The 142,647-nt window shown below is 44.6% G+C and overlaps 9 protein-coding genes across 12 annotated transcripts in view; 7 read left to right on the top strand and 2 right to left on the bottom strand.

Annotated features, from left to right (window-relative positions):
• copa (COPI coat complex subunit alpha) overlaps positions 1–18,129 on the top strand; it is a 23,927-nt gene extending 5,798 nt beyond the window's left edge. Inside the window, exons 8-30 of the mRNA XM_083653860.1 lie at positions 651–750; positions 1,370–1,588; positions 2,593–2,743; positions 3,142–3,208; positions 3,323–3,398; positions 3,611–3,693; positions 4,190–4,415; positions 6,258–6,396; positions 6,795–6,957; positions 7,228–7,374; positions 7,795–7,984; positions 8,107–8,202; positions 9,028–9,116; positions 9,904–10,027; positions 10,183–10,272; positions 11,210–11,316; positions 11,579–11,725; positions 11,874–12,014; positions 13,138–13,320; positions 15,552–15,662; positions 16,081–16,242; positions 16,403–16,597; positions 17,738–18,129. Of these exons, the coding sequence (XP_083509986.1) occupies positions 651–750; positions 1,370–1,588; positions 2,593–2,743; positions 3,142–3,208; positions 3,323–3,398; positions 3,611–3,693; positions 4,190–4,415; positions 6,258–6,396; positions 6,795–6,957; positions 7,228–7,374; positions 7,795–7,984; positions 8,107–8,202; positions 9,028–9,116; positions 9,904–10,027; positions 10,183–10,272; positions 11,210–11,316; positions 11,579–11,725; positions 11,874–12,014; positions 13,138–13,320; positions 15,552–15,662; positions 16,081–16,242; positions 16,403–16,597; positions 17,738–17,797 (3,066 nt within the window). The 3' untranslated portion in view covers positions 17,798–18,129. The remainder of the gene's footprint in view (positions 1–650; positions 751–1,369; positions 1,589–2,592; positions 2,744–3,141; positions 3,209–3,322; positions 3,399–3,610; positions 3,694–4,189; positions 4,416–6,257; positions 6,397–6,794; positions 6,958–7,227; positions 7,375–7,794; positions 7,985–8,106; positions 8,203–9,027; positions 9,117–9,903; positions 10,028–10,182; positions 10,273–11,209; positions 11,317–11,578; positions 11,726–11,873; positions 12,015–13,137; positions 13,321–15,551; positions 15,663–16,080; positions 16,243–16,402; positions 16,598–17,737) is intronic.
• Positions 18,130–18,775: 646 nt separating this feature from the next.
• Positions 18,776–38,500, top strand: ncstn (nicastrin). The gene is made up of 17 exons (XM_083653327.1): positions 18,776–18,852; positions 20,385–20,486; positions 22,139–22,262; positions 23,836–23,957; positions 25,184–25,329; positions 25,724–25,868; positions 26,841–26,959; positions 27,620–27,772; positions 29,034–29,138; positions 29,361–29,438; positions 31,008–31,177; positions 31,372–31,480; positions 32,877–32,978; positions 33,241–33,328; positions 34,336–34,508; positions 36,497–36,724; positions 37,319–38,500. The coding sequence occupies exons 1-17, from the start codon at positions 18,795–18,797 to the stop codon at positions 37,439–37,441; spliced, it is 2,145 nt and encodes a 714-aa protein (XP_083509453.1). The 5' UTR covers positions 18,776–18,794; the 3' UTR covers positions 37,442–38,500.
• Positions 38,501–52,869: 14,369 nt separating this feature from the next.
• LOC310791765 (vang-like protein 2) lies at positions 52,870–68,442 on the top strand. Its single transcript, XM_083653419.1, has 7 exons — positions 52,870–53,183; positions 54,501–54,624; positions 56,624–57,231; positions 60,365–60,498; positions 62,772–62,907; positions 64,737–64,980; positions 66,078–68,442. Exons 1-7 carry the CDS (start codon positions 53,113–53,115, stop codon positions 66,336–66,338), a joined length of 1,578 nt encoding a protein of 525 aa, XP_083509545.1. The 5' UTR covers positions 52,870–53,112; the 3' UTR covers positions 66,339–68,442.
• A 489-nt stretch (positions 68,443–68,931) lies between these two features.
• Positions 68,932–72,979, top strand: fcer1gl (Fc receptor, IgE, high affinity I, gamma polypeptide like). Its single transcript, XM_083653784.1, has 5 exons — positions 68,932–69,084; positions 69,885–69,979; positions 71,102–71,146; positions 72,267–72,296; positions 72,510–72,979. The coding sequence occupies exons 1-5, from the start codon at positions 69,030–69,032 to the stop codon at positions 72,573–72,575; spliced, it is 291 nt and encodes a 96-aa protein (XP_083509910.1). The 5' UTR covers positions 68,932–69,029; the 3' UTR covers positions 72,576–72,979.
• Positions 72,980–77,514: 4,535 nt separating this feature from the next.
• nectin4b (nectin cell adhesion molecule 4b) lies at positions 77,515–104,109 on the top strand. 3 transcript variants are annotated; one of them, XR_014553446.1, is made up of 13 exons: positions 77,515–77,972; positions 83,490–83,690; positions 85,379–85,546; positions 89,014–89,292; positions 95,471–95,588; positions 98,179–98,330; positions 98,482–98,523; positions 98,814–98,973; positions 99,584–99,659; positions 99,979–100,038; positions 100,897–101,097; positions 101,831–102,359; positions 102,485–104,109. XR_014553446.1 is itself a non-coding variant. In XM_083653409.1 (12 exons), the coding sequence occupies exons 1-12, from the start codon at positions 77,936–77,938 to the stop codon at positions 102,179–102,181; spliced, it is 1,845 nt and encodes a 614-aa protein (XP_083509535.1). In that variant the 5' UTR covers positions 77,515–77,935; the 3' UTR covers positions 102,182–104,109. The 3 variants fall into 3 exon arrangements, 2 of the variants coding, with proteins under 2 accessions (XP_083509535.1, XP_083509536.1); XM_083653409.1 differs by having other exon boundaries at positions 101,831–104,109; XM_083653410.1 differs by lacking the exon at positions 98,482–98,523 and having other exon boundaries at positions 101,831–104,109.
• An 886-nt stretch (positions 104,110–104,995) lies between these two features.
• Positions 104,996–109,474, bottom strand: LOC310792372 (uncharacterized protein; the record flags this gene model as incomplete). The annotated part of the gene is made up of 2 exons (XM_083654091.1): positions 109,064–109,474; positions 104,996–106,311 (listed from the first exon to the last, which is right to left on the bottom strand). Exons 1-2 carry the CDS (start codon positions 109,392–109,394, stop codon positions 104,996–104,998), a joined length of 1,647 nt encoding a protein of 548 aa, XP_083510217.1. The 5' UTR covers positions 109,395–109,474.
• A 2,568-nt stretch (positions 109,475–112,042) lies between these two features.
• On the bottom strand, positions 112,043–117,261 carry LOC310791887 (uncharacterized protein; the record flags this gene model as incomplete). 2 transcript variants are annotated; one of them, XM_083653564.1, is made up of 4 exons in its annotated part: positions 112,043–113,411; positions 114,197–114,278; positions 116,144–116,265; positions 117,048–117,261. In XM_083653564.1, 4 exons carry the CDS (start codon positions 117,259–117,261, stop codon positions 112,417–112,419), a joined length of 1,413 nt encoding a protein of 470 aa, XP_083509690.1. In that variant the 3' UTR covers positions 112,043–112,416. The 2 variants fall into 2 exon arrangements, with proteins under 2 accessions (XP_083509690.1, XP_083509691.1); XM_083653565.1 differs by having other exon boundaries at positions 112,043–113,408.
• A 2,385-nt stretch (positions 117,262–119,646) lies between these two features.
• Positions 119,647–135,540, top strand: LOC310792371 (uncharacterized protein). The gene is made up of 14 exons (XM_083654090.1): positions 119,647–119,667; positions 120,444–120,765; positions 122,707–122,809; positions 122,925–123,069; positions 124,068–124,150; positions 125,271–125,378; positions 125,749–125,867; positions 125,963–126,134; positions 126,534–126,631; positions 127,129–127,200; positions 127,650–128,591; positions 129,633–129,826; positions 131,427–132,103; positions 132,762–135,540. Exons 2-14 carry the CDS (start codon positions 120,678–120,680, stop codon positions 134,293–134,295), a joined length of 4,335 nt encoding a protein of 1,444 aa, XP_083510216.1. The 5' UTR covers positions 119,647–119,667; positions 120,444–120,677; the 3' UTR covers positions 134,296–135,540.
• An 855-nt stretch (positions 135,541–136,395) lies between these two features.
• Positions 136,396–139,647, top strand: LOC310791850 (uncharacterized protein). Its single transcript, XM_083653522.1, has 2 exons — positions 136,396–136,761; positions 138,244–139,647. Exons 1-2 carry the CDS (start codon positions 136,470–136,472, stop codon positions 139,260–139,262), a joined length of 1,311 nt encoding a protein of 436 aa, XP_083509648.1. The 5' UTR covers positions 136,396–136,469; the 3' UTR covers positions 139,263–139,647.
• Positions 139,648–142,647: the final 3,000 nt, after the last annotated feature.

Raw genomic sequence — 142,647 nt, 5'->3', positions numbered from 1 at the left:
GGGGCTGGGGAAGTCTATGTCCGCGCTGGCCAGCCTGGCTGCAGACACAGTCCATAGGGGTTGAACATGCAGAGAACGGGGGGTTGGGGAGCTGTCTATATGTTCTCTGAGGGGAGGCTCAGTCTCCCACACTTTGAAAACCCCTGTGCTACAGTATATAAAGGTTGCCTCAAGTCCAGTTCAAGGGGAATACCACCTAGATTATCTTTAGGCTTTTATTTTGCAGAAGTAGGCATTTTTCTAAATGATCTCACATTTTATTCTCTGTTTTATGAGTTTTTGGTTTTGACTTCTCATCGTCAAGGAAAATGTCCTAAAATTATATTGTTGACTGAGTGGGTTGTTTGAAAATTGCCTGCATGGTCATTTTCCTACACCTGTAATAAACATGAACATTTTCCCATACTTCTTGCTAAGAACTCGTAAAACAGAAAAAAGCTAAAAGCACTAAAAGCTTCCGGCTTTTAGTGCAGAGTGATTTCATTCCATTAGAATTCACCTTTATTGCTCATTCGTCCCAGCGTAGGCGGGTAGTGAGTCAGTTCTTTAGCGTTCAGACTAGCGTAGTTCTTGGGCTCAGTGACCGCTCGGGTTCCGAGACCAGATGGATTTGTGTATAAATCTGTGTGTGTGTGTGTGTGCGCGTGCAGGGTCACGACCGCGGGGTCAACTGGGCAGCCTTCCATCCCAGCATGCCTCTCATCGTGTCGGGAGCCGACGACAGGCAGGTCAAGATCTGGAGGATGAACGGTGAGTGACCTTCCAGGAAGCCTTTTACGCAGTCAGGATGCAAACATCATCAGTGAACGTCAGGGAAAGGCAGGAAAAACATATAAACTCCATAAAACTGTAGTTCTGCTGCTCACTTAAGCACTCAGACCGACATTTATCATCGTTTTTGCTGTTTTTACTTGCAGACATCAATTAAAAGTAGTGATTTGGGATGTACCAGGTCCAATAATTGCTTGAGCGACCGGCTGATTATGAATCCGATTGCTGATTTGACCCAGAATTCCTACAAAGCACATCATCTAAAAGTGCTTAACGAGCATAAACAGGGATTTTAATATAGAACTGTGTTTAACAGATTATTCACATGGCTGCATGACACTGTTGGCCTAAGTATGTGTAAACAAGCTTCATTGATGACTTCATTCCAATGGTGTTTTCGCTCCCACTACATTTTCAAGAACAAGTCCCATGCTAAGACATGTTTTCTCCATATTTCACATATTTGAGTGTTTGTACATTTTCATCTCTCGACTGGCGCGATATTGTACATTAAAATATTTGACATATTTCAGCTGCTGATTTAATACTGACATTTAACTTGGAATCCTCCATCTCTCGTCTATGTCCCTGGCTACAGAGTCCAAGGCGTGGGAGCTGGATACGTGCCGCGGTCACTACAACAACGTCTCCTGTGCCGTCTTCCACCCACGCCAGGAGCTCATCCTGTCCAACTCTGAGGACAAGAGCATCAGGGTGTGGGACATGTCCAAGAGGACCGGCGTCCAGACCTTCCGCAGGGACCACGACCGCTTCTGGGTGCTGGGAGCTCACCCCAACCTCAACCTGTTTGCTGCTGGTAAGTGCTGATGGCGGTGTGTGTCTGCATACACATAAAAGACAAGGGAATCTGGGGCGTCTGGGTAGTGTAGAGGTAAACGCAGTCCTACCACCACAGAGACCCGGGTTCAAATCCCGGCAGCGCTACTTCCGGCTTGGTCAGACGTTCGTACAGACACAATTGGCCGTGTCTGCGGGTGGGAAGCCGGTGGGGTATGAGTCCTGCTTGCTGCACTAGCGCCTCCTCTGGTCAGTCGAGGCACCTGCTTTGCGGGGGAGGGGAACTGGGAGGAATAGCGTAATCCTCTCATGCGCTATGTCCTGCCGGTGAAACTCCTCCCTGTCAGGTGAAAAGAAGCGGCTGGCAACTGCACATGTATCAGAGGAGGCATGTGCTAGTCTACAACTCTCCCAAGATCGACAAGAGGGGGTGGAGCAATGAGCAGGACAGCACAGGGAATTGGCCAAGTACAATTGGGGAGAAAACAGGAGATAAAGCTGAAAAAACGTAATAAAAAAAAATGCGAGGGGAATCTATTTTTCTCATTCAGAATATTGAATTTGTGATTCTGACAAGACATGATTTATGTTTTAATAGATGGCTGCACCACAAAGAACAACAGCTTGCATTGTAGCAGCATTGTAACTTACTTATATATGGGTTAATTGCTCAAAAGAAAATTGAACGAATAATAATTAAAATTAAATACAAAATCTTCCTTTGTTACTTCATGTGTAGTACTAATGTACATATGTGCAGAGGAGGAAATTACTGTCATCTTGCAATACACTACTCTTGAATAACTTTTTTTTTCAGTTTAGCAAAATTCTGAAGGTCCCTACCTAAAAATATCAGTAATATTTTCTCCTGTTCACATATTGTTTGTAGGTGCTGAAATGAGAAATAAAGTTAAAAATCATAAACATCACACTCATATCCAACAGATGGACACACACACACCGACACGCACACACACTGTATATGTGAATATTCCATTGAAAGTGCTTGTATGTACCCTGCAGGTCATGACAGTGGCATGCTGGTGTTTAAGCTGGAGCGCGAGCGGCCGGCCTACGCCGTGTACGGTAACATGCTGTACTACGTCAAGGACCGCTTCCTCCGCCAGCTGGACTTCAACAGCAGCAAGGACACCGCCGTCATGCAGCTACGCAGGTCAGTGGGCTTGTGTGTGGGTCATTGCCACTATGGTACAGGTTCTGTTCTGTTGCATTCTGAGTAGATATGGCTCTGTATACAAATGTATTGTATAATTAACTTGGTCATGGCTATTGCAATATCATGCTAGACCACTACTAGTTTAGACTTCTACTATCTCTTGTTACTGTATTTATCCAAATTCTATCCTTAAAATTGCCATCAATGCTACAGAACCTCTCCTCATCCATATTATTAAACAAAGCTTTGCACATGTGCCATTACCCATGGAATACTGTATTGTCTGTATAGTGAAAGACTTAATTATAGACCTTAATTCTGATCTTGTCGATGAGTTGGATTAACATTTAGAGATAAGAAGTCAACTGTTGCATTTCATAATGTTCTTCTCCTAGTGGGTCCAAGTTCCCCGTGTTCAGCATGTCCTACAACCCTGCCGAGAACGCTGTCCTACTCTGCACTGTAAGCATTTCTCAGTCAAAACTCACAAGCCTTGGTCATTTATATATATACAAACAAACACACACTTGTATCATCCCTTTATTAATTGTATGCAATACTCTTTACCTCCTGCAGAGGGCGACCAACCTGGAGAACAGCACCTATGACCTGTACTCTATTCCCAAAGAAAGCGACTCTCAGAACCCTGATGGTATTAAAACACTTTCAATCAATTCCACTTTTCCAACCCACACTATCTTTTCCCTTTTGTCACGAGTGAATGATCTGTCTGTCATACAGCTCTGTATCTTTCTAGAGTGATATGTGTAGGTTGCTGTCATGCCATGCACTGTGTGAGATGATGTTGTCGATCTGTCTTTCCATAAGTTGTATTTATTTAGTATTGATTCTGTCTCTCCTCAGCCCCCGAAGGGAAGAGATCCTCTGGCCTGACTGCAGTCTGGGTGGCCAGGAACAGATTCGCCGTCCTGGACCGTATGCACTCGGTAAGTCTGTTTGCAGGTCTGGTAATGGATGGAAGAAGAACTTGGCAATTTCCAAGTCTTGATAAGTTTTGGAAAAGAAATAAAAAGTATGGAGAATACTGTCCCAAAATGTATACATTTTGAACATTTCCTGCACATAGCATATTTGTTGCTGTGAAAAATCATCTTCGTCCGTGTGAATTATGAGTGATATAGCTTTTCAAATCAATAAAATCGAGGTATGGGATTTTTAAATTGACACTGTGTAGGAATCTTGTATTTGTACAGGCTGTTGTAGATCTACATGGGAGGTAATTTTGCTACATAATTTAAGCATTCCTGTATTATGGTATTATGTTTCTAATGATGACAGCGATGGATGAAGAGTACTATTCCAAAACACCATTTGTCCAAATAGTGGTTATCTAACTTTGGAATGAAGCCTTTCACTTGTCTATTTACTTTGTCTATCTGGATCCATATTCATGCGATATCGCCTTCCCCCTGCCTTGCATAGCTGCTGATTAAGAACTTGAAGAACGAGATCGTGAAGAAGGTGCAGGTGCCGAGCTGCGAGGAGATCTTCTACGCCGGCACGGGCTCGCTGCTGCTGCGCGACGCCGACGGCGTCACGCTGTTCGACGTGCAGCAGAAACGCTCGCTCGCCACTGTCAAGATCGCCAAGGTCAAGTACGTGGTGTGGAGCGCAGACACCAGCCACGTGGCCCTGCTGGCTAAACACGGTCAGTAGATAAGAAGAAAGATGAATACGTGCCGGTATGGGCGCACGCGCACACACACACGCACGCACGCACGCACACACACACACACACACACACACAAACACACAAACACATAGACCGCAAATACACATACTGTAGGTACTTATCACAGAGTCAAAACATCCTTATCTCCTATGCTCCCTAGGCTGATTTGTGCTTCCAGGGCTGGGGCTCTGAAACAGTTCTGGGGACTTAAGCCTTCTCCGGACAGCATTAGTATTACCAGGGGAGGTCCATAATCTGATTTTACTCATGCATATGAGTAATTTCAGTTGGTCATTAACTCATTGAGTGCCAAGGACGGACATGTTCGTCATTTCAAATAGTAACGTAGAGTGCCAAGGACGGACATGTTCGTCAATTGCGTTTTTTGACGGTGGGGCGTCGATCAAAGCCTTCTGCCTCTGATGTACAAATATTATAGCTATTGGATGTGTCTAACCTATTTTACAGAACCCTTAGGTGGCGACAGTGCTCTCCACATAACAGAAAGGCAAGGAAAAAACAAAGAAGAAGTCGTTATGGAAACGGAAATCGCATCGCATCCGTATGCATCGATATGCTGAAGCACGTTACTGCAGCTGTGCCTGCAGCAGCCAATCTGCTCCCACAATTGAGCCGCTCCGTGTCGGTTGCGACAGCAGATCCGCACATCCACACCGTGGAGTTGTTATTATTCTCAAGTGGAAGCATCGTTGCCGGTGACAAACACACGCGGAACGCTGTAAAAAAGCAGGATGTCGATGTCCCTTCACTGTGCGCACAGCAAACTCAGCAGAGAGCCACCACAGACAGGAGGAGGAGTGTGCAGTTGAGGCGAGGCGGGGCGGGGCGGGGCGGGGGGGGGGGGGGGGGGGCACGCAGAGCAGCACGCAACACCCAGACAGACCCAGGCAGCAGGACAGGATTGACAAACGCAAGCCAGAATATCCGATGCCCACCAGCAGCAAATCAAGACCAGCAAGAAGCTGCAACCAGCGCACGCAGGGGCCAGCGCTGCTGGTTGTAGCTAAAAATATTATTCTGCCAAACAAAATTCCCTGGCCTAAACTGTTTTATTGAAGGAAATTATTTTTGAGGTGTGACTACATTAGAAAAGATTAGCTTCAGAGTCAGTGATGTGCTTGAAATGTTTAATTTCACAAAAGGCCAATTATCTCAGCTTCTAGAAAAAAATTGCTGTTTTGGGATGAATCAAGCTATCTTCTCCGGCTCATAACTAAAGAACGGAAAATGGGATCAATAAACTTTTTTTTGCAGATGATAGAATAGAGTCTCGTCGTTCTTTGTGCGTGTTCAGTGTTTACATAGTAATATCACACAATATTCTGTGGGCCTCGAGAAATCACTGAAAACGCTCTGAAACTCTGGCACTGGGAGCGTCCGTTCTCCAAAAGTGGCTGGCACTCAATGAGTTAAGATGGTCAAATAAATTCATGCAGGATTGTGATAATCCAGGGACACACCACACAATGTCATCTAAAAGGATGACACAAATCCAGATGCTACAGCTCTCTTCACTGCACTATTTTCACTGTTCTTATGTTTTTCTTGGCACCAAACTGTGCCTTGAAAGTCCTAGGGTAGCTTATAATGTCCAAAAATAAGTGACTTAGTCACTAACAACTACTAAATTATATTGCAAAGGCAGATGCGATGGAAGTTATTCTGTAAATGTTGGGGAAACTCCAGTCCCACCAATTCTCACCGGACTATAGAGTTTAAACCTGAAAATGACCCTCCAACAATCCTTAGAAGATCACAGAATCTAAATAGTCTTTGTTCTCTGTTCTGTCGTTTCAGCCATCATGATCTGCAACCGTAAGCTGGAGAGTTTGTGTAACATCCACGAAAACATCCGAGTGAAGAGTGGAGCCTGGGATGAGAGCGGAGTCTTCATCTACACCACCTCCAACCACATCAAATACGCTCTCACCTCTGGGTATGATCAATGCTATTTTCACTTAGCGTGGCTCTTAACACATCTCTTATCTTACCTCATCTACATGCCACAATCCTGAAAATGTACCACCTGATCTCTCATTGACCTCGTTTGATGAGGGCGAAGATTAAAGAGAATTTTGTGGTCCAGAGACACCATTAGCAAAGTTATGTGAATCACATTTTACTAACAACTTTGTAGCCATCACTTGTTGGAGGAATACATGTTTTTTCCCTGTAGTTTTCTGTTAAATATGTCTTCCCCAAACAAGGTAACATGGGAATTGGGAAATTTGATTTTAACGATTTGGTATTTGGCCAAAAAGAATGCTATGCATCGCTCTACTGATGACAGAGTGTATCTAATATGTTGACTATCCTCTTCTTCTGTCTATACAGTGATCATGGGATCATCAGGACCCTGGACCTGCCCATCTATGTGACCCGTGTGAGAGGCAACAGTGTTTACTGTCTGGACAGGGAGTGCAGGCCGCGTGTCCTCACCATCGACCCCACAGAGTACCGCTTCAAACTGGCCCTGGTCAACCGCAAATATGAAGAGGTGAGTTGCATGTGTGCAGTAGTGTAGGGAATTAACTTTTTTTTTTTAATTGTTGAATTTAATTTCATCTTAATCCTTAACATTAATGTGTAATGAGGATTGTTATACTCAGTTACAATTGTGATCCTTTTTCCTAGGAAGGTTTTCACATACCTAAAACCCCATTTCAGGGTCGTCTTGCCCCTTCATTTCCTGTAGCCGATCATTAATTTTCCATATGTTGTTTCTGACCTCATCCTTCTTCTTACCTTTGCCATCCTCCCCCTCCAGGTGCTCCACATGGTGCGTAACGCCAAGCTGGTCGGCCAGTCCATCATTGCCTACCTGCAGAAGAAGGGCTACCCTGAGGTGGCACTGCACTTTGTCAAGGACGAGAAGACACGCTTCAGCCTGGCTCTAGAGTGTGGCAACATCGAGGTGAGCTGATAGTGATGGTTAGCCCACAACCACACACTTAACTTATACTGAGATTTGCTCCTTGATGGCGATCAGCTCAGCAGGTTCCCCATCAATGATTAAAATGAAGATGGAGGAAAAGTGGTGTTTCATAGTCAGATCTCAGTCTACGGCTTAATCTGATTTCTAATTGGTAAATTGTGCTCATATTGCTCAGCCAGTGGCATTTTGGAGTCAATTTAACCATTCCAAAATGTTAAGAAAATCTGCAATTCACATAATGATGTCATCTCATGTGGAAAAGTTTTATAATTTGGGCTTTAGAACCAGTTTATGGCAGTGAAGTGAGCACAACCTTGGTTCAAATAATCTGAAAAGCAACCCAACTATTCTATCCCCCTCAGATTCAAATTCCTAACACTTCTCTCTCCGTCCCTCCAGGTGGCGCTGGAGGCGGCCAAAGCCCTCGATGAGCGCAGCTGCTGGGAGCGTCTGGGCGAGGCGGCCCTGCTGCAGGGCCACCACCAGGTCGTGGAGATGTGCTACCAGAGGACCAAGAACTTCGACAAGCTCACCTTCCTCTACCTCATCACCGGCAACCTGGCCAAGCTGCGCAAGATGATGAAGATCGGTGAGAACTGCGGAATGTGTGGATTTGTGGGATTTACATGGTGCAAATCATGTGGTGCTTTGGTGGTTAGAGATGTTGTGTTTGTCAGTTATATCTTACCATCTGTGTGTGTCTGCTCACAGCTGAGATCAGGAAGGACATGAGCGGTCACTACCAGGGAGCTCTGTACCTGGGAGACGTCAGCGAGAGAGTCCGCATCCTCAAGAACTGTGGACAGAGTGAGTTCAGCCCACATTCACTCTTATTTTCTGTGTCCTGCCCCTCCCATAGTCCTTTGCATGTGACTTTGAAGCTTTGCCAGTGTTGTTATCCAAGTACACTTAACCTCTGTGTGCCGCGGGCAGCTCTTTGTTTAGTGAGTACTAGCGTAAAATGCTTGATGGTGCTGATCATGACTCCAGCTGATGCCATTTGACTTTTGAGAACCGGTTGAAAGCACGTGTACACTCTTTTGCTAAATGTGTAATTAGAGCTGTGCATCTTCACTGATCTCACGATTCGATACGATTCGATTATACAAGTCAACGATTCGATTCGATTCGATTATACGATGCATCTCGATGCATCTCCGATGCATCTCGATGCATCACGATGCATCTTAAATCGAGGCATCACTTTTTCCGCAATACATGATTTATTTTTTCTCACTTTCTTTTTTCTCACTGTGTGGCTACTTTTAAAATAAAAGTGCATTTGGAATTGCATTGTATTATGATCCATAATTAAAATAAACAACTGCATGTACTTACATTCTATTTTATTTGATTATTAAAAAATTTTTTTTTTTTTTTTTTTTTTTTTAATAATCGATTTTTGATATTTGTTAATCGATTCAGAATCGTCCTATTAAGCATCGCGATGCATCTCTGAATCGATTATTTTCGACAGCTCTATGTGTAATACATTTCAAGTCATACTGCACTAAAAAACATTCTCTTGGTGCTGCCGGGAACATGCTGCAGTCTATTGTAAACAATGAGAAAAGCGAGCAGGTAACAGTACGCAGCCTAACATGATGTGTGTGTGTTGTATGTCTTATCCAGAGTCTCTGGCCTACCTGACGGCTGCCACTCATGGGATGGATGAAGAGGCTGAGGCACTAAAAGAGACCTTTGACCCAGAGAAGGAGACGGTATGTTGGGAAAACCCTCTCTGTACCTCATAAACAATGCTTGTGGAAAATAACCTGTACTCTGAAACAGGATGTGGAACACTGGACAGATGTTTGGAATATCCCCATTATTCTTGCATTGTTAACATGGTAACTTCTTGTTTCCCAGATATACTGTAATGGTTAATCCTGAGTAGGGTTGGTGCGATGGACGATGGCATCGACCTCTGAGCCTTCTACATCGGACCATCGTGATTAATTAACTGTTCAAATTAAAATTTTACAGATTTAATAATAAGAAGACCAACAGCACTCACCCGCGACGAATCCTGCGCACGGCTTTAGTAGTATCTTTGGGTTGTCCATCCTCATCAGGGTGAAATCCAAAATACTGCCAGATAGGCGAAGTGGACCCTTTTTTTGCGACGAGGTTCGTCTCCTCCGCCATTATGGAAGATGATTGAAGGGCAAGTTTCCAACACGGGCAAATACAAAAAGCCTCCGCTCTGGTCAGTCTAACTTTATGTTTCCAGAACTTTCCACACCAGCCCCTCCTCCCCTTCCCTCTCTCTGCTGGGTGCGCGCTAGTCTTACTTTTGGTTTCAACACCAGCCCCTGGACGCATGCTGGGTGCGTGCTACATACCCTATTGAACTTGTAACCCCTCCCCAGCCAACGACGATGCCATCGTCCATCATGATGGTTCAGTGTGGAACCATCGTGATGGTTATTTGGCTAACATCGCACATCCCTAATCCTGAGTCTTGGACACATTTGATAATATAATAGTTAATCTTGTATCTTGTAGGTTCCAGAGGTGGATCCCAATGCCCAGCTGCTGCAGCCTCCTCCACCCATCAACCCTCTGGACACCAACTGGCCTCTGCTGACCGTGTCCAAGGGCTTCTTTGAGGGAGCCATCGCAGCAAAGGGTGAGTCCTCAGCCTTGAGACAAGACAGACACGATTCATTCCACTGCTCTCCTAATGACTTAAACTGTTGATCCATATTTTAAATGTAAGTCCAGAAGGAAACTAGTTGTTTTGGGAAACTCTGAATCTGAGTGAGAGTGATGTGTGTGTTGTAGGGAAGGCAGGTCAGATGGCTGCCGACCTGGACATGGAGGCTCCTGGAGGCGAGGGTTGGGGAGAGGATGCTGAGCTTCAGCTGGATGACGGTAAGTCTAGCAGAGGTTTTCAAAGTGAGAGATGGGCCTCCCCAGGGGGGGCTCCAAACAGTTTCAGGGGAGCCTCATTGAATGGAAGTGAAAAAATATTACATACGTTTTTACATTAGTTATAAAAAGGAGATCACATTTGGTGAAATAAATAGTTCATAGATACAGTAGTTTTGGGGATTTTCTTTTACAGTTTTTCACACTTTCCCAGAGTCAGAAAAAAAAGCCTTCAGACAGACTTTCTTGTGTATTTGGTGAAGTCTGATGTGTTAATCATAATAAGTATAGGCATCCAGGAACTAAGCAAATAAGGGGGGAGGGCAGCTTTTTCCCTAGCTTTGAATGAGGGGAGGCCCACAGTCTCAGACTTTGAAAACCCCTGGTCTATATAATAATCATATATATTATGAATTAAAATTATAATTTGTATTGATTTCAATGAATGATGTCCATCCATTCAATGTTAATTTCAGACCATCTAAAACAGTGGTTCTCAACGTGGGGTCTGGGGACCACCAGGGGGCCTTGAGGGGGTTCCAGGGGGTCCCCAGCAAATTAATTTTAAAACTTCGCCAATATTTCACTGACAAGAAGTTAACATAATTATGGAATGTAGAAGAGTGAAGGTTTTGATCATAGTTTCACTGATATATCTACCTATAATACAGTCATATTTCTGGACATAATAATCTCTAGCAAATAGCAATAAAATCAAACTCATCAATTGGGGGTCAGTGGCCCTAATGTGGACATATTAGGGGTCATTTATATGAATTAAAAGGGTTGAGAAGCACTGGCTAACACATTGTTTAAATTCTGAAGCATATCCACCCGACAGATGACATTTTTGCGGGGAAATTGTGCTATACAGTCATGAGATGGACACAATGGATCTCTCCAATAGCGTCTTGCTGTGTGCTCTCTCTGCCTCTCTCAGATGGCTTCATGGATGCCCAGGATGGATTGGGAGAGGAGGGAGGAGTGGCCAAGGAGGACGGAGGAGGCTGGGAGGTGGAGGAGGATCTGGACCTTCCTCCAGAGCTGGTGAGAAGAGATGCATCATTAAAAATCCCACAACCAGTGAGGCAGGGCTTGAAGTTATTGATAGTCTTGTAAGATCTGCTACCGCTTAGTCAGGTGGCCAGTCCATCTTCAGTTAACTTTGTCTTTTCCCCAAACTTCATAGATTCAGCATCTAAGAATGGCCACTGTGGCTGATTGATTGTATTGATTTTAAGTATTTTCTGCTGTATAAGGATGTGGTCTGAATTGTCAAACTTCCTTTCTCTTTATTCCTAACCAATAGGACATACCAGCCGGTGCAGGGGGCGGAGCAGAAGATGGCTTCTTTGTCCCGCCCACCAAGGGCATGAGTCCGACCCAGATGTGGTGCAACAACTCCCAGTTACCAGTGGACCACATCCTGGCCGGCTCCTTCGAGACCGCCACGAGGGTACGTTCACCGACGCCACGTTCACCGACGCCACGTTGACTCTGAATTTCCTGCTTTCATTTTTAATGCGCGTTGAAAAGACACAAGTCATACACACTCACTACTCTGATTTACACGACATCCCCCTCTCTCCTCTCCCGCTCCACAGTTGCTCCACGACCAGGTAGGCGTGGTGAACTTCGGCCCCTACAAGTCCCTGTTCATGCAGACTCTGTCCAGGGGCCGAACCTGCTACCTGGGCCTGCCCTCCCTGCCCTGCCTGCGGAGCCACCCGCAGAGGAACTGGAAGGTACGACCATGCACCATGCATACGTATACAGTCGATTTTCCCTCATATTTCCAAATCTTTTGCAGGTACCTTTTGAGTGATTTGGTTGCCGTACTTTAATCTCCATAGTACATCATGGTGAATAATTATTTTCATAAAACAAAAGGGAAATTATTTCTTTCTATGGTTTTGGTGCAATGCCACTGTAGAAAATATGTTGTGGAATGTTTAAAGCCATTTCTCTCATGTTTTACTTTTAGACATAGCAGATTAAAATACTTTTTATGAGAGTCATTCCAAAAGTTATATGTAGGAGAGAGTTTATAATTTATGGAAATGTTAAAAAAAAGAAGAAGAAAAAGTTAAATTCCCACCATGTGAAGGGTTTTTGCAGACCACCACACATACCGGTATATACTTGTCGTGATTTAATTATTTTAAATTGGTTAACTTTTTATCTATTTCATATTTGTCTTTTCATCTCGTTCAGTGCCTTTGACTATCATGAAAAACACTTTATATAACCCTTCTATTATTCTGTTACTATTTAATTTCCTACCATCTCTTAACAAAAAATGCAATACATTTTCCTGTGTGCGCCGATGTGGATTTTAGGTTTATTTGTGGATATCAGGTGCTTGACACTTCATTTCAATTGTATTGGTATTGGAAAAGGCACTGTTGACTAGAGCTGTGCATCTTCACTGATCTCACGATTCGATACGATTCGATTATACAAGTCTACGATTCGATTCGATTCGATTATACGATGCATCTTAAATCGATGCATCACTTTTTCCGCAATACATGATTTATTTTTTCTCACTTTCTTTTTTCTCACTGTGTGGCTACTTTTAAAATAAAAGTGCATTTGGAATTGCATTGTATTATGATCCATAATTAAAATAAATAACTGCATGTACTTACATTCTATTATATTTGATTATAATTTTTTTTTTTTTTTAAATAATCGATTTTTGATATTTGTTAATCGATTCAGAATCGTCCTATTAAGCATCGCGATGCATCTCTGAATCGATTATTTTCGGCAGCTCTACTGTTGACCTGTCTCTCTTGTCCTGCTTCCTGTGGTCCTGCTCATCCATGGTACAAGTCAACTCATGATTTGTTTTGTCAATTGAAGGACTGCGGGGCCAAGCAGGGGCTGCCCGCCGTGGGCCTGCGCCTGTCGGACCTCATCGCCCGCCTGCAGCAGTGCTACCAGCTGACCACCGCCGGGCGCTTCGAGGAGGCGGTGGAGAGATTCAGAGCCATCCTGCTCTCTGTGCCGCTGCTGGTGGTGGATAACAAGCAAGAGATCGCAGAGGTGAGCGTCCATCTAGTCGCCGAGTGCACATTGGTTATTATCAACAACTCCGTTTCACAGTCCGTGTTGTATGCCGAAATGTTTTTGAAGCTCTTGAATTTCAACATGAATTTTCTTCAGTTGAACTAGCAGTTTGGAATACACACCTGCACAACTAATGTCAAGTACATGTACCCTTAGCTATACAAACAGATGTTCAGTGTCTGCTGCCCAGGGGCGCCACCAGGGATTTTGGGCCCCATCACAGGACATAGTACAGGCCCCACTGATGCCGGCCGAAAAATTGGGGCTGTTTGAAGCTGATTTAGAGGATAATATCGCATTTTAAATTATATTAGGATAACACATGTAGTGTTGTCATTATTCAGTCTTAACCATCAATATTTGCTCCTTTTCTCACTCACCTTCATCTCACCACCATCCCTGTTGAATCATCATACTCTCTCTCTGCTCTGAATACAGTGTACATGTGGACAAATAAATTGTGTTGATCCTTCTTATTTTTTTATTATTATTATTACTATTATTATTATTATTATTAGTAGTATTAGTATTACAAATAAATCCCCACAGACCCACTGCAATTGTGCCAACTACCATGTCATTCAACACAATGCTGCTGTGTGTGTCTCACCTCCTTCATCAGTTAGGACTGGTTCGTTGGAAGGTGCCGGTGGGGGAGGGGCTGTGTCTGATTCTGCATCTGTTGTTAGGCAGCAAGAGCCAGGGAGGGACAACTGATTTATATGAACGGCTTGCAAACAATTGTTTGCATTGATTAAATGTTCGCTAGACAGGAGGGAAATGTAAACACTCTGTGAAGTAAGCATATTTCACCTAAGGTCTAACAGGGTAATTTCCAGTAGTTAAGAAAAGTTGAATAAATGTTCAGATGGCGCCGGACAGACTAGACCAGGGGTCAGCAACCTATGGCACGGGTGCCACGTCTGGCACGCGAAGGGTTAACCACTGGCACGGCAGCGCACAGCAGCTATAAGTGCGCAATTTTGATTTTTTTTGTAGAAATGTTGAAGTGCGCTGTCAAATTACCTACTTCACAGCCATTTGCAATTGCGCGGCATGTTACTTAGGATATTTACGGTAGTGACCCACTCTCTGCCTCTGATTGGTTGCAGCAGAGCAGTAAAATGCCACTCTATTGCTCTGCTGCTGCCATAGAAGGCAACCAATCAGAGGCAGAGAGTGGGTCACTACCGTAAATATCTTATATACATGGCTCTGGGCAGAAGAAAGCAGATGAAAAATGCCAGCGAGCAAGACAGAGAAGGACCGTGCTGTGTATATTGTATAGTGCTTTACTTCAATGTCCTGATTTTGGAAGGAATAACGTTACATTTTGATGTGCGAGTCATTAATCTTGGTGTGGCACACTGATTGACAAGCAAAATTGAAAATGGCACTTCATATCAAAAAGGTTGCCAACCCCTGGACTAGACAGTTCTCTAGGTCAACATGGCAGAGCGATTCACGTAGCGTAGCCTATCTGCCTCGCCTCACACAGAGACAGGCAGACAGCAGCTGCACCAGTCCAGCACTCACCTGCCTTCCTATAAAAATGCGTGAGGAACTGTTGTCCTTTATTTTCTCTCTCCTCTCTTCCCTATCCTTTCTTTTTTGGAAACCTGACTTTGCTTTGCCTTTTGGCATGTTGCTGGTTGCTGGTCGTCTCCCCTCTCCTCTCATCTGATCGATCAGTGCGCAACTCTGCTGCTGCCCCACGCTGCCTGGATGGGAGGCGTGCCTATTTGTCCTGTCAGCCAGGCAGGGAGAAACCATTTCTTGAAAATCGAAGGGGGGTGTGTGTGCAAGATGATTTGGGTTTTTTGGCCAAAAAGAAGCAATTCGTTTTACTAGTACATTGAATAAAATAGTATATTCATTACAATAGGTTAATAATTTAATACTGCAAAAAATTCCCTAGTGTCCAAGCTTTTAGGGCCCCTGTCAGCTTCAAGGGCCCCTAGAATCGTCCTAGGTTTCCCCCCCACTACGGCGCCCCTGCTGCTGCCTCGTGTGCCTCACTGCAAAACTATTTTTTTTTTAATTCTTGATTACTTCTTTTGGTTGGATGACTGAAAGAAGGTGGACAGGTGCATTCTATATGGCACTTTTTCTTTTCTTTCTTTTTTATATTATTTTTGGGGATTTTTTTTTTTTTTGTCTGACTGCATAGGGATCAGTTGTATGATTGAGATCTCTGTGTGTTGCAGGCTCAGCAGCTGATCACAATTTGTAGAGAGTACATCGTGGGTCTGACCATGGAGACGGAGAGGAAAAAGTTGCCTAAAGACACTTTGGAACAGCAGAAGAGGCTGTGTGAGGTAAGCGTCTCTGGCTCGGTCACATGACTTTAATTAAATCTATGGATAAATGAGCCTTGAATTTCTGATTTGTCATTATCAAATCATTTTCCGTTGACACTTTCTTCTGCTGGCTAGGCAGGAAAGTAAGTACCGGTAGTAAGATTTAAAAACAATTGACAAGCTTCAAATGGAAATATCAAACATCAATGGCTAAATTTAGAGATGGAGAAACAAAACTAATGTATGCATCGTGTGTCTTTTATGCCCCCGGATGCCACAATAATTTCCCCTCAAGGATTATACATTTTAATTGAATTTGACCGACAGTATTTACTATCTACCGATCTACCAGCATATATATGTCAGGGACTCATTTGACACTCTAGTACTGTAGGTATCATCTTCTTATGGGTGTATATCTGTGTGTTCCCCGCAGATGGCAGCTTACTTCACCCACTGCAGTCTGCAGCCGGTGCACATGGTGCTGGTGCTGCGCACGGCGCTCAACCTCTTCTTCAAACTGCGAAACTTCAAGACAGCAGCCGGCTTTGCACGGCGCCTGCTGGAGCTGGGGCCAAAGCCAGAAGTTGCACAGCAGGTGAGCTGGTGTGTCTTGTGTTTTCTGTTGATGGCTTCATTCACAGGAAATGATTTGTACATAAAACTCTCATTCATATCTAAAGGGACGTTACTACTGTTGTGCCACTGGGCTCCAGATCACACCTTACTATAATGTTCATTATCTTCTTCCCATTCAGACACGTAAGATTTTGGCGGCTTGCGAGAAGACCCCAACAGACGCCCACCAGTTGAACTACGACCCCCACAATCCATTTGACCTGTGTGCTGCCTCTTTTGTTCCCCTGTACCGCGGGCGCCCGGTTGAGAAGTGCCCCCTGTCTGCAGCCTGCTACTGTCCCACGTACAAGGGCCAGATCTGCAGGGTCACACAGGTACGACAACACAACCATGTGCAACTAAAGTCAATCTCTATAAAAATCAAATCAAATTAAGAGACAAGAAATATGAAATGATGAGGAAATGGAAAGAAAAAAAGACAAAGGTTTACAGCCTAGGAACACAATTAAAATGGTGAACTATCTTCAAAGACGGTGGGATTTCAAGCAAGACGGCCCAACTTCCACTCAGTTCCTGTCATTTTGGCACATGCGTTTTGCCCATGGCTTTCCACTTAGGAGGTTTTCGGGAAGTCTGAGTCTATTGGAGTCAATGGGAAAAGTCAACGTGATCTCAGATTATGACAGATTCTTTCGCCCCCCATATTCATTAAAGTAAATATTTGGCCCATTCTCCAAAGCCACATATCTTCAGAATATTCTTGACACTAAAATGGCATTTTTCAGACAGACAGATCAGGAGAAAATGAAACTTGTGCAAGACCTGTGTCTATCTCAGCAACACACTTGTGAGATTTGGCAACAGGAACTCATGTTAGCAGGGAGCCATTAGCTAAAGCTGAGGTTTGTTCACGTAGTAGCTAAATCTGTGCCTAGAAAACATATTTTTTTTAACGGAATATCTTAGTTTCAACTGTATTGGGCTACAAGGGGGAGCTTTGTGTTTATATGTGTAGAGTTTGGAAACTCACACTCTTTATTTCAAGTTAGCTTGCTAGGTCAGCACTAACCCCGCGTCACCAGTCACAGTCCTCTCACAACACTTCAGGAGAGAGGTGACCATGTGCCATTTGGGAGACTTGCTGCTACCATTTGTTAGAATTGACGGAGCCTGCGGTGACCCATCTATAATATCTATGCTATCTTAGTTCAAACTGTGATGTCATCAGTGATGTCACTCGAGCAACTGCGATGTCGTATGAGCCGAAGGCGCACAGTTGCACGATGGCGCATTTAGTGTGAAGGTTATTTCTTTATAATAAAGGAATGATTCAGAATTCTTGATCACAAAATAACCCCCCAGCTTCATTTTTCTTATAGTTTTTAACTATAGTTTTTCTAAGATTTACACTACTAGTTTGCATCAAGAAACTTCAAAATGATCAATTAAGAAGGATAACATTTACTTGCCTTCTACCTTGCCTATCTAACCTTTAATCTCATCTTGTTTCCTAGGTGACGGAGATCGGCAAGGACGTGATTGGTCTGCGTGTGAGTCCCCTCCAGTTCCGCTAACAGGAAGTGGAGAGGATGAGATGTGGGGAAGAACCTCTTCATAAAAACACATGCACACTTTATTCTATAGAAAGGAAAAACAATTATTGACAAGAAAAGAACAAGCAGAGAGATATATGTGATTGGTATAATTTAGGGAATGTTGCATCTTAAACCTTTTTCAACCTTTCAGCAATCTGGTTCACTGCTCTTACCTTTCCCGAAAAGCTTTTTCTTGTGAGTGTTTACCGTCACCTCTGTGCTAAATCTTCATTAGAACTTTAAAGCTCACTGTCTCTTTTCTGACTTCTATTAACTGTAAGATGAAAAAAATAAAATGCCTGTCTAGCTGATATGCAGTGTGTCTGATTCTTTGATATTGTATATTTTTTATGTATAGCTCTGTGTGCGCATGACTCTTTTTGGTGTTGTGGGAGTGGAATGTTTTCTCTACAAAACTTTCATATCAATGTGCACGGTCATAAAACATGAATATTCCAACTCCCCTGAAGGCTGGAGTCATCTGTGATGGAGACTGGATAGTTGACGCACTCCCTAATAGGGATTGCATTGCAGTCATTTAATAGGTCATTTGAAAAGGAGGCAGCTGGTTCATGGTTTATTCTGGGTTTATTACAGTTATGGTACATTTGTTTTTAACTGAATCTCTATAAATACTTAATGTGCTTGTTCAATAGTGGGTGGTGTCTGTCACGGTTGTGATGTCATCAGTGATGTCACTCGAGCAACGATGATGTCATCAGTGTCTAGTTAAAATTTGATATTAGGCTCTGTGGTGGTGGTGTCAGTCTCCAGTCTCCACAGTGTCTATTAGCTCAACCTAAAGTCAAGATAAATACGGTACTGTTAGTTTCTTTGCCGCAGCTGAAAAAAAAGGGCTCACAGTTCAGTTGCCATTTTGATGAGGTCGGTGCTTTCCGAAGCGGAACCAAACAGCGGAACCCGGACGCTTCTCGAGTCAACACTTCCTGTGTTTTTTGTTTTTCAAACCAGGAAGATGGGTTTGCTGTCGACCAAATGGGTTATTAATTTAATCGTTTGTTGCTTTCTCATCGGTAAGTTGTATTCTGACATGTCTTTAATTTTCATATCAAGACGTTTGTTCATTCGCTGAATACGTTTGTGCTTCAGCCGGTTACCTTGGCAGGGTTCTTTGTGTTTAACTAGCTGCTCAGGGGCTAGCCGAATGCTACGTTAGCTAATGTTAGCTAAAGCTTGCCTTGCTCCCTCTGCTCTGTTCAGGTCTTTGTAAGTTTTATTGCGGCTTACACATTTCATAATGACACTTGACGTGTTCCCGACAGCAAAGAGTTTACTAGTAATGTAAAATATCATCTATTGTTGGTGAAGTCTGTTACATGACTTCTGTATTAGCCTCTAGCCAGCAGTCACACAGAGATTATCGACTCTGCCCTGAAACTCAGCATCAGCGTGACTGCTCGTGATTCCCCTGGAGCGGCCCCGGCGTCTGGAGCCCCGATACTTCCTCCTCCTCTGCTTCACATGACGCATACAGTCTATTATGTTGAATAGCCTGCTTCAATGTTGCCCTGCTGGTTTTTAACCTTTAATCAAAAATATAGAAATTATATTTCGGGGTTTATGGAAGCTTGCACACAAATGCGTCTCTGCCAAAATATAGCCTGCCCACACTTGACCAGTGAAATATATTTGCTTTATATGGTGTCACTTTTCCAATTGTTGTCCCATGCTAAACGAAATATGTGGCGTTCCATCGCTCAAAGGCTTGGGTACAGGGATGATGGTGTGCGCCTTTACGCACAGGTGAGGCCTTTACGCACAGGTGAGGCAGAGGCACACTCTGAACCACCAGGCGTGAGCCATCTGGACGGCAGTTTACCTTCCAACTATGCTACCCTGACCCTGCTGCCATAGGCATATGTGCTATTTGTATAGAGACAAAAGAATAGTGGAGTAACATGGAGAAATAGCACATAATAAAAAGTGATTTAAACTAACTCAGTGAAGGATGGCGTCTTGTAGTATCAACTTGATACTATCAAGTCTAGATTTTAGGAATGAGCTTGAGTGCTTTTACTTGTGACAGTGTTGTAATCGAGTCACGATATCTCGAGTCTCTGAGTTGAGTCCGAGTCATCAAAGAAGAGTCTGAGTGGAGTCAGATTACCTGAGTCAGAGTCCAGAGTTACTGAACATAGCATTAATGTAGGTGGAACACACGTGCCTGCCCTTGCACAAAATCAAATAAGGTCACTGTATTTTAATATAGCTATCAATAGCTTATGCCAAATTATTAGGGCATATTAAAAAAAAGTCTTTACAGTTAACAAGCCCGAGTCTCCAACTTCCGAGAGCGACTGCATGAATGCTCAAGTCCGCGTCATCAGTGCTCAAGTTAGTCACGAGTCCAGGACTCGATTCCTACAACACTGATGGTGACAGATAAGGCAGGCTACTTGTCGTTTTAGGTTTTGTGGGCAACCAATGCCCACACATCTATATCAGAAATAAATAAATAAAATTGCTGCTGTCTTGGTCACAAATGTGCTATATGATATTGCTGTCCAGTGTCCATATACAGTTACAGTACTGTTTTCCCTTGCAGGTGTCAGCTGTAATTCAGTCGAACAGAAGATTTACGTGGAGCTCAACAAAACTGCCCCATGCGTCCGGCTGCTCAATGCAACGCATCAAATAGGTTGCCAATGTGAGTGAACTAACAGAAGAGTGACACACACTTGACACTTGAGTAACACAGATGTATTGTAAAGTTGTTGCAACATCATAGATATATGGTGTGTGTGTGTGCACTAGCCCTCTATCTCTGAGTGCCAGGACTTTTCAGTTGCCTTTTGTAGGAAAAATGAATTTTATTGCCTCAAGATAAAAAAGATTTTTTTCCCCAGAACATTCCTTTTACTGTGCGGTTGCTCCAGGCACTTCAAGTCGGGAAATATTTAAACTGTAAGAAGCACTTCTCTGGGTATCACACTATGCTATCAGCTCTTTGACTATCAGGGTTAGAAGTGACTTTCTGGAAAATGAGATCAAGGTACTTGATGTGCAGATAGAATAGGCATTTATAGAGGCAAACGACTGCTTGTCAAAAGCCATTAGTCTATTATGTGGTGCTGTCATACAGATGTTGCCGGTCCAGGGGCATTATTGCTGCCATAGCAGGAAGTGTCTTTCTTTGGCTGCTAGTTCAGAGAGGTTTGGTCGTAGACTGATAAGACAAATTGGCATCTGTGGATTCTCAGCTTTCAGTTGACATCTTGTTGGACTCTTACTGGTGCAAACAAACAGAAAACAAGCACGCATTCGCTAAACTAATAGCTGCGACCAGATATGTGAATTTCCAAAATGCAGTGTAACAACATCCACTCCATTGTGATGTCATCCACTCCACAGTGAAATTACCCACCACCCCCCTTTTAGCCAACTAGGCATCTTGCGCGCTCGATTCCTAGGCACGCCCGCTGCATGGGCTCGCCCATCGTGCAGCTCGGCTGCTGCGTGGCCTTGCCTGCCCTATTTGGCATGCGCGCAATGTCTCCCCTCTCTCTCTCCCCCTCTGTGTCTCCCTCTCCTCTCTCTCTCTCCCCCTCTCCTCCTCTCTCTGTCTCTCTCGTGAACCTCAGACTGACATCACTGATGTCATCTGATGACATCATCACTGAACTATAGCCTCAGGGCAATTAGTCTTAGGGCAATTAATCTGCCCTAATTAAAAAATCTGGCTCCGTCAGGTCACCCACGCGGGTGCTCTTTACACCCCCTGAAAGTTTCAGCCCGATCGCACGTAAAACGGCATAGCTGTGGCCGGACAAAATTATTGAAACAGAGACACAGAGTCCACATTGCCAAATTTATAGATAGATAGATAGATAGATAGATAGATAGATAGATAGATAGATAGATAGATAGATAGATAGGCATGAACGCACACACACTTGACCTCCGTGCCAAATCTCAGTCTCCTAGGGTAAAAACTGTGGCTGCTAAAGGGTGGTGAACTTTTTGTGGCCCGACCAACCAAGAGTGACTTATAGAGCTGCTGGCCACAGCTAAAAGTCCAACCATTACCTCCACTGCCTGCGGCAGTACCTTAGCAGCAGTACGGTAGTGCCCTTGAAAACCGGTAACATCTGGACTACAAAACCCACCTGCAGAACTTCTGTCTGCACTGCACCAAAGCGTTTCATCCCAGAGCCTCTCAGAACCTTGCCAGTACTTTTGTAATGATGTCTGGTGGACACACACATGGTTAAACTTGACTGCTGTGGGTTGTGAGTAAACTGGATAGGCAGCTGTTAGTGTACCGTGTCACAGCTGCTGATATTCTCTTCCTCTTCACAGCCTCTATATCAGGTGACGTGGGTGTGATCCATGTGTTGGAGTCGAAGGAAACCCTGGATTGGGTCCTGACCACTGGGCCCAATCCGCCTTATATGGTCATACTGGACTCCCCGCTCTTTACCAGGTACAATAACCCATGGTGTCATGTGGAGGGAGTGCCTGCACTGATTCTGATGACAATACATCTCACTTCCTCAAACACTCGATCTTTTCTGTGTACCTAGGCAAATAATGCCTACAAATAATTATTTGCATTTGTTTCAAGCTTTTTGGAGTCAGCAAATTGGTGGGTTGTTACTAGCACATCAGGAACATTTATATAAGCTGAATCAATGATAAGTTGTCAATTATAGTCCAAATTTATATATATATACAACATTGGTATTTAACACTTTGAGTGCCACGGCCCTTGGGCAAAAGGTGCTGTACTGTGCCACATAGGCCGCAATGCATTTTAAAACAGTCATATAATTTCTTTAATAATTACTATGTAAACACTGAACACGCACAAATAACGATGAGACTCTCTTCTATCACCTGCAAAAAAAAGTTTATTGATCCCATTTTCCGTTCTTTAGTTATGAGCCGGAGAAGATAGCTTGATTTGACCAAAAACAGCCATTTTTTTCTAGAAACCTGAGATATTCAGCCTTTTGTGAAATGAAGCATTTCAAGCACATCATTGACTCATTGCTAATATTTTCTGATGTAATGACACCTCAAAAATAATTTCCTTCAATAAAAGAGTGAAAACAAAGGAATTTTGTTTGGCCAAATAATATTTTTTAGCTGCAACCAGCAGCGGCTGGCCCCTGCGTGCGCAGACCCTACACCTTCTTGCTGGTCTTGATTTACTGCTGGTGGGCATCAGATAGCCTATTCTAGCTTGTTTGCTCTCTGTGCATCGAGCCTGCTGCAGCTGCCTGGGTCTGTTGTATGCTGTAGTGTCCTGCGTGCCCCCCCCCCCCCCCCTCCTTCTCCCCCGTTGTGGGAGGAGTGTCTCTCTGGGCTCTGCTGTGGGTGCGTTTGCTCTGCGTGTGCTTTGCACTGAAAAGTCAGCTACATCCAGCTTTTTTACAGCCGCGTGTATTTGTCACCAGCTCCCATGCTTCCAGTTGAGAATAATAACAACTCCACATGCGGATGGGCTGTAGCAGCGGACGGAGGTGCTCAATTGTGACAGCAGATTGGCTGCTGCAGGGGCACAGCTAACGTTATGCTTCAATGAAGCAGCTGCATACGGACGGATGCGATGCGATTTCCTTTTCCCCAATGACTTCTTCTGTGTGTTTTACTCCACGTTCTCTCATCTGGAGAGCGCTGTCGCCACCTAAGGGTTCTGTAAAATAGGTTAGACACATTCAATAGCTCTCATATTGTAAGAGGCGATGTAAGAGGCTTAGATCGACACCCCCCCGTCAAAAAAACTATTTGGAGTTATTGACGCCATTTGGCGTCGCTGGCACTCTACGGTAAATTTCTCTTGACGCCATATGGCGTCGCTGGCACTCAATGTGTTAAAGTGCTGTGATTGCCTTCTTGTGCTCATTGTATTGTGGTGAATCCCTCCTCTCTGGAACTGAAGAAGAGCATATTTGCTATCTTTGCTAATAAAAGTATTTGATCCATTTTCCCCCTGTACATGTCATGTGCTTGTATTTATTTCCATGTTCCCGTGCCCACCCTCTGCTCCTCAGAGAGGTCATGATGCAGCTGAAGAACGGCTCCAGCAGGGTGGCGGGGGTCGCTGTCGTGGCCCCAATGACAAACCCCACTGAGGGCTTCTCTCCGCACACCACCTGTCCCAATGACAATACAGGTGAGTCGGTGGGGGTCTGCATGTTACCACCTGTCCCAATGACAATACAGGTGAAGTGATGTCATCAGTGACATCATCACTGAACTATAGCCTCAGCCTTAAGGCAATCAGCCTTAGGGCAATTAATCTGCCCTAATTAAAAAATGCGGCTCCGTCAGGTCACCCACACGGCTGCTCTTTACACCCCCCTGAAAGTTTCAGCCCGATCGCACGTAAAACGGTATTGCTGTGGCCAGACAACATTCTTGAAACAGAGTCCACATTGCCAGATTTATAGATATATATACGGTAGATAGATACAACAGGTAGTTTCAGTCAAGCAATCAAAGTGGTCATAGATGCATTCCAGTCATGCTGATAATTGGGCGGAGGGCTTTAAACCGGTCTCTTTACTGTTGACCGTTCATTCATCCATCCAAATGCAATATCTTCACCGGTGATCAGATTCTGATGAAACTTGGGATAAATAGTACACTGAGCTGCACTCAAATTTTTTTTTTTTTTTTTTTTATGCCAATTGGCCACAAGGGGGCACTACAATTACTGGTCAAAACAGATTACAAATCAGAATCAGAATCACTTTTATTGCCACAGTATGCAAGTTACATACGAGGAATTTGTCTTAGTGTCTGTATGCAGCGTAGCGGTTACATCAATATACAGGGATAAGAAGTAGGAAGATAACTAACGGCAATCGCAAGGTTGCAAGTGCAATCAAATCGAGTCAATATATACAATGTGTACATGAGTGGTGAAGTGTTCTGTGGATGATAAATATGAATTTACGTTGGATTTACATGAGATTTACAGACTGAGTTAAATATATGTTAAATAGGCAGTGGATTTACATGAATTTACAGTCAGAGTTAGATAAGAGTTTACATTGAATGTACATGAAATTTGTTTCATGAAATTTGTTGTTGGATGGCTGAGGGGACTTCATCATCTTCATCACACACATGACCATTTCCTTGTCTGCATAAAGCACAGCTTCTTGTCGTGCTCAATAGGAAAATGGAGGTAGTAACTATGCTAACTCTTGCAGTAATCAGGGAGCTAGATAGATAGCGATCTCTCTTGCTTTCGACTATTTTAAATTCGTATCCATTTGCACGACTTTGAAAAAGCAGCAAGTATAAAAGCCATAATACTACCAAGCTCTATCACTGCGCTCTTTGGTATTACCGCCACTGACAAATTGTCTCTGTCTGCACTGTGCCCCTCAGGTGTTTATTCAGAGAGTTATGATCCAACCATGGCTCACTGTAATGTGACGGTGTGGAACCCGAGCGGGAACGGTATCTCCTACGAGGAGTTTGACTTCCCCATCTTCTCCCTGAAAAACGACAGCGACATTAAAGTCATCCGAGAGGTGAGCATGACGCAATCGCACGAAGCTCGCCCGCCGTAGACGACGACCTAGATGCTGGTCTTTATGTCTGTTAATCCTATTTAATGTGGTTGCTTTGTACTTTCAGTTCCAGCTGTGTTTAACTTGTCGCTACGCTAACATAGTTGTCTGATTCGAAAATTTAGATGGATTCCAGGAAGATTACCTCTCTTGCCTCTGGTGTTAGCTACTGTAATATAAATCCTTACTTAATTACGACAACATCAGAGCTCAGTTTCTCCTTTCATTCCTGAGATTAGGTTGCAATCAAGATGATAATTTTTTACCCTGAAGCCAGAATGAGTGACGGGTTGTGGCTTCTTGACCTCGAGAAGAATGTGAAAACTCGTGTGTTTACGTGTTTCTCCGCTAACAGTGCTATTCAAAGCATAACCGCGTGGTGAACGGCAGCCTTCCTGCATACCCGCTGTGTGCCATGCAGCTCTTCTCCCACATGCACGCCGTCACGGACACAGCCACCTGCATGAGGAGGAATGACATCAACTTCAGCATCAACCCAGGTGTGTACACACACGCACGCACGCACGCACACACACACACACACACACGCACGTCTATCAACAGGTGCCCAATGGCAAAAAAAAAAATCCCTATCAATGTCTGCAATGCAAGTACATAGGAAAGAGAACAATACAGCCAATGTGTGCATGCACTATGCACAGTCTATGGCACTAGGGAAGACGCTGCATTATGAATTGCCATGCTGTACATGTGAATTCCACTTTCTACATAATTGGCTTTTCCAATAAATCTCAGGGATAAAATGACACAATGGTAGAATTGATCTGTTTTAAACATGTATTCAGCAAAGTTTTTGTGTTAAAATACCGGTAAGTGCTAAATGGCTCTATATTCTGACAGCAATCACTGAAATAGAGTGTTTGGTCAGTGACTTGAAACCCCCCCCCCCCCACCCCCCGCTGTCCTCTATCTCTCTCCCGTAGTCCTGCATGCAGGGCGGACGTATCTCCGCAACCGTAACTCGTATAGACATCGCGATCTGACCTTCCGTTTCCCAGAAAATGTCAATTTTGATCCAATCAGAGAAAAGTCGACATTTTCTGGGAAATGGAAGGTCAGATCATGATTCTTATAAAGGACTATTATGTATTTTTTCACCCCGAATCCAACATCCGTAAGTCTCTACGAGTTACGGTTGCGGAGATACGTCCGCCCTGCCTGCAGGACTGCAGGAGAGAGATAGAGGACAGCGGGGAGTTGGGGGTTTCAAGTCACTGACCCAAACACTCTATTTCAGTGATTACTGTCAGAATATAGAGCCATTCAACACTTATTTTAACACAAAACATTTAAAGTAGTGGGAAAAAGGCAGTCTCCTTGACCCCCCCCCCCCCCCCCCCCCCCCCTCGAAGTAGTCAATTTGAAATTGTAGTGTTGTTGTTTTATTTATTTATTTGTTATTATCTCTAACCAATATCCATGTCTGTATCCTGTCCTCTATCGCCCTTTAGAGATGGTATGTGACCCATTGGGTGACTTTAATGTCTGGGCCTCTACCAAGCCTCTCAACAACTCAGACTCAGCCATGGGCCACAAGCAGAACGAGAGCATGGTGATCGCAGCGGCCAGGGTGAGTGGATGGAAACGGCACATCTTCCTCTGTTTGTTTGTTTGTTTGTTTTTTGTTCTTTTCTCTCCCCAGCAAAGGCAATGGGGGTGAAGGAAACCTAACGCAATATTTCACAATCACTATAGTAGAACATTTGTTACTTTCATGAAAACCATTGAATTGCCCGGCCGCTAGCTGCAGTTACCTCACTCACTTTGGAAGCCAAGTGAGCTTTCCAATTTGAGCGGTAGGTCCAATAAGTCATAATGTTTTCCTGTGCTTTGTGTCTTCAAGAAATAATTTCCCCAGCGTTCACTTATTAAAAATATGAGCTATGAGGAAAAAGCCTAAGTGTAAGTGCTATCAAAGCAGGTAAGGTTAGGACTTTGCCTGATTATGAATTCATATTGAGATGTGCATTTACAAAAAGTAATTGTTGTACATAAGTGTAATATCGCTCCTTATGAAACGTGTGCAAATGGTTTATCGTTTTGCTGAACTGTAATGCATCGCAACTAAAGCAAAAGACGAGATGGGCTACATTCCTCCACACTTTGATTTATGGAGCCATGATGTAGACCATGCCACTGTGTATGACCTCTCCTCTCCTCTCCCCTCTCCTCTCCTCTCCTCCCATCCCCTCACCTCTCCTCTCCTCTCCCCTCACCTCTCCTCTCCTAGCTGGACAGCAGGTCGTTCTTCTGGGAGGTTGCTCCGGGAGCAGAGGGTACAGTCACAGGGTTCGTCACCCTGCTGGCGGCCGCTCACGCCCTGCGTAACATCAGCCAGGAGGCCCACCCTCCACGCACCATCCTCTACGCCTTCTTCCAAGGGGTCAGTCAGTTCTTTCAGATGACACATTTTCACATTGACAAACCCACATCCATTTTTAAATGGCGGTTCAACTGATTGCGATTTTGTTCAATCTATGCTATGTTAGCCCCTGTGTTCAGTTGGCACCACTCTTTTTTATGATTTTATTTATTTATTTATTTATTTATTCAAAAGAAAAAAGCATTTGCTATAAGACTCAAATTTAAAAATGAGTTTGAAGTGCAGTGCTCTTTTGGTAAAAGTTGTAGTAATTTTGACTTCTTGCACTTGGGAGTGTTGGAGTGCAAAAACATGCCAAGTTCTAAGATTTATCTAACGTGTAAAACAGCAGCCAATGTTGTAAAGATAGGTAAGTTAGGTGTACACGGAGAATCTCTTGACAGTGCTGCTGGCTTGGCTTCTTTTTCTTATTTTCAATCAAATGGACTCGCTGCTACTTGTTTCTTAGCCTGTTTTAGCGCTCAGTCGGCCAAGTGTTACAGGTTAATCAAAAGACAGCTCTGCACTTCAAACGATTTTCAATATTTCATCATAGCACCAGCAGGAGAAACAACCTAGCATCTCCCACAAGTATCTGTCAGAGTGCTCGTGGCTAAAAGCGTCAGTCTGCTGGGGCATATTCTCACAGTTGTTTATTACAGTAAATGTAAGTGCATTAGAGAAAGTGATGTTATGCCGCATTTCCACCGCATAGATAGTGTCGTCTCTACTCTACTCGCTTTTGGGTAGTACCTGTTGGTTTTCCACCGCAAATAGTGCCCACCCCCACAACTGGTCGTCATAGCGACGCTATGCTGTGAAAACTGTGTATATAAGGAGATAGCCTCAGAGGCTCCCTTTTATAGCAATCCATACAGGTCCAATTAAAGCCCCTACATGGAACTTTTAACTGGTTATGAAATACTGGTGCCACTGTATGACCTTCATGAGCAAATGAGACCATCAGCGAGAAGATTGGCTATTTCTGAATAGTTGACTGCTGAAAATAACAGGAGAGTTTGGGAAATCCTATTGTTACACACGGGGTATGCTAACCTGGTAGCTACCACTAGCATATGTGTGCGCGCAACACAAGACAATTCTCTCTGTGACCAGTCGGCAGTGTTTTTACATCACGTTTCAGTAGTGCATCAGCCCGGGTTAGAACCGCCACAGAGGTGGTAGCCCGGTACTTGCCCAGTGGAAAGCCAAAAATGGCGAATCAAGACGAGCCGATACCGTGGAAATGTGGCTTGAATGATTTTCTTCCCGTTTGAAACAGGAAGCCTTCGACTACATCGGCAGTTCGCGGATGGTGTACGATATGGAGAACGGACGCTTTCCCATCGACCTGGACAATGTTCACTCGGTTGTGGAGATTGGGCAGGTATGTCTTTTATATTGTGTACAAATCATACGGATTCTAAACGGACCAATCATTTTCTGCGTGTGTATCAGATGGGTGGAGTTTACCTAATCATGACAGCGCAAAAAAGTGACTTACTACTCCTGTGATTTTCTAAACGTTGACACTCTTTGTACGTTGTTTGTGGTGAACCGTACTCTCATACATATTATGTTATCGTTCTGTTGTTTTTGCCCCCGCTAGGTGGGACTACGTAAGGACTCGAACCTGTGGCTGCACTCTGACCCTGTGTCCAGGAGGAACAGCAGCATCAATGTTCAGGTTAGTATTTATGTACTTGTTCATTCATTCATTCATTCATAATTTAGCCCAGTTTACCTCAAGGAGATGTCGTTAGAAAATGTACCATTAATGTGTTTATTACGCTGAAGGATGCTGAATGATATTTTAGAAATGCAACCTGCACTACAACTAGAATTAGGCAGTGTTGGGCAAGTTACTGAAAATTGGTAATTAGTTACAATTACTAGTTACTTCTCTCAAAAAGTAATTGAATTACTTTAAAGTTAATAGTTACTTCAAAGTAATCAGTTACTAGGGAAAATAACTTTTGCATTACTTGTAAAAGTCTGCCTCGATTGTTGATTAATGCACACATTATGTTAGTGTTGCTGTGCCACCGTGTGGCATTGAACATTCACTTATTGGGGATGCTTATAGCCTATCAAGGTCATTAGCCTCTGGGGCTTATAGCCTATCAAGGTCATTAGCCTCTGGGGCTCTGGCTGCAGCTGCAGCTCTCTCCCCGGACTAGGTCTGAGGATCAGAAACCGGATAATCCTCTGAAGTGAAGGATTCAGGAAGTTGTCCGTTATTTTCATCTCCTAAAGTAACTACCGGTAGTAACTAGCCCAGTTACCATTGTAGTAACTGTAACTGAGTTACTCAATTTGAAAAGTAATTAGTTAGATTACTAGTTACTGCAAGAAGTAGTTAAGTTACAGTAACTACTTTAGTAACCAGCTACTCCCAACACTGGAATTAGGGCTAAAAGAGGGACACTTTAAGATTGAACCCTAGCCACTCCATTTGCAGAATTCTTAAATTCATAATTAACAATACAACCCACTATGATTAAGTAATATAATATAGAGGGAGTGCTGTTGTACGGTATATCGTCACGATAAACACAGCCGTGACAATATCCAGTAACAACAGCAGGACCTTGAGTGTGATATTGCTTTTATACGACACTTGTATAGTATAAAACAATGCTATTTATCATGTAATGATATAAAAAAAAATAAGCCATTTCAGACAACAGATGATTTTTGTCTGTTATTTGTCTCTGGCAAGAAAAACATTTAGTTCAGGAATGCACTACCAAGTGTTGCCAAGCAACAGGTAAACGTGTTGCCTGCACTTTCCCAACTGCAAGCTAGCTAAGCTAATGTTAGCTACTTTGAGGTTAGCACAAATTATTTCATCGCTGTCCTAGGTGCAAACGCAACCTAATCAAGGTTACATTAGCTGTGAAGCGGAGTGATAATACATACAGAGTGAAGTGTCCCGTGCTGTTATACTAATGTTATACTAAATATCAGCACGGATGGAATGCCCTCTTGTCCAATCTGTTGTATCATGTAGAATATTATATGACCGTTAAGGAACTAATGCATTTAAGATCATTGAAAGTTCCTCAGGCATGAAGGGAGGAGCGACAGCCTCTGTCCTTTATTAGAGCAGAGTGGTGATGTTGCAGGACAACATGTAGTACAGTGAGTGAAAGTAGGCTACTGATCAAAGGTTTTGCAGTGTTTATATAACATTTAGGTTTTGAGTAGGAGTCCAACCATCAGCATCGCTCCCCTCCAATGTGTTCTGTTTCAGGTGAGGCAGCTCATAGACAACTTGCAGTCGGCTGCCACAAATCTAAGCTTCTCATTGGTCGAGCCCGGTGTCTCTCAGCCGCTCCCGCCCTCTTCCTTCCAACGCTTCCTGCGAGCTCGGCCGATCCCTGGTGTCGTTATCACAGATCACCAGTCTGCTTTCCAAAATAGGTGACTCTGGTTTTCTTCATCCCAGTGCTGTCATTTAACACTATTCCAGTTTATTGCAGAGCAGGCAATTAACTGACTTTGTCCACTGGCCATGATGGCTAATGGATTAAAAAAAAAAGTCATTCATCGCGTCCAGTGATCTGTTATAACTTCCATATATTTCTCCATGTTGAATATGTTTCTGCTGTGCGCAGGTACTATGAGAGCATGTATGATAACGCGCCATCCCTGAACCTAACCTACCCAGCCGACCGCAACCTGACAGAAGAGCAGCAGCTGGAGTTTGTCACCGACGCAGCTACGGTAATACACTGTTGGCATAAATCACAAACACACTCTTAACTCATTGAGTGCCAGCCACTTTTGGAGAACGGAAGCTCCCAGTGCCAGAGTTTCAGAGCGTTTTCAGTGATTTCTCGAGGCCCACAGAATATTGTGTGATATTACTATGTAAACACCGAACACGCACAAAGAACGAGGAGACTCTCTTCTATCATCTGCAAAAAAAAGTTTATTGATCCCATTTTCCGTTCTTTAGTTATGAGCCGGAGAAGATAGGCTGTTTTGAGCAAAAAGACAGTTTTCAAATTATAAGCTGAGATATTCAGCCTTTTGTGAAATGCAGCATTTCAAGCACATTCACTGACGCTAGCTAATATTTTCTGATGTAGTGACGTGGTGTAGTTCTGTGGAGCCTGCGTGCCCCACCCCCCTCTCCCCGCCTCAGCTGCAAACTCCTCCCCACACGCACCCAGTCTATTTTCGGAGCCTCCGTTTTTGCGCCGGGCAGCTCCCGGCCGTCTCCCAGCGCGACAAGGAAATGCCAAACGGGACTGCAGGGATAGGTTTGGCCCTTCGGCATCGGGTGCTGCCTTTCTGGCGGATAATCATGTGGAGAAACTATATGCAGACAGACAGACAGAGGCAGAGGAGCTCAGTTGTGTGCGCGGATTGACTGATGTTCGCAGCCCGACGTCAGCTGCAGACAGAGCAATCTATATGGCTCTGGCTGCAGCATGCATCGGCTTCTCTTTGATCACGGCTTTTTGCTGCAGTTTGCGGGACCTTTCTGTAATCTGGAGAGCACTGTCGCCACCTAATGAGTCCGTAAAATAGGTTATACACACCCAATAGCTACAATATTTGTACAGGAGATACAGAAGGCTTTGATCAACGTCCCACCGTCAAAAAACGCAATTGACGAACATGTTCGTCCTTGGCACTCTACGTTACTAAACCAATTGACGAACATGTTCGTCCATGGCACTCAATGAGTTAAACACTATTGTTGTTGAGCACAGAGTCGAGTTTCTTGGTGGCGACGATAACTGCAGGGTTCCCATGCCATGGGTCCTTGAAATCCTTGAACGTTTATGAATTTGAGAAAGAAAAAACCAAGGCCTTGAATGATTTTGAAATTAGACATGACTAGACGTTGGTAATTGAAAGTACTTGAATTTATTTTTCTTTTCGTTTTTAAATTAACATTAGCAAAGAGGCTATGTTCCACTGTCGACACGTGTGTCTCCTGCCATCTGAATGTGCGTCCTTGTTTCACGTGCCACCTGCCTCGAGAAAGTGCGAAGATTGGATGTTTAAGAACAAGGTGTGGGAACGCTGTAACTCAGTCTTGTTGTTTTTCCTCTATGTGTGTGTGTGTGGGTGTGTGTGTGTGTGTGTGTGTGTGTGTGTGTGTCAGGCTCTGACTGAGGTGGCCACCATGACGGCCCGCGCTCTCTACAAGCAGGCAGGTGGAGCAGACGACCAAGTGCTCAACTCAATCAATGCAGACCCTCAAATAGTAAGACTGGGGCCCTGGGAACCAATCAAATATCTGTTCAAGATATAGCTGTCTTACTTACACGTGTTCTTTTGAGCTTTGTTTTTATCTCTAGCTCTTCTCTGTAGCGTTATAACCTCTTTCAGACGAGAACAGCTTTCTTTTGCCTTTTCTTTGTAAGTCTCTTATTGACTTACGTGTGTGTGTGTGTGTGTGTGTGTGTGTGTGTGTGTGTGTGTGTGTTGCAGAAGTGACCATGTCTGTCTGCTTGTCTCCCGCTCAGGTGACCCAGATGCTGTATGGCTTCCTTGTACGGTCAAATAACTCCTGGTTCCAGGCAGTAATACCCCCAGAACTCAAGAGCCTTCTGAGTGAGTTGGGATGTACCGTTCATTAGTTTCTTAGTGTCTTTGGGGATGTTTCAGATGCCACTAATACCATTTTGATGAGATATTTAGTTTTCCATTATTGAGGCAGTATACAAGCTGAGAGGGAGACCGAGTCGAGGAGACACTAGAAAACAAGCGCAAATACCTTGAAGCCCACAGTGCACTGGTGTGGCCATTCAGCCTTATGGCACTTTAGGCAATGTTTTGGGGCTACCTCAACAACACGGCTAATCGTTTCCAACATGGAAAATGGTCCTACCGCTAACTCTACCCCCTAACCACCCACATCCCTTCAACCACTAACCTACCCACCCCTCAATCCCCGACTCACTACATCCTTCCTATCTAGCTATGGCCTCTTTTCCCTAGCCCCGCCCCCCTTTCCTGACCATGCCCCCCTCCCGCCACCCACATTCCCCTAGCCACTCCCCATACCCACCCTTCAAACCCTGACTCTCAGTCTACGACCTACCCAGAGCCGTGTAAGAAGAGTTGCGACATCTCCATTCACTCCAATGGACCAGTTTTTTTTACTCTCAAGAGTTCCAGGTCCTGGATTAAGCAGCACTGTCGCGTTGCAGCAAAATGGACAGTTTGTGTTGTACTTTGAAAGTTTTTTTTTTTTTTTTTTTTTTATCAAATTGTACATTATCAGCTTTATTTTAGCATGGAAAAGTAGCGCGAGACCCATTCTTGGCTGTTCATTGGCTAATGAGTCTCCGCTGACACCACTCTCTCTCTAGAGGACACTAGACCTACCTATTCCCTAGCTCCACCCCTTCACTAAACGTCCATGAGTGAGTGACTGACTGACTGACTGCCTCAGTGAGTGAGTGTCCTGACAGGGGCATCTCCTGCCCCTGGCCTGGCCTGCTGCCAGAGCCGCGGGGGGGGGGGGTAAATCGTATTTGCCTGCGTGTTTTTGAGCGCTACACTGTCTCCAGACGCAAACATGATGTTTTGTCCGCCCTGCTCCGTTGTCCCCTCAGCGAAGGATCCACCAGAGTACTACGTTGGCGTGGCTCTGTCGGCCAGCCATGCCCGGACCTCCACGCGCCTGGTCCAGTACCTGCTGGCTAACCTGACCGGCACCGCCTTCAACACCACCCAGCCCAACTGCCTCCTTCAGAAGATGGATGACGACGACAAAGAAAGCACAGATGTAAGACGGTGCAGTCTGCCCTTTGTTTCTACATTCCCTCCTTTTCCATGGCTTAATACCTCCGCCAACGACGTTCTGTTTTCGGGTGTCGTTTGTTTGTCAGCAGGATTACCAGCAAACTACTGGCCCGATTTTCCTCAAACTTGGTGGAAGGGTGTATGTAGCATGGGCCACGGAAGAAGCCATTACATTTTGGAGTGGATCCGACTCACGCAATAATAGCACGAACAAGCAATAATAGCACGAACAAGCAATAATAGCACGAACAAGCAATAATAGCATGAACAAGCAATAATAGCACGAACAAGCAATAATAGCACGAACAAGCAATAATAGCGGGCCTTGGCAGAGGTCTGCGCTCTCCGAGTGCCCTTCTAGTTTTTTTATGTTTCCATTTTCAACCCATTTCATTTTTTCTTCTTAACTCATTGAGTGCCATGGACGTCTTTCGACGTCCAATTAAATAGTGACGTAGAGTGCCACGGACGTCTTTCGACGTCCAATGCGTTTTTTGACGGGACGTCGATCAAAGCCTTCCGCATTTCCTGTACAACTATTGTAGCTATTGGAGGTCTATAACCTATTTTACAGAACCCTTAGGTGGCGACAGTGCTCTCCAGGTTAACAGAAAGGCAGAGAAAAACAGAGAATAAGTCGTTGGGGAAACGGAAATCGCATCGCATCCGTATGCATCGATATGCATGAAGCGTTTTAACGTTAGATGTGCCCACAGCAGCAGCAGCCAATCTGCTCCCACAATTGAGCTCCTCCATGTCCGCTGCGACAGCCCATACGCATGATCAGCCGTGGAGTTATTATTCTCAACTGGAAGCATAGGAGCCGGTGACAAGCACACGCGGAAGGCTGTAAAAAAGCTGGATGTCGCGCACCCTTCACAGTGCAGAGCAAATTCAGCAGAGAGCCACCTCCCATACAGGAGGAGTGTGCAGTTGAGGCGGGGCGGGGGGGGGGGGGGGGGGGGCACGCAGAGCAGCACACAACACTGACCCAGACAGGCCCAGGCAGCAGGACAGGGTTGGCAAACGCAAGCCAGAATATCCGATGCCCACCAGCAGCAAATCAAGAAAGCAAAGAAGCTGCAACCAGCAGCGCACGCAGGGGCCAGCGCTGCTGGTTGCAGCTAAAAATATTATTCTGCCAAACAAAATTCCCTGGCCTTCACTGTTTTATTGAAGGAAATTATTTTTGAGGTGTGACTACATCAGAAAATTAGCTTCAGAGTCAGTGATGTGTTTGAAATGTTTAATTTCACAAAAGGGCCATTATCTCAGCTTCTAGAAAAAAAACTGCTCTTTTTTTATCAAGCTATCTTCTCCGGCTGATAACTAAAGAACGGAAAATGATATCAATAAACCTGTTTTTGCTGATGATAGAAAAGAGTCTCATCGTTCTTTTTGCGTGTTCATTGTTTACATAGTAATATCACACAATATTCTGTGGGCCTCGAGAAATCACTGAAAAAAGCTCTGAAACTCTGGCACTGGGAGCGTCCGTTCTCCAAAAGTGGCTGGCACTCAATGAGTTAATATTGTGCTCACTGAAATGACTTTCTTTTCTAACTCCACTCTTCTTTTCCTTGCTAGTTTTCCTCATGGTGAATGGCGGCTGGGCGGGGGGAAAGCGTGTTTCAATTATTGCACCTGTCAAGTGCGATTTCCTTCCATTTCTGTTTGAATGTAGTACAAACAAACCTGTATTCAAAATGTAAATAGCTGGATGTGACACTGGAGGGAGTGTCTTGAAATGCCAATGGGCGGGCAGTTTTTTGTTCCAGGAAGTGAGTGAAAGCAAAGCACAGTAATGGTTGAGTGACTGGTATTGATCCACAACCCTATCAACCCGCTGCAGATACTGTATATTACGGTCACATTGTGCTACGGAGCAGTGAAAATCTCACGTATTGTCCTTCTTAAAGAAGTTGTAATCCTAAAAAGTGTCTCCCCCTCTTCCTCCCCTGTCTCCTGCAGATGTTCTCCTACCTGTGGGTGCAGGGCTCGCTGCCTGCTCCCAACAGCACACAGCGCGAGGGCTTCTGCGTGCGCTCCTCGGTGCGCCTCTCCAAAGCCGTGTCCCCGGTCCTCGACCACGAGCTGAACCTGCATCAGTACAGCTCCAAAGACTACTCCACCTGGACGGAGTCACGCTGGAAGTTCATCAGAGCTCGCATCTTCCTGGTGGCCAGTCACGACCTGGAGGTGAGCCCCGCCCTCTGCTGATCTGTGACACACTGACAGAATAGACTTACACTGATTGATTGGTGTTTTTGTTTGCTTTGTTTTTCTTCTCCATTTGACCTAAGCTTTATTTTACCGGACAGTATCTGCTTCTCCTGTCCGATAACTTGCGAATAATTTCACATTTTTGTATTTAAAAAAAAAAAGTTCTTAACCTGTAGTTTATTCACACCTGAGTCTAAATTAGTATGGATTTTGTCATTGTGATTTATCTGCAGACTAAGCCAATCTTGCCATAACATTTCACGTGGAGCAAAAATAAAAATGCTGTTTTTTGCTCAGAGTGACATGTTTTATGGTCACTCATGATTTAGTAGGTGGCTGGTTAGCTTGGTTCCAGCCTTAAAACTGGTTATATAAGGATCTTTCTAAATGTCTATGGAGAAAATGAATGGGGAATTATTTTCCATCACGGGAGCTGAGGAAAAAGTGGATGGTCATGTTGAGCTCTATAGGGGGCGCTCACAGAGTGTTTTAGAAGGAACATTACTGTTAAACAGCCATTGAACTGGCTGGAGCGGGCTTTAAGCGTGTCACTTCCTGTTCCCCTCCTAGATGCTGACTCTGGGCGTGGGTGTGGCCATCCTGCTATCCTCCCTGCTGCTGACGTACATCATCAACTCCAAGGCCGACATACTGTTCAGCTCGGCACGGGAGCCCGCCAACGCCACCTACTGACCAACGCGCCTTCAGAGGGGCTGCAAACCCACCACCACCACCACTACTACTGCTACTACTACAACTACTACTCTCCCAACCAACCAAAACACAGGGCCTTTTCTAATAAACACACAAACAGGTACACAGACAGCTTCGACGCAGCAGAGCAGCTTATCGACGACTATGACGACGACTCGGCGGTGATGGACTCACTCAGGTGAGGCGGGACACAAGGACTGGATCGGCCTGGATGGATCTGGACTCATCAGGGTCAGAAATCACTGGTCTGGCTCCAGTGTAAATGATGTTCATATTTCTGTTTTTGATTTAGTTTTGTTTTCCTTTTTATTGTCAAAGAATGTTTCGTTCACTGTACCATGGGATAGGCACTAAATCATTTGACCATTGTTTGTGTGTGTGTGTGTGTGTGTGAGAGAGAGAGAGAGAGCTTTGTGAGAGATTGTGATGGTATGTGCAATAGCTGTCTTTTCTCCATCTGTAGTTAACTTATCAGTCATTTCTAATCAAAAGGAACCACTTTGTTGGGAATTTGGGTTGAGCTGATGAATGAATGGTCAAATTAAAAATGAAGGTTTGGCAAAATCTGGAAATAAGGTGTAGGCCCTTAAAAAGTTAGAAGGTTTTACAAAGTGTGGAAATTGATGAAAAGTATCATTGTACAGTCCCAGTACACATAACTACACGTTTATGTAGTTGTAGACTCACTGTAATTTCACATATTGTGATATTTGTGTCCTCTATAGGGATCTGATCTGGCCTAGTTGACAGACACTAGCCACGAGCAGCCAAAATCTTCAAATCCTTTCAGGAAATTAATTTTTTGTTTAGAACGTTTTGGGTGTTTTGAAACGGAAAATGTGTTTAAACCCTGACTTACGCTCTTTTGGTTAGTAACTTTTCACAGTGTTTCTTTTAATGATACAGATACTTTTGAAATGTTTTGATGACACCATGCAAGAGGTTTTAATGTGATGATGGATATTTGTTTAATGACCGGAACCAATGACCAACTGGGGAATAATTGCGTGATGCCTTGATAAAGAAGAATAAACATGGCTTCTTTTCCAGTTTTTCCTTTTATAGTGATTTGAGTTCAATGCAAAAATGGACTCGACTGAAAACTAATGTCAACAGCCTATTGAGAATTTATTTGACGTTTGGGTCTAGAGAGCTGTTGACTTGCATAGGAGTATCTGCAGATCCTGAAACGGAAGCTATTTGTGATTTCCACCTGTAACCACAGCAGAGAGGGCACTGTTTCCCTGCTGGGAAGTGGAAGAACATGAGGGGAGTCATAAACCAAAGTAAAAGTTAAAACAATAATTGATTTAACTAAAACTAAGGGAAAATAACGACAACACAAACTATAAAACAAACTTAACGGAACAAAAGGTGCATCGGTGAGGAGGGAGAGAGACTGAACCGTCTCTAAGGTCTTAAGCCCAATGAGTGCACAGGGCCTAGGTGCACCCAATCAGCCTAAAGGACCCCAACACCAGGCTCCTGCAGGACGGGGCCATACCAGGAGAGTGGGAGGGTCGTCACACTTCATGAAGCCCATGACCAAAATAGTCATACATTGTGTCATTGTGTTATGGTTGGAAATATAGTGAAAATAAATGAGTACCTTTTTTGCTGGGGACCCCCTGGAACCCTCTCAAGCAGGACCCCTGGGGGGCCCACTTTGATAACCGCGGCTTATAGAACCATAATAATGGCTCTAAAAACCTACTGATTTGAGGCACTGAAACACTTGATTCTTGACGTTTCTTCAAAATATATTTGAGTACTACCACTATTACTCCTGGCTGTCACGATACTGCACAGTCATATTTACTAGTGTATAGTGTAGTAACGTATCGTAGTAATAATAGATGTGTTTGGCTGAAGCACAGCCCGGCTCCCAGCAGGCCTTGAAGTCTCTCCAGGGAAAACAGAGGAGGGGCCAAACTGGAGCGGAGGCGGGGCGCGCTGCTCGGCGCTACGGGCTGGGAGGAGTGGGAAGAAGTGGAAAGTGAGAAAATACCTGAATGGACAATCTGGAATAAGTAAGTAGTATTTTTTCCCCGATGTGTAAATTGTTTTGAAACGCCAATAGGCGCCGTGTGGATGTGTGCGCGCCGTTATAACGCCGCGAGAAAGCGAAAGGGGGCTTCGGGGGCGCCGGGGGTCTCATGTTTCCCCCCAAACAATAGTCGGGAAGAAGAAGACGCGACGGTCGCGTTTGAAACCGCAGGGAAGTTTAGGACCCTCACAGGCCCCATTGTTGTTTTCAGGCCACGTAGCGTTAAGCTAGCTCTCTGGAGCCATCATCTAAACATGCGAGCGACAATGTGATCTATATTATGTGAGCTAGCAGAGATGCGCCTGGAAGGAACAAGCGCGTCCACTTTGTATTGTAGGCCAAACGCGGTGGCTTTCCTCAAGTCGGAAGAAGACTGCTCTGCTGCTGGGCATTCAGCACAGCGTCCATTCATTTAGACCAGGCGTCCCGTGTGGGAACGCAACGCCAGGGGAGAAAGGAGAGGATCGTCCGGATCATTTAGCAGCACCAGGACGCGACAGACAGACACACAGACAGACAGTGGGGCCTGGGAGTCTCGCCATTGTCCTGCCAGAAAACACCCTCCTTTCCTCCTGTTGTAGGTCGCATAAACTCTGTATATCCTCGTGGTTGACACAGTAAGTAAATAGTCTTCAGTAGATGTGGAAATGGTTGAATTATTGATTGATGCAGGCAGCTCGCCTCTGGAGCCTCGTTACCACAGTCTAAAGTAGGGCTGAATTGTGTCCTTTTTGTGCCACCGTTCACATTCAAATGCGAACAGCACAGTAGCCTATATATGTTGGAGGCGTTAGACGCAGCCCCAGGTTACATTGTGTATGTTGTTGAAGACTTGTTATACTTGCTGGGTTCACAGCTTCTGTTTGATAGAGGAATGTCAAACCTTGGTGGTTCATTAGGGACTCCCCTTGTGAAAAGTAACTGTACGTCTATAATAATAGATTACAGTGATAGCATTGGAGATGAAATACCAGAAAGACAGTCAAATTGAGCACCACAGGTAGGCCTGCATGAGGCTACAAGTTCCAGGTCAGGAATAGTATAGTGCTAGCAGCACAGGAGATAAAATGCTGTTTTACATTATGAAGTCGCTAAATGTGTTTTTGAGCACCGCAGACACACAGTGATAGTATACACATTGCTCCAGGCTTGTTTCGCATCATCTCCCAGACAGACAGACAGACTGTGAGAATAAAGTGTAGAGAATAAGCAGGCCGGCTGGCTGGAGGCCTGATGAGGCTATCTGTGTCCATCCATCTCCACTCATCAGGACACTTCCTGTCCTGCCTCCTCTGTTTGGATATGGACACAGAGCGTATGGCTCTGAACCACAGAGGCCTGCTGATTCAACCACACCCTATTTAGACTTGTATACACACACACACACACATACACACACACACACACACACACACACACATACATCTGCTCCATTTTGCCGGCCATGTGGGCGCAAAGGTTGACAGTAACAGTTGTCTTGTTTTTTTTGCTGGCTTTACTGATGTCACAGGCAGCAGTGGGTGGTGGTCTGTGTGTGTGTGTGTGTGTGCGTCTGTGTGTGTGTGTGTGTGTGTGTGTGCGCGCGCGCGTCTGTGTGTGTGTGTGCGCGTGTCTGTGTGTGGCCCCCGGTGCAGTAATCGCCCTCTTCCCCACTGGAGCTGGGGTGTGCGTGTTTATTTTCACAGTTGGTCTATCGGGCCTCAGATGGCTGTTGGGCTGTGCTGGATGGAGCTATAGTCATTTTGGAGATGGCCCAGATTGCTCTTCAGCGTGACAGCTGTTGTCTCTGTGCCAGCAACTCAACATGTCTGGTGACAGCTTGGACTTTTCTCTTTTTGCTTTTGGGAAAGTGCAAGCTGTAAGCCTAAACCCTGCATCTGTCTGTTTGAAGGTCTTGTGACTAGGGGCTGCACAATAATGGCACCAAAAAAAAACTAAAACGAATAAATTTTGCTTGATATAATATTGTTCATCATGATTGTTCATCTCAGGGATTTGGGAACTAAATTAATTTGCTGCCCCTTTGGAATTTGATATTAGCATTTCTGACTAATTCAGCTACAACAGAGCTTTGAAACGACACAAAATGAAATGTTACAACAGCTCAGATTTCTATGACTATTAATGAATTGAGAATTGAGAACACACGATAAATTGTGCCGCTGCACTTGCGACTATGACTTCTACTCGGACCTTTTTATTATCGTTTGTTTTAAAGTGAGATGTGAAAAAAACCTGTTTTATTTGCCTTTAAGACATGGCAGGGCAGGTGCTTCCTCTGTCCCGGCCAGTGTTTGCAACAGAAAACGTTTGCTATCAGGTAAATGATGTGTGTGTAATGACTTGCGTTTGCTATCAGGTAAATGATGTGTGTGTAATGACTTGCACTTCCTTAGCCAAGTCTTATTACAGCCTACAGCCATGGCACTAGTCTTATTACAGCCTACAGCCATGGCACTAGTCTTATTACAGCCTACAGCCATGGCACTAGTCTTATTACAGCCATGGCACTAGTCTTATTACAGCCTACAGCCATGGCACTAGTCTTATTACAGCCTACAGCCATGGCACTAGTCTTATTACAGCCTACAGCCATGGCACTAGTCTTATTACAGCCATGGCACTAGTCTTATTACAGCCTACAGCCATGGCACTAGTCTTATTACAGCCATGGCACTAGTCTTATTACAGCCATGGCACTAGTCACGAGTCTTATTACAGCCTACAGCCATGGCACTAGTCTTATTACAGCCATGGCACTAGTCTTATTACAGCCTACAGCCATGGCACTAGTCTTATTACAGCCATGGCACTAGTCTTATTACAGCCATGGCACTAGTCACGAGTCTTATTACAGCCATGGCACTAGTCTTATTACAGCCTACAGCCATGGCACTAGTTGGCACCGAGACAGACATCATATCGGGTCTAATCTCAGACCACACACAGATTACTGGACCATTGAATTCAGAGTGGACACGACGGGGGTCTTTTCACTTTGGAGATACTTGAGAGCTGTGTGGTCTCCTTTCAGGGTTGCTGCCACAGCTCTGCAAAGTGCTTGAATTACCCCCCCAAAAAGAGTGCTCGAAAGTGCTTGGATTTATAAAGAGTTCCTTAAAAGTGCTTGAATTTAGCCTACCGGAAACTGAGTTTCAGTCTCATGTCCGTCATCTCAAAATTGCTGCCAGGCCAAGCTTGATAGACTTTCTTCCCGTCTACAGTATCACTCTCTGCTGCTCTGAGTCATTGCTGCTCACCTTAGCACTTAAGTCATGCTGAGGATTTCAAGCTTGCTTTGAGTTTATCTTAAGTGTGTTAATGATTCATTCTGATGGGTAAACAAACACGACTGGAAACACATTTGCATTAGAGGACTTACTAGACTGCTATATGTGAACATCTCTGTGAATTATTGCCTCGTGATTTTGAAATGTATCATTACAAAAGTGTGGCGACCCTGCCTTTTTAGACATGAATGTGTTAGGTGTCCAAAAACTGAAACTGAAACAAACAACCTGAGAAGTCAGAGCCCTGTTTGGTGTCAGCTGAGTAGGATGAAGGAAATGAAACCACACACACAGAAGAAGCCAGACAAAAGCTCTGGACAACAGGTTTAGTCTTTATAGAACAGAACAGACGCGTATGCTGCAGGTCTCCCAGGCGTTTAGATGTAGTTGTGTTCAACGTTGAGATGGACCGTGGAGAGGAGTCCTGGCGTCGCTCATTAACTAGGCCATAGGACACTGGGATGAATAGGAAACACTATCCACCACTCCACTGCACCACACCTTGCTGGATCAAGTGTTCTGACTGTCATAATCTCACTAACAAGCTGACGGAGAACGACAGACAGGCAGACTGACGGAGAGAGACAGACGGGCAGACTGGCAGAGAGAGACAGACAGGCAGACTGGCAGAGAGAGACAGACAGGCAGACTGGCAGAGAGAGACAGACAGGCAGACTGGCAGAGAGAGACAGACAGGCAGACTGGCAGAGAGAGACAGACAGGCAGACTGGCAGAGAGAGACAGGCAGACTGATGGAGAGAGACAAACAGGCAGACTGACGGGGGGAGAGACAGACAGGCAGACTGGCAGAGAGAGACAGACAGGCAGACTGGCAGAGAGAGACAGACAGGCAGACTGGCAGAGAGAGACAGGCAGACTGACGGAGAGAGACAGACAGGCAGACTGACAGAGACAGACGGTCATAATCTCACTAACAACGTGATGGAAAGAGACAGACAGGCAGACTGACGGAGAGAGACAGACAGGCAGACTGACGGAGAGAGACAGACAGACACAGTCATAATCTCAATAGTCTCGCTGGCCAGCCTCCCCTCCCTTCCGTGAGAGGAGTCTGGCTGCACAGAAACAGGCTGCTGGCAATAAGCCCTCCCCTGCTCTACAGCTGCTCTCCCATTGGAGGCGACCATTTCAGTCGCCGCAGGATTTCCGCTCCCCGCTTAAGAAGCTCTGTCATTGGCTCCGACCATGTCAATCAGAGCGGCTTCCGCTCCCTCCTCCCCGTGTGTCGCTATAAATAGCCCGCTGCTGCCTTAGTGAAAACAACAACGCTAACTAGCTAGCAAGCTAACGGCAGAAACCTACACACTAGCTCGTTGCTACAGGCTGAAAATGGCAAGTTGGATTGTAAACGCCGCCCATCGCAGTTCCAGAATGGTGACCAGCGTTGCCAGATTCCTCTCACGGAAGGGAGGGGAGGCTGGCCAGCGAGACTATAATCTCACCACCTACCTGACGGAGAGAGAGAGACAGACAGACAGACAGACAGACAGACACATCATACTCTCACTAACTGATTGAGACAGACAGACAGACAGACAGACAGACAGACTGACAGACAGACGTATTACACACATTATAACGCATATTCTATTCCCTGTCTAAACCAATAGGTGGAGCAAGGCACTGACACTGCCGGGGGTTACGTGCCATTCAAGATAGAGATGTGTGCCGTCTTGCTACTGTCATGAGGTGATGAATGCGTCCACCAAATGCATGTTTTATGTTGTGTTCAGCTATAGGCTAGAAGAGCATGTTCTTTGCCTTTGTTTCTGTTTATAATCCACCTTAAAACACTTTTGTCTGGTGATGTGTTTTTCTAATTCCTATTGATAACTGGCCTCATGTAGACAACGTGATGATCACATGTAGAGAGATATGTCCAGTGTAGAAACATGGAGTTTTGTTTGATCAGATCATTTTCCAGTGATCTTAAGCATCAGCAGTACATGTCAGGTTTTGGTGTCAAGTCTCTCAGGCAAAGAGCGAGGGCTTCTTTCTAGAGCCGCCATTTTGCCCCGAGGTTCAACAACCATACAGAGAGAAATCCATCGTAGAAGAGGAGACAGACCAATTAATCCACAGACAGCAGCCTCCACAGACCAGAATGCAGTACAGCTACATGTTGTGTTCTGAGTAAGGGGCGAACTGCTAAGATCACAGACACACCCTCATGCCCTCACTACTTGGCTAGCTAGCTGTAAGCCCATACAGCCATGTTTTGATTGAATGCAACGGTTCTCTCTGGGGGTTGTCGCAAGTCATTCTGGGAAATGTAGTCAATCTCTGACTTCAGTGGAAATGGACGAGACTGAAAAAGTGAATTAGGCCTACAACACTTTATCACAAAATAACTCCTGGAATGCAGTGAACATCACAAATTGATATAGTGTAAAAGTATGGTGACTTTTCCGTTCACTTTACTCTTTAAGGCCTTTAGTTTTAGATCAGTGATCCTCATTTAGTCCACCTTAGAGCCACGGACCCACATTTAATTGGACCCAAATCTGAGAATATTTGTCTTGTCAGACTCGGATATGATTTTATCCAGACTGATTTGCAGGTGGAGCGATAAAAGTGAAATGATCAAAACAGTCATTCTTCCCTAATTGTGTAAATTAAATAATGGCGAAGTTTAACATTTCATCAGTTTGCTGGGGTGTGTGACCCTCTGGAACCTCCTCATGGACCCCTGGTGGTCCCCACACCCCACTTGAGAACCATTATTTTAGATATTTGGATATTTGCCATAGCTAGTAGTAACTAGCACAAACTGATTTCACCAAGTAACAGTTGTTCCTGGACCAACATTTCTTCCTAGTATGGGCCGGGAAAATCCCGCCCTGAACTCGTATGATTGGTCGCCGCAATTGCTTCTTCCTGAAAACGTGTGGCAAGTAAAAAAAGATGTGGTTAAGATTAGTGTTCGGGTTTTCTTATCTAACGACAGCCAGACCCAAACCCTAACCCTAACCACATTGTTGTACTTGCCTAAACCTAATGTCTAACCCTAATGTTTTATAAAAATGTGTGTGGTTTGACTGCCGAGTTCTCAGACTGGAAGCCGCGCACCTTATCCATTAAGCCATAGGACCGAGCTCGTCGACACAGCTGCACTTTTTTCACACCCTAACCCTAATCTTAACCCATTTTTTTCCCTTGCCACGCGTTTTAAGGAAGAAGCAATTGCGGCGACCAATCAAATGAGTTCGGGGGCGGGGTTTCCCCAGCCCATACTAGGAAGAAATGTTGGTCCAGGAACAACTGTTACTTGGTGAAATCAGATCGTGCTAGTTAGTAACTAACTAGCTATCGATGCTACATGACTGTGTCCGTCCGTTAGCATTGCCAGCTGAATTATTTTACCATTTCGCAGTTGATGGAGTAGGAGACAGATGTAGCCTATATGCTAAAGTCAATGTAGCACTCGTTATTATACAATTATATCTAATATAATATGATCTATTTTGAAAATACATATTTACATTGTTCCTATTGGAGTTGTGGGTGTAATTTTGCTTCTGAAATCCAGGCTCAATCTAGTAAAGGTGTCTAGTTTTAGAATGACTCTTTGGATATTTATATCACCACTGAGCATATATGTGCAGTTGTTTTGTATTTGCTGTTGTAATTGTTATCTTTTGGGTGGGAGGCTGAGTAATAAGGATGATGAGTTGTGTGATAGTTATTTAAGCCTTTAGCTGTAATTCTCCAGCTAAGCTTCCACAGCTGCAGGAAACACAGTTGACATTTAGTTTACCGCCCAAAAAAGATGTGGTTTCTCTGGCAAATCTGTGAGGGTGTACTTCTGGCATATTTCCTCTGCTTAATTACTTCTTTATGCTCTTCAATGTGAATCTATAGTGACCCAGCAGCAGTGGCTATATTGTATGTGTCTAATGTCTATCTGTACTGCAAATGCTTCCAGGGCTGCTGAGAAAAGGCCAGCATTTGAAACTGAGAAGAACTTTATTATTAAAAGGGACATTTCCATTTAGATTCAGATGTAGCTGCTAGGGCTGGGTTAAAAAAATCGATACCGCTGTTAATGCTGTCGTTCAAAATAAGCGTTGGTTTGTTGCACGAGACTTGTCCAGCTTCGTGCACTTATGGCCCAATCCCACCGCAGCTAGTAGCGCGGTCCCGCTCCGCTCGACTCGACTTTTGGTCTCATCCCACCGGTATAAACCGGCCCAGCTCGCTTTGATTTGGGGCTGAGTCGTGCTACTTTTAGTACCTGCCTCGTCGGGGTTCTATTCTGCGAACCCGGGTTCATACGGTGACGTGAAAACATTGTAGACGACTGATTGGTCAGGCAGAATCGTGTTTACTCTCTATCCTACTGACTGTCAATGCAGCGCTGCATACCAGTTTACTTACCTACTCTTCTCTTCTATTATGCTCTTCCATCAGTCTTTTGTTTTGCTGCCTTCGCCTCTGGTGAAATAAAATCGGCGCGGTGGTTTCAATTGTCCAAAAGTCCGCTGCTCTGAAGCGCTTGTGTAGTTAGTGCTGCGTCGGCTCCGCTAGGCCGCAGGCGCTTGGTGAAGCCGCGGTTTTGCCTGGTGAGAGGCCGCGGGGGTAGAGGCTTCACTCTAGCGCAAACCCCGTCCCTCGCGCCCGCCCCTTTAGCAGCGCTTGTGAGTTTTGACTAACAACAAAGTGATATCCATTCTCCTGGTCGATTGTCACTTTTGCCCATGTACACTGTAACACCCGCCCAACATGCTGTGATGCTATGAGCTGGCTGCTCAGGCCAGGATCAAGGACTGTGGTCATGCCAGCACTGCTCTCTCTCTCTCTCTCTCTCTCTCACTCACACACACACACACACACACACACACTGTAGGTCATTTAGAGGCACCAGTATTTCATAAACAGTTTAAAAGTTCTGTGTATGGATTTAATTGTAACGTTATGTTATAGCATATTTCGGGACATGGGTGGAGGGCAGATATGCGGTCGCTATGACGACCAGGTGTGGGCGGGGGCAGATGAAAGGCGGTCGAAGCAGAACGTCCATCGGGTTGAAGCAAGTAGAGCCGAGTGGTGACGGGCTGTGCAGGGCTGTAAAATGTGGTGGAATTGAGCCATTAGAGGGAAATGAAAAAGGACATGCCAACTTACATAAAATGCTAATTATTTCCCTGACAACATTATGAAAACTCAACGTTAGCCCGTCTCAGATGTACCAGAGGAGGTTACGATGATGCACCAGGAAGTGGTCGCAGTTCATTTGATTTGTGTGGTTTGGAATAAGTACGCCTGATTCACTGTCTCTTCCTCACGGCCTGTGATGGAGGATCTATCGAGGTTCAGCGCACGGTTTGTTTTGAATGGTCTGGTAAGACTTAGTACAGTTTATTGTTACTGGATCTAAAGCCTATAGATGAGACTTTAATGGAAGAATGAAAGGAGTGTTCTAGTTGGATGCGGTGCACAAACACACGTAATCCTACAGAGGGGGTAACATCGTGCGCTCTGCAGCCTGAAGGGAAGTGGATGTTAAGCACAAGGGCAGCTTGATGGAGTGCACAATAACCCATGAAGTTAATTCAGTGGCCTGTAGGACAGTAGTGGCATCTTACATCCCTCCTCATTTCCCACGGAGGGCCAATCAAAGGCGGCGAGCCACGCCCGCCCTTTATCAATTAAGCACCGTATGACAGGCCTACATCCGTCATGCCAGCACACAGCCAAAGTCACGCCCACTTCTGGTTTAGGCGTAGGAGGAACCAAGGGATTGTAGCCGACCCATTCTTTTTTCCGTAGACATTTCGTAAAATGCTTATGAAAATAGTTTTACTTGGTCAAACCAAACGATTCAGCTATATTTAGAATCAGGGGAGATCACATAACTTCACTTGGACTGACGACAAACAAAAAAAGCAAAATAAAAAAAACAAGTTGTTTTGTTTTTAAGTTTTGGTCTGGGTAAACTGTTTTTAAATCTATTATTATATATTATATATATTATATATTATATATATTTATTATTATAAATTTATATCTAAATATAGCCGAATCGCTTGGGTTGACCAAGTAAAACTATTTTTATAAGCATTTTATGAAATGTCTATGGGAAAACAATAGGGGTGCTCCGATCCGGCTAAGCCACGATCCGATCCGATTCCGATTCCTGGGGTCACGATCCGATTCCAGAATCGATTCTCGATTCCAACGATTCTCGATTCCAGAATCTAGAATCGATTCTCAATTATGTAGTTTTATATTGCAATAACACACAAAGGTAAATCTAAGACAAAAAATGACAAATGTATTAATGCTGAACTTCAAATTCAACTTCTGATGTATTACAGTCAGGGCCTAAATTCATTTTGCAAACTAGGGGGGAATTCCCCCCTGATGTTCTTCAGATAAGATGGATTTATAGGCTGGGGGGGATCTGTAGACTTTGAGAAGGATTTATAGATTTAATACATTAACCAGAGTTCTTAAGTGCAAGAGGTGGTGGCACCGTGGCAGTACAGTACACAAATGACATGAACATTTGGACACTTATTCAGTCGGTATCTTGCATGTTGCCTTCATGTGCACTGTAAAAAAAAAAAAAAAAAATTTTTTTTTAACAATACAAAAAAGAATCGATTCTTGGGAGTTTGGAATCGATCCAGGAATCGGGGCATTAAGAATCGCGATCCTTTCAGAATCGATTTTTTGGAGCACCCCTAGAAAACAAATGGCGGATGAAATGAAATCCCTTTGGTTCGTATGCGTAACCCGGAAGTGGGCCTGACTTTGGCTCTCTATTTTGGGTGTTTTTGGGAGCACGGAGTGGCGGAGGGCGGCGTGAGGTCAGGTTTCCATGGCGACTGTCAACCTCCAATCCCCTCCAGCTGAACACCCTCTTTCATCGCCATGGCAGCGACGGAGGCCCTGTTACCCGGGGGACGGGGGGAGCGCAGGAGGGAATGTGAGCGGGCGAGAGGGAGGGGAGAGGGAGGGGAGAGGGAGGGGAGAGAGAGGGGAGAGGGAGAGGAGAGGGAGAGGGAGGGGAGAGGGAGGGGAGAGGGAGGGGAGAGAGAGGGGAGAGGGAGGGGAGAGGGCAAACAAGTTTGGTGAAAACACAGTAATCCAATATGGCCGCCATTGTGTCCGAGCTGACGGCGGCTAAGCTCCGGGTTTTGGTGCGAGGAGATACGGTCGTGTGATGATTAACCTGGAAGACTTGATATTAGCACCAGCTTAGTGGGTCACACACACACGGCAGGGTTTTGCGGGTGTGAGTCCCACCGGAGCAACCGGTCCCCTACTAAAGATGTGTGGACTCATGGTAGGCCTGGGCCCAATAATATCAATATATCGATATCGTTATATGAGACTAGACTTTTGGATATCGTGATATTGTGATATGGTATAAGTGTTGTCTTTTCCTGGTTTTAAAGGCTGCATTACTTACAATAAAGTGATGTCATTTTCTGAACTCACCAGACTGTGTTGCCTTTACCCACTTAGTCGTCATATATCCACATTATGATTATCAAAAATCTCATTATGTAAATACTTTGTGAACGCACCATATTAGTCATCCCTACAATATTGTCGCAGTATTGATATAAGATTGATTGATAGGTATATTTGGTGAAACATATTGTGATATTTGATATTGTCCATTTCGTCCAGCCCTAGCAGCTGTATTAGGAAGCCCTGTCTTTGCATTTTATCGTCTTGTCTTGTCTTAGTTAATAAAAGTGCTTGTGACATATCACACGTGGATTTGACTTCCACTAAACATTAAGCCCACCTCAAAGAAAATGCAGAGATGTTTATTGTGTAGGGTTAGAGGGTTAGGGTTACCATTCTGCCTAAAAAATACAGATATATGATTTCTCATTCTCACCTAATGTAAGTAAGATGGTCGAGATAAAAACGTTCACCAAGTGGCATGTGTTGTTGTGTTATTCTCGTGTCGTGACTCGTGTGACATACAAACTGACTGATATGCGTTTTTGAAGCCAGATTCTGATATTGTTAGAATAAAATCAAATGTGTGTGTGTACTGTATATAAATTATGTGTATATATATATATATGAGTCACTGATTCATATATATTCATATAGAATCATATTTGTCACTGTCAGAGGCAGGAAAAGCCTGATTCAGACCATAAAGGGAATTTAAACCCTCCACTGAACCCAGTGGAGTGAAATTTATGTAGGTGGATTAACCGCTCCTTAAGGCGGGACACCACACCAACTAGTCAGCGGTAGGGCAGACAGGTAGGCTTTCAAATGAATAATTAATTCACAAAACACAAAATAAAATGTGCAAAGATAGTCAGCTCTCTATCAGTGGATGATGACATAACCGGCTGATAGCTGATATATTTGAAGAAGACCAATATCAGCAAAACCTTGCAAGCCAGCTGGAATCTCGCGAGCGTCAGGTTAATATCAGCATCATGTATTAGCAAACCTTCAAACTAACTGAGATCTGTACAGTGTGGTTACAGCGAGGCTGGCCTGGGACTTGGTGAGGGGAAGAAATGTCTGTCTGCTGTGGCTAATGTTTGTAGCTCGAGAATTAGCATTAGTTTTTAAATCACACTAATTAGGGCTAAGCTGCCCTCAACCTAAGATTTTCTTAGTCGACTAACGGTCATTATTAGTTCAGGCGACAATGAATCGATTAGTTGAGTAGTCGTCGCACGTCCTTGGTTCCCCAGCAATACACCAGCCAAGTGTGAAGAAGATCAGACAAAGGGTTGTCAAGATATGCTCACTGCACTCCACAATATATCAATTAGGGCTGGGTATTGGCAAGGATCTCACGATACGATACGTATCACGATACTTGGGTCACAATATGATTGTATCACGATATATTGCGATGCGATACATATTGCGATATTCTACAGAATTTACTCAAAATTAAATAATAGAGCTAAAGATACAACACACTGTGTACCACCCAGGTAGTGTAATAATATGTACATCACTTTATATTGATAAGTTAGTGGACAAATTTAGTCAAAACTACTGAGTGTTGAGTGTTACTGAACGCATCGATATGGGAAATATCGATACAGTATCGATTAGGGGTGGGAATCACCAGATGCAGAGGCATGGCCTGCAAAAAATATCGCGATACTTGGCGCCCAAGTATCGATACAGTATCGGGAAATAAAATATCGCGATATATTGCCGTATCGATTATATTGCCCAGCCCTAATATCAATATGATCTATATCTTGATATGAGACTAGATATCATCTTAGATTTTGGATATCGTGATATAGTGAATGATGTGGCACAAGTCTTTTCCTGGTTTTAAAAGCTGCATTACACTAAAGGGATGTAATTTTCTGAACTTAACCAGACTATTCTAGCTGCTCTACTGCTGTTTATTTTCCTTTACCCACTTGGTCATTATATCCACATTACTGATGATTATTTATCAAAAATGTAAATATTTTGTGAAAGCACCAATAGTCGGGGAAGGAAACCCTGTCTTTACATTTTATTTTCATCTCAGTCTTGTTTGAATGAAAAGTGCTTGTGACATCTCACATGTGGCTTTGACTTGAGTGTCACGGCACCATCAACTCTGGGCAGCCATCGTTATTTACCATTATCGTCTGGTCGCCATGACAACATCATCTCAGAAAGGCTGTCCCACTGATAAGAGGAGTGCGCTGGAGCTTACCGTTAGCTGGACGGCTAACTGAGCTAGCCTCGGCTGACACAGAACTTGTCTCTCGCCAGCTCGCTCCTTAGTCCACCAGCGCTCCTCATCTCGGGGAACATTCTCCATTCTCTTTGTGACAACCTAACCTTCGATAAGCTTCACCCACGTTTGATTGACAGCCATTAGGACAAATCCATCATGGGCGACAGTCACGTGATCAACGGCTGATTATGCTCATGTGACATCTTGAAACTAGTCTCACATTGGTTTACACAGTTTGTGTAACGCTCTCTCTCTTTGCCTCTCTCTTTCAGATCCTGGCCACCTCAGCGACCCATCATCCTCTCCCACCCCTAGAAACCCCCTCCTCCTCCTCCTCCTCTCCTCTCTATAGCCTCCCCGTGTAGTTCTCTCTGTGGCGCCCCCTGTAGTCCCCCCCCCCTCCCTTCTCCTGCCCCACTGCTGGTCGGCCTCCAAGATAGATTCCCTCAGGAGTAAGGTTGACCTGCTCAAGCTGCCGCTGGCCCTCTCCACCAAGTCCATCTCCGAGCGCAAGAGCCAGCTGGGCGGAGTGGGCGAGCAGCGCCCCCCGGGGGGAGGAGGAGGTAGAGGGGCCCACAAAGCCCGCTCACCGCCCACCCGAGACATGGACAACGAGTCGCAGTATTCCGGCTACTCCTACAAGTCCTCGCACTCCCGAAGCTCCCGCAAGCACAGGTAGGAAAGAGCTGTGGACGGCCGCACCAGTCTATCTCAGAAACGTCTGGGTTGCCAGATAACGTCTGTGTTGCCAGGTTTATTTGCAGTTTGAAGGTGCTCATTCACAAGATATGTAGATTGGAATTAAACTGTACTGTGGGAGAGAGAGGGAAACATACTTACCAGCCACTATCCTTTTGTTCCTTACAGATAGGGTCCAGGTCACCCAGATCCCCCGACAAGTGCAAAATAGCTCCAGTGTTTCCCCTACAATTGTACCGCCAGGCCTGAAAGAAAAGACTAATAACATAAATGACTAATATGAATAAATATGAATGAATAATGATGACATCACAACAGTCTAATCCTAATGTTTATATTCTCCAAATCTGGTTTCAAATGGCCAAAGAATTTTCGCTGGCGACCCCCACTGTGGTCGGTTTAGGTTTTGAAGTCCTTCCAGGCCTGAAAGGTTTTCTAGGGGAAACACTGATTCTGCTCTAAAATAAAATGGTCTTTGGTGGTTAAATCAATAAGGGCACCAGGGCAGCTGGTAACGTTTTGAAAGAATAATGTTTATGCCAGTTTATACAGTCTTTGCCAGATATGTACAAGTGGCGGTAATGCACCACTAAGCTGGATGCCAACCGCCGTAAAACAAAAAGAAGTATATGTAGATTGCACGCACGCACGTACAGTGCCAGAGAGAGGGGGGTGGTGGAGAAGGGTCCCACCTGTGCAAACCTGCACCTGTTACTCCAACACCTGGGTGTGATTTTCAACACCTGGGTGTGATTTCTTTCTTCTTCCGTATAGCAGCTTTCAACAGGTGAGCCAAATAAATACATTTTGGAAACTGCTTACAGCTCAATCGTTCACGTTTATTTCGGAAAATGTCTCTATTACTTCAAAAACCTTCCAATATGTCGTCGCCTCAGGCAACTGATGAGCAACTCTGATTAGGCAACCAGCAGCATGTTGTTGAGTGATTTGGAATTAGTTGTTGATAGGAAATATTTTAATAAATTTTTGATGTGACGTCTCCCCTTGAAGGGTGTGCACTATATACGTTCTTGAACTAAGATCCCAGGTTGCTATGTGAAGCTGATGCTCAAGATAGATAAGAAATAAGCTTGTAACCAGAAGGTTGTTAGTTCAAATCCATAAACTGGGGAGTTGGAGGAAAAAAGTCTCCAAAACCAAGTTAACATCTTATGAAGTGCCAAATGTCCCCTGTAACATTCCTCTGTGTGTGTGTGTGGGTGTGTGTGTGTGTGTGTGTGTGTGTGTGTGTGTGGGTGTGGGTGTGGGTGTGCGTGTGCGTGTGCGTGTCAGGGATCGGAGGGACCGTCACCGCTCCAAGAGCCGAGACGGCAGCAGCCGTGGAGACAAGTCGGTCACCATCCAGGCTCCTGGAGAGCCGCTGCTGGACGCAGAGTCGACGCGTGGAGAGGACAGGGTCAGTCACTCACACTGAGGTTTCAGAGAGGACAGGGTCAGTCACTCACACTGAGGTTTCAGAGAGGACAGGGTCAGTCACTCACACTGAGGTTTCAGAGAGGACAGGGTCAGTCACTCACACTGAGGTTTCAGAGAGGACAGGGTCAGTCACTCACACTGAGGTTTCAGAGAGGACAGGGTCAGTCACTCACACTGAGGTTTCAGAGAGGACAGGGTCAGTCACTCACACTGAGGTTTCAGAGAGGACAGGGTCAGTCACTCACACTGAGGTTTCAGAGAGGACAGGGTCAGTCACTCACACTGAGGTTTCAGAGAGGACAGGGTCAGTCACTCACACTGAGGTTTCAGAGAGGACAGGGTCAGTCACTCACACTGAGGTTTCAGAGAGGACAGGGTCAGTCACTCACACTGAGGTTTCAGAGAGGACAGGGTCAGTCACTCACACTGAGGTTTCAGAGAGGACAGGGTCAGTCACTCACACTGAGGTTTCAGAGAGGACAGGGTCAGTCACTCACACTGAGGTTTCAGAGAGGACAGGGTCAGTCACTCACACTGAGGTTTCAGAGAGGACAGGGTCAGTCACTCACACTGAGGTTTCAGAGAGGACAGGGTCAGTCACTCACACTGAGGTTTCAGAGAGGACAGGGTCAGTCACTCACACTGAGGTTTCAGAGAGGACAGGGTCAGTCACTCACACTGAGGTTTCAGAGGGGACAGGGTCAGTCACTCACACTGAGGTTTCAGAGAGGACAGGGTCAGTCACTCACACTGAGGTTTCAGAGAGGACAGGGTCAGTCACTCACACTGAGGTTTCAGAGAGGACAGGGTCAGTCACTCACACTGACGTTTCAGAGAGGACAGGGTCAGTCACTCACACTGAGGTTTCAGAGAGGACAGGGTCAGTCACTCACACTGAGGTTTCAGAGAGGACAGGGTCAGTCACTCACACTGAGGTTTCAGAGAGGACAGGGTCAGTCACTCACACTGAGGTTTCAGAGGCAGACATCTCACTACCTATAATCTATCAATATTGATCAGCTCTACCAATGCCCAATATATTGTGCTAATCTTGTCCCGTCGTGCAGTAAAAATCACACTTATTGTCCCTTTAAAATTGTGATCCAGTATATCCCAGTGTGGTCACACTAACCATTATGCTACTCAGTGTGTAGAACTTGGCACCAGGGTGAGGCATTGACTTTAGCTACCACCAGACAAATGTTGGTAAATCTTTGCTCTGGCTTGAAATGTTATCGTCTCTACCAGCTACTTTGCCAGGTGATCAACTATTATTTTAGAGGTGCTCTTTTCTAAATCTCTAGTTGGCTGGTAAAAAAAAATAGTGGCTGGTGAACTCTGTGATGAGCCAGCCACTTTGGCTCATGGGCAAAAACGTTAACCCTCTGCCCTGCATGGCACGGTAACACTGCCGGGGTTTTAGACTCACACTGGACCCCGGTGTGTGAGTCATGCTAAAATACTCTGTATTTAGTCTGTATTTGTATGTAGTCTCTCTCTCTTTCATTTTAAATACATCCTCAGTGTCTCTCTCTCTCAATTTAAATACATCCTCAGTCTCTCTCTCTTTCATTTTAAATACATCCTCAGTCTCTCTCTCTTTCATTTTAAATACATCCTCAGTCTCTCTCTCTTTAATTTTAAATACATCCTCAGTGTCTCTCTCTCTCATTTTAAATACATCCTCAGTCTCTCTCTCTTTCATTTTAAATACATCCTCAGTGTCTCTCTCTCTCATTTTAAATACATCCTCAGTCTCTCTCTCTTTCATTTTAAATACATCCTCAGTCTCTCTCTCTTTCATTTTAAATACATCCTCAGTCTCTCTCTCTTTCATTTTAAATACATCCTCAGTCTCTCTCTCTTTCATTTTAAATACATCCTCAGTGTCTCTCTCTCTCATTTTAAATACATCCTCAGTCTCTCTCTCTCTCATTTTAAATACATCCTCAGTCTCTCTCTTTCTCCTCGTCCGACAGGATGACAACTGGGGCGAGACGACCACGGTGGTGACGGGCACGTCGGAGCACAGCGTCTCCAACGAGGACCTGACTCGCGTCTCCAAAGAGCTGGACGAGTCCACGCCGCTGGAGTGCAAGCGCTTCCTGGGCCCCGTGCTGGCCGGCTGCCTCAGCTTCTTCGCCCTGGTCACCCCTTTAGCCTTCCTCGTGCTGCCCCAGGTGCTGTGGCGCGACTTGCTGGACCCGTGCGGCACGCCCTGCGAGGGCCTCTACGTCTCTCTGGCCTTCAAGCTGCTGGTTCTGCTCATCTCGTCCTGGGCCCTGTTCCTCCGGCCGCCGCGCGCCTCCCTGCCCCGCTTCTTCGTCTTCCGCTGCCTGCTCATGGTGCTGGTGTTCCTGTTCGTGGCGTCCTACTGGCTGTTCTACGGCGTGCGCGTGCTCGAGCCCCGCGAGCGGGACTACAGGGGCATCGTGGAGTACGCCGCCTCGCTGGTGGACGCCCTGCTGTTCATCCAGTACCTGGCCCTGGTGCTGCTGGAGGTCCGGCACCTGCAGCCCGCCTTCTGCCTCAAGGTGGTCAGGAGCACGGACGGAATCAGCAAGTTCTACAACGTGGGCCACCTCAGGTTAGTGCTGCGAGATGGGGGAAAGTTAGCCTGTGTTATAAAGGGTTCCCACGGCTCCTTGAAATACATGCTAAAGAAAAATCAAGGCCTGGGAATTTTATGAAAATAGACATTAGACAGTGAAAGTGCTTGAATTCATATATTTTGTGCAAGAATAGAAATTGAAGTTCTTTCGATTTTTTTTTACTTTACAGTTGAGAAGTGTTCACACATTCAAGCCTCTCTCTTTTTAATTGTTGTCTGTGAGCTTCACTAAAGCCTGCTAGTTCTCATGATAAACATTCTCTTTGTAACGGTAATTATAATGAACCTTGATCCATGTCTCAGGGAGTTGTCGGGGTACTTAATTGAAATGCAAATCAAGAGTTATTTTCAAAATTCTAGATGTACACTTCTGGGGGGGAAATACCAATAGACCCTTTTCACGGGGGCCATTTTGTGTCGAAAAGGCAGAATAAACACAGGTGCAAGCAAAACCACTAATGAGGGTTTCCAAATTGCAATCATGGAAGTTGGAAACCCTCATTAGTGTTTTGCTTGCACCTGTGTTTACCCTGCCTTTTCCACACAAAATGGCCCCCGTGAGAAGGGTCTATCACCTGAAGTTGATCATTCTCTATCTCTAAAACGTAGAGGATCCATTCTGTAGATGTGTTACATTTTTGTCAGCCAAGGACTTCAGTCACCTGCTGTCCTACAAAGTACCATCGTTACATCATATAGCTGTCAGTTTATTGACATGGTGGATACCTCCGTTTGGATCAAAACTTCTCTCAAATGCAAATAAAATGCAAACATAAAAAGGTGTGCATGTGTGTGTGCGTGTGCGCCATGCATGCAAACGTGCACACGTATGTGCATGTTCACGTGTGCACCTGCGATTGGTGCATTTCTGTGGGTGACATGTGCAGGCAGCGCAGCACAGGTATTTTCCTGTTTGTCTTTTGGAGCTGTTCAAACACCCAAACCCTCTCATGTGTCCCTCTGCACACACAAACACAGGAGTTTATACAACAGCTAGATATTAACAGTCAGACAGCGTTGCCACACCATCCTCAGCATTTGTTTGAACATCTCGAGTGCCAGAAAGTTGAGACAATCTCAGGAAAATATAATTGGAAGTCAAGTCAGTCTATTTTTGTAGTTGACAACTTACCTGACATTCTGAATGATATTACATTACGGGATTTAGCATCGTCCCGATGAACTAAGCTTCACCCAGCTGGTACTCCAAGCAGCTTAGAACAAACGCTGAGAATGTTTGATGATGATAACTGTCATCTAATGTCTAACTGACTAAGATTAAGTGTAGGACTTATTGATATACTATAGTTTGAGGTTTCATGTTATACAGCCAGAGAAGGTCTGAATAAGAGCGTTACAGATCTATTTCACAGTTAAACGTATTTAATAATAGGGAGTAAAGCATCTGAATAGAAGAGAAACTAGTCTGAACTCGCTCGCCGCTTAGAGTTGTGTACTTCTTTTTCAAGTGTAACCTGATTTGGAAAAAGCGACACCGTCAATTATCGTTGTACACTGTATGTCACATGTGTCAAACTCCAGGCCCGCCGGCCGATCCGGCCCTGCACCTCATTTTATGTGGCCCGCGAGAGCTAGCAAAGAATACTACAATTTGTGCAATACAATTCTATGCTGTGCAAAGACAGAGAGAGCCGCCCGCACTAAGAAAAACTATTGTTAAATGTTTCATAACTTTTGAACCGCTAATCCTATCAATACGATTTAAAAACTCGCGTAAAGCAGAGTTTCTCAGCAGGGTTCAGCATAACCCCCCCACCCCCCCACCCCCCTCCCCACTGGCCCACTTGGCCACTAGATCAGAGTTTTACTGGCCCCCTGTACTGTATATTATCACTGGCCTGGATGGCAGCCAAAAAAATTAAAATAACCTTTTCTTCCATCATTTTACCTTTAGTTATGGATAATTATGTAATGTTGATATATTACACAAATGTGCAAAATATAAAATTAGGCAGTCAGCACATGTAGGTATTACTAGGTAACAAAGTGTAACTAACGCTAGGTGTTTGTTTTATGACTAAAAAGATAGACGGACGTTGAAAGTCAGGTAGTGTAGAAGTCCAGTGCTTCCCCTGTATCTCCTGTGGCAGGCTGCCACAGTGAGATTACGCCATGCTAAAAAATATTTTCAAAATAATTGTGTGTTTCACATCACGGACAAAGTGACAGAAGAACACAGACACACTGCTGCCTATAATATTTCTATAATCATTCAGTCAGTTACTATATAGGATAGTAACTACTGTGTGTGTGTGTGTGTGTCTGTCTGTCTGTCTGTCTGTCTGTCTGTCTGCTTGTCTGTCTGTCTTCCCCGGACCATGCTGCCTCTGTAAGAGAGACAATTGAGGGGAAACACTGATTAGTCTGAGTAAATGTGCTAGTAGTTTCAGTGGATGAGACGAGGTGGGGGCATCTTGAAAACAATGACGTGCTCTGGTGGTCACTGGCCCGGGGGGGCCGGCCAATCAACTTGCCCTGCATAAACTGTTACTGGCCCCGAGCAAATGGGCCATTGGTTATGTTGAACCCTGAGCTTTCCAGTGCTATCTCACATGTCTCGTTTGGACATTCAGAAGTTCCTCAGTAGTGAACGTGGTTATGCCATCATTATCTGCAGCATTCATTCATCAAAGAAACCTGTCATTCTTCCTCTGAACCAAATGGCGGGTAACCCTGCGTGTCCTGATGGATCGCTGCCCACTTCATCCACATCATGCCTGATTAACCTGAATCACAACCTTTTTTTTTTTTTTTTTACCAACCAATATACAGTTTGAATTTGAAAACTTGATGTAGGCTACACAAACGGAAACTAGTCATAGTCTTATACACAAACCGGCCCTTTGAGGGCATCCATAATAATGCTGATTTGGCCCAGGATGAAATTGAGTTTGACACACCCCTGCAGTGTGTGTTGATGTAGTGCCCAGCCCCAGCCCTCGTCCAGTAAGCAGCTGATACTTGACCTGTACTTCCTGTGGTAGTAATGGCTGTCTGTGCGTACTTCCTGTGGTAGTAATGGCTGTTTCTGTGTGATTCGTGTACTTCCTGTGGTGGTAACGTTAACGGCTGTCTGTGTGTGTCTCAGTATCCAGCGGGCAGCTGTGTGGGTGCTGGACCGTTATTACAGCGACTTCCCCGTCTACAACCCGGCCCTGCTCAACCTGCCCAAGTCCATCCTGTCCAAGAAGATGACCGGCTTCAAGGTTTACTCCCTAGACGGTAAATACATCATGCGTAATGCCTCCCATGCTGTTTAGTCTAATCCATGAGTCCATACAAAGCAACAGGACCAGGGACAAATTATATTCCTTGTCGGAGTCAGAGTCACTTCGTCAGTTAGGCTCAGTGTCAGATGGGTGTTTTTTGGCACATAGCACAATACAATAATATGTTAGACATTTCATCAAAGGATTGAAATACAGCGCAATTTAATCTTTTATTTGTAATTTTATCTTTTAGAAAACACACTGACTGACTGTTGTGTGTTGTCTTCTGACTATTGATGCGACCACTATGCTGCATACTTACTTACACTAAGTCACATTCCTCGTATGTAATCCGATTACCTACTGTGGCAATACAAGTGATTCTGAATCTGATCTCATTGTGCATGCTGAGTTCCCAGCTCTAAGTCAGCTGTCCAGACGGTGTGTGTGTCTGGTCAGTGTTACAGAGCTGGTAGAGGAAGGCTCCGTGTGCGTTGGGGTCTGCAGGCTCTGTTCTGGAGTCTGCTGCTCTGAGCAGCTGCGGAGCCCGGCCCGGTGAGAGTGGACTGTCCTGATCAACCTAGCAGGGCAGACCTAGTGCAGGGCCGCACACTCCATACTAACACTGACACTTGGCTTTCAATGAGCTACCCTACATGTTATGCTGTCGGATATCGGAGAAGTTGCTTCCTAGAATCATCTTAAAGAAGATGAGCATCGGCAGGGTTCCCACAGGGTCCTTGAAATCCTTGCAAATTTGAGAAAAACCACGTCTTTTGAAAGTAGACATAAATACACATGGGTCATTAAAACGGCTTGAATGTATATATTTGGTACATGAATAGAATTTGAGATTATATATTTTTTTACGTATAAAGGCTAGAACACATGAACCCAACAAAGAACTAGCGGCAATGAAGGCAGACAGTTTACGTCGCCTTTTTCTGAGCCAAAAAGTTGCACTTGAACACACCGCAAATACTACAGCCGACGGTCAACTACTAGCACATACATTCTACTAGCACATACATTCTACTAGCACATACATTCTACTAGCACATACATTCTACTAGCACATACATTCTACTAGCACATACATTCTACTAGCACATACATTCTACTAGCACATACATTCTACTAGCACAGGGGTGCCCAAATTATTTCCCATGAAGGGCCAAAACTCAATCTGGGTGGAGGGCCGAGGGCCAAAACTAAACGTTGTGGAATTACATTAAAATGTATTGTGTTTTATAGAAAATTAACATTCTAAATCTAAAATAACATTTCAATATAATAATCTACTTTTTATCTGTTTAGTAATTGTAATAATTTGCAATTGGTTATATATATTTAAAAAAACATCTGCATTTGTGCAGAGCTTAAACATTTAATCAGTAAACACCCAGTTAAAAACAGTTGTATTTTCCACCTTTGTAATCAAGAGAGAAATTTGACTGAATTCGCAACTTGAAAAATCCTCAAGGTACTTTGAAAATCAGTTTCGTAGTGGCGACGTATATTGTACTCTTTCAAAACAGCCACTCTGTCTGCAAATGAGACAAACCGCTGTTGAATTATTATGATAATGATTACTTCTGTAAAAAAATACTCGTCTTGCCACTCCATCCTAAACTTTCTTTTGTCAGTGTGCCACTGCCGTGATGATGATCTGTCCATCCACCCCCCAACCAGGTGATTCAGCCAACCAATCAGGAGCAATCAATCCTCAGATAGCAATGCCTCACACCCGTGTGATAGAGTCGGGGAGAGAGAATACCAGCTGCACAAAATTAACGTTAATCGTAGATAGAAGAGTCCCGATATCTCCATTCAGGCGCAGACTGCATAATCGGGCACGTCGGGCAACTGCCCGGTGGCCTGAACTAGCACATACATTCTACTAGCACATACATTCTACTAGCACATACATTATGCGCCTGTGTGAGAGCAAGGATTCATGAAAAAACAACGCAGCGTTTGCCCACCTAAGATGATCTTGCTGAACACAAAGGTCTCAGTTTGATAAACTTGTGTTAACCACAGACCTGATTTCAGCCATCTAACCAAAATCCCCGTACAAAAACCCCATTGACTTTCAGACGAGGGAACCAGGTGATGCTAACTATTGGGTTTTAGCCTTTAGGACTCATTCCTGCAGCACTCATACCTAAATCCAGCAGTTCCTTGTCTCGCCACACACTGACTGACTGACTGACTGTTGTATGTGTTCATTGTGTTGTCTTGTAGAAAACACACTGACTGACTGTTGTGTGTGTTGTCTTGTAGAAAACACCACGAATAACTCCACAGGCCAGTCCCGGGCCATGATCGCAGCCGCCGCCCGCAGGAGAGACAACTCCCACAACGAGTTCTACTACGAGGAGGCCGAGATGGACCGCAGGGTCCGCAAGCGCAAAGCCAGGTCAGACAGACCAGCTCAGAGTCCAGCTGCTGTTTCTGTTGAGCTCAACAGATACACACTTGATTGATAGGACTAAAGTTTAGAAGTGCTATGCGTAGCATTTTTAATGGGGTTTTCCTGGCTCAGAATGGGCCTCTGCGCGGGTGACTACTACGCACGACAGTGACCGATCTTGCTTACTGTCGTGCGTCCATTTGACTTTTGGGTTATCCTGAACACAAATATATCAGTCATTGTCAGAAATTATGGAGCAATGTGTTTTCACAGCACCCCAAGTTTCAGACAGTCATTTTCAATGTACAAATGTGAGAGGATAACTTTGAAATTCCCTAAAATGATACAGTTAAAATGCTTGATGTTGAGTTGGTGTGTGTTCAGAGTTGTCCTGAACTCAAATATATCAGTCGTTGTCTGTATTTTTTTTGCCTTGGGCCTTTTTGGGGGGTGCCTGAAACCTCTTTGACATATATGTTATGTCAGTAGTCATATGTCATTTGTCTAGTTAACACATTGACTGCCAGCCGTTTTTTTTTTGCTGTAGGTAGCTTCTGCCAGGCCGTTTTTTGAGGATTCTGGCTCATTTTAAAAGAGCCGAGGATTCTTTTCTGCTTGGAGTTTGTGAACACAAAGTTCAGAAAAGTACTAATAGAATGTGTGCTTTCTCTGTCTAAAAGAGTTAGTTTGTAGAGTTAGTAGTTATGTAGATATTAGCCGTTGAGTACAGCATGGTTTCAGCTGTCTGAGAGTGAAAGCTGAGATAATCGCAGTTTTGTGAAATTCAATCAAACAGGCAGAACAGTCACTTTAACCATTTATTTTTGGCATCAGTGAGAGATCAGACATCCAAACAATATAGTTCCGAACGCCCTCTCCTTCAACTCCTCCCTCCGTGGGCGTGTCTAGTGGCTTTCAGCCTGCGTTTGTCACAAGCGAGTGCTCTGCTGCTGCTGCTGCTGCAGCGAGTTCGAGCAGCCTCCCTCCCTGGCAGCGAGTGTGGATAGGGCTCACTCGTCTCTTGGGTTTGAGAGCCCCGATGAAGCCCCGTGCGACTCTAGGCTTATGCAAATTTGCAATCCCCCGTGTGCTGCTGCTGGCGCGGCCCGAGAGCGGCGAGTCTGGTGACTGATGACTGTAAAATCGGCAAGCCATTTCCTTGAGAATGGAGGAAGCAGCCGCGGGAGGCGGCTGCTTTTGGTTGACTTTCTCTCTGTCGGGAGGGCACCGTCGCCACCTAGCTGGTCGGTAAAATAGATTATACACATTCAATACTTCCAATATCTCCATAGGAGACGCGGGGGGCATTGATCCACGTAGCACCGTCAAAAAAAAAATTTTTTTTTTTTTTTGACGACTCAACTCGTCGTTGGCAGTGAACAGCTGGATTGTGTTTGACGACTCAACTCGTTGTTGGCAGTGAACGTGTTAACTATGATTCTTTGGCATTATTATGGTGAACGAATGAGATCACGGTTGAGACTATTGGTTGCCTCTATCTCATGCCAGTGGTTTTGTTAGAACTAGTGTTTCTCAAAATTAAGACTACATTTCCCATAGACCCTGTGCTTCTTTGGTCCAAGGTTTTCTGTTTTGTTCTGAATAGGTTAAACTTAAAGGTTTTTCCAGCTGCCCCCATCATGCTATGGGTTGAAACTCATGATCAAAGTCGTCCTCATACATTTTTACATTGTTCTAACCTGAATTGTATAACACACATATTACAACCACATTCTCAAGGGGAAACCGTTATATCAGGCGTTTCCGACACTTTGTGGCTGACTGTAGCTACTGATAATAATGTCTTAACACGATGGCTATGCCAAACGCTGCAGGTTGGTGGTGGCGGTGGAAGAGGCCTTCACACACATCAAGCGTCTCCACGAGGAAGAGGTGGCCTCGTCGCCCAAACACCCGCGCGAGGTGATGGACCCCCGGGAGGCGGCCCAGGCCATCTTTGCCCCCATGGCCCGGGCCATGCAGAAGTACCTGAGGACCACCCGGCAGCAGCCCTACCACAGCATGGAGAGCATCCTCACACACCTGCAGTTCTGCATCACACACAACATGACGCCCAAGGTGACTGTCTCCATCACGGCACACACAAAAAAACACACACACACACACACACACACACACACACACGCTTCATGGATTTGACCTTTATTTAACCAGCTAGATCCATAAGTCTTCTCAAAAGTTTTCCCATCAAGGACCCATAAACTGACACAAATTAGGCCACAGACCCCTATCTGATCAGATTTTTGCTTTTAGATATTTTATTACAGAAAGTGTATGAAACCTATGATCAAATAGTCATACATTCTGTCATTGTGTTACTCATGGATGCAATTATAGTGAAAATAACCTATTCCCATTTTTGCTGGGGACCCTCTGGAACCCCCTCAAGGACCCCTGGGGGTCCCCGGACACCAACTTTGAGAACCACTGCTTTAAGTAGAGGGAAAAGTACTGGTGTAAAAATCTACTTAAGAACAATTAAAAAGTAGCTAATTTCAAATGTTCTCAGAGTAAAAGTTACCAAGTTACTTTTTAGAAAAGAGAACACTGATAGATGTTTGGAAATGACAAAATAAAGCCAGATTAAAACCACCTTCTGTGAATGGCTCCACTATTTGTCAGTTTACGTTGGTCCGGTCTTTGTTTCTTATGGAGAGAGACACACAATCTATCCTCTGTAATGATGTATACAATGTAGCTAAGTACAATACTTTAAAAATGTACTTTAAGTAAAAGGAAAAATTCTAACTCACTGTCTATGTGCTTGTACAAGTGTGTCAAGACTGATGATGGCTACACCATAAGGATTCTCATTCAACTCTCAGATTTTGCCACATTACTGCGGTGCATACACATTTGATATACCGGTACTCAATATTTTCCCAAAAATTTACCTAGGGCTTATACCCAATGTGTAACTGGCATTTCTGGCGAAATTGAGATGTATATATCAAGTAAACCTCTTAAAGAAATTGATTGTAGTGTAAGTATCTCAAACTTAGGTCTACTTTCTCCTATAAGGTAGAAATATAAAGAAAACCTATTTGCCCTCCTCTGGGTCCAAACCCTCATTACCTAAACATACTACCGGCTCCAGAGCTTGTCTTAACGAGCTTCAACATGATAACGGACCCCCTCATTCGCCCCTCTGCCAGGCTTTCCTGGAGCGCTACCTCAGCCCGGGCCCGACCCTGCAGTACCAGCAGCAGAGCGGCAGGGGGCGGCAGTGGACGCTGGTGAGCGAGGAGCCGGTGACCTCGGCCCTGCGACAGGGCCTCGTCTTCTCCCTGCGACGCCTCGACTTCTCCCTGGTCGTCACGGTGACGCCCCTCCCCTTCCTGCGGCTCGGCGAGGAGTTCATCGACCCCAAGAGCCACAAGTTCGTCATGAGGCTGCAGTCAGAGACCTCAGTCTGATCCGCGGGGGGGGGGGGTCGTCTCCTCAGGCTCTCTCCATACTGGCTCCTGGGTCATGTGGACGCAATATGGCCGCTTCCCCTGCGTGTGATTAAACAAAGAACATCTTTCAAGGGGAGGAAGCCATTTTGGAGCGTTGAGGCCAGATGTCTCAAACTAAACGGCCATCTCCCTGTTGTGTGATCACCTTGGATGCTCTGATATCAAACTGTGATAAGATATGATTGTCCAAACCCTGGAAATGGATGCCTTGTGTTGTAAAGATTTTGTCTTTGCAACACGCTGTAAAAAAAACACACACAATTATTTTTTTTCTAAAGGGGACTTTTTGTGTGTGTCTTTGCCATGTTTGTTTTTTTTACTTTTGTTTTTGCTGTAACCACTGGACTACATGACTGTGCTGACTCATCACATTAACCACTAGAGGGGGGGGGGGACTCCATCACACTTCTCACTTCCTCTTCCTCATGTCTTATGAACGGACCAATCGGAGCTCAGCTCTGACTGCAAAGCTGGTGTATCACTCCCACTGGTTACCTGTCGGTGTGTTATTTTGCCTGAAATAAGGACTGTTTTTATAGGCGGGGGGGTGACTTTTTTAACTTACAGAATGTAGCATTATGTGCATTGAATTAACAAATTGTTTGTGTCTTTTCATCTGACTGTAAAGAAAAGAAAAAAAAGGGAGTGCATTCCTAAGTTGTTGCTACTCCAGACTTTGTACAATGATTCATGATCGTCTACATATACGACTTTCATTTTATTCTACACTGGCTTTTTTACAGTTGATATTACAGTTTTAATAGCAAGACTAAACCGACATCCCTGTCTTTTTTCTTTTGTCGGTCCAGAGAGAAGCGACCGTAGTTTAACTATGGACTGACTTCTGAGGGCTTTAGTTCATAAAATGTTTTATATCCATTCCCACACTAACCCAAACCAGACGTGTGATTGTAACTTCTCACTGCGGGTCGTCTGCAGTAGTAGCGTATCACTAGCCTAGTAAAACCACACTGATGTGAGCTCACATTCTGGCTCATTCTGCGTTTCAGTCTGGCCTCCAGCCTGTCCACAGCTTGGGCGGGAGTACTTGCCTTGACGGACAACTCCTTCAGCCAATCAGCGTCGCCAAATCCACTCAGAACGGCGAAAACCTATTTTACGCCGAGAAACTCAGCGGGCGCATACTCTTGTTCTTGTTGAATTGTTGTTATTCAGTAACTCAATATGATTGAGTCTATTTCTTCAATAACAGCACTCACGGCGGTGTTTACGCTACTAACGTTGCCGTTTATAAGCTCGTTGATTCGGGAGCCGCAATACTGTTTTGCCAGCGGTCTCCGTTGATTGGCTGGTTTACGTTGTCAACTACGAGGGCGGATCCCTGATTGGCCCATGCATGTTGTAATTTCTGGAAATCGCTGAGGGTGGGCTGGAATCCAGACTGATCCGCAGAACAAACCAGCATGTGAGGTCATGTGATCAGGATGGTTTAGCAGGCTAGCGTGTCACCGCCTTGTGCCACGAGCTGAAACAAGCACAGAGACCATGCTGCCTCCATCCTACAGCCTTATACACACATGGTGGAGAGGGGCCCCTGTTCTGCCCAGCGCACTCTCCAGGTCCCCACAGGCCACACCCAAATGTACTGCCCTATACCTGTTCATCTCCAGGTCCCCACACCCAAATATACCTGTTCAGCCACAGCACCAGACACCACTGACTGCCTGCTCACTTCTCAGTGAAAATGCCCTTTACATGTCTGTGAGAATGATCCCACCAGTGAACGCACCAGATTCGCTTGTGTGTGTGACTTTTCATCCCAGTTATCCAAATGCAAATGATTGTCTTTGCTGTTTTTGAAATGCATGCTGGATTTATTTTGGGTTCCAAATTTTTTTTTTTTTAATAATAATAACTTGTTTGTTTTCTATCATTTTTAAGGTGCCTAAGTTATGATGATGCAATTTTACAGAATGTTTTTACTTTCGAAAAAGAGGTGGCTTGTTAAAAAAAGAAGAGAAAAAAGTGTAATTCGTCTTGTATTTCCTTTCCTTTTTGGTAACCGTAGCTTGTATAGTGTGTTAGCCCTTTTTCCACAATTAAACCATTTATTCCTTGTAAGCGCTGCTCTTGTCACTTATTATGAAGCGTGAGTTTCCGCGTTAATTTGAACAGATTAAGCGACACTGATGGAGATGGAAGTTGTGAAAGAGGAACGATCTCAGTTTAGATTGTGACTATTTTTATGTATGATAACTCTTTTGTCAGACAGCCCTTCCTTAAGTTCCTTTCCTCTTTGGCTTTTCGCATTTCCCTTTTAAAATCACCTTCTAAAGAAGGGATAGATTTTAAATTGTACTTTTGCAACACCGCCTGAGACAAGGAAAATGTGAAGGATTGCACTCATGTTTGCTTTTCAGTATTACCAAAACTACCGTCAATTTGACCAGAGACCACGAGCGGGCAAAGACGAGCCCTTTCTCAACCTATTGTTTGACAAGTCTTCTGCAAGAGGAAGTTGTGTGTGGCGAGGAGGATGGTAGAGGTAGGCGTTGGGGTTTCCACAGCTTTGAGGACGGACAGAGAGCCCAGGACTTCCTGCTAGCGTCTCGCTCTGCACAGGACGGCTTTCTGTAGAACTCGAGCAGACACCCGAGAGAGAAGAACGTCGCAACTCTTCCCGTCAAGATGCTGCGGGGGTCTCTCATCGCCCTGGTTCTCACGATGAACCTCACCTGCGCTGGTAAGGTGGTGGTTTTCCAAACCTTTTTGATGATCAGTATTTTTATACAGTGTTGGGTCCTTGACATTTTTGAAAGTTTGTGAGTTTGAGGGGGGAATCAAGGCATTGAAGGTTTTTGAAAATAGACATAAATAGACATGGGTCATTGAAAGTGCTTTAGTTTGTATATTTTGTACAAGAATAGAAATTGAAGTTGATTTTATACCTAATGTGTAACACATGCACCTTATCATTGTACATATTTTGTTACTCTGTCAATATCTGTAAACCCTGTGCGACACAAAGCCCATTACTGCTGCTATCCGTGATGTACATATCTTGTAAACAGCAAACTTAGGCTACCTCACTTAGCTGTCAAGACTGTTTATATATCTGTTAATACTGTTTATATCTGCTACTATCTTAATCTTTTTATAATCTTTCATAATCTTTTTAGATTCTTTATATCTTATTTTGTCTACATCTATATTGGTCATATTTGTATATCGTATATTTGTTCTGAAAAGTGTTCACACATTCAAGTCTCTCTTTTTAATTGTCTGAGCTTCTGTGAGGCCTGCTAGTTCTCATTATAACATTTCTCAGTGTTGTAACAGTAATTAACCTTGAGAAATCTTTGAACTTAATGTTTAAGAAGGTGTTGGAACCTTGATTTTAGTCAATGCCACATCTCTGAGCTCTTGTGGGGAGATATTTAAGATTTAAATTGTTTGGGGGGTTGAAAGAGAGGTGGTAAGTATTTCTTATTGCTGGTGGAGGTCGTGATGAAGAGTATGATGATGATGTGTTTCTGTGCACAGAGGCCAGCTTTGAGAACAAGAACCTCTGCTACATCCTGGACGGGATCCTCATCGCCTACGCCATCGTTCTCACCATCTTGTACTGCCGACTGAGGGTGAGGAAAACTGCGACTATAGGAACGATGTTCACCACACCATGACAAATAGACATGGGCATGCACAAAATAAGATTATACTAAATTTAAATATTTTTGTTCAAAAATGCTATATATAAATGGTTGGGAGGGGGGCGGCGGGTTGAGTCCAAATAGAGCAGGGGTGCCTAACGTTTTTACACTTCAGATCTACTTTTACATTTTTTAAACAGCACAAGGGCTACCTGTCAACCCCCATACACACACCAAAACAATTACAAAAAACCATAAACTCTAAAGTGTGAACATGTGGGTAGACATGACCATAAATTAAATGCTGTCTATAATTTCAATGATAAGCAATAATCACTTGGCAATCAACAGTATTTGTTCATGTATATTTAAATTGTCCGTTTGCAATAAACATGCATGGACTGACTGATTGAATGCGAAACACTGACACTACAAAGTTACACTCATTATTCAAAAACTAGTGCAGTGCCCGTTCCCCCATGCACCACCCCGTGCCCCCCCCCCACCCCCCCCCCCCACCCCACCCCCGCACATACACTGCACTCTGTCAGGTCCCCCTAAGCGCAAGTTTGAAGTCGATCCAACAAACGGTTCTCGAGATATGCGAAGAAAATACATACAAACAGTCCTGGAATAAGTCCAAATTGCATGAAATGCGGCACTGCACACCATCGGGGTCCGAGCAGCGCACTCCCCAAGTTTGAAGTCGATCGGACGAATGGTTCTCAAGATAAACCACTTTTTGTGTGGCCAGTAGGTGGCGCTGTGCCGAATTACACGAAATCCGGCAACGCACAAATTAGACCACAGACCCACATTTGATACGATTTTGTCCCAGGGTCCCCCATCTGATACGATTTTTGCTTTTAGATGTTTTATTACAAAAAGTGCATGAAACCCATGCATGACCAAACATACATTAATTTATGTTACTCATGGATGGAATTATAGTGGTCCTTGAAACACACACACACACACACACACGCACACGCACACACACACACACACACACACACACGAATACAAGTCTAACTAAACCAAACAATGCCACTCTAACATTAACTCTATCTGAATCACTGAGTCATGTGACCTCTCTGGCTTGTTTGACAGGTGCATCCAGCCTACAACCCGCCTCCTGCGGTCCAGCCTGCTGGGGTAAGCAACAAGTCGTGTCTCAGAAGAATACAATAGACCCTTCTCACGGAGGCCATTTTGTGTCGAAAAGGCAGGGTAAACATAGCCTGGGTAAACCCAGCCCCCAGTGACCTGCTCTCAGGCTCACCCTGCTTACAGTCACAAGGCTAGTGACTGGGAACTGAGAGAGCAGGTCACGTGGGGGCTGGGTTTACCTAGGCTAGGGTAAACACAGGTGCAAGCAAAACACAAATGAGGGTTTCCAACTTCCATGATTGGAATTTGGAATCCCTCATTAGTGTTTTGCTTGCACCTGTGTTTATTCTGCCTTTTCTACACAAAATGGCCCCCGTGAAAAGGGTCTATTAGCATTTTTCACTTTCCAACCAATTCATCCATTTTGTGTCTAAAAGGCAGGAAGTAACACAAGTGCAAGCAGAACATTAACGAGGGCCCCGGCACTGGATCAACTACCGTAATTGGATTGGAAGTGGAAAATGTTTTGCTTGCACCTGTGTTACTTCCTGCTTTTTATACACAAAATTGGGTGGCAAGTGAAAAAAGGTGAATTAACTGTGTCAGTCTGAGTTCTTTGATTTTTGAAAACAGACATAATAGACATGGGTCATTGAAAGTGCTTGAATTTATATATTTTGTGCAAGAATCGATATTGAAGTTCTTTAGATTTTTTTTTTTACTTATTAGTAAATAGGCTAGAACATAGCCGTAGAACACCGAAGAATGTAGTTTTCACATGTTCAAGCGTCTCTCTTTGTAATTGTTGTCTGTGAGCTTCTGTAAAGCCTGATGGTTCTCACTGAACACTGTTACAGTTTCCACAAGTAAAACTCACTCTTCAAATCTGTCACATCCCTACTACCTGCTTATTATTTCACGCATCGCAAACGACATAAAATTCACCCTAAGAGTGTAGAATAAAATGTATAAATAAACAAACAAACAAATAAATGAATAAATAAAATACAAGTCTTCATGGCTTTCAAGGGTCAGAGGTACAAAGGAGGAACTAGTTACAAGACATTTTAGCAGACTAGATTATCCACTCTCTCTCTGTCATGTAAGATTCTGCTGAAGGACAAGGTGATAATTTGCCTGTGTTTGATCTGTTTCCATCCCACAGAAGCAGCCGTTCGACTCGGGCATCTATGCGGTGAGACTTCTCATTCTAATGCTTAAAAAGACATTTAAAATGGCTCATGGTGGTGGGAAGGCGAGGGCGTGCCGCGCGGTGGAGGGTAAAGGACGTTTTTCTTTTTCATTATTGTCTTAAACTTGGTTAACGTACAAAAAACAAAGCAACATTTCCAAGTTTTTCCTCTTTCCAAGTACCTTTTTTTCTTTATCTCCTCTGTCTGTCTTGCAGGGTCTGAGTCCCCACGATGTTGATACCTATGAGACCATCACAGTACAGAAAAACCCCATTGTGTGAGGAAAGCAGATATGCTACAAAGAGGATGCTAAGCACGAAAAACCACAAGCCTCCCACCCCCACCCCCTACACACACACACACACACACACTTTTTTTTGCACATTGTTTTTTTACTGCCATGGTGTGACATGTCCATATCTGTCCTGTTTTGAGTCTGTATACTAATGTGTGGTCGCTGCGGCAAACACTTTCTCAGTGTCTTTTCTCTCTTGCTGTAAAAAGCCGTCTCTTATTTCCTCGCTTTGTGTCATGTAGAAATGTTAAAATTGCAACTAAATTAATTCAGAAAAGTACTAATATTGACTATATTACTATTTTTTGCTGCATGTTAAGAGTTTTTCACACCAATATTAGACTGCTGATTTTTTTTTTTAACCAAGCTTTTAACAAATAAAATTGAATAATGAAATTCAGGTTGTTATGTTTTGTTACAGGCTTACATGTTGCACTTTAACACGTTTTAACAATTTGAGGAGTAAATTTGCTTGAGAAAACATATACAGAGACATACATTAAGGTTAGTCACAGCCTCAAAAGCCCTGACTACGCTGGTCTAATTCACTTCCTGCTTTCAGTGGTTTTCAAGTTTCCTGTGAACAATAGTGACCAAAATAAGACTCGACAAATGTTTACCCACACTTTTCAACAAATGAAACAAACAACAAATACTATGTCAACAGAAGAATGTTGAATAGTTCCTCAGATTCACATGATAAATGTCATATCAGTCAACATTTTAGAAAGAAGGATGAATCTATTCTCAAAAACATAACTATTGTTGTATGCATGCAAAGTTCTGCAGTAATGTGCATTCATTTCATGGCAGGAAACAGTTTGCAACAGTATGTTACAGTTTCTATATCGAGGACCTGGAGGCAAAGTGTGATATATTTATATCAATATATATATACAGTATATATCTATATCTATATCTATATATATATATATATCATCAATTGAAAGGTATCAGCGAGATAATTAAACAAAAACTGATAGCCGTAACAGTCATTCAGTGTCAAAAGTAGGGTTTAGCAAGCCCCCACTTTTGACACTGAACAAGCATTGTGGGTAGAGAGGATTCTAACAGTGCTTAGGTCAGCTCAAAATGCAAGCTGATCTAAGTAATGCTAGCATGGCAGCATGATCACAACATTTTTAGTGTCCTCTTCATATCCTAATTCATGTTCTATGTCAATATTAAATGAATGTAAATATTTTAATATTCCCTTGGAATACGTAGGCCTATAGATTCAAAGTGTTACTTTATAAGGAGTGTGAACTGGTCAAGATTAACTGTGTCCCTGGGAGAGACATACAAAAAATCATTATACTAGCAGAAGAGAAAAGTAGTACTTTGTCTAGAGGTTTATTAAAAAAGGATTATTTAAAGTTTTTAACAGAAAAAAGGTATCAATCAATTTCATATCTTCCATGTAGCTTACAATTTGGTGAAAGCTGCTGAGCATTGTTTCAATAGGGGAATGGTGTTGGTGCAGTGGTAGCGCTCACAAAAAGAAGATCCTGGGTTTGATTCTCGACTCGGATGCTGTTGGCACTGGAGGTATGTCTCCCCATGCTTTCGGTGCTTAGTACCCAGGTGGGCTATGGCCTTTCTGTGTGGAGTTAGCATGTTCTCCCTGTGCTCCCTTGGGGTTTCCTTCATCTACTGTAACATAACATCAACATGGACCCCCACTAACAAAGATGCAAGAAGATCATCATGATGCTCTTGCAGGTTTTTATTTAAACCATATTACATAAAAATAAAAGTCCTAGATATTTAGTTTTCTTTAAGATATTGAATTGATACTGGACTCTTAACTTGGTCGGACTTGACTTTAGACTTGAGACTTGACATTAATGACATGGACTTGACTTGGTAATGTACGACTTGGGACTTGACCTGAGACTTGTAAAAGACACCCAGTGAAAGAATGTATAAAGAGTTCAAGGGTCAAATGTCGACCGTCTAGACAATAGGTGTAACAAATATTCATACTATTCATGTATAATAAGGAAGTGCTGAGTATTACACAGCCTTGTTCGCTTCATTAACAGCACTAGAGGGCGACCACACACAGACAGAGACAGACATGCACCTTCACTGTCAGCTTGTTTCTTTGAGTCGGCTGCAGACAACCTGCATCTGACCCTCAACATGTGAGTCTCTGCCTGTTATTGACATAGAAACAGAACTGGAGCTGTATTCAAAACACGTTCAAGACATCCCCGCCTCACTTCTGCTCTGTTTTTTTCCCTCAAGGCACAAAGAACTGCCTAAAGCAACTTTTCACCTTCAAAAACATCCAGCTGATTATTGCAACACACTCATGTGCTTGTGCAAGACAAACAGGCAAAATACCAGGGGTGGTTTTAGGCCCTTTTTGGGTGGGCTGAAGCCCAGCCGAAGATAGTCTCAGCCCACCCTGGAAGATAGAGGGTAAGATTTTTTTTTTTTTTTTTTAACAAAAATAAGAATAGCTGGCCCTCCTCTATTCATCTCTCATTCATGCTTTAAAGCCATACAAATATTAATAATAATGGTATTGGTGATTGGTGTATGCAACATACAACCTTTATTTTGAAAATATGGTTAGGTCTAGAGGAAGTTACTTATCTACACTCCTGGAAAATTGATCACCCAGGAAATAAGGAAGTGTTCTATTTCTCCTTGAGAGCCTCAGACTGACAACAGAGACCACCAGCAAGCCAATGTAGATTAAGTCTCTTTTCTATAGTGAGTAAGGTGTTAAACACCATGATCATCGAGTTGGTTGAAAAACGAAGTCTTTATTTTAAGTTATATTTTGTAAATTAACTTCTTCATTAGTCAACCAGAGTTGACTATGAAGTGAATGGGGGCAACATCATGCATCTAATGTATTGGGTACCTGTGATCATCATTGTGGGGCTGCTGAGCTGAGGTGTAAACTAGGCTACTAGTGCTAAGCTGTTTGTTAATGAGTCTGGTGATATGCAAATGCACACTAGCATAATGCTAAGTGGCCAGCCATTTTGGTAATGTGTTAAATCGTAGCCTATGTTTAGAATAGCCACTGATATGCCTGTTGCAGTGTTGCTTGCTATGTGTGAAGGTTAGCTTTATTCATGGTTGCCATACAATTTATAAAGTGAATTCCTTTAACTTCTTTGGTACCTCATTAACCTCAAGTCACTCTTAGATTATTGTTTTATTGATTTTGTGTGGAGGTGGAGAACAGAGGAACTGTGAGAAGAAGCTGTATCTGCTAAGAAGTACACACACACACAGAAGAAGAAAAAGACTGAATCTGATAAATTGATTAAGCTTTCTTCATAGATCTAGTCTCTTCATTTTGATCTCAAAGTGCACCAGATTGATAAATTTTTACTTTGAAATGTACAAAATCTTCTCCTGGGGGGGCATGCCCCCGGACCCCCCTAGGGGGTCTGCGGTCCACCGTATACATTCTTTGGGGGCTGAGCCCACCCAAAGGTGTCATCCTAAAACCGCCCCTGCAAAATACTCTTCAAGTTTGGGGTTTCAGTCAGTATGGACAATCAGACATCTAACAGACATCAGACACACTGAATCGTATAATTCAGCATGGTTCAAAGTTAAGATGAGACTGTTAATCTGTTTTTTCACCATTTTTGTGTTCAGGATTTTTTGGACGGGTCTTAAGTGGTGGCTCGAGGATGTAATGGATCCACACATGGCCTGACGTAATCAGTGGGTATGACATCATCAGTCAGTGGCGTTTGCATGCTCAGTTGATGGATTCTGTTCGTGTGGGATGCCGCCGCGGAAAAGCCAGCCTATTATATTAGTAAGATATTCGTATGCTATAGCTGTACTATCTTATGATAACATATCATTTTTAGTCTTTTGATTAAAGTGCAAGTAGTTTTATTACGTTCAGCTTTAATTCACAGTGAGTGTCATCATGAGCAAGAGGAAGGGGGGCAGTGACATTGGCCAGTTTTTTTGGCAGCCTCAGAATAGAAGAAAATTTAGTGAATTATGCATGTTTTTTTCCACTGTATTCATTTTGTATTTATGTAATTTATTTGTATTCCTATTTCATTTTCATATTATCAGTGATTTGTCTTTCAACTTTAAACCTCACTGTGAGAGAAGGATGACCTTTTGCATTCAACAATAGCACTAAATTCATTTGAATGAAGTTGTATTGCTTTGTGTTTACTGCTGTTTGGTGGTAGGCAGCAGCAGTCAGCTAAGAATAGGCTGCTAAGTCAACAGAACAGACTAGTCATCATAAACATGAAGAAACAATAGGAGCATCTAGGCTAGGCCTACCTAATATGATGCATTCAGGTGCTATCAGACATAGAACAATTTATCTCCTCCTGGGCTATTTGGAAATGTCACATGAATGCCATTCAAGGTTTGGATGATGAAATTGGTAAGTTGGAGAAAAATGTACTACCTGAATTTCTGAAGTTATCAAAATGGCGGGGAAACAGTTTTTGTCAGTCAACACTTAACCCCCAGCCATCCCAGCGCAGCCCCCCCCCTCCACCCTTCTTAAATTACTTTTAAGCAAGAGCCGCAATCCACAAAAGGTCCCTTTGTTTTATTTATTTATGTATTTATTTGTTAGTTTTATTTATTTATTTATTTATTTATTTATTTATTTATTTATTTATTTATTTATTTTAAGTAGGACTTAAAAGAGCCACAACTACCCATAAAGGAGCCGCATATGGCTCTCTAGAGCCTCAGGTTGAGTATCACTGCTTTAGTGGATCCATACACTACAGTGAATGCTTGGAAGTGCGGGGTTTTCTGACGTTGACACCAGGACGTGAACGCGGCAACAATCAATCAAGGGGGGGGGGCGTGGTAACCCGGGAAGGTGGGTGGAGCCATGAGAGCAGACAGGTGCAGCAGTAGAAGGTAGTTTACCTGTGTTTGTGCTGAGGCAGCTCCCACGGTGCGTGACAGAGGCTTCAAACTTTATTCTTCCATGTGTTTTTCTCTGCCAGTTTAAGCATTCCCCCCTTTTCGTTCAGTAGGCTATAGGCTATTTTCGTCTTCCTGTTTAGATTCACCTCCAAGTTGTTCAACCAGATCCTGAAGACTTTGGACTTTGTAATGTGCATTTTCTTTGAATTGAAGTTAATGCATAAAAGTGTTGAGAGGACCGCAGTGGAGGAATGTTTTTGCATCAGATTTGATTTTTAGAGGAATCCACCTGTCTGTCGCTCCTGCCGTCGAAAAGTTATTTTTGGAGCGCTCTCTGGCAGCTTCTGTCTGAACTCCACCAGATGATCCAACATGAAAGCTTAATAATAATAATAGGCTCATTCAACAGCTGAAAACGAGCTTGATTTCTACCGTCTTGGTTGATTGAAGATGCAGGGTAGATGTCTGGCACTACTTTGGCTATTTGGTGAGTTTTCTATTTTATTAACTTGCATGCCAATTCAAGTGATATCTAATATCGTAATCTGTACACTGGAGTTTTGACCTTTGCATTTCCTTGTCTGCTGTTAACGTTGTTGATCAAGACATTGAAGCTTATTATAGCCTATTGTTGTGCTCATTGTGAGGGCCTATAGTCAGCTAAAAATAGCCCACCTAAAATATGAAATGTAAATGTGCTATTGTCTTGCCACCCTGAAGAAGAATTAGCCTACCATAATATCCCTCTCATATTCCTAAAGTGGCTTGCAGAGTGTCTGCAATACTGCATAGCAAATGTATAGTGGCATTATCATACTTGGTTTATGGTGTGTTTATCTGCTATGATATAGCTATAATAATCCTATAATATTCCTATAGGGACTTATAGTGAACCGTATGGTACTTCATGTTATTTTTGTATTTATCTGATGTATTTCTATAGGGCCGTGTGTGTGTGTGTGTGTGTGTGTGTGTGTGTGTGTGCGTGCGTGCGCTTGCTTACTTGCTTGTGCGCGCGTGCACGTCTGAGTGAGTAGTGAGTCTACTCTATAGTAACCTTATGGTAGCCTACTCCCCACCCCCCCATTGGTAGGCGACCACTATATTCCTAATCCTATAGGGTCTTGTAGGGTGTCTATATGATACTCAATAGTGAGTCTGTAGTGACCTTATGGTAGGCTACTTTATTTTTTGTATTTTGTTTTTGTGTATTTTGTTTTGTTCCCTATGTGGTCACTATAATATTCCATAGTGTGTAGTGTTTCCTGCTAAATCCATTGCATAATGACTGTAGTTCATTCAAATAATTTTTTTTAATGAAAATGTATATTTTTCCTCATTATTTTCAGTGAACACAACACAGTAGGCTATATTGTCAGTGGTTGTGCATACCTTGCTCTTTGTCATATAGCACAGTGTTTAGCCCTGTAGTGCAAAGAAGCAGCCGTACAGAATGCAGCCTGGTGGCATTCTTACTTTTGACTAGACGTGAGTCAGTCATCTTTAGGCGACTTATTATTGCCCAATCTGTATCTGTAGCCGGCCTTCCTGTTTGCATTCTGTTAATCCTATCCATGCATTGCTTCCCCCTTCTTCTCCAGTCCACAGCCTACCTACTTGCATGGGGGTTGGACAGAGTGTTTTCGTTGTAATTATAAGTGAATTATTATTCATTACCTTCAAGCACAGGTGTGATTAGCCAACTGTCATCATCGTGAATGAACAGGAAAAGCTTGTATTGCAGCCTTGTGACACTCAAGCGAACCAGTGTTTATCTAGTGTGTGTTTCTCTCGATTCGGTCTCTCTCTCTTGTCTCTCTGTCTCTCTCTCTCTCTCTCTCCCTGTCTCGGTCTGTCTCTCTCTCTCTCTCTCTCTCTCTCTCTCTCCCTGTCTCTCTGTCTCTGTCTCTCTGTGTTCAGTATCTAGATTCAAGATTCAAGATTCAAGATTTTTATTGTCACTCCGTAGTACAAGTATCACGTGTGAAATTCTTATGCTGTGGACTCCGTTTACAACATAGTACAAATATAACAGGGCATATGAGTGCAAAAACAACAAGAGACACAACAAGCAATAAGGCAGTATAGTGATAAGACAAGTCAGAGACAGTGGCATATTCACTGCACATAGGTGCACATGTCATGTGCATACTTTGGATGTACTTAAACATTTTAAATTCGACGTATTTGACGTACAGGTGCAAATAGCATATACCTAATTAAACATACAATTAAATATTAGACATACATAATGGTAGCAGCTACAGTACGGTACAGTACAGCTACTACACTATTTGTGTATGTTAAGGAGTCTCGTGGCCTGCGGGAAGAAACTGTCCCTCAAGCGATTTGTGCGTGCTTTTGGGACCCTGTATCTCCTCCCTGAGGACTGCATCTACAGTCTAGATGCAGCAATCTTATCGGCGTCTGGGCCATGACAGGTCCCTGACAGGGCCCATCCACATCCTTGGCAGATGAAACAAAGATAAAACAGAAACTTAACTTAATATACTTAAACTTTACTTAATTTAAACCAATTCAACCTCTTAATAAACACTATAAATATCATTAGTTTCTCTAAACAAGCAATGTCTCTTCGGTGTAACAAAGTTCACTTCTTTGGCAGCCGAAGGAGCGCCAAACTCTAGATCGCTGCCAGAGATACCACTGTGTCTCTCTATCTCTTTGTCAATTCAGTGTCGGACTCTGATCTCTCTCAGTTCAGTGTCTCTCAATTCAGTTTTTTCTTGTTAATTCATTGAATCCCCCTCATTCTATGGTGGCCCAGGGAGGTCAATGCGCACAACACAACCAAAATTACACAACACGACCAAATACACACAACATGACCAAATACACACAACACGACCAAATACACACAACATGACCAAATACAGTACACACAACACAACCAAATGCATCACACAACACGACCAAATACACACAACATGACCAAATACACACAACACGACCAAATACACACAACACAACCAAATGCACACAACACTACCAAATGCACACAACACGACCAAATACACACAACACAACCAAATACACAAACGCGCTGCAGATACACAACACAACACTTTCAATCTCTTTTCTCTCTCAATTCAGTATCTTTCAATTAAGTTTCGCTTTCTCTCAATTTAGTGTATCTCAATTTGGCCTCATTCTCTCTCCCTTTTTTCTCAGTTCTGTGTATTTACTTCTCTCTCTCTCAGTATGTATCTCTCTCTCTTTCTCTCTCAATTCAGTATGTATCTCACTCTCTCTGTCTCAGTTCAGTCTCTCAGTTTAGTGTCTCTCTCGCTTTCATTTTCTCTTTGTATTCAATGTATGTCAACCTATCTCTCCCCCCCCTCTCTCTCTCGCTCTCTCTCTCAATTCATTGTGTGTGTATCCCCCATAGACTGTATAAAATACAGTCAATGGTGTCTCCCTCTCTGTCTCTTGCTCTCTCTGTTCCCTACAATACACTTTATGGCCATGAATGACAGCTGAACATTGTTGCCAAAGCATCTAAATACAATTGAATGGAAATGATTAAGCAGCATTTAACATCTTGCTCCACTTCTCTCTCTCTCTCTCTCTCTCTGTCTCTCTCTCTGTCTCTCTCTCTGTCTCTCTCTCTCTCTGTCTCTCTCTCTGTGTGTCTCTCTCTCTGTCTCTCTCTCTGTCTCTCTCTCTCTCTCTCTCTCTCTCTCTCTCTCTGTCTCTCTGTGTGTCTCTCTCTCTCTCCCCTGACATACTAAATGGGGTCAGGCAGACTGTAGTTCTTTGTTGGCTGGCGCTGAGCGTCTGTGCGTGCCGTGTGAGGAAGGTTGTTTGCTGTCCTCTGGGTGTCACTGGGTGGTAGATGTGTCCTTGCAGTGAGTGAGTGTGGGAGACTCTCTCTCTCTCTGCTATCTGCAGCGGGTCTAATCATTAATAAGCTCATGAATGAGTAACTACCAAACTCTTGTGTTTGCCGCACAATTCAAAGGGCAAAATGTTTGGTCTGCTTTGTTTGCGGCGGTGGTGATGCATTTTGCACTCAAACTGGCCGCTTTTATCGCTCTGTTTCTTGTCCCACGCTTACGATCACAATCATGCACCACGTTCAATAAATGTACAGTCGTTTGTCTTTGTCGGCTTTGGTGGGAAGAAATTCAGACAGCTTAGATAGTAGCACAGTCCAGGTTTGACTGATCCGAGTCTTAAAAAGGCTGATTATACCAATATGGAAACTACCGATCGACAATATTTTGGGCATCTTGTTCATATTTTGTCTTCGATATCTAAAAACAAAAACAAAAAAATCACGCCAAAACAAATGCGGGGATAATTACAGAATCGGCTTCCAAGCAGCATCATTGAATAATTAAATGAATAAATACAATGTGCACCATTTCATTGCTGGCTGGTTTTTCTGTAACTTTGGTCAGGTAGGAACCTCCATCATATCAGCAGATGATTGGTCGATATCCAGTCAGGCTGCAACGATTATTTTCATTATCGATTAATCTGTCGATTATTTTCTCGACGAATCCATTAGTCGTTTGCTCTATAAAATGTCACAAAGTGGTGAAACATCTCGATCACTTTTTCACCAAAGCCCAAGATGACATCCTCAAAAGTTTTCTTTTTTCCTGACCAACAGTTCACCACCCAAAGATAAGCAGTTAACTGTCATCGAAGACTAAAGAAACCAGTAAATATTCACATTTAAGAAGCTGGAATGAGAGAATTGTATTTTTTTAAATTAGTCTAAATAATTATTATACAAATCGTTGGCGATTGTCTGTATTTGACTAATCCATTAATCCAGTGGTTCCAACTTAATCCCAACTTTTTCCACATCAAGGATGCCTAAACTGAACTGACACAAATTAGACCACCGACCCATTTGATAAGATTTTGTCCTAGGGTCCAAGCCATCTGAGAAGATATTTTGCTTTTAGACGTTTCATTACAGAAAATTGATAAAACCCATCACCAAAACAGTCATAGTGTTACTAATGGATGGATTATAATGAAAATAAATGATTCCACTTTTTTCTGGGGACCACCTGGAACTCCCTCAAGGACCCCTGGGGGTCCCCGGACCCCACTTTGAGAACCACTGGATTAATCGACTAATTGTTGCAGCAATATTCAGTATATAAATAAAAGCTCTTTCTCACACACACACACACACACACACACACACACACACACACACACACACACACACACACACACACACACACACACACACACACACACACACATACACATACATACATAAATTAGCCTACCATAAGGTCACTACAGACTCACTATTGAGTATCATATAGACACCCTACAATAACCTATAGGATTAGGAATATAGTGGTCGCCTACCATGGGGGGGGGAGTAGGCTACCATAAGGTTACTATAGAGTAGACTCACTACTCACCCACACACACACACACACACACACACACACACACACACACACACACACACACACACACACACACACACACACACACACACACACACACACACACACACCCTCAGTGACAGACTGCACTGATACACCCACGGTGTAAGAAGGAGCGCTACCACAGGTCCTACTGTATGTCCCTACGGCAGTTAGATTAGCATTTAGCACAACACAATGTAGCACAGTTGTTGGTCCCTAATCACTCGCCACTTGCTGCTAGCTACTTAGCAGTAGGCTACTATCTCAGGGTTTATACTATATCATATTTATCAATCTCATACTGTGCAATTTATATTGTGCAATTTTCATTTTATAATGTGCAGCTTGCGGTCACAGTATCTTTAGTGTGTATAGTGTATATTGTTGTGTGTTTATTTTTTATTATTCTTTAATTTTGTTTGTCACTCTCTCACTACTTGTATCTTGAGCCGCTGTACTGTAATGAGTGAATTTCCCACGTGTGGGATTATATCTTATCTTATCTTATCTTACACACACTCACTTCCTCCCTCCTTTCCGTTTGTCTCTCACACCTCCCTTATCTGGCCCCCCTCCAGCTGTGTGCGTGCAGGCGCTGTTCGTGGAGCCGCCGCAGCCCGGCGCCTCCCTGCGCTCCCTGGCAGAGAGCCAGACCAGGCTGCCCTGCCGCTACCAGGTGGAGGCGGGGCAGAAGGTGGTGCAGGTCACCTGGGTGAAGGAGCTGCCCGACGGCACCAAGGAGCAGATCATCACCGCTCACTACTCAGAGGGACACACAGGTACAGGACACAGAAGAACCCCACCATAACCCCAAGTCCTTCTCAAGACATTGTGGGGAGAACTTGACACCTTTCACACCAAGGGTCCCCCAATAGGGTTACTCCCAGGTTGATTTTGAGTAGGTTGCCTGACCTGGGTTGGTGACCCTCCTGACCAGGGTTTGACCAGGGTTTGACCAGGGTTAATTTCAGGGTGAATGGCAACGACCCCAGTTGCTATTTGTTACACTAATAGCAGCTAATTGTTCTGCATCTCTCCCAGGTTGTGACCCAGGTCTTATCTGAATTGTCATGACCAGGGATTAACGTGTGTTGACTGACTTGGTGTTAATTGACAAAAAAAGGGTTGAACATGGCTCAAGTAACCCGTGGTCCAATCCTGATCGTCGGTCTGAAAGTGTCAAACTCAAGAACGCGTGATCACAAAGATTTTTTTATTTTCCAGGTTGTTTCATTTGATTCATCATCAGAAGAGGCCTAGAGGCTAAGAGCTATTCAGTATCTCACAGGAAAAATAAATACATAGAGAAAACTCAATAAAAATAGACAGAAATATGCTTTTCCCCTGCCCTTGCTCCTTGTTCTTGCAACCCCCAAAATTATGTTGCGGCTCTCTGGTGGGTCCTAACCTCCAGCTTGAGAACCACTGCTGCTGTTAGGCTGCTGCTTAGACCTGAGGCCTCATTTTCTCAATGAATCTTGAGGCTTCCCGTTTGTTCTCGTTGGTCAAGTCAGTATCTGTTGCTTCATCGATTAACTAGTAAACATCCTGGGATCTTCACGCCTCTTCTGTCATCAGCAGTCTGTTGTTTTGGAGAATCCTACCTTAGCTGATAGATGACAATGCGTCATGGATGACAAAATAATGTAGAAAAACGCATATTGAATAAGACGCCAAGAGTTTGGTTCTATGAGACATCCATCATTTTGAGTCAGCCATGATTCCCACCAAACACCAACTGATTAACACCTTCAAACTATCCAGTGAACCCAGCTGCTGTAGCGTTTGGTTGGAGTGACACTCAGGTGATGATCCTGGTTGAAAAGCTCTGGGCTTAAACAGGGATGTGGTCAGAAGGTCAGCAGTTACAAATCCCCACGCTGGAGGGGAAAGTGAATGCATCACTCTCTTCTCTGCTCAGGCACCTCGCCCTGTCTGCTCCGGTGGAGCTGCTCAGAGGCCCACCGCAGAACACTGTTTGAACTGAGAAGTTAGGCGTGCAGTGCTTACTTAACCAACTTTTCCTTTGTTGACATAATCAACACGAAGATAATATCATAATAATTTATGATAATAAATAATAATAATAATTTGAATAATGAACTCAAGGTAGCCTAATTCTATTTTATTTCAAAAATATGTAGGCTATTAGTGTTTTGAGAATGCACCTCTCTTCACACGTAGGCAACACTGGTGTGGTTAACCAAGCCTTATTCATCTGAACAATGACACACGCTATCCAGTAGGCCTAATTAGCATTGACATTTTCCTGGCTCCTATGGTAAGAGTGTACATTTTGCCTCATGCTAACAATGGATATAATATCTTCATTTTAGTTTTTGCCTATTTTTTGACTGCGTTGCCTTTTATCTTTGGGTATCTTTTGGATCCTCAGATGTTGCTGATGCACACTGGGCTGTGTGGTAGTTTCTATACGACTGACCTCTAGTTTGTGTCTCACCGTCAGAGTTCGGGCGCTACTCGGGTCGGGTGAGGTTTGAGAGCGGCAGCCCCACAGAGAACTCGGCCCTGCTCATCCCCACCACGGAGGAGTCTGACGAGGGCAGCTACACCTGCCACATCTCCACCTTCCCCCAGGGGAACTTTGAGACCAACATCGCACTCACCGTCTGGAGTAAGAGCCTCATCCTCCTCCTCCTCCTCTCCCACAGCTGTCTAATCCCATCAGAGCTGCTGTAATGACATTTAAACCATAATCACCTCACTCTGTCACAGAACTAGGAGCAGCGCCAACCAGGTTGAGTTTAGCAGGCTGGAGTCAGGCTTTTGTCAACGTGGCTAATCCAGTTTGAGAACACTTTCACTTGCAGCATATTTGAGGCGTTGGCGAAAAGCTGAGATTTTTCTTGAAATAACCACTGATTTTGTGTCACCTTTTGCTTTGATAACAGCAGTAGCCTAAGTCTTAGTCTCTACCCATTTTAACATTTTGACAGTCGTCGTCTTTGCATCGTCGTCGTCTTTGCGTCAAGTGCAAGAAGAGTTGCGACATCTCTATTCACTCCAATGGACCAGTTTTTTACTCTCAAGAGTTCCAGGAAGTAAGGTCCTGGATTAAGCAGCACTGTCGAGTTGCAGCAAAATGGACAGTTTGTGTTGTCCTTTGAAAGTTTTTTTTTTCTTGAATCAAATTGTTCATTATCAGCTTTATTTTAGCATTCAAAAGTAGCGCGAGACCCATTCCTGGCTGTTCATTGGCTAATGAGTCTCGCATTTTGGTCCTCCGCTGACGCCACTCTCTCTCTAGAGGACACTAGGCCTCATATAATGCACACACTCCTCTTTAGGTGAGTACATGGCCTCCTATGCACACACTCCTCTTTAGGTGAGTCCATGGCCTCCTATGCACACACTCCTCTTTAGGTGAGTCCATGGCCTCCTATGCACACACTCCTCTTTAGGTGAGTCCATGGTCTCCTATGCACTGACCCCTCTTTAGGTGAGTCCATGGCCTCCTATGCACACACTCCTCTTTAGGTGAGTCCATGGCCTCCTATGCACACACTCCTCTTTAGGTGAGTCCATGGTCTCCTATGCACTGACCCCTCTTTAGGTGAGTCCATGGCCTCCTATGCACACACTCCTCTTTAGGTGAGTCCATGGCCTCCTATGCACATACTCCTCTTTAGGTGAGTCCATGGTCTCCTATGCACTGACCCCTCTTTAGGTGAGTCCATGGCCTCCTATGCACACACTCCTCTTTAGGTGAGTCCATGGCCTCCTATGCACACACTCCTCTTTAGGTGAGTACATGGCCTCCTATGCACACACTCCTCTTTAGGTGAGTCCATGGCCTTCTATGCACACACTCCTCTTTAGGTGAGTCCATGACCTCCTATGCACACACTCCTCTTTAGGTGAGTCCATGGCCTCCTATGCACACACTCCTCTTTAGGTGAGTCCATGACCTCCTATGCACACACTCCTCTTTAGGTGAGTCCATGGCCTACTATGCACACACTCCTCTTTAGGTGAGTCCATGGCCTCCTATGCACAGACTCCTCTTTAGGTGAGTCCATGGTCTCCTATGCACACACTCCTCTTTAGGTGAGTCCATGGCCTCCTATGCACACACACACTCCTCTTTAGGTGAGTCCATGGCCCCCTATGCACACACTCCTCTTTAGGTGAGTCCATGACCTCCTATGCACACACTCCTCTTTAGGTGAGTCCATGGCCCCCTATGCACACACTCCTCTTTAGGTGAGTCCATGGCCTCCTATGCACACACTCCTCTTTAGGTGAGTCCATGACCTCCTATGCACACACTCCTCTTTAGGTGAGTCCATGACCTCCTATGCACACACTCCTCTTTAGGTGAGTCCATGGCCTCCTATGCACAGACTCCTCTTTAGGTGAGTCCATGGCCTCCTATGCACACACTCCTCTTTAGGTGAGTCCATGGCCTCCTATGCACAGACTCCTCTTTAGGTGAGTCCATGGCCTCCTATGCACAGACTCCTCTTTAGGTGAGTCCATGGTCTCCTATGCACACACTCCTCTTTAGGTGAGTCCATGGTCTCCTATGCACACACTCCTCTTTAGGTGAGTCCATGGCCTCCTATGCACACACTCCTCTTTAGGTGAGTCCATGGCCCCCTATGCACAGACTCCTCTTTAGGTGAGCCCATGGTCTCCTATGCACACACTCCTCTTTAGGTGAGTCCATGGCCTCCTATGCACAGACTCCTCTTTAGGTGAGTCCATGGTCTCCTATGCACACTCCTCTTTAGGTGAGTCCATGGTCTCCTATGCACGCACTCCTCTTTAGGTGAGTCCATGGCCTCCTATGCACACACTCCTCTTTAGGTGAGTCCATGACCTCCTATGCACACACTCCTCTTTAGGTGAGTCCATGACCTCTTATGCACACACTCCTCTTTAGGTGAGTCCATGGCCCCCTATGCACACACTCCTCTTTAGGTGAGTCCATGACCTCTTATGCACACACTCCTCTTTAGGTGAGTCCATGGCCCCCTATGCACACACTCCTCTTTAAGTGAGTCCATGGCCCCCTATGCACAGACTCCTCTTTAGGTGAGTCCATGGTCTCCTATGCACACACTCCTCTTTAGGTGAGTCCATGGCCTCCTATGCACACACACACTCCTCTTTAGGTGAGTCCATGGCCTCCTATGCACACACTCCTCTTTAGGTGAGTCCATGACCTCCTATGCACACACTCCTCTTTAGGTGAGTCCATGGCCCCCTATGCACACACTCCTCTTTAGGTGAGTCCATGGCCTCCTATGCACACACTCCTCTTTAGGTGAGTCTATGGCCCCCTATGCACACACTCTTTAGGTGAGTCCATGGCCTCCTATGCACAGACTCCTCTTTAGGTGAGTCCATGGCCTCCTATGCACACACTCCTCTTTAGGTGAGTCTATGGCCCCCTATGCACACACTCTTTAGGTGAGTCCATGGCCTCCTATGCACACACTCCTCTTTAGGTGAGTCTATGGCCCCCTATGCACACACTCTTTAGGTGAGTCCATGGCCTCCTATGCACACACTCCTCTTTAGGTGAGTCTATGGCCCCCTATGCACACACTCTTTAGGTGAGTCCATGGCCTCCTATGCACACACTCCTCTTTAGGTGAGTCTATGGCCCCCTATGCACACACTCTTTAGGTGAGTCCATGGCCTCCTATGCACACACACACTCCTCTTTAGGCGAGTCTATGTGTTTTCTACATGATGCTGATCTTTCCCTTTCTGCAGCCAGGCTTGTGTTGATTTGGCCATGTGCTGTGGATCACTGTCATGTTGAAACATGAACTTATGCTTTAACTTGAGCTTTTTGCAGAGGGCAGCAGTTTCCCCCCCACAGTATGTTGCTATCTGGAGCTTCTCGTTTTCCCCTCCATCCTGAGCAGGGCCCCTGTCCAGCTCAGGACTGTGAAACTGACACCAAAACAATATTTATTGCACTTGCAAATGAACGTGATGTTGATGCTGAAGATTGAGTGTGAGATAGATTCTAACACATTGGCATAGATACAGGCAAGCCAACAGAACTATAAAATCACTAAAATACCTCAAAGCACTAACAGACTCACCTCTCCCCTCCTCGTCTAGTTCTACCCATCTCGTCCCTGGAGCCCGTGGTCCTGGTGGAGGGCCAGCCGTTCGGCGTGGTGGCCTCCTGCCGGGCCGTGGGCCGCCCGCCGCCCCGGCTCTCCTGGGACACCGAGCTGCCCGGCCAGTCCCAGAACCGCAGCCTGGAGGGGGGGAGCGTGTCCAGCTACTACTCCCTGCACCCCCTGCGCAGCATGAACGGCAAGCGGCTGGACTGCCTGGTGTGGCACCCGGGCCTGGAGCAACCGCGCCGCCTCTCCAACAGACTGGTGGTCCAATGTGAGTTCTGCCGACGATGCCGGGGCTGGACTAGCAGTTTAGGATAATTTGTAACCACCAATTTGTGCCGAAAAGGCAGGGTAAACACAGGTGCAAGCAAAACAGTAATGAAACCCTCGTTAGTGTTTTGTTTGCACCTGTGTTTACCCTGCCTTTTCGACACAAAATGGCCCCCGTGAAAAGGGTCTATCTGTCAGCATGCACAGAGCTCAAAGAAAGGAATGTCAGAGTTTGGGGTTTAGTTAGTTTACACAGCAGCTTTCCACGCACAAAGCGCAGCTTTTCAGAGCGCAAGTTGGTTAACCCGCAAACGTGATGAGAAAGGAGGAAGTCTGGCCAAGATATAGACCCAGGTCTATACCGAGGGGGGGGGGGGGAAGCAACGACTTCTTATTTTCATTCATTCATAACTTGGCATTCATGATTATTATAGTATTATTCTTTTTAGTGTGGCATCACAATATTAGCTTCCTCCTCTCTGACCTCCTCTCTAACCTCTGACCTCCTCTCTGACCTTTCTCTCTGGGCTTCAGTCTAACGTTACTTAGAGGAACTGTGGCTCTTTGACTCCGTGCATTGAGGGTTAACTGGAGCAATAGGATTATTTCTGTGTCCAGAGCAGGTCTGCCTTCCTCCTACATGAATGTTTATACAACTAAAATGCCAATCTACAGAAATCAAGGGCTGACGTGGTCCTCAAGATGAGACAATATTGGTTGCATGTGTGTGGGAAAGTGAATGAGTAATGATCTCCCCTCCCTCAGTATCCTCTGGATCAACGCACCTGACTCCCAAATTCCTCTAGTGGATGTGCTCATTGGTCAGTGTGCTGGGAGTTCAGTGGGAATAATGTAGCTGTCGGAATGTGAAGCAGAGCAGTAAGGGGGCGAACCCACCATACGCCAATCCTACGCTGAAGCAACGCTGAAGCAGCGCAGCGCGGAGGCAGTTTCATTTGTCCCTGTTAACAGGCGAGACCGATCACACCAGCCGCATCACCACGCTGAAGCCACGCTGCACGCGCGCTGCAGCGATAGTTTCAGCTTCTGGTATATTTTTCAAGCGTGCTGCACGTGAGCAGCCAGGCATGAAGTCGATGCATTAGTCGTGAGCTGGGGCAGGGCAGCGGCGAGCAAAACAGAGTGATTCTGGTGTGAATGGCAAGGCTCCTGCTGGAGGCTTCCATGAAGCGCTGCTTCTGAGATGCTTGTGGTGTGAACCAAGCGTAAGCCTACTGAACGCTTAGGAAACTCCTTCCTTGGATAAATAAAGGCTAAAAAGGGGGCTCATTAGTGTGCATCCAGTGTTGTAGACAAGTACCCATATCTGGAGTCAGAGTCAAGTCTCGAGTCCCCAGTGTTCCAATCTAGAGTCCAAGTCAGAGTCATCAAAGAAGAGTCCGAGTCGAGGTCGAGTCTCCATTACCTGAGTCCGAGTCCTGAGTTACTGACCATGAGCGTACGTCCACATGTAGGTGGAACACACGTGCCTGCCCTTGCAGGAAATTGAATAATGTCACGGACGGTATTTAATATTTCTTATGCCAAGTTATTAGGGCCTATTACAAAACAACAACAAAAGTCTTTATCATTTAACAAGTCCAAGTACTCATCTCCAATTTCCTTTTTTTAATCAAAATTTTTAGTTTTTTCTTTTTTTAGTTTTTTCTTTTTCCCCCTCCCATTTTCTCCCCAATTGTACTTGGCCAATTCCCCCCTGCATTGCTCCATGCTCTCTGCCGATCTGGAGAGAGTCGTAGACTAGCACATGCTCCTCTGATACATGTGCAGTTGCCAGCCACTTCTATTCACCTGACAGCGAGCAGTTTCAGCAGCAGGACGTGGGAGGATCACGCCATTCCCCCAGTTCCCCTCCTCCCCGAAGAGGCACCCCAACCGACCAGAGGAGGCACTAGTGCAGCGACCAGGACACATACCCCACCGGCTTCCCACCCGCAAACACGGCCAATTGTGTCTGTCAGAACGTCTGACCAAGCCGGAAGTACCCGCTGCTGGGAATTGAACCCGGATCTCCGTGGTGGTAGGCGAGTGCTTTTACATCTACACTACCCAGACGAGCCGTCGTCTCCAACGCGTAAGGCCGAATACAGGAATGCTCTTGTCCAGTGGTTCTCAATCTGGGCTCCCTCCCTCTCATACTTTCATACAGAGATGGCAAAAGTACTTGTCTAAAGAAATACTCTGGTAGAAGTAGTTCAACTCAAAAATTACAGGCTCTGAAATGTAATCAAGTATAAAAGTAAAAAAGTATTTCTACCGGCTGTTTCTGGGCAAAGCTAACTGAACCTCACGTCATATATTAAGATAAACAGAATTTCCGTGCGCTGTGCGCACTCAATTCTCGGGTGATGAACCGAGCACACAGGGACACACTCCAGAACTACAGTAGGTCCATATATATTTGGACATTGGACACAATCTTCTTCATCAGTTTGGCTCTGTACACCACCACAATGGATTTGAAATTAATCTAAATCAGGTGAACAGTGTAGGAATTACATTACATGTTAAGGGACCAAAATTACATTTTAAGTAATTGGACAAACTAACATAATCATCCAATCGTCCAATGAGTTCTGAAGCATTTGGTTGAATATGAGCAAATAATATTGCCAGAAACACGTCAGAATTCATCCTGCTGCTGCTGTCAGTAGTCGCATCATCAATAAATGCAAGGGAATCAGGTCTATGAACAGCCATACATGCCCATGCGTGGACATGTATGTATGACGGGGTACGGTGGCGCAGTCGGTAGCGCTGTCGCCTCACAGCTAGAAGGTCCTGAGTTCGATTCTCACCTGGGACACTGTGGGCGCTGGAGTTGTGACCCCCCCCATATCTTCAGTGCCTACTGCCCAGGTGGGCTATCTCGTCGAAAGGGCCTTTCTGTGTGGAGTTTGCATGTTCTCCCCGTTCCTCCGTACATAACCCCCCACTAAAAACATGCAGAAGATCGTCATCCGACCAGTGACGACAACATCTGAAGTTGGTCCAATGATGGTCCCCGGGCGCTGGAAAGAAAAAGCGACCACTGCTCCTGGCCTGCCCCCTGGAGGAAAGGACAAGCCTGGATGGGTCAAATGCAGAGGACATATTTCACCGGCCACCGTCAGCATGAGTGTGTGTTGTGGCCGCATGCATGTGTTGTAGTGTTCGTGTGACAATAAAGACGGGCTTCCGTCTGAAATCGTGTTTTTTCTATTTTTATGTAGGACTGTCAGTTCCATTTCCATTCACAGCCATACATGCCCGTCAATGGAACTGGTTCCCTTGTATTTATTGATGATGCAACTGCTGACAACAGCAGCAGAATAAATTCTGAATTGTTTCGGACAATATTATCTGCTCATATCCATTGGACGATTGCATGATTATGTTAGTTTGTCCAATTACTTTTGTTCCCTTAAAAAGGGGGGGCACATGTAGAAACTGTTGTAAGTCCTGTAACACTGTTCACCTGATTTGGATGTAAAAACCCTCAAATTAAAGCTGAAAGTCTGCACATAAAGCACATCTTGATTGTTTCATTTCAAGTCCATTGTGGTGGTGTACAGAGCCAGAATTATGAAAATAAATAAACTGACAGTCCTTCAAGTCAGTTTTGGTGGAGCAGGAAATCCTTCATCCCTTTTGTTAGTGGTAGGGAGTGGACTTGGTTCAGGCGATGTGTGCCCAGCGCTTCACGGATCCGGATCCGACACACGTGGGCCAGACTGCGAGGACATCTCTTGGCCTCCAGAAAGACCCTGAGCGCCTCGGAATCCAGAAAGACCCTGAGCGCCTCGGGATCCACATCCTCCTCCAGCTCTGCCTGCTCAACGGTCACCAGGGCCGGGTCTGCGCCGTGGTCCAGAAGCAGCTGGACGAAAGCCGCGTCACACTCGCGCCCCAGCAACATCTCCAGTAGGCGAGAAGCCACGTCATGGGTCAGAACGCCGGCGGCCTGGAGCAACAGGCCGAAACAGCTCAGGTGGTTGACGTAGAGACTGATGTAGAGAGTAGAGTTCTTGAGGGTGTGATCGCTGTCTAGTATGCTTCTGTTGGGGTCTGCCCCGGCTTCTAGGAGGATCCGGACACAGTCCAGGTGGCTGCAGTACACGGCATAGATGAGAGGCGTGAAGCCACGCTCATCAGCTAGCTCTACCTGGGCGCCCTGAGTGATCAGGTAGTCCACACAGGCAGCATGACCCCGCCAGGCTGCGAGCCCCAGAGGGGTGATCCTCGACCATATGAACATTGACATCCACTCATTGATCCGTCTTCTGAAGCGGTCTTCTTGCAGCAGGCTCCTTAGTTTGTCCAGGTCTCCTGCCCAGGCGGTCTCATGGAGCCGCCTGTCGCCATGAGCTGCTCGAACAGCCATTCCTTCAGATCTGTACTGTCAGCTCTGTGACAGACTTGTATGCTGTGTCTCAGAATGTGGGTTGGACATTATGACATCATAACATGACATCATGACATGACATCATAACATTATGACATGACATTATGACCTAACATTACTACATCATGACATTGTAAGATAACATTATGACTGATGACATCACTCACTGATGACATTGCTCGAGTGACATCACTGAGGACATCACTCACTGATGACATCACTATGCTCGAGTTACATCACTGATGGCATCGCAATTGCTCGAGTGACATCACTGATGATATCATCCGTGACATCATAAGTGATTTATTTGTGCCATCATCGGCCACACCTTATTTAGACTCTGTGTCTTGTTTTGGATGTGCGACAAGAGAGAGACAGACAAACAATGTTACATCGTAGTACTGTTTTGAAAATGTAAGGAGTAGGAAGTACAGATATATCTGTTAAAATGTAGGGAGTAAAAGTACAAAGTTGTCAGAAAAATAAATACTCAGTAAAGTACAGATACCTGAAAATCCTACTTAAGTACAGTAACAAATTTGTACATAGTTACTTCCCATCTCTGCTTTCATATGGTGGTAAATTCTGAGGTGGTACGTGGTGTAAAAAGGTTGAGAACCACTGACTGCTCACGTCCTCAAGTCCCAGTCGAGTCCAAGTCCAGGACTTGGACTCGAGTCCAACTCGACTACTAAAACAAACAACTGTATATATTTTGTCACTGTACAGTGTGTGTGTATATATTTGTCACTGTACAGTGTGTGTGTGTATATATATTTGTCACTGTACAGTGTGCAGGGGCGGACTGCATAATTGGGCACGTCGGGCAAATGCCCGGTGGCCTGGCCTGGCCTGGCCTGCAAAAACTTTTTTTTTTTTTTTTTTTTTGCAGGCCAGGCCAGGCCACTCACTGAACAGCAGGCCAGGCGCCGCCTACTGGTTTACTAGTGGTTTTATTACTTTATTCAGGGTTAAAGTGGGTGCATCTCATTGTAAAATTGGACTTGGCCCAAATTGGGCTTCAAACGGCCCAAATCGGGCTTCAAACGGCCCAAATCTGGCTTTAAATGACCCAATTTGGGCTTCAAACGGCCAAAATTGAGCTTCAAACAGCCCAAGTTTTTCGCCGCCGCCCTTCGGACGCCGGCACGCACGTCGGCCCGTATCGGCCTGGCCTGCTTGGTATCTAATGCCCGGCCTGAATTATGATCCCAGTCCACCCCTGCACGTGTCTGCCCATATCGGCCTGGCCTGCTTGGTATCTAATGCCCGGCCTGAATTATGATCCCAGTCCGCCCCTGACAGTGTGTGTATATATTTGTCACTGTACAGTGTGTATATATTTGTCAATGTACAGTGTGTATATATTTGTCACTGTACAGTGTGTGTATATATTTGTCACTCTACAGTGTGTGTATATATTTGTCACTGTACAGTGTGTGTATATATTTGTCACTCTACAGTGTGTGTATATATTTGTCACTGTACAGTGTGTGTATATATTTGTCACTCTACAGTGTGTGTATATATTTGTCACTGTACAGTGTGTATATATTTGTCAATGTACAGTGTGTGTATATATTTGTCACTGTACAGTGTGTATATATTTGTCACTGTACAGTGTGTGTGTGTATATCTGTCACTGTACAGTGTGTGTGTATATTTGTCACTGTACAGTGTCTGTATATATTTGTCACTAGTGTGTGTGTATATTTGTCACTTAACAGTGTGTGTGTGTACATTTTGTGCTGACGCAGATGTGTTTGTGTATCAGATCCCCCAGATGCCACCATCTCCCCCGGCAAAGGCGACTGGTTTGTGGGCCTGCAGAATGCTGAGCTCAGCTGCGACAGCGGGGGATACCCCAAACCTCAGAACATCACGTGGACGCGGTACTGTCACCCCCCCCCCCCTCCCTCCCTCCCTCCCTGTCTGCCTGTCTGGCTGCCAGCGAGTCTCTCACAACAGTCACACCTTTAATTCACCCCACTGTAATGCTATCTGCTCTCTTAAATTGCTCTTTACACGGCAGTGGAATGCTTCTCAAAACAATAACGTAAAGCCGGCACTAACATGCACACACACGGGCTACACGCACGCACGCACGCACGCACGCACGCACGCACGCACGCACGCACGCACGCACACACACACACACACACACACACACACACACACACACACACCAGTAGTGTTGGAGATAACTCAAAAGTAACATGTAAAATATTACTTTTAGCAGTAACTCAGTAATATAACTTATTACCAATAGGATTTCAGTAATATTATACCAGTTACTTTGTCAAGTAACACATTACGCAGTTACGCATTGAGTTACTTTCTTTTTTTATCAAAGCACAAAGATAGAACCATTTCCTAATCAAATTGTGTTTTTTTAATGCAAATACCCAATATAGATGACAATAACAAAGGAAAAGGATAACATTTAGAATTTTGGGCGGTTTACACTGACTTCAAGAGGGTTGAAATTATTTTTCATGATGGTTCCGGGGCGGCGATGTCATTCTGCTACTGCTGTTATTTTGGTGAAAGTAATGCAAAAGTAATAAGTAACAAGTTACTCTATGCAGACAGTCATATTGTAAAGTAACATATTACTTTCAAATGAAAGTAACTAGTAATATCTAGTATATTACATTTTGAAAGTAACTTGCCCAACACTACACACCTGCACCCACACCTGCTACACACACACGCACGCACGCACGCACGCACACACACACACACACACACACACACCAGCTACACACACATGTACACACACTGGCAACACACACACACACACACACATGCACACATACCAGCTACACACACGCACACAACAAAGAAGTGTGCTTCGACCCAAAGGAGGGCACCTTTCTCTGTCGGCTCAGTTCAGCGTGGAATAAAAGACGCGGTGTCGTGTTGCGCAATTTGGAGGTAGCGAAGGAGGGAGGGCGATATTTTCACACGAGGGGGGCGCAAGGAAGAGCAGGAGACACATGCTAAGCACTTAATCACAGAGCCTGCCTTTAAATATCACTGTGACGTCTGGCTTTAAATATCAACCGTAATGTCTGCTAAAACACAGGGTCTGCTCTTTAATTAGAGATACCGTAGCAGCCATTACACTGATGACTGAACACACGCCGGTGCTGAGTGAAACATATTTGAGCGATGAGGCAATTTTGAGATATTGAGCTTTTATTCTGGGGTTGAAACGTTTCCGCGTTGCAGCTCGGGCGAAAGTGGCAGCTCTAAAATTTCGAGAAATGTTAGATGTTTCAATCCAGCTTTTGAGATTGTGATATTTGACCTGTAAATATTCAATCAGTGACGCTTGGCTTTTGTTGGCGGATTGTTCACCTTATCTTCAACCATCTGGCCCAGTATCAGGTGCAATCTGTACCTCTGACTCTATTCTAAAGGGTTTGTTGGAGGAGCTAGGTGGGGTTGAGAGTGGAAACCCGAGAGGCCTCCAGTTCGGGGGGTAAGCAGCGGTTAAATGGCTGCCGCAGCACAGTGAAACCAGGGCAACATGACCCCTCTCGGTGGACTGGATCAGAAACCGCCTCTCCATTATGAGGCCTGTGATGCCTTCAGCTGCTCACAGCAACACAATGTGGGCTGCAGTCGCTGGACCTGCTTCAATCCCCCCAAACCTCCTATTTGGCTGTTTTCATTTTCTACTTCAGTGGCCAGCTGATGTGAACAGGCAGGTTTTGATTCAGGTGCGTTCAAATTGCTGCTTACGCTTTGTGGTAAACCTGATCCGCGTAGCATTGAGTTATTCAAATCACATCAGTGCAATGCAAACCATTTGCCTGAGATGTCTTTGAACCTTTTAGCTTGTTTCCTGCTCAGTTTCTCCATCAGAATGGTTTCAACTTGAAACTGCAAACCAAATTTTCTGAATAAAAGTTTTTCAGAATTTTCTCCCATTCTCTCCCCAATTGTCTACTTGCCCAATTCTCCCTGCTGTCCCAGTCGATGCTCCACCACCTCTGCCGATCTGGGGAGAGTTGTAGACTAGCACAGGCTTCCTCCGATACGTGTGCAGTTGCCAGCCGCTTCTTTTCACCTGACAGTGAGGAGTTTCACCGGCAGGACGTAGCATTTTATTCCCCCAATTCCCCTCCCCCACAAACAGGCGCCCGCAAATACGGCCAATTGTGTCTGTAGGAAAGTCTGACCAAGCCAGAAGCACCACTGCCCGGAATTGAACCGGGGGCTCTGCGGTGGTAGGCGAGTACTTTTTTCCTCTAGTCTACTACACTACCCAGATGCCCGTTTTCATAATAAAGTTTGAAGTTGAAGTTTGAACGCACATTCACGTTTTTGAGTGATTTGTCAGTCACCTAGAACCATTCAAACTACATGAGTCACAGCTATTGTTTGATGCAGTGAGTCAACAGTTTCACTATGCTTTACCTGTGTGACACATATTTCTGATGAATGGTGCCATCTTCCTCTGACCGTCCACAGGAGAGGAGGAGCTCTGCCAGACGGGGCGTCTGTGATTGGAGGAAAGCTGTTTTTTGGGCGGGCCCTCCGCGGGAATGACAGTGGGGTCTATGAGTGTGCGGTCAAGAACAATGTGGGAACTGGGAGGACAGAATATATCTTGACCGTAGCAGGTAAGTGCAAGGAGGAAAATCTTCAGCAGGGATTTAGTGATGATGATAATAATGTAGTAAAGCAGATCTCAGTTCCGGTTCAAGGTTGATTTGTTAGTGGTTCTCACAGGATTAAAACAGGATACTGTCCTGCTATGTTTTGTTATTTTAGAAGGAGGCAAGGAGAGGACGGATACATGGAGTCAAGAAATGAGTTGAGTTTTTTACCTAAAAAAGAAGAAAAGAAAAGATTTGGACTAATTGTGTTAATTTGCTGCCCCCTTGTGGTGACATGGATACTATCTCAATCAGGATCAGAATTGCTGCGTGTGTGTGTGTGTGTGTGTGTGTGTGTGTGTGTGTGTGTGTGTGTGTGTGTGTGTGTGTGTGTGTGTGTGTGTGTGTGTGTGTGTGTGTGTGTGTGTGTGTGTGTGTGTGTGTGTGTGTGTGTGTGTGAGAGAGAGAGAGAGGTCCATCAACACTCTGCTCTGCTTGTTCTTCCAGACTCGTCTCGTCTCACTCAGTCCCCTGACAACCTGTTGCTGATCATCATTGGCTCTGCGGTGGGGGCTCTGGTCATGATCATGGTCATCATCATCCTGCTGGTCAACCGCTACCATCGACAACGCAACAAGAAGCTGGAGATGGAGCTGAGCGAGAGAACGTGAGTCCACTGCTATCTTCTCCAAGATGCCAAGAAGTGGAAAAAAATTAGCTTTCAGTTGATAACCAGACTTGTTTTCCAGGCCTGCAAAAGGCGTGGTAGTAAAATCCTTGAAAGTTTTCGAAAAATCATGGAATTCTGTTGTGTGTTTTGTTATGTTATGTGTGTGTGATTATTACTACATTGGACAAACGGGACACATCTTTTTATATTGAATTTTAGTGCTTGTATTTTATATTGATTTTTTTTAATTGAAAATCAATGTTTTAATTCAGTAGCTTCCATGTAATGTGACTCAGTGACTCTAAAGCACTAAAATCCAATAATAAGAGGTGTGTAGTTGTAATTTCTGGTATTGATTCAGAGTCACCGCCTCACATTACATGGAAATTCTATTATGGGTCATTGAAAAATCATGGAAAAGTTTTGAAAATGTTTCAATGGAAATGTGTGGGAACCATGGTTAAATAGCACTAACCGCAAGAGAGACTTGATTATGAATCTTTCTTCTTCTTAAACTACGGTTTCAACTGTTTTCAGTTCCTGCCAAATTTCAATGCCAGACAATTTTCAATGTTCAATTTTCAAAATGTGCTGTTTTTTTCCCCAGGGAGGAAATGAACACCCTCTCCAGACAAACGTCTTCCAGAAGGCTGAACTCTGTCAGTACAGACCCCAGACTACAGGTACACACACAGCTGCTGCCTCTGCCATCTTTCCTGCTCACAACAATATGCTGGGGGAGGGGGGGGGGGGAGAGAGAGAGACCTGCCTGGCCCGCACGCACGCCCTCCCCTGGCCCAGCCGGGGTGGAGTCGCTGGCAAGGAGCGGGGCTATTGTGGAGGAATTGATTACAGGCTACTGCAGCTTCAAACACACACACCACAAACACAAACAACTTAATATGTGCATGTGAATACTGCATTCATCTCATTTTGGAGAAACCAGTCCTTTTTTTCTCTCTCAAGCTAACTATTTTTTTTTACTTTCTCAATTCTCTCCAGGCTGATGACTATACTTTACTCAGAGTCGACAGCCGAATAAAAAACAGCCAAATATCTCTGGTGAGTTCCATTACAGCTCTTCACTGTCTGTATGAATGGAGATTTCAGCTTGACAGGTTTCTTTAAAGCTATGTATTGTTGAACTATCAGAATTATGCTAAAATATAGGGCAGATATAGGAATTGCATCAAACATTTTATATTGTTGTCCACTTTTGATATAGTGGAGGTTCATCCCAGACCACAGCTAAGTAATATATTATTATTACAATAATGATAATAATACAAATAATAATAACAACAATAATAATAATAATAATAATAACAATAATAATAATAATAACAATAATAATAACAACTTGATAACCTAATAACCTGAAAGAAACCTGCCTCATTCTGAAGCAATTCCTTTTAAATACTTGTCATTTTATGCCATGTTTTGGCATGAAAATGGAATTGTGTGTGTCTGTGTCTGTGTGTGTGTGTGTGTGTGTGTGTGTGTGTGTGTGTGTGTGTGTGTGTGTGTGTGTGTGTGTGCGTGCGCGTGTGTGTGCCGCACGTCCGTCGGTGCAAAATGCCACTATTTTCCTATGGAAGGGGCGCAGATCCCGTGCTCAAAGCTTCAAAGTTATTATAATTAAATTATCTTATGGACAAGTTTATGGACATTGATTTATGTTGTTGCATTTTACTGGCAATGTTCTGGAACTTGGACTTGGAGCTATTGGTCAAACCCTAGCTTTTCATTATCACTGTATCACTGTAATGCCAATGACACAATGAATGCCATGATTACAAAGCAACCGATCAAAAAGAGAGAAAATGACAGTCACTACATTTGCATTGTTATTGTCCTGCGGAAAACCAAATGATTGCTATCAGTGTTGTGACTTTGTGGGAACGCCCTCCCCGACTGCAGGAGCGCCCTATCTACAAAGGCAGCCAGTCCACTCTGTGTGGGAAGTGGGGGCCTCCCGGAGGGGTGGAGGTGGACGAGCTGGGACGTCCCGTGGTCTGGCATGAGGGCAGAGAGAGCCTGAGGGGAGCAGAGATGGACCGAGAGAGGGAGGAGCGGCGCAGGAGGGTGGAGTCCTACCTGAAGAGCAGCAACATGTCGCTGGTATTTGGCAGCTTTGCAGAGATTAGTGTGAAATGCGTTTCTGTGTCGTCGGTCATGCGTCACGCACCTTACTCACTCATTTACTATTTGATCTGTCAGTGTCGTGGGGACAGAACAAAGGATGAGCTGTAAAACTAAGAGTTATAGATGGAGCGCCACACCTCTCTTTAATATGCCACAAAACTGCACCTGTCACTTTGTCATATGCAGAATTGGAGACTCACGATCAGATGGTCTCTTCATTCTGTTAGCCACTTTTTTAAGTTTTGTGTTAAAGAAATGTCTCTGTCTGGTTCTTCTATTATATGAAATACAATTCTCCTGTATTTAAATACATATTATGATCAGATGTTAAATGTAGACATGTGTAGACGGGTTTTGAACAGACAAACATTTGAACCTAATTTGAATTAGAATAACTGGTGGTGTTGGCAAATCCGGGTCCAGTATTTTGGCCGCTCTGCCTAGTCTTCACATCCATTCAAGAAATACCCAAAAGATGATGCAATCACAACAGAATAGTTTTTTTCTGTTACCGGCCTTTCACAAAGAACGAAAATTGTGAGATTTTGCTGATTTGATAGTGTAATTATTACACTATTATTACACTGTAATAGAATGCCATGGCATGTATGTTCACACTGATAATGAAATGTATCAGACATGTGTGGAGGGTTTCTCTTTGATTGTGTAGGTCACCGCATTAATCTAACTTCTTGCTGTATGTCCACAGGACTCTGGTCTGCCCTCCTCGCTGGTGCCTCTGAAGCCCCAGCAGGAAGACTGCCTGGGGCCCAGAGAGGAGCTGGGCCACCTCAGAGAGGTGGAGATGAGCCACCTCAGAGAGGTGGAGATGAGCCACCTCAGAGAGGTGGAGATGAGCCACCTCAGAGATGGTCGGCCAGCGTCGGAGGAGTTGTCGTCGTCGTCGCTGCCGGAGGGAGACGAAGACGACGGCGACAGCAGCACGATACAGATCTCCGAGGCGCTCACCAACCACTTCTACTTAAGCAACGGTGTCCTCAGGCCCAAGCTGCACTCTAACGCCATCCTGCTGCACCCCAGCCTGGGGCAGGTCCTCTAGAGCTCCTGCAGCCTCACAGGAAGAGAGCCAGCCTGTTTGCATTCCTACAATTAAGACTTGACACTTTACATTCCACCTTTGTTTTGTATGCAACATCCGACACATTGCCCACAATGGGTAATTTATAGCAGGCATTCGCTAAATACAGATTTTGTGTGCATCTGTGACCGTCTGGTAAGTTGACCAATCCTGCTAGCCACTTTGTCTTTGACATGACAGCATTGATGATGATGAAGTGGCCAGTGACTCCATCCACTAGCCACTGTTGCCTTGTGGTTGAGAGCGTGTCCTGGCTGTCACAAGTTCCTGTATTCACACCGAAGCGTAAAAGGAAAGAAGATTCCTGTTACAGAATGTTTACGGTTTTGTCAGCAACGCTAAGTTTCCCACCCACTGCATCTGCTGAGGTAATTATAACTGCACAATGTTAGGGAGTGTCCCCCCGTGAACCCTGTCTGCCTCTTCTGGTGCCTTGAAAAGATAAGTGGACACAAGAACCAAGTCCTAAGCTCCAAGGCCTGGCCTAAGGCCTAGTGAAGCCCAGCAGTGGGTTTGGGTAAACTGTACACAGACCCTGCTATTTACAGCTTCAGTGCACCAGTGGATGAAAGGTTAAGTGTGTGTATTTGTGTATGTGTATATATACTGTATATGAGGATGTGTGTGTGTTTGTGGTCGGGTCATTAACCCGCTTTACTGCAGCCGACAGGTCACGGGTGCTTGTTACTCAGAGCAATTTAACGTGCACACAGATTAAATTATTCAACCGGTGGATCGTATTGGATAAACCTTCAGGTTTATGTCTCGTCAGCGTTACATTTTCATTGCTCTGCGATGTAACGTTGAGAGACTGGACAAGACTTGGGAGCTGTAAATGCACTGTCAGGTGTGTTTGTTTTATGACCCCCTGCTATATATACTTCCTTACTATATGTACATTTTTTCATTGTGTTTTTCTACTAAATTGAAAAGCGAGATGTAACTGTTCACATGTTTATTCATAAAAGTATATGCAACGATTTAAAGAAACGCACGTCATTTCTCTTTATTTTAACACGGGACCGGTTTGTTCAAGGTGGGGATCTGACTGTGATGAGGACGCACCTTGTGTCCCCCCTCCTGTTTGTGGAGCTGAGGTGTAGAGAGGGTGACATTAGGGACGGCCTCGCTGCTGTCTCTGGATGTCATCAGTCTGATCTCCAATGTGTGTGACGCAAACGGGCTGCAGGTCAGCAACTTCCAAGTCAGTTCACAGTTTTCTCCCCGAAAAAGGTTTCTTGTCCTTTCAGCTGAGGCGTGAGCAACTGCCCCAAGTGGAGGAGTCCAGGTATCTCAGGGTCTTCATCCCAAGTTAGGGCAAACGTGATCATAAGATCAACTGCCAGTTAATAATGCAGCTGCAGTAAATAATGTGGGCATTGTATCACACTGTGATGATTAAAGCCATACATGTAAAGCAAAGCTCTCATTTCTTGAAAAGAAGCGTTAACGTTAGTCAGAATTCAACTGGGTTTCTGAGATGAGTGCGTGGTAGGGGTGTAACAATACGCGTATTCATACCGAACCGTTGAGGTGCGAAGCTTTAGGTTCAATAATACGCATCGCAAACCGAATTCATCTTTCTCTGCTGAACAGTGCAAGTGTTCTACAAAGATATGTTAAACTAAAACAGACGAAAAAGACAAAAGGTGTAAATTGAAATAAAAATGTAGCCTTGAGTGAAAATAATAAAATGAATCAAAAGAAATCAAGGACATTTCTACTTTTTTGCTCTATTGAAAACGTGTGGAACCATGACACCTCTGTGTCCTATTGAACCGAAGCGTGAATTTTGGGAACCCTTACACCCCTAGTGCGCGGTCTATACTGGTAACATTAAACCTTTTGACTCTGAATGTATCCCTCAAACCAGAGTAACATTGACAAATATTTTCCAAGGAACAGGACAGTCTGGACCAGAGGAGCTGCAGCTAAGCAGTAAAACAGTAGATAATGTAACAATCATAGACAGTAACAATATTAAAGGCTAGGCTAGTAACTTAACGTTGTAAAGATACAGGTGAGACATGTAGCGGGGCAGAAAAGCCGTTTTCTCTGTAAAAGGGGTCTGATTTCAAAAGCAAGCAACAAACAGAACATTGTAACAGTGTGAACATTGTAACACAAGTTATGTTACATTTGAAATCTGAAAGGGGGCACTTAAATCACAAAGTGGGGTACGTACATTAGATACCCTTTTTTTTTGTCATCCAGCTAATGGGATCCTTTACTGATAATAGCCTATATATTGTCAATATCATACAAGAATAAGAAGGGACCACCACCACAAATAGATCAGAATTCTATGAATTCTGTGCGTTTACAAAAGGACCATACGTACAAACTTGGTGCTTACAACCAAATCCAAGATGTGACTAATCAGTGGGCTACATAAATTTCCTAGGATATATCAAGGTACAAAACTAATTTAATTATTCAACACTTGAATGTCACAGAGGTATTTGTAGTTTATCCTCATTCTTTGAAATTATAAACGATCAAGTCGTGTAAATAATAATAATAATAATACTACATTTTATTTGGAGACGCCTTTCAAAACACCCAAGGTCGCCGTACAGTGCATAAAAGAGACATAACATACTAAAAGATCATACTCAGATAAAAACAAGTATAGCATACACCAGCATATTTAAAATAAGAGGAGCATAGATAAAAGAAAAGACGTGGGCAGACAACATACATTGAGTGATGTATATGATTAAAGTGAGTATGCCAGTTTGAACAGGTGGGTTTTGAGGTGGTATTTGAATGTGGTTATGGAGTCAGACTGTTGGATGTGTGGGGGGCGCAAGCAGTTCCAAAGTCTGGGTGCGGTGCAGCCGAAGGCCCTGGTACCCATGGTACTGAGGCGAGAAGGGGGGACGGTGAGGAGGCCAGCTGAGGCAGAGCGCAGGGAGCGGGAAGGGGTGCATTCCTGGAGGTGGTCAGAGAGCAGGAGGTTTTTGTAGTCAATCCGGTAGTGAACGGGGAGCCAGTGGAGTTGAATGAGGATGTGGTCTGGTGATTTAGTGCGGGTGATGATCCGGGCAGCTGAGTTCTCAGTGATTTGGAGTCTGTTGAGCAGTTTGGTGGGTAGGCCAGAGAGAAGACAGTTGCAGTAATCGATCCGGGATGTGACAAATGCGCGGATGAGGAGGACTTCGGTGCCGTGTTGGGACAGGGATGGGCGGAGTCTGGAGATGTTGCGGATGTGGAAGAAAGCAGACCGGGCAGGAAGTCCTTGTGAGTCCGCTGGTGAGTGCGGAGGTTACTCCTCTGGGAAAAACTCTTGCCGCATGTTTCGCACGTGTACGGTTTCTCCCCCGTGTGGATCCGCTGGTGTATGGCGAGGTGGCTGGCACGGTCAAAGCTTTTGCCGCAGAACGGGCAAATGAACCATTTCTCCCTCACGCGGTCGCTCTTTGAAGCCTTCTGCGCCGCCGAGTCCTGTCCGTTTGCCAGGAAGGAGAATCTGCTGTCAGAGTGCAGTCGCTTCTCCGAAGGGGGTCTGACCGCCGCCAGGCCTCTCTCCGGGTGATCTGTGGGGTCCGCAGGCTGTCCTGGCTGTGCCTGACCCAAACTCACAGCTCTCCCTGTCACGTTATCCCTCATAAACCTAATGTATCCCATTTCTGATGGATTACCGTCAAGATTGTCCAATGCATTTTGAATGAGCTGGATTTCCTTATCCAGATTTTGGGAATACTGCTCTGGTCCAAAGAAGCCATCCGAGTCATCCGTGGCGTCGCTGTCTCCGACGGAAACAGGCGAGCAATGTTGGCTTTCTCTTTCTTCCATGACATCAGCAGCTTGGAGGTCTGGATCTGTCATGGGCTGATCTGCTCCATCGGTTGCGTTGTGTTCAATGTCTCCCGGCTGCTCCACAATCTGCACATCATCATCCTCTTCTTCCTCCTCTAGTTTGACTATTAACTCTTCGTCCTCCTCTGTGCCGTGATCTCTGCTGTGTTCAGGCCTCAGCGGCTCACACGCTCTCTCTCCAGACTGTGTGGGCGATGGCGTCATTTGATCCACCTTCTCTCTCACATTGTGCTCAGAAGACGCTCTGTGGACCAAATCCATATTGGACCCTGAAAGGACAGAGCAGGTTCATTTATAATCTTTCAGTTAAATCAAATTAATTGCGATACTGTCCCGCCAAAATATCTTGATACACGATATTATCATCATTCAGATTATATTTGTGTGTGTGTGTGTGTGTGTGTGTGTGTGTGTGTGTGTGTGTGTGTGTGTGTGTGTGTGTGTGTGTGTGTGTGTGTTTATTGCCCCACCACTAGTAGACTATTATATGTTTATGAATGTAAAAGTGGGGCAATATTCGTGGGGGTGATATTCGACATCGCAGAAAATATTGTGATATTCAATGTCATTGAATAGTGCTGGTTCAAACCTAATGATAACAAGCAAATTTTATTTAAAGAACTGACCAAATTATGGTATGAAACATTTTAAGGAACATTACTTAAGTTTGGTTTGGACTTCCCATTTAAAATTACCATTCTGTTTAAAGGAGAACTTACCTCCAAAACACTTTTTTTCAGCTTTTAACCAATATATCTGACTTTGGGGGTGATGTGTGAAGAATTCTGGTCAGAATTTCCACATTTGACACCAAACTGTTGCCATTTTACCATTTGTATCATTTTTCAGCAGCATACCTGGCATAAGCGCCCTCTAAGGGTGTAACACTGCTTTTTTTTTTTTCTCAAATGAATGGGATATTTGACACGTCGTGACGTCACGGTGACCCAAAGACTATGGGATTTCAAGATAATTACTCCCCTACCCCCCCTGTACCCTTTCGGCTCCTCAGAACTCCAAGCCTATTTCTATTGAAGTTTGCTCTTAAAATACTGAACCAAATGTCGTCAAAGTTGGCACATGTCTTAATTATAGTTAGTTTCCTGCTGAATGTGTCATTACTTTATTGATATCTTACCTGGATAAGCTCGAATGATGATGTTTATATTATCAGTCCGAGTTGCAAGCACTGTCTCCAGCCCAGAGGCAGGCGGGAGAGAGTCGTACTGTAACATGGACGAGCCCCAAGCTCCGCGGGCGCGCGCAGCAGGCCAGCAGCAGCTGGGCTCTCTGTGCTCTGAGAGCAGCAGAGAGAGCAGTCTGATATTTCCGCAAACAAATATGGTCGCAGTTTAGCGCACATGTAAAATATAACGCTATACTACGACGTGACAACGTGACAAAGCTTCTCTAAACACATCGGCTACTATCATATTTCCCTGCATCCCTCCTACTGAGATTATATCGGTAATGATTTTGGACAGACTGAATGCGCGGAGGAGGAGGAGAGATCTGCAGCTCTGCCCTGAGTAGCCGAGAGACACTCGCCTCGCTCCGACTACTGTGCCTGTCTGTGAAAAGCGTCCTGTCCAGTCGCACCTTCGCAAACAGATGCGGGATTCCCTCAATCCTGTACCCAATCTCAGACTGTATTCTCTAAATCGCACACCAGCTATTTCTGTCTGTTTGTTTGTTGCTCCGTGAGGTTACGAGCGCCCCATGCATGCAGCAGGCTGTTTCGCCAGCCTGGGTCTGGCAGGAGGGACGAGGCGCAGCCTGCCCTGCACTGCGCTGAGAGGAAAACCTTTGCACAACTTTTAACAAGAATCACGAAAAGCCCCCAAACTAAAATTAAAAACGGATTTCATTGCGCGGTTTATCTCTAGTTAGACGAGGGAATTACGTGGAGAAATCTCGCATTGTGTTACCCCAGAGCGAGAGGTTTGTCCTCACTGTGTGCTGTGTGCTGCGAGCAGCGAGGCTCTTAACGTAAGTTTAGACAAGCCACGCACACACACATGGGACAAAATGGGACAAAAATAATTAAATTTCTAGTTCGCCACTGAATGGCCAAATTGATATAACTATCAACCATTTCAGGATTTTCTGTTTCCATACAGGCCACCAGCGTTGGCTAGTTGTTGATAATTATAAAGATATTGCCCCTCTCAAATAAATTATTTTTGAGGCAGTAGGCAAACTGTAATGGCGTCGATTTCCGAAAAAAAATCTTGACTTAACACAGCCAAAGAGTCTAGTATAGACAAGAGTATATGTCATTTCTTGGTTTTTTCCATAGGTATTTTCAAATCACTGTTCTAATACATATCTAGGGGGTAAGTCCTCCTTTAAGATGATTTAACATGTGTTTTACATATCGTTATACTGTACTGACAAAACCCCTGTGATTATGTGATTTTTATTTCAACCAGGCCCTCAGTAAATGGCAGCACATTGTGATACAAATTATGTTATGACAATGATTACACATTCTACAGGAGTGAATAGAATGTGTGCCATCAGAGAAACTAAACCAGTACCAGTCGCATAACTTGGTCTGGTACTGCATTCAAAATGTCTACAGGGAATGGATGGTTCCTATACAGTTTCCATTTAAAATTCTATATTTTCCCCAGACCCTAAATAATGTTATATTCTTGACTTGACTTGATTGTGGTCGGTATTTGATACAATACATGCTGACATGAAGAGTATCCCTGTATCTCACATCAACAAAAACTGTGGACTCACAGTGGGTCTACAAAAACATAATTATGTGTATATCATCGGACCTGAACCACAACATTTTCCATACTTTTCCAGACATTTTTTCAAATTCACAAACGATTTAAGACCTGGAAATGATCTAATTCATTTTTTATACTTTTCCAGACTTCCCAGGCCTGCAATTTAATGTTGACACGATATATATACCATATATTATTATTTTGAATGGAGGATATCAGAATATTATGAATAATGATCAATGTTATTAACTGACTACTCAGCAGTTATCCTCACCATCATCAGTGGGTGGCAGTCTCTTCTTCTGCTGCTCTGTCTTGGAGGAGGAAGATGAGGATGAGGAGGGGAGATAGGAACCTTGAGCTCTGGAGATGAGGGCTAGCCGTTCATTTTCCATAAACACCACTTTTCTTCTCAAGGCTTCAACCTCGCTCTCTCTCCTCCGCAGCTCCACCTGCACGCAGGCGAAGCCGTCCTCCCATAGTTTGCTTAGTTCCACGACTGCCGTTTTGGCTAGCACGTCCATAATGGAGGTTAACTTGCTTTGAAAAGCGACACAGTTCGCCATGTTTTCCTGGATCAGCATTTCTGCTAGCTGGCAAGTCATATGTAGCGATGCTGCATACGTAAAATCCACGTTATATTGTGATCAATCACTAAAATATGAATCACTTTGCCGTGAGTAGTTTACATTACAGATGCTGCTTCCGTACATAGAAGCAAAACCGGAAGTGCGAGTGGTCATGTGACGCCGAATATACGGTGTTATTGGTGGGACAAAACTTCTCAGCAAAAGGAAAACGCGAACTGAAGTTTGATTGATACCTGCTATAAAAGCAAACATAACACTCCAGTCTTACTGACACATCATGTGTCACATCATGATGATCGATAAGTAATAAATCATATGTCGGAATCGACTTTTTTTTTAATCTATTTTGTGATACTCTAATATACAAATAAGTAGGCTAACACAGAAACAAAATTTAAAACTTTAATTTATGCTAGTGTGATACTGAATTCTCCAACAACAGGCCATGTCAATATAATTAATTAATTAATTAATCAATTGATACTGTATCATACAGATAGATGCCATCACTGTGAATAGTGTAGCAACCAATCTCAATGTATAAGGTGCGCACGATGGCCCTTGGCCATTGGGATTGTCCCTTTGGTCGGATGGTTGTGCTTTGGAATGACAGACCCGGGTTCGAAACTGACTGCTGTTATACTGGTGTCAGAAGTGGGATTCGAACCTGGAGTCTTACAAGCCCTCATCACATTCACAGTCACTGTGGACGCAGCCCTATCCATTAGGCCAATTGGGAGAACCCCCTTTTTTTAAACCATGCCCCCCAAAGAGACTGGAACTAGACCGGGTCAAGGTATGATGACTCCAATAGACTGAAGGTGCTTTCTCTCTTTCTACAGTGGAATCCGCTTATAGTGATCATGGTTATGTATATATATATATATATATATATATATATATATATATATATATATATATATATATATATATATATATATATATATATATACATTCCTATACACATGCTGTTTAAATAATTTGCTTATAGTGATCAATACTCCACTCACAGTGATCATTTTGGGCTTTGTCCCACCTGAGAACAATGGAAATTTTATTATTTCTTCACTTACAAACTGCCAAAAATGAGCCAACAAGATACAGCAGCAATACTCGGTGCATGTCTGTCTGTATATGGAGAGATCGCGGCATCTCTGTCTGTGGAGAGATAGCGACGTCTCTGTCTATGCGAGACCGCCGCTGTGTTTGAAACAGTTGGACGCCTAACTTACTCGCTGGATTTTTAAAGTCAATAACGTTCCTTTACTTTATATGCACTGTATTCATGTAATACATATACAAATGTCAATTAGATGCATAAGAAATAAAGAAAAAGAAAAAAAGCTGTTATGATTATCCACTTATAGTGATCAATTTGACCCATCCCAAGGTGATCACTATAAGAGTGCACTGTATTTTGCTATCAATGTATCCTGTACTTATGTTTTAGTAAATACGTAACTTTTCTAACTAACATTAGTGCTATGTTTTATAATAATAATAATGAAAAACACCTTTCAGCTAGTCTGTATAGTTTTTATTGATCAAAACATTGTAATACATTCACTCAATACATGGCAATAACCATGAATCCACTTCAGCACTCCAGACTTCTACCACACTACAACACTGTCATACCACATTAACATTATTTTGTATGGGGTAAAACACGTCACATACAGGTGATCAATACAGCTTCTCTGTGAAGTTCAATCTTCACTTTTGAATGGAATGGTTGGTTATGTTGTAACCCAGGTTATCCAATGTATATGAGATTTACCCTGACCCAACGGCAGCTGGCGTGTCGTGAATTCACCTGGATGGAGCTGCGCCCCGATTCGTTCGCGGCTATATCAGCGCCAGGCCCGGGCCACGCAGGTGCGTAGGCTTGTGCCGATTTTCAATAATACAAAATATCGCGTTTTTTTACGAATATATTCACACATTTAGAAAAAAGGAGTAGGTAAAAAAAAAAAGACAGTTTTGCACAATCTGCCTTGCTGCCGAGTTTTATTTCACGTCTTACTGTACACATTATTGGTACTGTTAAGAGATGGGTTGCTGCAAAGGGAGAGGCAAAGAAAGGAAATGCACAGTATCAACCTCTCAGTCCTTTATTCATACTATTCACACTACTAATCATGATATCTAATGTATATGTACCTGAAACATAAAATACAATAACATAAAAAATACTCCCCCCCCCAACTCAACTCTCCTTTCTCACAGAAGTGAACACACACTTCTGTCAACCACACACACGATCAGGGCACACCTCCATCCAGGTGAAGTGTCTCAAAGAGTCATTGATGTGAGCTGCCGCTGATCAGGGTCAATCCTAGCCCCGTATCGGTACTCGTTCTGTTAGCTACCGCTACCGCTAGCTGCCAGAAAGAGTCCCGTGTGACTACATAGACTAGCATGCGACTTTCGCTCCCAAGCTGTCGACATCAGCGATACGCACGTATTTACAAGTGCCACAGAAACATTTCAAAGCCACCTACTTGAGGTTCAACAAGGGTTCATTGCTTCTCGACGACGGGGTTAGAAAGCTCGACGCTGCTCATAAATGCCTCTTTTCATCCGAAGTCTGTGCTGGTGATATTGTTTTTTACCGAGCTTTCGACCAGAGTGGCGCTGTTGAGCGCTGTGACGGCTGGGCTCTAACCCGGAAAAAATAATATCACCACCAGCACAGACTTCGGATGAAAATAGGCATTTATGAGCAGCGTCGAGCTTTCTAACCCCGCCGCCGAGAAGCTATGAACCCTTGTTTTCAAGTAGGTGGCTTTGAAATGTTTCTGTGGCACTTGTAAATACGTGCGTATCGCTGATGTAGACAGCTTGGGAGTGAAAGTCGCATGCTAGTCTATGTAGGCACACGGGACTCTTTCTGGCAGCTAGCGGTAGCGGTAGCTAACAGAACGAGTACCGATACGGGGCCAGGTCAATCCCATATACATGGGAAATGTAGTAGGGAGAGAGACTCGACACGAAGGAGAAGCACGTGTATAAAAAACGGTCACACAGTGTAAACTCAGTGGGCTGTTTTCTGGTGCGACTTCAGACTGGAGCGCTGCGTGAAGCACTTGCCGCACAGCGCGCACTCGTAGGGCTTCTCCCCGCTGTGGACCACGGCGTGTCGGATGAGGTTACACTGCTTGGTGAAGCTGCGGCCGCACTGCAGGCAGCTGAAGGGCTTCTCCCCCGTGTGGCTCCTCAGGTGCTCTTTGAGCTGGCTGAACCTCATGAAGCTCTTGCCGCAGTACGTGCAGCTGAACCTCTTCTCGCCGACCCCGGACCTCCAGGGCGTCCTTATCCTCCTCGCCAGGCCGAAGCTGCCGCGGCTGTAGCCGTTGTAGGCCGAGGTCGTCGGGTTCGGCGCCATCAGATCCTCGTCTTCGTTCTTCGCCAGGTCGCGGTAATGATGCTGCGTCGGCTGTGGGATCACGCTGCTCTCTCCGAGGACGTTAATCTGGGTTACAGTGTTGTGTGCCTCGTCTGGCACCTGCGCCGGCTGTGGTCGCTTGTAGCCAAACGCCCTGGCTCGCCGTTTCGCCCGTGCCGCGCTCACCACGGTCGACTGCGATTTCCCCGCGGAGTGAATCGGCGGCTCCATATCTTCAGGCACAGAGTGACTCAGAGGCAGGCCGCTCTGAGACGTGAACATGGAAGGAATCTGCTCGTACTGCTGCGCGGCGTACGAGAAGCCCGGGTCGCCGCCGTCTCGGCCCGGATCGGACGACCACAGCTGCCCGTCGGCGTCCTCCATGACGAACTGGTGGGCCGAATCGAGCGGGGCCGCGCTCTCCACCGGCGCTTCCTCTCTCTCGTGTTTCACGGACAGTTCCGCGTCGCCGTGGCTTCCGTCGGGCTGCTGCTGCTCTGGGAAGGCGTCATAGCCGTCTGTAGGAGGAAGCAGGGATCCGGGGTCGGTCGGGTCCTCCGCCGGGTGGTAAAGCTCCACAAAGCCTTCGGTCTGGGCGGGTTCTGTCTCTTCAAAACACGGCGGCTGCACAGGTCCAGACACTACTGTAGAGGAAACACAAGAGCCCCACATCATCAGTACTTCATCCTGATGCACGACACCAGTTTGTGTATAGAGGCTTTGCGCACATACGTAAATCTCAAAGTCTCCTAGCAACCACACAGCTGGCTCCATCATTGAGGTTCATTAGAGGACTGAATACGTGTCATTATTGCCAAATAACTTATATAACAACAAGGCAAGAAAAGATCTGAAAAATGGGTGTTGTGGTTTGGGTTCTAAGGTCAATTCAGTAATGTTATATAAAATGCAAATGGTTCGTTTCCACATATTTGTCTACAAATGTAGGTTACTGTTAAGTAACTGATGTTAGCTAGTGTGCAAATCAGATGTGTTAACTACCAGACAGTGATGATTAGCTGAGCAGACATTATATTTAGCAAGCTGATGTCATCTATACACAAAAACGGATTGATGCATCAGTGGCAAAAATGATCTGTCCCAAGACAAAAACAGCACAGAAATTAGCTCCCCCCCCTTTTTTTCTGTTGTATGTTTTGAAACGTGATAAGCTGTTTGTTGCCCAAGAACTGAGGACCTCCAATATGGCCGCCAGATGGTGCGTTACGTCAACTGAAAGCCCTCTATAGGAGCGTGTATAGTTATTATTATTTGTTTGCATTTGTGTGTGTGCCAGTCTGAGCGAGATTCTGTGTGTATCTGTGTCTAATACCTAATGTGTACAGGTGAACGCGCAGTTCCTTGAAAGTGTGTATGTGATTGGTTTGCGTGTGTATTCACATGTGTAACTGTATAACATGTGACTCACTCAGCTCATCTTCCTCTCCAGACTCCTCTTTGATCAGGATGACTTCAGATTCTCCAGCAGGCCGCATGTCTGCACACTGCAACTACACATTAGCAACACATTACAACCTCCAGAGTGAAACTAACAAACACCCTACAGACAGATACGCACACTGCAACTACACATTAGCAACACATTACAACCTCCAGAGTGAAACTAACAAACACCCTACAGACAGATACACACACTGCAACTACACATTAGCAACACATTACAACCTCCAGAGTGAAACTAACAAACACCCTACAGACAGATACGCACACTGCAACTACACATTAGCAACACATTACAACCTCCAGAGTGAAAATAACAAACACCCTACAGACAGATACGCACACTGCAACTACACATTAGCAACACATTACAACCTCCAGAGTGAAACTAACAAACACTCTACAGACAGATACGCACACTGCAACTACACATTAGCAACACATTACAACCTCCAGAGTGAAACTAACAAACACTCTACAGACAGATACGCACACTGCAACTACACATTAGCAACACATTACAACCTCCAGAGTGAAAATAACAAACACCCTACAGACAGATACGCACACTGCAACTACACATTAGCAACACATTACAACCTCCAGAGTGAAAATAACAAACACCCTACAGACAGATACGCACACTGCAACTACACGTTACAACCTCCAGAGTGAAACTAAAACAGTCTACAGACAGATACGCATACTTTTTCTTTTTACCTTTATTTAACCAGGAAGTCACATTGAGGTATGCGCAGGCTCTGTGCGGACAACCATGTACAAACGTTTTGTGACCGTGCGGACATGTCTGCACACTCACAGTTAGCTTTAGGTTGGATATTCAACAGACATGAACTAACTTTGTTTTTGCTGCTCTCAACTGGGTTAGTTGTTGCTATATTATACATTGGAGTGGCTGATTACATTTTAAGCTCCCTCTCTCTCTCCACACGTCCTCGTCCAAGCAGCCTCCAGGAACTAGTATAAACAGAACTACCGGTACTACTTGTCCGTGGTGTCCTCAGCTGTCCGCGTGCGCGTCCTCTCGGTACTATAACCAAGGCTTTACACACATACACAGGTCATGTAGCGGAGGGTAAATCCATCTGACCTTAGTTTGCGACTGTCAAACAGTTTACGACCTTCTCAAGCTGATATACTCTAAGCATCAATTATATTAACTCATTTCTAGCGTCACCTGTAGCGAGCGAACGCTGAGCAATTATGAGCCGCGTCAAGTGGCGCGCTGAAGCCCTCGCCTTACTATAGTAGTGAGATATAGTATATATTATTAAGTCATACTGGACTGACTGATAGATTAGATCAGTGGTTCTCAAAGTGGGGTCTGGGCACCCCCACAGGTCCTTGAGGGGGTTCCAGGGCGTCCCCAGCAAAAAGGGTAATAATTTATTCTCACTACAATTCCATCCATAAGTAATACAATGACAGAATGTATGGCTATTTTGGTCATGGGTTTCGTACACTTTCTGTAATGAAACATCTAAGCAAAAATCTTAGATGGGGGAGGGACAAAATGATTTTGAAAATCTTATCAAAGGGGGGACATGGACTAATTTGTGTCCGTTTAGGGTTCCTTGATGTAAAAAAGTTTGAGAACCACTAGATTCGATCGAGTAACATAAAACAAAACCTTTACCTACAACAACTATAGTACATTTAGTCAAATGAAGTTAAGTCAATAAAGGAATATTATAATACCATAGGAGATAACAACATACCATAACGTCAATTAAGGTCATTATAAACTCATTATTGCGCACCACAGAGACACCGTGATTCCCTATTACTACTATTTAAGTGTTATGGAAATTAATACTATTCGGTACTAGTTTGATTTGTGGTTGTTCTTTATTGGGGTTACAGCATAATCAGCAACCATATGATCGTGTTTTACCTGTGGAGTCTGAATTAGCTCAGCAGCCATCTGTCTGTCCCAAGCTGCTGTCTCTCTCTCTTTGCTCAAAACTACCTTGACTAGAGGAGAACACCTTTCAGCTGCTGCTGGGGGGTAAAAACCTGAAGAAAAGGAAAAAACAACATACATATTATATACATTAAACATTCCTTTTCAAAGCAGCCAGTTAACTGCCTGTACACAAAAATACTGCTTAGAATGATAAGGTTCTATCTGCCTTCAGGATAGTTCAGAGATATGACTTCAAAGTTTTCAACATCCATTCCTTTTTTGGACATTACAGACTCAAAAATCATCATCGTAATTATAATAATAATAAGATAACATCAAACATATGTCAACAGGCACTCATATAGGTTCATGCGACTAACTAAAAAAAAGTCAGATAGAGCCTTATAATACCAAGGTCACTATGGCCAAAATAATGGTAACACTAGGTTTCCACAAAATATAATAGAGCGGTTCACGTTTGTTAAGCAAAACCTGCAGCCCCTGTTTGTTTTTTTTACCTTTATTTATACAAGGGAGTTTCACTTTTTCAGGAGCGCCCTGTTCACATTCACACCTGGAAGCTGACCACTGTCATGATCTGCTGCTGGCCACTGAGCAGCTCCACCAGAGCGGTTGGTGCCTTGCTCAAGGGCACCACAGTGGTGGGTAATGAGGGAGGGGCATGCAGTTCCTTTTGACTTTTCCCTCCCCACCCAGATTTATCATGTCGGTCCCGGGGGACAAGCTCGCTTATCTAACCTTTTGACCACCACTGCCCACTGTTGTGAATCTCAAACTCCGTTTCATGATCTAAAAAAACCGGCTGTTTCCATCATGTTGGCCTGTGAGAGGAGAGCGGGCTACAGTACACCCTCCTCCCTGCAGGGCGTACCTTTCCTCCGGGCTCTCAGCCTGCTCCTCCTCAGCTCTGTCTCCATGACCTCGCAGCGCCTCCTCAGCAGGTGGATGTCCCGCTGGCCCTGGCTGATCTCCAGGCGGAGCAGCGCGCAGCTGCCGTCCACACGCCTGTCGATCTCTGCCACAGCTGCCTTGGCCAGCACCTCCATGACGGACACCAGCTGGCTCTGGAAGCCCAAGCTCTCCATCTTGCTCTCAGGCTCGCTCTCTTTCTTACTAAAAACGAGAGAAAGTTGCGCGTATACGCTGCCTGTCGATGATTCACTTTTTCCGGATTAAAAACCCCTACCGATTCCTAATCACAACACCGTGTTTGCAATTGCTGGAGTGAGGAAGAAGACGTGTGTTGTGAAGTGAAGCTAGCTAGCATCATCTACCTTCACCCGACGCACGCTGGTGACGTTGCATTATTACCGTAAAGTGTCTACTATGCGCGGCGCAAACCCTGGCCTGATGACCTCCATATCAGTGGGTCAGTTATGCCGAGACCTGTAGAACGAGGAAAATCACAATCCTAAGTGCAAACCTTTATCAACAAATCCCTAATTATTAGTATCCACCACCAGAGTGACCGCAAGCTCTGACATGAACCCTCAAGCAAAGAGGAAAAGAGTGCAAGAACACCAGACGGGATCTCCAGGCAGACATCAAGAGACTGGGAGAGGATGAGAGAGCTAAATGACCGAGAACTCTGGAAGTCTCTTGTCGACGGCCTATACCCCAGGAGGGCTGTCAGGCATAATAGGCCTAAGTCTATTTCACTCTTGCATTTTCATTATTCCCTAAAGTGTTTCTAGAATAATAGCTCATTATTCTGTAACAGCTTTTCTGATGTAGCCTATATTATCTCATAGCAACTGAAATTTCCTCTATAGTTAATTAGGGAACGTCACAAACTGCCACACAGAGCCACAAAGTATAGCCACAAAATATCACAATTCAAGTACTGGCCTGTCAAGTACTGTCAAGAGTTATTATAGCATCTGCCATATAACCTGTCATCTATATGAGATAACACTAATTGTTATTATGTAATAGTCTAATTGTTGTAGATTATACCATTATTTAAATCAATTGTCTTTTTGCACATTCACCACCTTATAACCATGGAATTTGATGCACCTGCAGTTAAGCCTCCTATTGGCAAAATATAGTCCCTCTCCACATGAAAAAATAGATTAATGTGATGTATTCATGTCTATGAGAATAAGAAGTATCCCTACATGTAACACTTGTTAACTAGAGAGCATAGTGCAGGTTGGAGACTACATTGCATATGTGGGAAGGATAACATAGAAGGATTGATAAATTAATAAATCACACATAGCTGCATCTAGACTGTTTTTGTGTAAAGCAGCTGGCCAAATGGAACTGCCACCTGTGATGTCAGTTAGCTGGGCCAAGCAGCAGAACCAGCAACAAGCGCTGTCACAGGAGTTCCTATTGGCCGCGCACCTTAGAATGCCATCTTTTCCCTCCATATTCCTGCCCTGGGGGCGTGTACAAATGGGAGGGGGGTATTTTCGTACTATATGAGCCCATAATGTAAATTAATTCAAAGATTCAACCTGCACCATCCTCTGTAACTTCCAGCCTTTTAGAATTACATGGGAAATATCACATCTAGCAAAATTCTATAATTTTTTACTTTAAGTACATTTAGAATTCGTTATTGTTATTTAAGTAGATTTTTACACAAGTAATTTACTTCTACTGAAGCAAAATTTCAGCAAAGTACTGTAACAATACTTTGACTTGAGTAGGACATTCTAGCCTACTGTCCAACCAGGTTGTGGTGGTATGCTTTGTGGTTCTTCATGGCAATGGAGATTATAGAACCTGCTACAGTAAGTAGCATGGATCTCCAACTGACACAGTCAAAAGAAAGGAGCCAAACACTTGTCTAGTTCTTCTGAAGTTAAAGGTATGAACTCCCGTGCTCTCAGATTGACAGACACACATGCCACTCAGGGTTTCTGCTGGCTCAGAATGGGCCTTCATGGGGGGGGGGTGACGCACGACAGTAAGCATGACTGGATCCATCATGCTCACTGACTGTGCTGCTGGGTACATTAGACTTTGGGGTTAGTGTGTATAGTCAGGGTTGTCCTGAACACAAAGGTATCAGTTATTGTCAATGTCTTTTTACAGCACCTCATTTCAGATAGGAAGTCATTTGAAGGTACAAACGTTTAACTTTAACTTTGAAATTCTCTAAAATTATACCATCAAAATGCTTGATTTTGAGTTAGTATGCCGTCAGGGTTGACCTGAACTCAAATATATCAGTCAGTCATTGTCATTTTATGTTTTATTTTTTGGGGTTTGGCCTTGGGCCTTTTGTGGGGTGGCTAAAACCTCTTTGGGTTCTATACACTGAGACAGATAGAGCAGATAACGGGCATAGAGTCACTGTCGAGATAACTGATTTCCCTATTCGATCAGCAGAGGCGGAGATAATGTGTGCCACATACAGAGAGAAAAAGCACAAAGGAGGAGAGACGTGCACTCAGGAAGTCAACAGGGGAAGTTTAGCGGTTTCTTGCGTCACCAGTTCTATGCTGCTGCTGGTGGTGTGCCGGTGCTGAGTGAAGGTAGGAACATTCGTACTCACTTTATCTGTTACTTTTACCCATTTCGTTCTCACTCTTCCACCTCGAAACCCATCCCCAAACGTAGGCAGAGCAGCAGGGAAGGCCGACCAAGAGGTGTAGAAGCAGGTGTCAGAGAGATGGAGGTGGGGGTTTAAATGGTTAGTTTGTATGATCTGTGACTATGTTTTCTGGCAGAAGCTTGGAGAATGCTTGACTTCCGCTAAAAGGCAAAGGCAGCGCAATGGCTGTCAGTCAGTCAGGCAGGCAGGCAGGCAGGCAGGCAGGGAGGGAGAGGCAGAGGGGGCCTACATGGCCACAGTGTCCAGGCTCCAGGTCTGAGGTTGGAGGTCTAGGTGTGTCCACCTGCCCAGAGAGAAAGCGCGGTGTGACCGAGCTAAAAGGATTCATTGGCTTAACTCCGATGAATACGAGAACTAAGGCAGTCTATAGGGTGTGGCCTGATGCAGTATTCGAAAATAAAACGAGAGCATCAGGAGGAAGTGGAGCGACACATACACTCTTCATGTCGAGGAGTCACTGTAATTCACTGTTTCTTTGATGAGGGAGAGCTCATGTTTAAGTGTATTTATATACGTAGCTCTTAACGCATGAATGTGTCAAAGGACTTTACAGAGAATAAGCCTAATTAGATCCAACAGAATCTAGCAGTATGATATAGGACAAAACATCAGGAAGACACACAAAAACAGAAAAACTTCATAGAGAGAGAGAGTGTGTTACAAAGTTGCCATTTTCTGCCATTTGTGACTTTGCAGGGTGACAGGCACGTGGAAGTATGTCCTAACGGCCACAACTTCAGCATACCAACGCTTCATAGGGGAAGACCTGTGGCCAACAACATGCACTGAAACAAAGCAGTCAAATCACTGATATGTGCGCTGTGACCACAAAGCCAGCTTCACACTCAGCAGCTCAGTGAAGCCATCCAGCAGACAGGCGGTCGGTCGGGTGCAGGTCTGGATGTGAGGTGAGGCAGCAGGGGAGAAGAGATGCGGAGAGTCCGGAGGAAAGCCGCAAACAAAGACAAGGTGTTTGGGTGTGATCTGCTGGAGCACCTGACCGCCTCCAGTCAGGAGAGTAAGTCAAAGGCCTATTTTATTCTATTCTATTCTATTCTATTCTCCATTCATCCATCTCTCAACCGCTTATCCGGGTTGGGGTCGCAGAGGTAGCAGTTCCAGCAGGGGACCCCAAACTTCCCTTTCCTTGGCCACATTAGCCAGCTCTGACTGCAGGATCCCGAGGCCTTCCCAGGCCAGCGTGGAGATATAATCCCTCCACCTAGCGCTCGGTCTGCCCCGTGCCTGGAACACCTCCCTAGGGAGGCGACCAGGTGGCATCCTTGGTGTATATATGTCTGTCTGTCTGTCTGTCTGTGTGTCTGTCTGTGTGTCTGTCTCTCTGTCTGTCTGTCTGTCTGTCTGTCTGTCTGTCTGTCTGTCTGTCTGTCTGTCTGTCTGTCTGTCTGTCTGTCTGTCTGTCTGTGTGTCTGTCTGTCTGTCTGTCTGTCTGTCTGTCTGTCTGTCTGTCTGTGGACAGATTTTGCAAATGTGATGGCGTCAAAACCGTGGAAGATGTAGTGAGGAAACTTTAGGTGTGTTAGTTGACATCAAAATGAAAATGATCCGAGCGATGGGGTGAGCCCCCCCCATGTACCCCTTCCTGGCCCATATTCGCTTTATGTAGTGGGCATCGTGGCTGGTGGGATCCCATCCCAAAATGGTCTCTAGTTTGGAAATGTCATTACTGGTAAATGTATATAGATAGACATCCATTTTGTAAAAAGAAGTGTTAACTGATGTAGACTACACAAACAATCCCAATCCCCTAAAAGGTTACTATATTGTAGGTAAATAGCTCAATATAGAGTGACATTATAGCTAATAACAGTCAGCAATGATGGATTATGTTTTTGTCAGCAAGCATACGTCAGAGTAGGAGTCTACTTATTTGGTAACACTTTATTTGAAGGGGTGTGCATAAGACTGACATGACACTGTCATAACCATGACATGACACCTGTCATAAACATGAAGGAGGATTTATGAATGTTTATCATGACTGTTGTCATCAAGTGTCATTCGGTAAATTACATCATTGTTAATGCAATGTTGACATTGTTTGAGATGTCGTCATTATGACAACTTGACATGAACCAAGACAACATAACCTGTCAATGTATGTGTTATGACACTTTGACGTTAACCAAGCCAGTGTAATTACACCTAATGACAACTTAATGAAAAGTTCCAATTGTACCACTGTAGTCGAGGTCAAGGAAAATATTAATGACACTGTTCTAAACTTATTTGACAGTGTAAGTGGATTTAATGACCTCATGCCTTAGGCTATGTTGTGTTGATTATGTCAACTTGTCATAACGAAGACATCATTGGTATAATGTAAATAGCAGTTAACTTGCTTTATATACCTATGACCGCTGTCCTTGTTTGTTCATTTGAGCTTGTATGCATACTTTTCTTTTTTTCCTTTGTAAGTACATTGAGAGCAACGTATACTGAGTCAAATGCCCTGTATGTCTACATACTCGGCCAATAAAGCTCATTCTGATCTTATTCTGATTTCAAACAATGTCAACATTGCATTAACAATGACATAATTTACCAAATGACACTTAATGACAACAGTCATATCATGAACATTCATAAAGCCTCCTTCATGTTCATGACAGGTCATGGTTATGACAGGTGTCATGTCAGTCTCATGCACACCCCTTCAAATAAAGTGTTACCACTTCTTCCAAGTAGTGGTTATGATGCCATTTTGCCATTCAAGCTGGACAGAAGCCAATGGAGGACTTGACAGTTTTTGTTGTGTTCAGTCTACTGAATTCATTTCTGTAGAGTCCTTGAACTGTTTACACATCGGTTAGGAGTTCATACAACTTTTGCTGTTATATGTCCCATAATAAGTGTCCATTACATTACATTACATTCTGATTTTGCTGTCATATTTCAATGAAGGGTCTATATTACATTCCTTATCCATTTCCAACAGTTCCCCAGGTCTTGCGAAGCTGCAGTGAGTTTGTTGAGCAACATGGAGTTGTGGATGGAATCTACAGGCTATCTGGAGTGTCATCCAACATACAGAAACTCAGGTAAATTGTGTGTGTGTGCGTGTGCGTGTGTGTGTGTGCGCGTGCGTGCGTGCGTGCTTGTGTGTGTTGCGTTGACATGCTCTCATGTGAATGTGTGTTTCCTGCTTCTGTCCAGGGGTGAGTTTGACACTGATGGGAGTCCAGATCTCCAGAAGGACCTGTACCTGCAGGACATCCACTGTGTCAGCTCGCTGTGTAAAGCCTACTTCAGAGAGCTGCCCAACCCCCTGCTCACATACCAGCTCTATGACAAGTTTGCTGTGAGTACTGCTCCTCTCACATTGGAAGAAACAGACACAGAAATATCATTTTCATTGTATTCATGGAGAAATAAACAAACAAACAAACAAAATAAAAATAAATACATAAATACATAAATACATAAATAAAAATAAACTGTCAAAGTCAAATTTCCCTTTTTTTTTTTTTTTTACCACAACAAAATGATTGTAGGTCTGAATACTGCATTAGGACCAAACCTGTGACCATAACCAAGGAACCTATAAAGAAGGGAGAGGCATTACATCATACCAACGTTCTATGTTGTGGCCAGACTTTTTCGTTCATTTGACTCGCCATGAGCCCTGCAGTATGTCTATAATCATGTTTGGATACTATTTGGAGACCAATCAGCAACTAAACAAATATGAGGAAAAATCAGTCAGTAGCGTATTCTCTGAAGTGTCTTCTTTCATTTGGTAGAGGCATTTCTTCATCAAAGGTCATACAGCATAGATTTGGGTTTTAGTGTGCTTCTAATCTCCATGCAGCTCTCATAGGCTTCAATACAAGTGGCGGCTCTTCCTTCTTTATAGGTTCCTTGACCATAACAAGGATAAACATTGCACCAAAACTCCGTCCTCAGCCACTGCAACAGAGATTTTAGGGCTGGTAAAACACTGATAAATAGTGCTAACATTTATATTCTAACCTGTACTCTCTGTTACTGTATAGGAGGCTGTGGCCATCCAAACACTGATAAATAGTGCTAACATTTATATTCTAACCTGTACTCTCTGTTACTGTATAGGAGGCTGTGGCCATCCAAACACTGATAAATAGTGCTAACATTTATATTCTAACCTGTACTCTCTGTTACTGTATAGGAGGCTGTGACCATCCAAACACTGATAAATAGTGCTAACATTTATATTCTAACCTGTACTCTCTGTTACTGTATAGGAGGCTGTCGCCATCCAAACACTGATAAATAGTGCTAACATTTATATTCTAACCTGTACTCTCTGTTACTGTATAGGAGGCTGTGGCCATCCAGTTGGAGGAGGAGAGGCTGGTAAAGATCGCCGATGTGCTGAAAGAACTGCCCTCGCCACATTACAGGTACCTGTACTACTACAACTACATACTACAACTACATGCTATACAGTTGCATCCTCTGTTCTGTTTTTACCGCCATCTGATCCATCATACAGCTTTGTCACGTGCTGTCAAACTGCTGGGTGTCTACTTAGAAACCTGGCTTGGATGTTACCGGAGGTGGGAAGATTGGGTGACAGACAGTGGGTGTCACTGTCCAATCAGAGATGTTTTGTTGAATTATGTCTCTCTCAAATGCTGCATATCCGTTTATAAAATAATGTAATATCTCAAGAACAGTGTTGGGCAGTGAAGTAAAGTAACGTGTTACTGTCATTTTATTACTTTCCCACTAACTGGTGGATTGCAATTTCCAAAACAGTAATTATATTACAGTTGCTAATCCAAGTAACTTCAAGTTACTGCATTACTTTAAAACAACATGTGGAGATAGGTCTGGCTATGCGAGACTACTGCGTTGCCAGAATGCGATTAGTATTTTGTCCTCAATAAATTGAAAGTATGCAGTTTGGCTGATTGGTGACTCCTCCTGTAACGTTAATTATTGTTCCAATAAAGTGGATTCAGTTCTAAAAGGAGTTGGCTAAACAGGTTGTACGTCACTTTACAGAAGGGGTGGTAGCGAAAGTAATAATAGTAAAGTAACGAGTACCATAACTAATTTCTTTTAATACCAAGTAATAAGTAAAGAAATTGTATTACTTTTTAAAGGAGTAATATATAAGAAGTAACTTATTACATTTCCTAAGTAACTTGCCCAACACTTCTTCTTCATTGGCATCCTTTACGTTGCATTACCGCGTCCCATACCCCACCGGCTTCCCACCCGCAGACACGGCCAATTGTGTCTGCGGGAACGTCTGACCAAGCCGGAAACACAGCTGCCGGGAACCGAACCGAACCCGGGTCTCTCCGCGGTGGCAGGCGAGCGCCTTTACCTCCACACTACCCACTTCCCCAACACTGCTCACGAATATGGGGCATGTAGTCTGCAAACCTGTTACTCACATTTCATAACGAAATGAAATGTGAGTTCAGGTGACCGGCTGGTTTTCCAGGCTAGAGATATCTCAACTCTTTTTTTCCGAGTGTTTTTGAATCTCCCTGCCCTTGTTCCTGACAGGACTCTGCAGTTTCTGATGCGTCACCTGGTCAAGATGGCCTCTCACTCCTCAGAGACCAACATGCACTCCAGGAACCTCGCCATCGTCTGGGCCCCCAACCTGCTCAGGTTTGCTTATGGCACTTTCACAGATATCCGTGTTACATGTGTTTTCTTATCCATCCATGTTGAAGTGCCATTGAGCCAGACACTGAACCACTCACTCACCTGCTCTCCTTTGGAAAGCATATGTGTGTGTCTCAGAGGGAAATGTGACAAGATAAAACCCTAATTACTGTGTCTAATATAATGACTGGACTTCTAAATATGAACAAATTGAATTAATGAGACTATGGGTTTAATGAATAATGAATATTATTGTAAAACTGATAGTTATGGTCCTTGATTATGATTGGCTGAGCTGATTCGCAATCAATCAAACAATCAATCAATCAATCAATCAATCACCACAGTGAACTCATCTCCTCTGTGTGAAAAGGTCAAAGGACATCGAGGCGTCTGGTTTTAACGGTACAGCCGCCTTCATGGAGGTCAGAGTCCAGTCCATCGTGGTGGAGTTCATCCTCACACACGTCCCTCAGCTGTTTCATGAGGAAGGTAACGCATGCACGCGCACGCACACGCACACACACACACAAACACACACACACACACACACACACTAATATATCACCTATCTCTGCCTTATTCAGGTGCGTCTCTGGCGAGGCGTCAGTCGCTCCCGTCCCCCTCAGCGATGTGCGGTCAGGAGCCGTTCTTCAGGTCCTTCCCCACTGAGGTCCACGCCAACTACGGTCACATCAGTCCAGGAGATGGCCCTCTTGCCATGAGACCCTACCACGCTATCATCGAAGGCACTGACAAGTACGCACAGTACATCTATCTAAATATCTCTACATTCCAAATTTGATTAACCATTTACCACCCAGGCATTTTGATAACTTTAAGCTCATATAATTTATATGTTGTTTGTATTTTGAGGATTCTAACCAGAATAAAAAATATTGGTAGAAAAATATACTACTGTAGTTTCCTTGTTCCTCAAGATTGATTCATATAATCTCACAGTAGCCTATGTAATAAACTTGGCAAACTAAACAACCGCATCTTGGAAAACTTGTTTCCTACCTGAAGCGTCTTTCCACTGCATTTTTCCAAGTAGGAACTCAGAATTTCCAACTTTCCAAGAACTCTGAAATGCATCTTTTTTTTTTAATAGAAGAAGTGATTGATATATCAGATCCTGTGTCTTGTTCACTACAGGAGGAAAGGATCTCTGAAGGGCAGGAAGTGGAAGTCCATCTTCAACATCGGGGGGCGGTTCCACGACCCTCGACGGAGGAACAAGAGCTCAGTCAAAGGTGTGAAACCAACTCACCTAAATCATTTCCTCCAATGTCCTAGCAAGACCATTTCTCTTTTGCAAAAATGTGCAAACATTTGCATGGCTTTACTGGTGGTATAGGCCTAATATGTTGCAGGTTTCTCCATCACTGCTCTGTATTTTCTATTTTCCATTTCAATATGTTTCATAATAATTTCTATCAACTAACAAGCAACAACCCTTCCCAATCCAATTCAATCCAATCCACGTATTTGCTAAAGGGGAGGATTTCTCACGTTCTGGCCCAAAGAACAGAGGAAGAGTTGACTATACTGTTAAAAAACTGATTATCCTTTCCATCTCTATTAGGGTTCTCTTGGTGTTAAAACAAGTCTTAGATTCTAACCAACTTTTCAGGTGAAAATGATGACATGGGGCATTCCGCTGTGCCAGGAAGGATCTCCTCACAGCAGGTTGGAAGTTGTACTCCGTTCCTCCACCCTCACTCCACTGTTCCATTTGAAATCATTTCAGAGAAAGAGCGGGCGGCGTCACTCAGACCAGCCAGAAGCGTGGACTCCCTCATCAGCCCCGCCCCCAACGAAGGTCAGACTCATCTTCCTCTTCATGGTTTCCTCTAAAATAGCTTTCGGAATGACAGACAGATAAATGGCATGAATACTGTACTACCTCAATTAAAAATAACTTGCTGATTATTCACAATGATCTGAGACAAACTATGAATGTGAATCTACAGACTGAACAGAAAGGTCCATTAGATGTTTAGTTTTAACCTGTTGGGAGAACCAGATGGGTGAAGCTTGCAGCATCAGAACAATGCAGATAGTGCTAGCTGTGAATGTCCTATCAGGTAAACCCCACCCACCTGGCACACCAAGGAGCCTAAAACAGAGGCTAACAATTATTTCCAAATACAATCTCTGGTACAGATTTCTGTTAGGATGCAGAGTCACATTCATCATTTTGCTCAGATTGACCTGTTGGAAAAAGCCACGTCTATTTGGCCCAGGTCTTATCCATGTTTTATACTCCAGGTTCCAGACACAAGCCCCACCCTTCCCAGCGGCCTCCATCAACCCACATCTCTCCCCTCGCCATTCCCTCTCCGCACCCGGGCGCAGAGCTCGGGGCGTCTGCCAGCTATCACGTGACCTACCGCCGTGGTACGGGGGCGGTCCTCGGGGCCGGCACCCAGGGCACCTACAACGCCCTGGACCCCGACGGGTTAGGGGCCACGGGCAGCGAGGGTCACTCGCACACGACCAGGTCCCCGGGACTCTCCACTAAAGTGGGCCGCCGGGCCGCCATGCACATCACCGGGCCTCACATGGTCACCGTGCCGCTGCATATCACCTCCAACCTGGCGCTTGGGGTGCTGGCACAGGGGGGCAGGGGGGACAGGGTGATCCACTGTAGGAGGAATACGAACGGAGGGCACAAGGTGGAAGGGGGTAAGGAGGGAGGAGAGAGGGTGGAGCGGACGGATGGAAGAGACACGCAAAGGAAGGGGGAAGGCGAAAGCCGCGCAGTGGCGGTGGAGGAGGTGAGAGAGGACAAACATGAGGCACGGAGTGTGGAAGAGGAGGAGGTAGAGGAGGGGAGAGAGGACAAACATGAGGCACGGAGTGTGGAAGAGGAGGAGGTAGAGGAGGGGAGAGAGGACAAACATGAGGCACGGAGTGTGGAAGAGGAGGAGGTAGAGGAGGGGAGAGAGGACAAACATGAGGCACGGAGTGTGGAAGAGGAGGAGGTAGAGGAGGGGAGAGGGAGCGCAGCAGTGGAGGAGACGGCTGAAGGAGCCAAAGAGGAGGAGAAGGAGGAAGAGGTGGCGGGAGAAGAACATCGACTGGAGCTGGAGCCTGCAGCGGAAGGCGCAGGCGAGGGTGGAGAGCAAGGTGCCAAACACCCGAATTCTGAAACGGGAGAAGAAGATGATGATGATGATGATGATGATGAAGACTCTGACGAATACATGGGTAATTTAGCTTATTTCATTTTCACCTTTATTAGACAGTACAATGGGGAAGACTGGGGGATGACATAGCCTACATGACACGACACGGCATTGCATTTACGTGTAATCGCCTTACACTGTACCACTTTTATTTTGAATCCAACAGCAAATACTGATTGGATAACAGTCGATAAAGGAAATAAGGTCCTAACTCTGCATGACACTCGCACAACGCACCACCTGATATCACCGTGTTGGTGTTGTTCCTGGACCAACATTTTTTTCATATTATGGTCCCGGAAAACCCCGCCTCCAAAGTCATTTGATTGGTCGCCGCAATTGCTTCTTCCTGAATACGTGCGATAAGGAAAATAAATGGGTTAAGATTAGGATTAGGTAAATTGTGAAAAAAGTGCAGCGCAGAGTGTGCTCGGTCCTGTGGCTGCATGGGTAAGGTGCTTTCTTTCCAGTCTGAGGATTGGGGTTCAATTCCTGGTCAAACCACATGCATTTTTATAAAACATTAGGCTTAGACATTAGGTTTAGTCGAGTACAACAATGTGGTTAGGGTTTGGTTTTGGTCATGGTTAGATGTGAAAACCCTAACCCTAATCTTAACCACATCTTTTTTACTTGTCGCACATTTTCAGGAAGAAGCAATTGCGGCGACCAATCAAATTAGTTCGGGGCGGGGTTTTCCCAGCCCGAACCGAAAAGAATTTTGGTCCAGGAACGACACCAACAGGGTGAAATCAGTGCAAACCTAATTTATGAGGAAGACAATTCAGAAATTTGTGAGAAAACCAGAAATTATTGTTTCTTTTTGCAAGTTTAGAGTTTTTCCCCCTCAAAACATTATACCCAACTGGCTGTGGTAAAAACAAAAAAATTCACCTACAATGGCCCTAATACTCTGCCAACTGCCGTAGATCATTGCACTCCTTATCACTTATTTCTTTTTATTTTGCAATCTACTGTAGCAATCCCGTTCTAATGTTGTGTTGTCTTGTTGTCACTCTGGATGTAACGTAAGGTCAACGCTAAGCCTCTTTTTCGGTCACAGAGATGAAAGGTCCAGAGGCCATTGAAGCAGATGTTCCAGATTCCCCCCTGTCAGACACGAGTGTGTGTGTGTCGGACATCCTCAACTCTACTGAGGTGGATCCGGACGATCAGGAGATGTCTGGATACGTTCAGGATAACTTTGACTTCCTGGACGACATGGACTGCAGCGCCTCCATGCACGAGAGAGGAGAGGTGTGTGTGTGTGTGTGTGTGTGTGTGTGTGTGTGTGTGTGTATGTGTGTGTGTGTGTGTGTGCGTGCGCGTGCGTGCGTGTGTGTGTGTGTTGAGGTGTCTGTGTATTATATTCAGATGTGGGTCAAGCTGTATTTGCTGGTGTCATGTGAAGACCTCTCAACTTTCATGTTTTCACTTGACTTGAAGGATTACATGGTCTACTATGGGTTGAAAAAAATATTCGACCTCTCAGGCCAATGAAAGCCTTAGAAAGCCCATTGGATAAAGTCAAAAAAGAAAAGAAAAGAAAAAGCATGGCGGTCAATCTGAAAACAAGGCTGTATCTCCAAAATATATAATTCATCTTTTCTGGAAATAAGATTTTTCATTTGATGTATGCTCCCTTGAGTGCAGCATAGCCTATAGGTATAAGACAATGCCATGAGTTCCAGAAAGTGCAATCCATTTGAAGGTTAAAGCTGGAGTACGTAACTTTTACATATGAATGAACGTCCATTAGATTCAAGCCCTTGCCAATCGAGTTCCGACAATGCTGATTAAGCCTTGCAGCGCGACATAAATGTATTTCTCAGTATAGCAGAGTTTTCAATCTGGTGTCGCCCGGCAACATTCCCGCTCTGGCCTGGAGCGTGCGCACCAGAGATAGCCGACTCATTTCTGGTTAGCCCTCTGCTAACTGGAATGGGGATGAATAATTAAGTCATGTGACTATATTAAGCTTTCCAAATGCTAGCGGACAGAATGTATCAGATTCTGATCTGGATTAATCTGAATCTGGTCATTTCACAGGTGCTGTGCGACGTTCAAAACAATGTATCTGCTGTTTTACAGCCACAACAGAGTAGGCTACGGCTAGGCTATGACAAATGCTGCATTCACGTGCTGCTCGGATTGTCCCATTTCCCAATTTGGGGAGTCGATCTTCGGACATCGGTGTGTTCATGAGCTTTTAAGTCGTAGCCTAATATGGAAACATCATGGACGCTACGAAGAAGATGTGTTGTATTTTATTGCTCAGAACGTTTAAACAACACATTGTAGCTGTTTCCTTTTTGCGTGACAACAACTCCAGCCTCCGGCCTCGATCCTAAAGCCCAATGTCCACCAGCTGCGGTATGGCTCTGTGCGGCTCCGGTACAGCTGCCGGAACAGACTCTCACCCATGTAATAGATGGGCAACGTATGCAGTATGGCAAAAATACGCACCTACTTTTTGCCAGATCCGCATGCATCTGACAAGAGGTCGTGGAGCTCGTTTCCCAGAATTCTCCACCTGGTTTCCAAGAAATCAAGGTGCTAGCTATTTGACGCTGTCGGAGTGAGAATGGCTTGTGTCATCACTGTCATAGCTTTGTTTATGTCCTAATATTATTTGGCCAATAATTATTCCTTTTAATTTAAATAGCTTGTGTGAATAATAATAAAGTAAATATAACTAACTACTCTAGCCTACCTTCAGTCTTCTGCTATTGGCTCGCGCTTCACTGCATCATCAGGGAAAAGTTGAAACTTCCATTTGTTGAACCAAGATCTGAGTCTCTCTCTCTCCCTCCCTCTCTCTATCTCTCCCCCCCCCCCCCCTCTCTCTCTCTCTCAGGTGCATGAGTTCTCTGTGGAGCCTCCCGGTTTCGAGGATGATGAGTATGAAGATGTGTATGAAGACATGGAGAAGCACAGGCCTTCCCCTCTTCCACAGGATGCCCCGGAGGTGCAGCCGGCTCCGAGCCTGGACACACACACACACCTGCAGCCGGACACACACACACACCTGCAACCGGATACATACAGTCAGACCCAGTTAAACCCACACAGGCCGCTCGGCATCGATGCAAAAGGACGACACATGAAATCCCTCAGTTTGCCTTACATGTCCTCGCCCTTCCTCCCCGCCCTGTTTTCCTCTGAAGAAGAGGTTGAGGGGGACGACAATGACGATGACGATGATGATGATTTCAGTGATGATGAGGACGAGTCAATGTTCTGTCAAAGCCTTCCTAATTACAATTTCCACAATCTGACCTGGCCTGGTCCATCCTCCTCCCCTCCCCTATATAACAATCACACTCTTGATAGAGTTCCTGTTGACCAATCACAGAGCCCTGAGGGCACAGAGCTCGAGCCATTGGACGCTGAACTCTCTGTATGTAAAGAACCACCTATAATCAATCAGGAGCAGGGAGAGGTGAACGATGAAGAGGGACTGGAGAAGGAGGAAGAGGAAGATAAAGCTGACCAGGAAGAAGACCAAACGGAAAGAAATGTGCAAACACAAAGGTAAGCTTGATTGATTGATTGATAGATTTTAGGTGCCCTGCTGCACATGGGTTGCATTTACATATATCCATACGTCACATTGCAATTATGTTTATTACAAACATATTATAAACAAACTCTGGCGTCACACAAGTGCTTTGCTGTCAATCCTAGACTTGACTTAATAAAGCGTGCAATAACAAATTCACAGTGGCGCAGTGGTAGCGCTGTCGCCTCACAGCTTGGAGGTCCTGGGTTCGATTCCCACCTGGGACACTGTGAGCGCTGGAGGTGTGTCCCCCTTTCCATGTCCACAGTGCTTACTGCCCAGCTGGGCTGTCTCGTCAAAAGGGCCTTTCTGTGTAGAGTTTGCATGTTCTCCCCGTGCTCCCCTGGGGTATACTCCAGATAAGAACCCCCTGCTAAAAACATGCAAAAAAAAGAAAATAATTCACATCTGAAGTATATTGGAGTCTTTCATAACTTAACCACAAAGTGGAACTTGTTTTGCTATATAGTACATTTCTCAGCTCAATAGAGAACAATCAGCACACCGAAATGCAGTTTTGGAACAAAAAAGAACATCGACCGATCATCTGAAAAGCAGGACAACTTGTTCTTGTTCTTCATGGCTAGTTTATAGACCTCTGAACTGTCTTCATCTGTCGTCCACCTACAGCACAGCAGAAGAAGAAGATGCCGATCCAGGTGTCACAGAAAAATCTCCCACTTCAGAATCAGCAGTAACCAGCTGTGTAGAGTTTCCCCTGCCAGAGACTGAGGACAGTGACGAAACAGTCAGTATGGCCGACATGAGGGCCAAAGACAAGGAGGAAGCAGTTGACAATGGTGAAAGCTCTGCAGGCCACTTTGACGATACCACGTATGAAACTGAGTCCAGTGTTTTTGTTACGCTTCCAACTTCTTATGTGGCTTCTCGCGCTGAGACTGTCGACGTTTCAGCAGACATTTCCAGAAAATTATCTGTGCCGGCAACAGAAGAGGCTCAAACCAGTGTTAGGGGGGACAAGGCAGGAGAGAGCGACGAGGGAGAGGAGAGTAACGTAGAAGGAGAGGTAGAGGAAGGATTTGGAGCAAAAGAGGAGGCCACAGAAATAAAAGATGGTGATGAGAACAAGGAAGGTGAAGGGATACCCGACGAAGGGTATGAGGGAGATGAGATCTGGGTAGAGATAGAAGAAGATATATGTGCAATGATCGAAGGCGAGGAACGTGGGAATGCTGAGAGGAAAGAACGGAGAGAAGATAGAGATATAGGAGATGCTGTCAAAGTTAAGGAGGAAGATGAGCAGATAGAGATGGAAAAGGCCGGCGATCTTAGTGAAGGGACACACGTTTCAGAAGAGGGGACGGTGAGGCAGAAGGAGGAGGAAGGAGCCCTCATCAAGACAGAAGTTAAAACAGAAGCCGCGGAAACACCAATGGAGACTTTGTTCATCGAAGAAGGAGACAAGAACCCAGAGATGCAGCAAGATTTAGAGAAACCAGAGATTAGTTTGCCGAAGAGCAGTGAGTCAGATAATGGGAATGAGGAAGGAGATCGGGAAATCCAAGAGAAGCGTGAAGAGAAGACTGTGGAAGGAGCTCCGAAAGAGCGAGCACAGGAGAACGAAGGCGAGGAGAGAGCCGAGGAGCGACCTCCAACATCGCTGGACGTAGACGGAAAGGAGGAACCTCTGGAGGAGGTCAAGTCCCGCATCAAAGAGTCCAACGAGGGCAAGAGCAAGGAGAGCGACGGCAGCCGGGGATCCGCGGCAGGCGTGGGGAGCAAGCTGGTGATCTCCAAGCAGGCCGCCAAGCAGGTATACCAAGTGAAATCGGTGCCTGTGGTGCCGCCCAAGCCGCAGCACTACCGACTGACCACGCTCGGCTTCCGACAGCAGCAGAGGGAGAGGGACGACTTGGCAAAAGCGGAAACGGAACGAGAGAGATCGCCCTGCGCGGCGGCCGAGCGCGGAAGAGACAGCGAGGGGGAGGAGGAGAGCGGAGGGAGGAAGGAGAGGCGGGAACAGCCTGCGCTCAGGGAGAGGAGGGTGGGTGTGGACGAGGGAGGGCCCAGGGACGCGAGCAAGAACAGTCCCGTCAGCATGTGTTTCGACCAGGCCGTCGCCATAGCAACCATGAGGCGAGGGAGGGAGAAGGAGAGCGAGAAGGAGAGGGAGAGACAGAGGGATTGGGGATATGAAGTATAGTGAAGGCTGTTTGTTTCGTCTGTCTATGTTCTGTCTGTCTGAATTCAACGGAAGCTGTTACAGGGTTTTTCCTGCCTCCGAATGGGCCTTTTGGGTGGGGGGGGACTATACGCACGACAGTAAGCATTACTGTTGTGCATACATTTGATTTTTGTCTTAGTTAGGGTTATCCTGAACACAGATCATTATATCAGTCATTGTCAGAAACAAGGCCGGATTAACCATAGGGCAACCGGGGCAGGTGCCCCGGGGCCCTCGGGGTGAAGGGGCCCTCCAAAAAAAAAAAAAAAAAAAAAAATTGGGTTGGGCTCATGTTGGGCTCCACAGAACTATGACACAAATCTAAGACCAATCAGGACAAAATAAAATTTGTTTCCAAGAAGATTAAGTCTGATGATTTAGTCTCATTGGATGCCTGTGGGCAAGTGGTGACCAGGGGCGCGGGAAGTGGGGGTGCTTGTGGTGCTGCGGCACCCTCTGCTGTTTTGTATTGGAAATGTAATGTCAATTATTTTTTCATCATTGTAAAGCCACAGCACAGTGAAGAGGATATTAATGTGAAGATTAGCCTCTTCCTTTTGCTCTCAGAGTGCATCAGATTCATGCATTTTACTTTCAAATGTACAAAATTTCTTTGTCCAGGGTGGCCACAGCCCCCCCTAGAAACCCCCCAGTCAGACTAATATTTTTATCCTGCTGGTGCTACCTGTTTGCAAAGCCTAGAATCGCCTATGAGTGAGTGAGAAACTGAATCTCAGAAACTGAACAATGACATAATAACAGTATAATACTAATGTTAATTTAAAATGAGATAAATATGGCGAAAAAAATCATCCAAACATCCGGACGATGGGTAGGGGGGCCCCTGGGAGCTTCAGTGCCCAGGGGCCCCTGGGGGTGTTAATCTGGCTCTGGTCAGAAATGATTAACAATTAACAACCACAAGTTTGAGAAAGGAAGCCATCTGAAGGTACAAATGTGGGACTTTGAGTGCTGTGTCCAATCGATAGATTGTTTCTTTTCAGAAAAGTGCCGGATGACGTGAAACGCTTTTTTCCAGCAAACCAATTGCAATGAGGGAAACGCTAGCGGCAGGCAGCGCTTTTTCCATGTATTTTTTTTTTTATAAATAAATAAATAAAATGCTGACAAATGTGGACACACACCCTAACTTTGAAATTCTCTCAAATGAAATGATAGGCCTACAGCAAAAATGCTAGTAGTATGCAGTCAGGTTCCTGAACTTTAGTGCCTTTGGGGGGGGTGGGGCTTGGGCCTTTGGGGGTGGGTAAAACCTCTTTAGGGGGGCGCCAAAAATTCCTCTATGCAGGAAAAACTCTAGCTGTACAAAATGCAGTTGTAGCATAAAAGCTATATTTTGCCTGAAATGTTGCCTTACTCATTTTTTTTTTTAATAAGTTGCATTTACAACTACAGTATTTTCTACCCTAATGCTACCAAGATGTGTAGGTGTTTGTATGTCATGCACAGACTTGATGACCTGTCAGGTAACTAAAATCACAATCTAATAATTTAGTTGCAAGCTGTTAAACCTCAGGAACTGAACGTAAACAAACTGTGAGCTTGAAATGATAAGGTTGTATCTGGGTGGAGTGCAGCTGGCAAAACTGATGTAGGCTATTACTTATCTTTTTTGTATGTAACTTCAAAAGATTCAGAAAATAGGCCTACATGATAGAATAATAATGAACAAAGATCAGAAATATATTATGGATAACTCAATAACTCAATGCAACCTTGTAATTTCAAGTTCACACAAATACTGCCCATCTGATAGCCTAACTATAATGCATTTGAAAGAGGGACATTAAATGGAATGTGTCATTTATGTTGATATTATGTTCTCTCTCCAATTTTTTGTTTTGTTTTGTTTCTGTGAATAAAAATGAATTTACAAAGGATGGTGTTTGTTGTTGTTGTAACCCCCCCCCCCCCCCTCCCCCCCCCCCCCCCACACACACACTCCTTCTTCTTCGCGTCTATTAGCAAAATTACGGTACCGGGGTCTTCCAAGTAATCACTTCCTCCGTCCATGTTCCCGGACGTAAAACAAAATAAAGCGGCTGGCTAGGAGGTGTCTCTGGATAAAGTATATTTGGTGGCGTACGACCGAGGTAAACAAAATAGTTCCCCCAAAGCTTTCATTCGGCAGGATGTCTTTCTCGGCCTCTTTCGGGACGCAGGTCGCAGCTATCATGGACGTCCTGTCAAAGGCAGCGGTGGCCGAGATAAGCAAGCTCGTGGACGACGGGACGGTGGTGCTCCGACTGGAGATGTGTCGGAGAGACAGCGAGATCCAGGAGCTGAAGAGAAGTGTACAGCTGATGGAGGTTGAGCTCTGCAAAGCCCAGGAAGCAGCTGCCCAGGCGGCCACAGCAGCCCGGCTTACCGAGGAGAGACTCGAGCAGGCAGCAGCCAGCGGGACTCAGGTCCCTCACAGAGGAGGTGAGATGCGGTTCCTCTGTGCGCCGAACCCTATTAAGAAATCTGCATATCAAATGTTATCTTGCTTATCGTAGTTGCAAACATGATAGAACATAACTCGTGACCTTTTGTGAATCATTGGGATCTTCTGCTGAATTCGGCCTATACATGAGTCACCATTACAGCATTTAATTATTTTATTTTTTAGATTTCATGCATTTAGTTTTACAGCAGTTGCCAAGTTCCATTTCATCTCTCAGTGCATCACCACATTAGGACAGAGCGCTCTGGGACTCTGTCCAACAGCCCCAATTAAAATGGTCTTCTCTTCTATTCAAACGTATTCTTGTCTGGGTAGTAATGGAGAAGTCCCAGACACAGCATGGCATGTTGTCAACACAAGATGTAGCATTTTGTTCTTACAGAGGGTTGGATCAGGGAGGAGGAGGAGCAGGATCACTGCCATTCACCACTAGCACCACAAGCCCTCAAACTGCACATTCAATCAAGCAAATCTACATATTGTTGATTTAATTCACCATGCATGATGCATCCAGTTAACACGATCCTGCTTGATTCCTCTGGTCTGGGAAAGCTCTTAACTTAGTAGCTATTCTGCTTCAGTGGATCATCATTTAAGATGATCCTGCTCGACATGTTCCACATGTTTCCTGCTCCTTTCTCAGAGAGGCCATGGTGAGTTTACTGCGGCTGCTTTCTGCCAAGACCCCTGCCTCAGATTGTGGTCCATGGAGGTTTCTCTCTGCCCAATGTAATCTCTCCCATAGATACAGGCACTCCTCTCCCACAGCGGGCCAATGGGGACTGCATGTTGTTGCGCATTAACCCATTGATACGTGATGCAGCATTTGTGTGTGTATCCCTTTAAGACCGCGTTAACGCGGTTCGCGGTCTTAAAGGGATACGCACACAAATGAGGGATATACACGCAAATGCTGCATCAGGTATCAATGGGTTAAAGGCAACCAACCACACCATCTAGCATTCAGCCGCCTAACATGATAACATCAGAGCCGAATCATCTATGGCCTGAGCAGAAATCCTCCAGTCAGAGTCATCAGAATCAGAATCAGAATCAGAAAGGCTTTAATGATCCCCGGGGGGAAATTGGGACAAGTTACAGTAGCTCGCTCACAGAACACACATAGCATAAAATAAACAGTAGTAAATGCAATATTAAGCAAATAAGCAGGAAAACACAACATAGCATAGAATAACTAGTAAATGCGATAGAAGCAAAAAAATAAGTAGAATGTCTACGTAGCATAGAAGCTGAAGAAAAACGTGTGCCTGGCCCTGTTGATAGTTTACACTGAAATGTCTTTGAAACAGTTGTCTAATCATCAATGACACCAGTCACGTGACGTGTGTAAATGAATCTTCTCTAGTCGTCTTTTCAACAAAGATTCAGTTTATGAGGTTGCTTGTGAACTGGTGTTGGGGAAAAGGTGTTCATTGTTGACCTGTATTTCCTTCTTGCAGCTGACAAGGAGGATCGGGAAACGCCTGCCATGTTTTTGGACTCGGAGCCGGTCGGTTCACTCTGTCAGCCTGGACACCAGACAGAAGAAAGCAGGGACTTGAGGTCAGCGGTGAAAGCCGAGCTGGTAGACAACCTTGCCGGCCAAGAAACGGCGGACGACACCGGGACAACCGATAAAAACGTTTTCTTTGAACTCGAAGAGCGAGACAACCCACTCTGGCCTCCGGGCGGCGGCATGTTCGAGGAAGCCTCTGTGGAACCGGTGCACGCGCTGCAGCAGTGCTTGCAGATGTTCTCTCAAACCGAGCAGTACCCCGCTCACCGCAACACGGAAAGTTCCTATAAGTCTTCATCGACCGCAGCGGAGAGGATGGCAGATAATTCCTTCAGCGCAACGATAAAAGTCGAACGAGAGATGCGACCGGTGTGTGCGGGGAGCGCCGCATCCGAGACCCGTCGCAACGACCCGTTCAGACACATCTCGCACGCCGCGGGCAACGAGGGACAGTCCTTTCAGTCTGCGTTGCAACAGGCGGGACCTTCACTAGCCCCGCCCCATCTGCAGAGATCGAGACAAGGTCCGTTGGGGTCAAACGTCGCGCACGCCGAAGATCACATCCTCGGTAGGAACAGCTTGAGGGCCAAGAGGCCGCTCAACGTGTGGAGAGCCAACCAAAGACTGTTCACCTGCTCGACATGCGGCAAGGGCTTCCCCCGCCTGTGCCAGCTGGAAGAGCACCGGGCCACGCACGGCACCTTCAAGCCCTTCCGATGCCTGGAGTGCGGGAAGTCCTTCACCCAGAAGACCCGGCTGAAGACGCACCAGAGCGTGCACACGGGAGAGAGGCCCTTCAGCTGCAAGATCTGCGGCAAGATGTTCTCCAGGCAGGACAACTGCCTGCGACACGAGCGCTTCCACAGCGGACTGAAGCCGTACAGCTGCGCACAGTGCGGCAAGAGCTTCACGGTCCTCAGTAACCTCAAGATCCACCAGGAGATCCACCTGAGGGGAAGGTAGCGCTCGGCTCTTACCGGCAGGAGTGGGTATCGCTCTCAGTGACGTGCTGGAAGACACTACAGAGACTAGACTAGATTTTGCACAAGCCGTTACTTTATCTTGCCGTATTTGTTAATGGATTCGTTTTTTTGTTGAAATTTAAGATTTTTTCAATGAAAGGCCAACTCTCAAATAAGTGTGAAAGAAGGCAGTCACGATACAACCAACCAACAACGTTTTTGACAGCAAGCATCACAAGCTTTGATACCCTTGTACCTTGATACCCTAAAGTTGTTGTGACTTGTTGTCGAAACGTTGGTATTTTATAATTAAAAACAAATATTCTGCATTGTGGCTACTGTACGAGTGTGTGGCAGCCTTCTTCCACACTTGTCCTCCCACCTTGGCCAGCACCTCATCAACACTGGTGTGTGTTCCTCTTCTCTTTCATCTCTCAAATAAACGCAGTACTGAATGCGATCATGTCTACCTTCCATTTGAGGGAGGGGGGGGGGGGGGGGGGGGACGCTGCTAGAGGAAAAACATGAGTCTGCTCTAGCTGTTCTGCCTTCAATCTGAAAAACAAACTAGCAACCAAAGGATCGCCAAGATAAAACTGAAATTTTAATTTGAAGGACTCCACTGATGTCCAACATGCTGTCAAATAGTGTAGAAATCACTCAGATCAACTGAATACGACTTCAAATTAAGCAATTTAAGCTAATTCAATTTAGACATGCTATACCCAATTTCAAATTATTTTCATTGGTACATGAGAGAGTATCGAGCATTGATCTAAGCAGTATGTCCTGATTCCTCCTTTGAACTTCACTAGTAACAGATGATTGTTTGCCAGACTATTTCCCTGCACCGGCAATGATGTCTAAAAAAAAAAAAAAAAAAAGTATTGGTCGGGTTGGGTAACGAAACCCGGTACCACTATGGTACCAGTACCTCATTTAGGTGCCATGCCTGAGCTGCTGATTGAAATATCCGCCCTCTGGTGCTCCGAAACTGCCACACGCCTTCACTAACATTGTAAATGTTTAAATTATTGTAGTTGAATAAGGTTTTATTTATTTATTATTCTATTGTATTTCATTGTGTTACAAAACACTTTTTTGTTGCTTTAAATTTAAAAAGTATACTGTTTTCGTATCGTTTTAGCACTGGTATTGGAAAAATACGAAACGATACCCATCCCTAGGTTTTGGTTCCAAAGAGCCATTCACAATCACGTGTTATGATGTGCTATCTCTAAATGTGACGGCACCACTTTTCTATTTTTACCTCACTGTGTAAAATGGCCTCCAGCATAATCATAGTGTTATGAAACAAAACAGTTTGTTTCATAACACTCATTATCCTGGAGGCCATTTTACACAGTGATGTGTCCATGAACAAGATGTTTCTAATCAGTTAAAGTGCTTGGTATCGGAGGACTGAAAGGAACAATATTTACAGGAATTTAGAGTGTGTGTGTGTGTGTGTGTGTGTGTGTGTGTTAGTACTGGGCCATCTTTTGCATTATGTAACATGCTTTTGAATTGTATTGAAGCGGGATACTGTGTTTCCATCTGTGTGTTTGTCTGTATTCACACCTCATCTCAGAAGCTCTAGCACTGACTGACAACAGTTGGTCTTCTTTCCAGGAATTCCACACTGACAAAATTACATATTGGCCTCAAGGAGGTGCTGTAGTGATCATTTTAACTGAGAAGATTGACGAAGTGAATCTCCCTCCAGTGTCCAGTTATATTTCCATAATCGGAGACTTTCATCTCCCAGTGTTCCATGTTCATATGTAGTAAAGTAATCACTGATAACCGTACACAATCTATATAATCAGTCACTCCAAGCTCCAAATTCTGGGGGCCCCCTTGCCCCTAAACCCAAACAGGAATTGGATAGAAAATAAGATAATAATAGTCTAATAAATGAGTTCATACTGGGCTAAACTTTTTGTCCTCCACTATAATAAACTGGGTGTAAGCTTTTACAGTGTCTCCGTTTCCATATTGCAAAAATAGACAACTCTGAAATACCACATTCAATCTGTCTCAAGAATCATGTGAAGGATAGATGTGTGTGGGGGAGGGGGGGGGGGCTTTCAGAGGAAGTGGCTGAAGCAAATCTTCGCTGCGCGTTTCGCATGTATTTACAACATCATATAATTGCAGCGCCGCAGAGCCCGCAGAGCCAGCTGGCTACGCCTCTTGACACTCTTGACACGGTCTGGCTACGCCTCTTGACACGGTCTGGTATACACATCACCCTTCAAAATAAAATACTCGTTGCTTTCTATCTTCCACACAAAATAAAATACTCGTTATTTTTCTCTTGATTTAAAGAATTACAAGAACAATTATGCTTTCTATCTTCCACACTGAGCGTAGTTAGGCTCGTTTTCAACTCACCCAACACATTTTGTTTTTCATATGTATATTTTATGGATTTGGAAAATGTTTCTAAATCCTTTTTAAAGGTTGTAGACAGAGTAGAGTTTTGCTATACAGTATTTACATTTCTGTATAAAATATTTGGTCAAAATAATTACATTGTTCATTAAAAATTATTTTTTTTTACCTTCAATGAATATTCAAAATTTGACAGTTTCAAGTATAAATGGTGGTAGTGCATCAATGCTATATTTAATCCATAAATTCAAATTAGACCAAAAGCTAGTAGCTAATCCAGTGAAAAACATAAATTATCTGTTGTCTCTATCTCTGTATTACAAAAATGGCAAGAATTACAATCAATATTAAAATTATTCTCAGGAATAATCCCCTTGTTGGAGTGGATATTGCGTTATAAGAGTGGGGGGCACAGGACCCCCTGGTGCGCAAGGTCCTAGAGGTGGGGGGTCTCTGCCGGAGGTGTGGTACCCGGGCAAGGTGAGGGGCAGGGCGGGTAGTGGAGGGGGACCTGCCTGGGTCTCTGGTGCCCAGGAGAGGGGCTCCAGGCCTGGGTAGTGGATGGGTGGTGATAGGGGACTTGCCTGGGTGTCTGGTGGCTGACAGAGGGGCCCCAGGCCTGGGTAGGGGATGGGTGGTGATAGGGGACCTGCCTGGGTCTCTGGTGCCCAGGAGAGGGGCTCCAGGCCTGGGTAGTGGATGGGTGGTGATAGGGGACCTGCCTGGGTCTGTGGTACCCGGGAGAGGGGCTCTTAGCCTGGGCAGAGGCAGTGTGGAGGTAAGGGGACCTGCCTGGGTCTGTGGTACCCGAGATAGGGGCTCTTAGCCTGGGCAGAGGCAGTGTGGAGGTAAGGGGACCTGCCTGGGTCTGTGGTACCCGAGATAGGGGCTCTTAGCCTGGGCAGAGGCAGTGTGGAGGTAAGGGGACCTGCCTGGGTCTATGGTACCCGAGATAGGGGCTCTTAGCCTGGGCAGAGGCAGTGTGGAGG

This window comes from Poromitra crassiceps (genome assembly GCF_964638095.1).
Source record: "Poromitra crassiceps genome assembly, chromosome: 17".
NCBI classification, from domain to species: domain Eukaryota; kingdom Metazoa; phylum Chordata; class Actinopteri; order Beryciformes; family Melamphaidae; genus Poromitra; species Poromitra crassiceps.
Note: the sequence above shows the minus strand (reverse complement) of the source record. Positions and strands in the feature narration are given on the sequence as shown.

Coding starts and splice junctions, on each gene's coding strand:
- ncstn (XM_083653327.1), top strand. CDS start 18,795: ATGGGTTTGCTGTCGACCAAATGGGTTATTAATTTAATCGTTTGTTGC. Junction 23,958..25,183: donor CTGTCCCAATGACAATACAG/GTGAGTCGGTGG, acceptor TGTGCCCCTCAG/GTGTTTATTCAGAGAGTTAT. Junction 25,330..25,723: donor ACATTAAAGTCATCCGAGAG/GTGAGCATGACG, acceptor CTCCGCTAACAG/TGCTATTCAAAGCATAACCG.
- LOC310791765 (XM_083653419.1), top strand. CDS start 53,113: ATGGACAACGAGTCGCAGTATTCCGGCTACTCCTACAAGTCCTCGCAC. Junction 62,908..64,736: donor GTCCGCAAGCGCAAAGCCAG/GTCAGACAGACC, acceptor CAAACGCTGCAG/GTTGGTGGTGGCGGTGGAAG. Junction 64,981..66,077: donor CACACAACATGACGCCCAAG/GTGACTGTCTCC, acceptor CCCCTCTGCCAG/GCTTTCCTGGAGCGCTACCT.
- fcer1gl (XM_083653784.1), top strand. CDS start 69,030: ATGCTGCGGGGGTCTCTCATCGCCCTGGTTCTCACGATGAACCTCACC. Junction 69,980..71,101: donor TCTTGTACTGCCGACTGAGG/GTGAGGAAAACT, acceptor CTTGTTTGACAG/GTGCATCCAGCCTACAACCC. Junction 72,297..72,509: donor TCGACTCGGGCATCTATGCG/GTGAGACTTCTC, acceptor TCTGTCTTGCAG/GGTCTGAGTCCCCACGATGT.
- nectin4b (XM_083653409.1), top strand. CDS start 77,936: ATGCAGGGTAGATGTCTGGCACTACTTTGGCTATTTG. Junction 83,691..85,378: donor CTACTCAGAGGGACACACAG/GTACAGGACACA, acceptor TCTCACCGTCAG/AGTTCGGGCGCTACTCGGGT. Junction 89,293..95,470: donor CAACAGACTGGTGGTCCAAT/GTGAGTTCTGCC, acceptor TTTGTGTATCAG/ATCCCCCAGATGCCACCATC.
- LOC310792371 (XM_083654090.1), top strand. CDS start 120,678: ATGCGGAGAGTCCGGAGGAAAGCCGCAAACAAAGACAAGGTGTTTGGG. Junction 120,766..122,706: donor GACCGCCTCCAGTCAGGAGA/GTAAGTCAAAGG, acceptor CATTTCCAACAG/TTCCCCAGGTCTTGCGAAGC. Junction 125,379..125,748: donor TGGGCCCCCAACCTGCTCAG/GTTTGCTTATGG, acceptor CTGTGTGAAAAG/GTCAAAGGACATCGAGGCGT.
- LOC310791850 (XM_083653522.1), top strand. CDS start 136,470: ATGTCTTTCTCGGCCTCTTTCGGGACGCAGGTCGCAGCTATCATGGAC. Junction 136,762..138,243: donor TCAGGTCCCTCACAGAGGAG/GTGAGATGCGGT, acceptor TCCTTCTTGCAG/CTGACAAGGAGGATCGGGAA.